Source organism: Pelophylax lessonae, assembly GCF_965119305.1.
Source record: "Pelophylax lessonae genome assembly, chromosome: 4".
In the NCBI taxonomy this organism is placed as follows: domain Eukaryota; kingdom Metazoa; phylum Chordata; class Amphibia; order Anura; family Ranidae; genus Pelophylax; species Pelophylax lessonae.
Genome location: NC_138771.1, coordinates 23242124 through 23386302, shown reverse-complemented (window position 1 = coordinate 23386302; position 144179 = coordinate 23242124). Strand labels below are relative to the sequence as shown.

General features: G+C 45.2%; 1 protein-coding gene across 2 annotated transcripts; it reads left to right on the top strand.

Annotated features, from left to right (window-relative positions):
* Positions 1–34536: 34536 nt before the first annotated feature.
* On the top strand, positions 34537–123609 carry CLPX (caseinolytic mitochondrial matrix peptidase chaperone subunit X). 2 transcript variants are annotated; one of them, XM_082255402.1, is made up of 14 exons: positions 34537–34743; positions 65882–66042; positions 66135–66255; positions 67550–67704; positions 73307–73463; positions 81670–81711; positions 91896–92072; positions 97353–97517; positions 100366–100454; positions 100579–100743; positions 105308–105607; positions 114754–114846; positions 122346–122452; positions 123276–123609. In XM_082255402.1, exons 1-14 carry the CDS (start codon positions 34686–34688, stop codon positions 123364–123366), a joined length of 1881 nt encoding a protein of 626 aa, XP_082111528.1. In that variant the 5' UTR covers positions 34537–34685; the 3' UTR covers positions 123367–123609. The 2 variants fall into 2 exon arrangements, with proteins under 2 accessions (XP_082111528.1, XP_082111529.1); XM_082255403.1 differs by lacking the exon at positions 81670–81711.
* The last annotated feature ends 20570 nt before the right edge of the window (positions 123610–144179 follow it).

The following is a 144179-nucleotide window of genomic DNA, read 5'->3' as shown; positions in this document are numbered from 1 at the left end:
CCCTTTACTACACCAGGTGTCCCCATCAGAGAGCCCCTTTACTACACCAGGTGTCCCCATCAGGGTGCCCCTTTACTACACCAGGTGTCCCCATCAGAGTGCCCCTTTACTACACCAGGTGTCCCCATCAGAGAGCCCCTTTACTCCACCAGGTGTCCCCATCAGAGTGCCCCTTTACACCAGGTGTCCCTTTACTACATCAGGTGTCTCCATCAGAGTGCCCCTTTACTACACCAGGTGTCCCCATCAGAGTGCCCTCTTACTACACCAGGTGTCCCCATCAGAGTGCCCTCTTACTACACCAGGTGTCCCCATCAGAGTGCCCCTTTACTACACCAGGTGTCCCCATCAGAGTGCCCCTTTACTACACCGGGTGTCCCCATCAGAGTGCCCCTTTACTACACCGGGTGTCCCCATCAGAGTGCCCCTTTACTACACCGGGTGTCCCCATCAGGGTGCCCCTTTACTACACCGGGTGTCCCCATCAGGGTGCCCCTTTACTACACCGGGTGTCCCCATCAGGGTGCCCCTTTACCCTCCCCGCAGGTTGCCTCTTGTCGGATATTGCCTCCGAGAGACATGGTCACGGCAGATGATCGGGATATCAGCTGGAGTGACGTTCTGTACTGCGCATGCACAGTTCCTTTGCATTTTTCGTCGGGAGGCATCATTTGATAGAACACCGGTTCACGTGTGATGCCAGACACCGCATGTGATTCGCACTGCATTGCTGTGTAGATCAGGTGATGTCTATGCGATGCGATTTCAGCCACACAAACTGTATGGCTAAAATCACATCGCATTCGCACCAAAATGGTGCAGGACCTTTTTTTTTTTTTGGTCCGTACTGGAATAGGATCGCATGGGTGTTCACAACTATGCGATCTTATTCCTGCACCTCTTCACAGTTCGCACTGCCAACCAATCTGGGGTTGTCATTAACTTTACATTGACACCCCAAGGGATTGGCAGATCTCAGTGAGATTCTGGTGCAGGAACTGGCACTAAATCACAGGGTTTCCCGCATCGCACCAGTGTGAACAACCATTGGAAATAGGACTATTTCTACTAAAATAAAAAAAAATAAAAAAATCAACGGCGAATATGCGCAACAGTCCCACAGACCGCAAACAGCGAGCGTCCCACACATGTGAGGTATCGCAGCAAATGTCTGATCATGGACAGTAATTCTGGCGCCACATCTCCCCTGTGCATCTACAAGGGTAACCTGTAAAGGCTTTAAAGCGTCGCCTATGCATAGTAAAATTTACAACAATTGTCGCCGCTACGGGCGTGCGCAACTTTAACCACTTATGGACCGCCCACCGTGTATTTACGTCGGTAATTTGATGTTAAATACCGGGGTTATGGCAGCAGATAGCTGCATTTTTTTAAATGGCGGGCAGTATGCTTTAACATAAGGGTGGTCCCAGCGGCGGATTCGCCACAGGATCACCTTTATGGGTGGCGGGAGAGGTGTGTCCTCCCCCCCCCCCCCCAATTGCTTCCCGGTCATTTTCCCCGCTTACCGTTGTTCTGTCAGAATACCATACGCTATCAGAATTCCATACCTCCGTCATTTCCGGTTGCGGATCAGCTGTGGCTTCGTCATGTATCAGCTGTAGCCGTGTCACAAGTCGTACTACGCATGCGCAGAATAGGTAGGGCCTTTTGATAACATCGTAATGGGTCAGGCAAAAGTCCTAGTGTGCATGCGCACCAACGGGTCGGGCAGCGGGATCTCTGATAAACATCCATCCGATCTCCATGGCCCACACTGCACCGAGCCGACACTGCAGAGAGCCGACAATCCGATCTCCATGGCCCACACTGCGCCGACCCGACAATGAGACAGTGGGCGTGCGCGTAGGGAATAGGATTGTCCCATTGTCGGCTCGGCGCAGTGTATGCCATGGAGATTGGATGGATGTTTGTTATAAGAGATGCCGCTACCCGATTCGTTGGTGCGCATGCGCCCACTCAGGCGCAGTAGGACTTTTGCCTCACCCCTTATGATGTTACCATAATTCCCTACCTATTCCGCGCATGCGCAGTAGGACGTGTGACGCGGCTACAGCTGGTGCATGACGAACCTGCACCGGAAAGGACGTAGGTAGTGAAATCTGATGAGGTAGGGTTTTCTGATAGAACACCGGAGCCGTCAGTAGCGGGGAAAACAATCCGGTCTGCTGTCCTCTCAGGCAGGAAGTCGAGTGAGGGCAAGATGGCCCCCACTCCACTCAATGGCCTTGGGAGGACCGGAGCGACGACAAACGTCGCTTCCTAGAGCCCATTTTTTTTCATCATGAAAAAAAAGTGACTTTTTTTTTCTTTTTTAGTGTAGATGTGAGGTCTTTTTGACCCCAGATCTCAAATTAAAGGAGGTCCTGTCATGCCTATTTCTATTACAAGGGATGTTTTCAATCCTTGTAATAGTAATAAAAGTGATCAAATTTTTATTTATTTTTTTTAAAAAGGACAGTGTAAAAATAAAAAAAGATAAAATAAAAAAAAAAAATAAATAAAAAAAAAAAAAAGAAGAAGAAAAAAAGAAGAAAAAAAAAAAAAAAAGAAGAAGAATAAGTCCCCGTTCCCACTAGGGCGACCTGTGAGACGACCTGGTCGCCTCACAGGTCGCCTCCCATAAGGAAGCTGCGGACCCGTTCTAATAGGAGCGACACAAGTCGCTCCGACTTAGAAAAAGGGTCCGGAGCTTCTTTGGGACGACCAGGAGGCGACCGCCATAGACTTCAATGTTATGAAGTCCGTGGCGGCCGCTCCGAGGTCGCGGCGCACTGCTCGCACCGCGACCTCGGAGGTCGCAGTGCGAAGTAGCGTCGCCCCTATGTGAACGGGGTCTTAAAAGCGCTCTGTCCCTGTTAGCTTGCGCGCAGAAGCGAACGCATACGCACACGTGAGGTATCGCCATGATTATTAGAGCGAGAGCAATAATTCTAGCCCTAGACCTCCTCTGTAACTCTAAACTGGTAACCTGTAGAAATTGGTAAAATGTCGCCTATGGGGATTTTTCAGTACAAAAGTTTGTCGCCATTCCAGGAGCGTGCGCAATTTTGAAGCATGACATGTTGGGCATCTATTTACTCGGCGTAACATTATCTTTCACATTATAGAAAATTAGGCTAACGTTACTTTTTTCTTATTTTTTAATTTAAAAAAGTGTATTTTTTCCCAGAAAATTGTGTTTCTAAGACCGCTGCACAAACATGGTGTGATAAAAAAAATATTGCAACGATCTCTCTCATATATACATACACACACATTATATTTATATATATATATATATATATATATATATATATATATATATATATATATATATATATATTTTTTTTTTTTTTTTTTTGCAGAGACCTTAGGAAATACAATGGTGGTCATTGCAATTTTTATATATATATATATATATATATATATATATATATATATATATATATATATATATATATATATATACATACATACACACACACATACATATACACACATATACACACACATACATACATACACAAATATATATTATTTTTTATTTTTTTTGCAGAGACCTTAGGAAATAAAATGGTGGTCACTGAAATTTTTTTTTTTTTTTTTTTTTATGTCACACAATATTTGCGCAGCAATTTTTAAAACGCAATTTTTTGTGGGGGAAAAAAAAAAAAAAAAACACTTTCATGAATAAAAAATAAAATACAAGACAGTAAAGTTAGCCTGCTTTTTTAGTATACTGTGAAAGATGATGTTACGCCGAGTAAATAAATACTTAACAGGTCACGCTTTAAAATTGCGCACACTCATGGAATGGCGCCAAACTTCAGTACTTAAAAATCTCCATAGGCGACGCTTTAAAAAAGTGTTTACACGTTAGATGTTTAGAGTTAGAGCCGGTTCACATAGGCGCGACCCGACTTCCCGGGGCGACCTGTGAAGTCGCGGTACACAGCGTGCACTGCGAACTCGGAGTGGCATGCACGGACTTCATATCATTGAAATCGCTCCAGGTCGCCCCAAAGTAGTACAGGACCCTTTTTCTGAAGCCCCGTACACACGCAGCGATTGTCGGCCCTAAATATTTGGCCGCCGACCGATCGGCCGATTGCCGGCTTGTTAGTATGATGCTTCCGACAACGACTTTTCGGCCGAACAGAATCTGTCCTGCAGGCATTAAAATTTTTGTTGGCCAACACCAGAACGGCCAATTGTTCGCCAGTCAGTACAGAATTGGGCCGACAAACAGCCGATTAGCAAGACTGGGCATACTCAAAAAAGAAAAAAGACAAGGAAAGTTAACCATCACATGACATCACTTCTGCAGTCGTCTGTTGTTGGCCGACAAAATTCGTGTGCAGTCTTTTGCAGTTTTCAGCCGACAGGACAGCCCCGGACAAAAGACGGCCGATCGTTCGGCCAACATTCGCTACGTGTGTACGGGGCTTAAGTCGGAGCGACTTGTGTCGCTCCTATTAGAACGGGTCCTGTGCTAATCTATGGCAGGCGACTTGTCAGGCGACCAGGTCGCCTGACAAGTCGCCCAAGTGTGAACGGGGGTCTTAGAGGAGGTCTATCGGAATTATTGCTCTCTCTCTCTAACGTTCACGGCGGTATGGTTTGAACGCGGTTTATATATGCGGACGCGACCTGCGTATGCAGCTGCACCCATCATTGAGATATCTCCGCTGAGAGCGCAGGTGGACGTCATGTGACGTTGAGCGGTATGGAAGTGGTTAATGATAACAGATTAGAAGTAGAGGTAAAAATCCTCCATAAAAAGGCGGAGAACTTACTTTTTGTGGACTGCTCCATGGCCGATAAAGATTCCCAATTCTGAAAACAAATGCCTGCAACTTCCCGCCATGCTGCGTCTCTTTGGCTGCTGTCTTTATATGCTGCACTTGTGGTGGCAAATAATGCAGGACGTTCCCTGACCAGACTGATAATCTGTTTACTGCACAGCACAGCTCTCTCTCTTCTAGCCGCCATCTTTTTCTCTATACACAGGTCATGTGACATGGGTGGAGGGCTGGCATGAGATGTGTTTGTTTTTGAGGGGGGAGGAGCAGCGAAGACTAGGCTACGATGATCAGGGATCAGCACAAACTAACTAAAGAAGGGTAAAATAAAGACTGAAAAATGGCTCAAAGTAGCTGGAAGATTTACCCCCCTTCGTGCCTAAGCCTTTTTCTGACACTTGTTGCTTACAAGTTAAAATCAGTATTTTTTGCTAGAAAACTACATAGAACCCCCAAACATTATATATATATATATATTTTAGCAAAGACTCTGGAGAATAAAATGTCGGCCATTGCAATATTTTTTGTTACGCGGTATTTGCGCAGCGGTCTTTCAAACGCCATTTTTTTAAAAAAAAATTTACGAAAAATCACATTTCACTGCATTTAAAAAATACTAAACAGTAAAGTTAGCCCATTTTTTGTATATTGTGAAAGATGATGTCACACCAAGTAAATAGATACCCAACATGTTACGGTTTAAAATTGCGCACACCCGCGGAATGGCGACAAACTACGGTCAATAGAAATCTCCATGCGACGCTTTAAAATTTTCTAACGGTTACCAGTTTAGAGTTAGAGTGTAGCTCTTTTTCTTTAATTATTGCTCAGGCTCTGGCGATCGTGGCGATACCTCACATGTGTGGTTTGAACAGCGATTTCATTCGCGGCTCGACTTCCATATACGTTTTCTTTCGTGCGCGAGCTAACCGTGACGGGGGGCGGCTAAAAAAATTTTTTTTTTCCTATTTACAGTATTTTATTTTTTTTTTATTTTAACTTTAACACAGGTTTTTAAAAAAAAAAAAAATCTGATCACTTTTATTGCTGTCACAAGCAATGTAAACATCCCTTTAATGCAGTGACAGGTACTCTTTACGGAGGGATTGGGGGTCTAAAAGACACCAAACCCCTCCACTGCACTTTCATGTATGCAAAACGCCGAAAACGCCGCGGAATGGCGACAAACTACGGTCAATAAAATCTCCATAGGCGACGCTTTAAAAATTTTTAACGGTTACCAGTTTAGAGTTAGAGTGTAGCTCTTTTTTTAAATTATTGCTCACGCTCTGGCGATACCTCACATGTGTGGTTTGAACAGCGATTTCATTTGCGGCTCGACTTCCGTATACGTTTTCTTTCGTGCGCGAGCTAACGGCCACGGGGGCAGCTAAAAAAAATTTTTTTCCCTATTTATTTTATTTTTTTTTTTTTTAACTTTAACACAGGTTTTTAAAAAAAAAAAAAAAAAATCTGATCACTTTTATTACTGTCACAAGCAATGTAAACATCCCTTGTGACACCAATATGCAGTGACAGGTACTCTTTATGGAGGGATCGAGGGTCTAAAAGACACCAAACCCCTCCACTACACTTCCATGTATTCAAAACGCTGAATACAGTGACTGAATACAGTCACTTTTTGAATCTGCCGCCTTTAGCAACCGAGTAACCCAGATGTGACGTCATGGACGCCGCCTCCAGGTTACGTCATGGGAGACCCGATCGAATCGGCTTCCGGCTTAGATCGGGGCTCGCTCCAGCCGGCGGACGTGCCGGCTGGTTGCTCGGGTCTCCTGGTGGGACGGGAGACCCGGGCAGAGCCGCGGGAGGAGGGGGGGCATCCCCTCCCGCTCACCGGGGTAAGGTTTGAGTGGCTCCCTAACTGCATAAGTCATTACTGCCGGAAAGCCGACCGCCGGCTCTAAACAACGTTATCGGGGTGATCCCTCTAGCTAGAGGCATCATCCCGGTATAGCCACTTAAAGTGAGCCGACGTACAAATACGTCAGTTTGCGGTAAGTGGTTAATTAGAAAATTACTTACAAACATTATACATTTTTTAGTATAGAATAAAATGGCGGTCGTTGCAATGTTTTATGTCACACGGTATTTGCGCAGCGGTCTTTCAAATGCAAATTTTTGAAGAAAATACACTTTCATTAATCTAAAAAAAAAAAAATAACAGTAAAGTTAGGCCAAATTTTTTTGTATAATGTGAAAGATGATGTTAAATAGATACCAAACATGTCATGCTTTAAAATTGCGCACACTCATGGAATGACGACAAACTATGGTACTTAAAAATCTCCATAGGGGACGCTTTCAAAAGTTTTAACAGTTACCAGTTTAGAGTTACAGAGGAGGTCTAATGCTAGAATTATTGCTCTCGCTCTAACGATCGCAGCAATACGTCACATGTGTGATTGAACACCGTTTACATTTGCGGGTGTAACTTACGTATGCGTTCGCTTCTGTGCGCAAGCACGGAGGAATGGGGTGCTTTAAATTGATTTTTTCTTATTTATTTTATTGTGTTTTTTTTTATTTTATTTTATTTTTTTATTTTTTTTTATCACTTTTATTGCTGCCACAAGGAATTTAAACAATCCTTGTGAGAGTAATAGGGAGTGACAAGTACTCTTTATGGAGGGATTGGGGATCTAAAAGACCCCAAATCCAGTGGCGTCCGGTGTACAGAGAGTGCAGGGGCACCGCCCCCCCATCCATGCGTCCGGCCCCCTAATCTGCATGAATTTTTTTTTTTGCATCACCTGATTAGAGCCAGAGGCTCTAATAGGGCGATGCAAATGGTGGACCCGGGGCTCAGAGCAGTGTGACAATAGCGAATGAAAATTCGGTATTGTCACACCGATCCTCCTCCAGGCCAATCAGGAAGCGCGTCCAATATGCGCTTCCTGATTGGCCGCAAGGCAAACTTCATGCCATTGGCCGAGGAGGAGACGGGAGCGGAAGGACTGGAGGAGACGCGCCGCCGGTCACCAGGACTGAGGAGAAGCCGCCCGCCACCGCTGCTGCTCCAGGTAAGTAAGGGGGCACGCACACTGATCTCTGCATTGGGGGCATGTACGCTGATCTCTGCATTGGGGGCATGTATGCTGGTCATTACATTGGGGGCACGCACGCTGATCTCTGAATTGGGGGAATGGTATGCTGGTCACTGCATTGGGGGCATGTATGCTGGTCACTACATTGGGGGAATGTATGCTGGTCACTGCATTGGGGGCATGTATGCTGGTCACCACATTGGGGGCACGCACGCTGATCTCTGAATTGGGGGAATGGTATGCTGGTCACTGCATTGGGGGCATGTATGCTGGTCACTACATTGGGGGCATGTACGCTGATCTCTGCATTGGGGGCATGTATGCTGGTCATTACATTGGGGGCACGCATGCTGATCTCTGAATTGGGGGAATGGTATGCTGGTCACTGCATTGGGGGCATGTATGCTGGTCACTACATTGGGGGAATGTATGCTGGTCACTTCATTGGGGGCATGTATGCTGGTCACTACATTGGGGGCACGCATGCTGATCTCTGCATTGGGGGCATGTATGCTGGTCAATACATTGGGGGCATGTATGCTGGTCACTGCATTGGGGTCATGTATGCTGGTCACTGCATTGGGGGCATGTATACTGGTCACTGTATTGGGGGCATGTATGCTGGTCACTGCATTGGGGGGCATGTACGCTGGTCACTGCATTGGGGTCATGAATGCTGGTCACTGCATTGGGGTCATGAATGCTGGTCGCTACATTGGGGGCAACTATGCAGGTCACTACATTGGGGGCACGCACGCTGATCTCTGCATTGGGAGCATGTATGCTGGTCAGTGCATTGGGGGCATGTATGCTGGTCACTGCATTGGGGGCATTGACCGGCCCCGATCGTCACTTCTGGTGCACGCGTGTCATCCCAGCACAACTTCTGGGCATGCCCAGAAGCTGTTTAGCAGGGAATGACGCGCCTGCACCGGAAGTGACGAGCGGGGCCGGTGCAGGCGCATTGACTCCTGGGAGCGATGCCGCTCATCTCCCAGGAGTCAATGCAAGCAGGAAGTGACGTCGCTGGCCGTGTCCGTAGAGGGAGGAAGAGGAAGGAAGGTAAGTATATTTTCTTTAAAAACAAGGTAAGTGAATGAAAAAAAAATTGTAATTATCCAAATGTTTTTCAGGTAGAAAAAAGCAAGCGGATGGTGAAAAGTACTTTTTGAGGGTGGAACTCCGCTTTAAGGATCCAGTAACTGGAATTGATGCCATGCAATTGCTTCCGGGTTTCTACATCGGAGACCCGATCAGAGCCGAATCCGACTTTGTTTGGGACTCCGGCCAGCCGGTGGACGTGCCGACTGGTCGCTCCATGGCACAGTAGACCCGGGCTGCTTGTGATAACGGCCGAGTGGCTGCTTAGCCGTATTGGTTATTATTAAAGAAAGCCGACCGTCCGCTCTAAAAACGGTACGGGGGTAATGCCTGGAGCTGCAGGCATCACCCAGTGCAACCCCTTGAAGCCGAAGGACACAAATTTCTGTTACGTTTTGTTCAGATGCGAAAGGGACTGTAAGTGATTTGGCATTGCTCGGTACCTCATATATAATTGACATGTACAACGACCAAGTATTATAAAAATACAAAATTTATTTAATACACAGCATAGTTGAAAATCTTTCTCATGAGATTTTCATTATTTTTTGTATTTTTTGTACCTTATTATCTGTCAAAATATTTTCATTTTTTGATTATTTACATTACGTGTTCGCCAGGGGGCGTTTTTATAGCTGAGTCGCTATCTGGTCAGGGTTTCTGATGCATCTTTTTTTTGGTGAGCCAAAATATTTCCGTCTCCCCCCCCCCCTTTTTTTTAATTTTTTATTGTCCCACACACATTTCACATTTTTTTATTTTATTGTTTAACCACTTGCCGACCGCTGCAGGACTATTTACTGCGGCAGTCAGCCCCCTACAGGCAAAGTGACGTATCACGTACGTAATACGTCACTCACCCACGCTCGCTCCCTGCCTAGCCAGCGCGTGTGACCGGCGGCTCCGATGGCCGCCGGCCACTCGCAATCTGAGGAGAGGGAGAAAGACAGATGGCTGATGTAAACACAACCGTCTGTCATTCTCCCTGAAGTAAGCACAGACGCTATGCGATCCTGCTATGTAGGATCGTATGTCTCTGTGATTACTTCACTAGCCACACCCCCTAACAGTTAGAATCACGCCCCTAGGGACACACTTAACCCCTTGATCACCAATAAAGTTAACCCCTTCCCTGCCAGTGTAATTTTTACAGTAACAGTGCATATTTATAGCACTGATTACTGTAGTAATGTCACTGGTAACCCCAAAAGTGTCAAAAATGTCAGTTTAGTGGTCCGATCTGTCCGCCGCAATGTCGCAGTCCCACAAAATAAATAGCAGATCGCCGCCATTACTAGTTTAAAAAAAAAACAATAAGAATGACATAAATCTTTCCCGTAGTTAGTAAACGAAATAACTTTTGCGCAAACCAATCAAAATACGCTTATTGCGATTTTTTTATACCAAAAATATGTAGCAGAAAATAAATTGGCCTAAAATGTTAAAAAAATTTGATTTTTACATTTTTTTTTCAGAATTTCATATAAAAAAAAATGTGAAAAATATTGTTATTTTTTCAAAATTGGCGCTCTTTTTTTGTTTATAGAGCAAAAAAATAAAAATTGCACAGGTGATAAAATAGCACCAAAAGAAAGCTCTGTTTGTGGGGAAAAAAGCACGTCAATTTCATTTGGGTACAGCGTCACACGACCACGCAATTGTCCGTTAAAGTCACGCAGTGCCGAATCGCAAAATAGGGCCTGGTCATTGAGAAGCCAAATCCTCCGGGGCTTAAGTGGTTAAATTGTTTATATTTTGTATTGCACATAGCTTATACTATATTTTTATATCCCTTTGAATATGTATATACTATAATCCTCCTGAGGAAGCTGACCATAACCCCGAAACATGTTGAGGAACAGATATCCTAATGGGTTCAGCACATTCTGTACTGACCGGTGTTTTGTCTAACTCAGCCTTGTATAAATATGAATTCTATGCTTTTTTGAGAATGAATGCTTTTTTTTTTTTTTTTCGTCTCTCATGATTTTTAACTATGCTGTGTATTAAATACATTTTGTATTTTTATAATACTTACGGTAGTTATTGTACATGCCAATTATATCCAAGGTACCAAGAAACTCCAAATCACTTAGGCTCCATTCACACTGATCCGACTTGTCAGGCGACTTGTCAGCTTGACAAGTCGCGGTCCTCAGGCTCCCACTGTGTAGTACAGGAGCCGTTCTAATAGGAGCGACACAAGTCGCTCCGACTTAGAAAAAGGGTCCTGTACTACTTCGGGGCAACCTGGAGCGACTTGCATAGGCATTCATTTTATGAAGTCCGTGCAAGTCGCGTCAAAGTTGCGCTGCACGCGACTTTACAGGTCGCCCCCTAAGTCGTGCCGCTTCAGTGTGAATGGAGTCTTAGAGTCCCTTTTTCTTCTCAATTGTTGGAGACCATGCTTTGGGGAGCACAGTCTCCAGCTTTTCCTTTTTGATTTTGTTCAGATGTAACAATCAGTATTTTTTGCTAGAAAATTACTTAGAACCCCAAAACATTATATATACAGTATTTTTTTAACCACTTCAGCTCCAGAAAGGTTTTACCCCGTTAATGACCACGCTGTACCCAAATACAATTGATGTCCTTTTTTTTCCCAGAAATAGAGTTTTCTTTTGGTGGTATTTGATCACCTCTGCGGTTTTTAGATTTTGCGCTATAAACAAAAAAAGTGCAGCAATTTTGACAAAAAACACAATATTTTTTACTTTCTGCTATAAAACGTTCCCAATAAAAAAAAATTTATATTTATTTTTTTATTTCATTAAATTTTTTATCAGTTTAGGCCACTCTGTGTTCTGCTAATGTTTATACTAATTGTTGTTATGTATTGATTACAATTTGTCTGTTTATGCATATCTTTGTAGAATATCAGTCTTGATTGGTCTCTCTAGCCCTGAGGAAGCATAGCTGCGAAACGCGTCGGCTTGCTGGGGACCCCTAGACCGCCTACAACAGAGACCATTGTATTATTGGTATAAATGCACCGACACTCCTATTAGGAGTGTATTTCACACATACATGCTAGTTGTCGTTATACCTTTTTACTATATGTATGTCTATGTATGTTCTATTTGTTTTGGAATAAATAAATTGTTTCTTTTATTTTAACTTGGTGTCATAAATGTGGCCGTCCCTTCTTACTGGCCCACTAAAACCCTGTCTGTCTCCTTGTGTATTTTTGATATTTAACCACTTTACCACCGGAGGATTTTGCTGTCTTACGTCTGAGCCACTTTTTGCGATTCGGCACTGTGCGAATTTAACGGACAATTGCGCGGCCGTGCAATGCTGTACCCAAACAAAATTTATGTCCTTTTTTTCCCACAAACAGAGCTTTCTTTTGGTGGTATTTGATCACCTGTGCGATTTTTACTTTTTTGCGCTATAAACAAAAAAAGAGCGACAATTTTGAAAAAATAACAATATTTTTCACATTTTTTTATATGAAATTCCCCCCCAAAAAATGTAAAAATCTAAATTTTTTATCAGTTTAGGCCAATTTGTTTTCTCCTACATATTTTTGGTAAAAAAAATTGCAATAAGCGTATTCTGATTGGTTTGTGCAAAAGTTATTGCGTTTACTAACTAAGGGAAAGATTTCTGTCATTTTTGGTGTTTTTTTTTTTTTAACGAGTAATGGCGGCGATCTGCGATTTTTTTTGCGGGACTGCGACATTGCGGCTGACAGATCGGACCCTTGACTGACATTTTTGACACTTTTGGGGGTACCAGTGACATTACTACAGTAATCAGTGCTATATATATATGCATTGTTACTGTAAAAATGACACTGGCAGGGAAGGGGTTAATTTTTATTGGAGAGGGAGGGGTTAATGTATGCCTGGAACTAGAAGGCCCTGCTCGTTAGAGCTTACAATCTAGAAGGGAGGGTCAAGTGAAACAAAAGGCAATAACTGTGGGGGAGGGGCTGATGGAGAAAATGGAGGTATATTTGTTAGGTGTTGGTAGGATAGGCTTCTCTGAAAAGGAGGGTTTTCAGAGATCGCCTAAAAGCTAATAGAGTGGGAGATAATCGAACAGATAAGGGTAAGGAGTTCCATAGGATTGGAGAGGCTCTGGAAAAGTCCTGGAGGCGGACATGTGAGGAGGTGACGAGGGAGCTAGAGAGCAGGATGTTTTGAGAGGAACGAAGAGAGCGATTAGGTTGGTATTTTGAGACACTTGTGACACTTTTTGAAGACCAATGACACCAATACAGTGATCAGTGCTAAATAATATGCAGTTATTGCATAAATGACACTGGCAGGGAAGGGGTTAATACTGGGGGTGATCAAGGGGTTAAGTGTGAGCCTAATTGTGCTTACTCACTGTGGGGGGGGGGGCTCTGTGACAGGCACAGAGAAATCTGTGTTTCAGCTTAGCTGTCTGACAGAAGAGCCGCCTGCTTGGATTACATAGGCAGGCGACTCTCCTGTCAGTTTCACCAAAGATTGCGGGAGGCCAGCGGCAATCGAGCCCGCTCCTCCTACGGTCTGACTCCCACTGTGTCTAATACCAGCGGAAACGCGGCCCCGGCAGCGCGCGTGCCGCCGAGACCGCGTGCATGTAATCAAGTAGATCTACGTGAATATGTGCAGCCGAGCCGCCCTGCCGCACTAAATGTGCGTGGGACGGTTGGGAAGTGGTTAAAACTGAGAATAAATTGGCGGGTTTTGCAATTTTGTGATGTGACACGGTGACATCTCACTGGATTTTCAAATGCAATTTTTTGTAAAAAAAATACACTTTTTTTTTAAATTATAATGCAAAAAAAAAAAACACAATACATGACCCAATTTTTATGCAAAATTAAAAAGAAGTTAAGCTGAGTAATAAGAAACCAAACATGTCATGCTTTAAAATTGTGCACGCCCATGCAAAGGGCAACAAACGTTTCGAATCGAAAAAAACAGTAAATTCAGAGAAAATTAGAAAAAGATATAAAACGAATTCCGAATACCAATTGAACGAATGAACCGAATGTAACAAAACAAAATAACTAGATTAAGGATTCTAAATTAAATTAAACTAAACTCATTTTTCATCATATTCATGTCAATAGACTGGAATTAAAAAAAAAAAAATGTTATACTAGTAATGGCGGCGATCAGCGACTTTTAGCAGGACTGTGACATTACAGCAGACAATTGAACACTAACTGACACTTTTAACACTTTGTGGGAACCAGTGACACGACTACAGTGATCAGTGTCAGACTGAAGCTCTGCCCTGTTTTCATAGGTAGAGCTCCGTTCTGTGTCTCTGCCAGACGATCGGCGGGCGCCAGCAGACATCCATTGCCCGGTACCCACAGATCTGTTTCTGCTGTGAGTAATCACAACAGAAGGGGCCCGCCAGTGGTGCTCGAGAGCGCCCCCTAGGCAAGACTGCAGAATCACATATATACAGTATATGTGATTCTATACTAGAGGGATCCTTAACCAGTTCTGGACCGGAAGGATTTGCCCCCTTAATGACCAGGCCATATTTTGCGATTCTGCACTGCGTTATTTTAACGGACAATTGCGCGGGCATGCGACACTGTACCCAAATAAAATCGACGTCCTTTTTTTCCCACAAATAGAGCTTTCTTTTGGTGGTATTTGATCATCTGTGCAATTGTTATTTTTTGCGCTATAAACAATATTTTTCACATTCTGCTATTTAACATTCTCAACATACAGTATTTTTGGTAAAAAAAAAAAACATAAGGGTATTTTGATTGGTTTGCGCAAAAGTTATCACGTCCGCCAACTTCGGGAAAGATTTAAGTCACTTTTATTGTTTTTTTTTTTTTTTACTAGTAATGGCGGCAATCTGTGATTTTTAGCGGGACTGAGACATTGCGGCGGACAGATCGGACCCCTAACTGACATTTTTGACATTTTTTGGGAGGATCGGTGACATTACTAAAGTAATCAGTGCTAAAAATATACACTGTTACTGTAATAATGACACTGGCAGGGAAGGGGTTAACATTGTAGGTGATCAAGGGGTTAAATGTGTACCTAGGGGAGTGATTCTAACTGTGGGGGGGGGGGGTGGCTTCTGAAATTTCGACTAGAATAAATGAAAATGTGATTAGAATAGAAAATAAAATAATAGAATGAAAAAGAATAGAATAGAATGAACAATAGAAAATGTTAGAATAGAATATAAAAGAAAGAATATAACAATATAACCCCCTATCCCTATGTGCTCGCATGCAAATGCGAAAGCATACTTATGTCGCACACGCATATGTAAACAGTATTCGCACCACACATGTGAGGTATGGTCGCGAAAGATACAGTGATAGCAATAATTCTAGCACTAGACCTCTTCTGTAACTCTAAACTGGTAACCTGTAAAAATGTTTTAAGTGTCACCTATAGAGATTTTTATGTTACGTAGTTTTACTGCCATTCCACCAGTGTGCGCAATTTTAAAGCTGTGACATGTAAGGTAGGTTAGGAAAAAAATACTGATAACTTGTAAACAAAAAGTGCCAGAAAAAGCCTGGTCTTCTTAATCCAGTATAGCAATAACAATATTAACACTGGCTTTTATCTGTTGCCATGGTTACAAATCATCCATACCATGGGGAACTATTGTGGCATATAGGAATGGAGGAGTCAGTCCTTTTACTGTCAAGATTTGGACAGTGATTGGATGGGGGGCTTGAAGGAGAGTTCAGAGTCCAGGACTACACCTAGGACCTTGGCATGTGGGGATGGGCTGATAGTTGTGCCATCGATTTTGACAGAGAGATCAGGGGAAGGGGCACGTGGTGGAGGAAAAATTATAAGTTCAGTTTTGGATAGGTTGAGTTTGAGCAGGTGGTGTGACATCCAGACTGATATGTCTGCTAGTAAATTACTAATACGTGAGGAGACTGAGGGAGAGAGCTGAGGTGTGGATAAATAGATTTGGGTGTTGTCAGCATAAACATGGTATTGGAAGCCATGGGAGGCTCTAAGCTGACCCAGAGAGGAGGTGTAGATTGAAAATAGGAGAGGTCCAAGAACAGAACCTTGGGGGACCCCAACATAAAAAGGAAGAGGAGAGGAAGAAGTAGAATTGTAAGAAACGCTAAAGGTGTCGTTGGATAAGTAGTAAGAGAACCAGTGAAGAGTACAGTCACGAAAACCAAAGGCGTGGAATCTTTTTAAAAGGAGGGGGTAGTCAACCGTATCAAAGGCAGCAGAAAGGTCAAGGAGTAGGAGAACAGAATAGTGTCAATTGGTTTTGACCATTAGTAGATCATTTGTTAGTTTTAGGAGAGCAGTTTATGTGGGGTGTTGAGGCCGAAATCCAGACTGAAGGGGATCAAGAAGGCTATTCTCTGCAAAGTGGTCGCTCAGTCGGTTGTAGAACAGATGTTCAAGGAGTTTGGATAAAAAGGGGACCAAGGAAATAGGGCGTAGGTTGTTAAGATTGGTTGGGTCCAGTGAGGGATTTTTAAGTGTGGGGCTGACTAGTGCATGTTTTAGAGAATTGGGGAAGACGCCAGAAGAGAGGGAGAGATTGAAGATGTGAGTTAGAGAGTATAGAATAGAGCCAGAGGGTGAACGTAGCATTTGCAGGGGAACAGAATCCAGAGGGCAGGTGGTTAGCTGGACGTTAGCAAGTAGTTTAGCAACCTCGTCTATAGTGGTGGGGTTGAATGAGGGAAGTAGTGATTGCACCTGTGTGCATGAAGTGTAAAGCGTGGAAGGTATCTGAACAGCAGAGATCTCTTCACGAATTGTATCAATCTTGTTTGAAGTGATTGGCGATCTCCTGGGCAGTGAGTGAGTTAGTGGGTGGAGGCAGTTGAGGACGAAGTAGAGAGTTGAAGGTAGAGAAGATTTCCCGGGATGGGAATATAAGTTGTTAATGAGAGTGATATAATAGGTCTGCATGGCAGTGTGGAGACTGGAATTGTATTTTTGGAGGGCAGATTTATATTGGTTGAAATCTTTCTGAGACCTAGTCTTACGCCATAGGCACTTACAGCAGAGTTTCGGGAACAAAATCGACATAGTCGATTTTGGGCCATCCGCTTGCTTCTAGTCACCTGAAAAATAAATGGATAATTACGATTTTTTTTTTTCTTACCTTGTTATTGCAGAAAAATATACTCACCTTTCATCCACTTCATCCCTCTGCGGCCGCGGCCCGCGTCGTCACTTCCTCTTTGCATTGATTCCTGGGAGCTGAACGTCATCGCTCCCAGGAATCAATGCACCTGCATCGGCCCCGCTCGTCACTTCCGGTACGGCGCCTCATTCCCTGCTAAACAGCTTTTGGGCATGCCCAGAAGCTGTGGAGGGATGACGCGCGCGCACCGGAAGTGACGAGCAGGGCCGGAGCAGGCTCATTCTGGGAGAAGAGGACACGGAAGAGGACTCAGAAGAGGACGCACTAGCTTCAGCTGCCCACATCCGAGATGGCAGCTGGAACTCCGCTTTAAGAGCACGGCTATACTTTTTCAGACTTCTAGTGTTATCTGTTTGCCAAGGTTGAAGGGGTCAGGGCCTGATTCAATGTGTAGTGAGGGGGGCCAGTGTGTTCAGGGCGGCTAAAAGTGAAGCATTGTAGACAGAAGTGGCTAGGATGGTGCAGGACAGGGGTGAGATTTTGTCATAGAGGTGGTCGTAGCACAGTAGAGAAGAGAAGGTTTGAGTTGGCGTAGGTTTCTACTGGTAACTGTAAGGCAGTTGGATGGAGAGGAGAGAGAGAAACTAATAAGATAGTGATCAGAGAGAGGGAAAGGATAGTTGGAGAGGTTGCACAGGTGGGAGAAAACAAGGTCAAGGATATTGCCTTCAGAGTGAGTAGAAGCATGCATCCATTGCTTCAGGTCAAAGGAGAAGGTTAGACTGAGAAGTTTGGAGTGGCAGGAGTGTTAGTATTAATAGGGATGTTGAAGTCGCCGAGAATGATTGTGGGGAATTTCGAAGAGAGAAAGTAGGGTAGCTAGGCAGAGAAGTCGTCAAGAAAGGTTGATACTGGTCCAGGGGGAGGTAGATCACAGCTATCCTTAGAGAAACTGGAGAGAAAAGACAAATGCAGTGTGCCTCAAATAAGGAGAGTGACAGAGAGGGGGGGGGGTGGGTGAAGTACCTGAAAGGTGCTATGTGGGGTTAAAGGATCCCGACACCCCCTCCCTTGCGTCCACTGGGTCTGGGAGAGTGAGTCCAGAGAAGACCACCTTGGGATAGGGCAGCAGAAGATGCAGGGTCAGATTCACGAATCCAGGTTTTCGGTAATGGCGAGTGGATTAAATAAGTTAGCGATAAAGAGGTAATGGAGAGAGGGGAGTTTATTACAGACAGAGCGGGCATTCCAAAGGGCACAACAGAAGGGAAGTCTGGTCTTGGGAAGGAGAGAAATGGGAACTAAATTGTGTTGATTACGGCTGCAGCCAGAGAGTGCAGGGTGATGGGTGTGTTGGCAACAGGTAAATTATGGAGGCCCAGGGTTTTGGGGTATATCTCCAGAGGTTAGGAGAAGCAGAAAGGTGAGGGAGGTAATATGAGAGTGTGATTTATATGAGGGGACATACCCCCAGTGTCCTGGAGATTTTGTGTGTGTGTGTGGATTTAGAAATAGCAGGAGATGGTGAGTGCAGTAATAAGGAGAGGACAGAAGTGAGGGTGATGTATATAAGCTGTTGGGTGGAGAAGAGGGGCGAAGGAAAGAGAGTTTAAGGATAGAAGACACGGCTGTCAGAAGGAGTGGTAGAGAGTGCATGTTACAAGGAGAAAGAGCTAAAGGGGTAAACAAGGTCACCCGTAGACTGTGTGTTGTTTATCCCAACATTTCCTGTGTTCATTAACTTTGTGCAATCGCTGAAGTGCAGAGTCAGAAGTCCTCCCACTTATAGAAATAGCCCCACAGCAAATGTGCCTCCTCCAAATGATGCTTAGAGGTGAGGGTGGGTGCTTTCCAATTAGCTAATCAGGAGTTAATAAAGTAAGGCTGGCTAAACAGAGCAGCATTTTCACTGCAGAAAAAGACTTACAAGAGGACAGGTAATAAAGATAAGAACAGGCTATAATTTAGGGTAAGACAGGGAGAAAATACAGCATTGCAATGAGAACAGTCTACAGATGGTTAAGCAAAATAAATGATGGCTGCCAACAGGAGGGCAAGGTTTGCCTGATCCCTTGTTTGGGTTTGTCTGCCTGGCATTGGAGAAGTGGTCCATACACATTAGCCTGATCATCCGATCTCGATGTGGCTGAGAACTTATGCAGTTGAGGCTTCCACATATCTTTTTGACCACTCTATAATTTGTTGGTCAATCTCCTCTGGTAAGCAGGTTTTTCCTCCAGACACAGTGGCGATGTGTGCTTTCAGCAGTCACGGCATCTGGTGTGTGGATCATCTCTGTTTCTCATTTATGAACCTTCCTTTAATTGGCTGAGTTTTTTCATATTCATCATTTTGGTGCTGCGCCCCTTTTGTTTTTAAAGCAAAATAAACATACCATAAAACATAAAGACAAAACAGGAGAGCAGTTTTCAGTATCACAGTTTTGGGTGGAGTTGCAGCTTTAAGAACATACTGTACCCGTGGAGGGACAGAGAAGAAATTTTCAGATGACACATTCAGATGATGAGTGCAGAGTCAGAAGTGCTCCCACTTATAGAAATAGCCCCACTTTGAGAAAGAGCTCCACAGCAAACGTGCCCCCCCTTTTTCATCCTCCAGGATACAGTATGGCTGCATACTCTCACCACATGAGGCCGGGTATTGTCGTGCACCAGGAGGAACCCAGGACCCACTGCACCAGCGTAGGGTCTGACAATGGGTCCAAGGATTTCATCCGAATACCTAATGGCAGTCAGGGTGCCATTATCTAGTATGTAGAGATCTGTGCAACCCTCCATGGATATGCCTCCCCAGACCGTCACTGACTCACCACATGCTGAACAATGTTACAGGCAGCATAATGTTCTCCGCATCTTCTCCAGACCCTTTCTTTCACGTCTGTCACATGTGCTCAGGGATAACCTGCTCTCATTGGTAAAAAGCACAGGGCACCAGTGGCGGACCTGCCAATTCTGGTGTTCAATGATAAATGCCAATCGAGCTCCACGGTGTCGGGCAGTGAGAACAGGGCCCACTAAAGGATGCTGGGCCCTCAGGCCACCCTCATGAAGTCTGTTTCTGATTGTTTTGTGAGAGACATTCACACCAGTGGCCTGCTTGAAGTCATTTTGTAGGGATCTGGCAGTGCTCATCCTGATCCTCCTTGCACAAAGGAGCAGATACCGGTCCTGCTGATGGGTTAAGGACCTTCTGTGCCCTTTCCAGCTCTCCTATAGTAACAGCCTGTCTCCTGGAATCTCCTCCATGCTCTTGATACTGTGCTGGGAGACACAGCAAACATTCTGGCAATGGCACGTATTGATTAGGGATGATCGAACTTTTGAAAAGTTTGGTTCGACCAGAACCCTCGAACCTCCCAAAAGTTCGGCCCGGATTTCAGAACCCCATTGAATCAATGGGACCCGAACTTCGGTAATCAAAAAACACCATTTTGAAGCCCTAAAACCCAATAAATGCCCCTAAAAAGTGCCTAGGGTTCTGGGGCATGCCCCAGGGACTATTAATCACACAAAAAAGTTCTTAAAAATTGTCATTTTTGATAGAGAGCCAATTATTGGAAAAATTAAAAAAAAAATTCTTTGGATTTAGTGTCTGGGGGGTCTAAAAAATTTACCTGTGAAGTTTCAGCTCTGTAGCATGTCCAGAACCAGAAAAAAAAAAGTTTGTTTGTATTAGTGCACTTACAGAACAGTAATATGGCTCCGCTCTTTTCACACCTTGCCGGTTTTGTAGCAAGCGTTTTTTTGGGCATTTTTTGGGGGGTTATTGGAGGCAGGCATAACATCTGTACTTCTGTGTAGAGGTATATATACACACACACTTATATGTATATATACACATACACATATATAGGTGTAAAAGTAGCAGAACACTATACTTGGGCTAATGAAATAATTCACACCCATATGGCTTCTCTGCTATCACACATATATATCTGTATGTGTATAAATACATAGAAGTGTGTGTGTATATACACCCCTATACACAAGTTCAGATGTTTAGCCTGCCTCCAAAGACCCCAAAAAAATGCCCAAAAAAACGCCTGCGCCAAAAAAAAAAAAACGCCCAGGTGTGTTATTGCAGGCTTTTTTTTTTTGTCATTTTTTGGGGGTTATTGGAGGCAGGCATAACATCTGTACTCCTGTGTAGAGGTATATATACACACACACTTATATGTATATATACACATACACATATATAGGTGTAAAAGTAGCATAACACTATACTTTCGCTAATGAAATAATTCACACCCATATGGCTTCTCTGCTATCACACCTATATATGTGTATGTGTATAAATACATAGAAGTGTGTGTGTATATATACCCCTATACACACGTTCCGATGTTTTGCCTGCCTCTAAAGACCCCAAAAAAATGCCCAAAAAACGCCTGTGCCAAAAAAAACGCCCAGGTGTGTTATTGCAGGCGTTTTTTTGGGCATTTTTTTGGGGTCTTTAGAGCGCAGGCAAAACATCGGAACGTGTGTATAGGGGTATATATACACACACACTTCTATGTATTTATACACATACATATATATAGGTGTGATAGCAAAGAAGCCATATGGGTGTGAATTATTTCATTAGCGCAAGTATAGTGTTCTGCTACTTTTACACCTATATATGTGTATGTGTATATATACATATAAGTGTGTGTGTATATTTTACCTCTACACAGAAGTACAGATGTTATGCCTGCCTCCAATAACCCCCAAAAAATGCCCAAAAAAAACGCTTGCTACAAAACCGGCAAGGTGTGAAAAGAGCGGAGCCATATCCCTGTTCTATAAGTGCACTAATACAAACAAACTTTTTTTTTCTGGTTCTGGACATGCTACAGAGCTGAAACTTCACAGGTACACTTTTTAGACCCCCCAGACACTAAATCCAAAGAAATTTTTTTATTTTTTTATTTTTTCAATAATTGGCTCTCTATCAAAAATGACAATTTTTAAGAACTTTCTTTGTGTGATTTTGTGTCTGGGGGTCTAAAAAGTGTACCTGTGGAAGTTTCAGCTCTGTAGCATGTCCAGAACCAGAAAAAACAAGTTAGTTTGTATTAGTGCACTTACAGAACAGTAATATGGCTCCGCTCTTTTCACACCTTGCCGGTTTTGTAGCAAGCATTTTTTTGGGCATTTTTTGGGGGTTATTGGAGGCAGGCATAACATCTGTACTTCTGTGTAGAGGTATATACACACACACACCTATATGTATATATACACATACACATATATAGGTGTAAAAGTAGCAGAACACTATACTTGCGCTAATGAAATAATTCACACCCATATGGCTCCGCTCCTATAACACATATATATGTGTATGTGTATAATACATATAAGTGTGTGTGTATATATACCCCTTGTGACGAGACCCTTGCTCGCTCGCTTCCGCTCTCCCGACACTCCTCTGTTTCTAGTGAGCCAGCTTGCAGATCGCAACGTCTGATGGTTCGGTCAACCAAGGCTCCGGGATACGAACTACAGCTATGTGCTGTTCGGAATCCAGTAGAACAAACACCAAGCAGGCTGTATGTAATTTCAAACAGGAAGACAATTTATTGGAAGTAAACAGCACACTTTTATACGGAATTTGGAACATCCTGCCCCCAACAACCGCTTTCCCATTGGTCAATTGCACAGTACATGCCGTTCTCCTTCAGGTCCTCCTTAGCCATGCAAATGAGGACTTGAAAATGAGTCAGCAGGGATTGGCCCGTTAGCTTGAGTAGAAGGACTGTTATGTGTAATGAGACAGAAGCCCCCAGGGGGCAATCAATGTACACAATAGCCAGACACGGAACAATGGGAGGTCATCAGCATTCAGCATGAGACAGGGCAATCCACATTCTCTCCCAATACACAAACAAAAGGAAAGCCTCTCTGACACTGCAAGATATGTAACACACACAGCACTCAGAAATCACAGACCTCATGGCAAATGGGAACAAATCTTAATATTTCTACATGGAGACATTTGCTGACAAATACGAAGCAATCCAAACCATCACCCATCTGTCCTTAAATTCCAGTGACGGTGAACACCGTCACACCCCTATACACAAGTTCAGATGTTTTGCCTGCCTCCAAAGACCCCCAAAAAAATGCCCCAAAAAAACGCCTGCAATAACACACCTGGGCGTTTTTGTTTGGCGCAGGCGTTTTTTTTGGGCATTTTTTTGGGGTCTTTGGAGGCAGGCAAAACATTTGAACTTGTGTATAGGGGTATATATACACACACACTTCTATGTATTTATACACATATATAGGTGTGATAGGAGCGGAGCCATATTGGTATGAATTATTTCATTAGCGCAAGTATAGTGTTCTGCTATTTTCACACCTATATATGTGTAGGTGTATATATACTGTGGGAGATTAGCTCGGTGGCGGGTATGGATGACCCCTTGGGGGGGGGTGCGTTTACACAGGGAGATAGCTGAGAAGTGGTTGCAAACAACAGTTTGGTTTATTCTTGCAATTTACTTCACACAAGTGCAAGCTTCAAAAACATCCAAAATAAATTAAACACAAAATAAATCCTTGCCACTGTGGGCGGCTACCTTCTCACATACAGGAACCTACCTACGGAGTCTGTCTTCAACCTACTGTTGGGCAAACTTTGCTGATCCTACAGCAGACACACAATAGTCCATGTTTTTTCTTCACATAACAAATGTCCATTGAACATGTCCCTTTTCCTCTTCACATTGAACATGTCCCTTTGCTTGTCTCTTCACATAGCAAACAGTTCATTGATTTCTTCCACATAGAAATAGTTCATTTTCTCACCTTGAGAAGTCTTCAATCTTGATTAATTTCCCCTTCACACAGGAAATGTCCATTGGTTTCTTTTCACAAAGAAACGATCCAAGACCTCACTTTGAGTAGTCTTCACACTTTTTACCCTCCTCAGCGCACATCGCTCCAGGAGGTCTTCCCCTCCTATGCTCACACAGCTTCAGGGGGCACACATCTGATTGTCGTCCGCTACCCACACGGCGTCAGGAGGCAGCAATCCTTCTCCCAGGCTCTCACAGCGTCGGGAGGCACACATCTGACTGTCCTCCTCTCCCCAGCCCACACGGCATCAGGAGGCAGCAATCAATAGGACTTCCTTTGGACAAATTATAGAGGCCTTAACTTCCTCATTCCGAACAGCTGAAGGCCTTTCAACTTCCTTAGACAGTTCTGGCTACCTTTGCAGCCGACACCCTATAGTAATTGGTGAATTTTCTAAACCAGGTGGAAATGTATCTCCTGTCTGTGACTACCTGATTTCCTGTCACAATACATACAAGTGTGTGTATATATACCCCTATACACAAGTTCAGATGTCATGCCTGACTTCAAACATGTCCTCAAAAAAGCCCTATAAACGCCTGCAGCAAAAAGCAGGCTGACAGGCGAGAAGCCATATTATTGTTCTCTAAGTGACCTAAGAGAAACAATCTTTTCTCTATAGCGGTCACCCTGACATGGAAGGGTTTGGTCACCCTGCCATAGCAGTCAGAGTCAGTTAACCCTACACTACACTACAGTCCCCTTACACTTAACACTTTCCCTACAGAAACTATATTTTTGAAGATAACTAAAGTGGAAAATAGCACCCTAACTACACTAGATATCCCTTTCCTCACACTAATAATTGCTAAATGACACTTTGAAGCAGAAGTAACAGAACTGCTTCCATTCTCTTCCACAGCCCTGGATTAAAATGGTGGAGATTTGGCAGGGCTATCTTATATACTGGGTGGCTCCAATCACATTCCTAGCATTCTCCTGCCCCCTCAATTGGCTTTTACTGATGGTTCTGGTCCAATCACAGGCTTTTAAAGCCCATTTCCTGTCCCATTGCATTTTGGTCAGTTCTGGTTGCCGAATTCCGAACTTCTTCAGCAAAAAGTTCTAAATTCGGCCGAATTTCGAACAGTCAATGTTTGGGTCGAACCGATGTTCGACCCGAACCGTTCGATCATCCCTAATATTGATGTGCCATCCTGGAGGAGTTGGACTGTCTGTGCAACCTCTATAGGGTCTAGGTATCACCTCATGCTACCAGCACTCACACTGACCCTAGCCAAATGCAAAGCTAGTAAAAAAACAGTCAAAAAAATGAGTAGGGAAAACAAATTTCAGTGGCCTCCATCTGTAAAACCATTCCTGTTTTGGAGGTTGCCTCATTGGTGCCCATCTAGTGCACCTGTTGTTTATTTAATTAACACCAAAGCAGCTGAAACTGATTAACAACCCCCTCTGCTACTTAACTGATCAGATCAATATCCCAGGAGTTTACTTGACTTGATGTTATACTTTGATTTACCACTTCCATACTGCTGAAGGTTATATGACATCCTGGGCTTTCAGTGGAGATATCTGAATGATGGGTGCAACTGCAAAACAATCATAGCGGCAGTTCAGCCACTTGATTGTTTTGGCAAGCAGCGGGAGGGGAGGTCCTCCCCCTCCTGCCATCCTTCTGTGAGGCAGTGTGATTGGCAAACCGGAAGGAAGGGATCTGCTGGCGGCAGAAGTTTACCATAGAGCTGACCGAGGACCAGATAGTCCCCGGTCATCTCTATGACTCTCTGAGGCTGGGCGTGACGTTATGACGTCACGTCCGGCTCTGGCAGTTGTAAATGCCGTGTGTTCGGCTGAAAAGCCTGAGATCTTTTTTTTTTTTTTTTGATCTCAGGCTTTCCAGCCTAGGGGAGAGATGTGGGGTCTTATAGACCGCTCCATAAAGAGGACCTGTCATGCCCTATACCTATTACAAGGTATGTTTATATTCCTTGTATTAAGAATAGAAGTGATCAAACAAAATACATTTAAAGAGAAAGTGTAAAAATTATTTTTTTTTAAATAAAATAAACAATAAAAAATGAAAGCACCCCTGTCCCCTCGTGCCCGCACGCAGAAGCAAACAGCAGACACCAATGGACTCTATTCTGTACTACTCCTCCTGGACCTCTCTGCTGCCTCCTCCTCAAAAAACCCCACTCCCTTGGCCTCTGTGACTGTACTCTTCACTGGTTCTCATCCTACCTATCCCAACGCACCTTCAGTGCTACTTACAACCAGTGGTGGGATTCAAAAATTTTAGTAACCAGTTCCGACTTTCCCAGCAGAATGACCAGCGTTCCCCCTTTCAATGCAGAGAGACCAGCGTGCCCCCCTTTCAATGCAGAGAGACCAGCGTGCCCCCCTTTCAATGCAGAGAGACCAGCGTGCCCCCCTTTCAATGCACAGTGACCAGCGTGCCCCCTTTCAATGCACAGTGACCAGCGTGCCCCCCTTTCAATGCACAGTGACCAGCGTGCCCCCCTTTCAATGCACAGTGACCAGCGTGCCCCCTTTCAATGCACAGTGACCAGTGTACATGCCCCCTTCAATGCACAGTGACCAGAGTGCCCCCTTTCAATGCAGAGAGACCAGCATGCCCCCTTTCAATGCACAGTGACCACAGCATTGCCCCCAATGATTGCAGAGTGCCAGCCACAGCATTGCCCCCAATGATTGCAGAGTGCCAGCCACAGCATTGCTCCCAAATTGCAGAGTGCCAGCCACAGCATTGCCCCCAAATTGCAGAGTGCCAGCCACAGCATTGCCCCCAATGATTGCAGAGTGCCAGCCACAGCATTGCCCCCAATGATTGCAGAGTGTCAGCCACAACATTGCCCCCAATGATTGCAGAGTGTCAGCCACAGCATTGCCCCCAATGATTGCAGAGTGTCAGCCACAGCATTGCCCCCAATGATTGCAGAGTGTCAGCCACAGCATTGCTCCCAAATTGCAGAGTGCCAGCCACAGCATTGCCCCCAATGATTGCAGAGTGCCAGCCACAGCATTGCCCCCAATGATTGCAGAGTGCCAGCCACAGCATTGCCCCCAATGATTGCAGAGTGCCAGCCACAGCATTGCCCCCAATGATTGCAGAGTGCCAGCCACAGCATTGCTCCCAAATTGCAGAGTGCCAGCCACAGCATTGCCCCCAAATTGCAGAGTGCCAGCCACAGCATTGCCCCCAATGATTGCAGAGTGCCAGCCACAGCATTGCCCCCAATGATTGCAGAGTGCCAGCCACAGCATTGCCCCCAATGATTGCAGAGTGCCAGCCACAGCATTGCCCCCAATGATTGCAGAGTGCCAGCCACAGCATTGCCCCAAAATTGCAGAGTGCCAGCCACAGCATTGCCCCCAATGATTGCAGAGTGCCAGCCACAGCATTGCCCCCAATGATTGCAGAGTGTCAGCCACAACATTGCCCCCAATGATTGCAGAGTGTCAGCCACAGCATTGCCCCCAATGATTGCAGAGTGTCAGCCACAGCATTGCTCCCAAATTGCAGAGTGCCAGCCACAGCATTGCCCCCAATGATTGCAGAGTGCCAGCCACAGCATTGCCCCCAATGATTGCAGAGTGCCAGCCACAGCATTGCCCCCAATGATTGCAGAGTGCCAGCCACAGCATTGCTCCCAAATTGCAGAGTGCCAGCCACAGCATTGCCCCCAAATTGCAGAGTGCCAGCCACAGCATTGCCCCCAATGATTGCAGAGTGCCAGCCACAGCATTGCCCCCAATGATTGCAGAGTGTCAGCCACAGCATTGCCCCCAAATTGCAGAGTGCCAGCCACAGCATTGCCCCCAATGATTGCAGAGTGCCAGCCACAGCATTGCCCCAAATTGCAGAGTGCCAGCCACAACATTGCCCCCAATTGCAGAGCGCCAGCCACAGCATTGATCCCAATTGCAGAGTGCCAGCCCCAGCATTGCCCCAAATTGCAGAGTGCCAGCCACAACATTGCCCCCAATTGCAGAGCGCCAGCCACAACATTGCCCCCAATTGCAGAGCGCCAGCCAGAGTATTGCCCCCAATTGCAGAGCGCCAGCCACAGCATTGCCCCAAATTGCAGAGTGCCAGCCACAACATTGCCCCCAATTGCAGAGTGCCAGCCAGAGTATTGCCCCCAATTGCAGAGTGCCAGCCACAACATTGCCCCCAATTGCAGAGCGCCAGCCACAACATTGCCCCCAATTGCAGAGTGCCAGCCATAACATTGCCCCCAATTGCAGAGCGCCAGCCAGAGTATTGCCCCCAATTGCAGAGTGCCAGCCACAACATTGCCCCCAATTGCAGAGCGCCAGCCACAACATTGCCCCCAATTGCAGAGTGCCAGCCACAGCATTGCCCCCAATTGCAGAGCGCCAGCCAGAGTATTGCCCCCAATTGCAGAGCGCCAGCCACAGCATTGCCCCAAATTGCAGAGTGCCAGCCACAACATTGCCCCCAATTGCAGAGTGCCAGCCACAACATTGCCCCCAATTGCAGAGCGCCAGCCACAACATTGCCCCCAATTGCAGAGTGCCAGCCAGAGTATTGCCCCCAATTGCAGAGCGCCAGCCACAACATTGCCCCCAATTGCAGAGTGCCAGCGATCCCCCCCCCCCGCGAGACCCATGCACTTACCTCATGGACGGTCTCGCAGTCGGCTCCCCGCGTCTCCGAGTCCTCCCGCGGCGCCTCCTCCTCGTCCAATGGCACGGTGTTTTCCCTTCGGCCAATCAGGAAGCGGGAGGACCCGCTCCCTGATTGGCCAGGAGGAGGATCATGTGACAATAGCTAATTCTCATTAGCTATTGTCACAGAATGGGCGGGGAGGAGCGCACTGCTCCGCCCCCCGGCCGCCACGTCTGTCCGAGCGCGGGACATTCAATTGTCCTGCGCTTCCTCAGACGCGCAGAGGGATTCAGCCGGTTCTGCGAACTTGCAGAAAGTTAGCAACCGGTTCTATGGAACCGGTGCGAACCGGCTGAATCCCACCACTGCTTACAACTCCACTACCTCCTCTCCTCTACCTTTCTCTGTCGGGGTCCCCCAAGGTTCTGTTCTTGGACCACTCCTTTTGTCAGGGATCTTCCCACAAGAGAGCTGGATCTTCCGCCCACACTAATGCAGCGACGCCCAGTGGCCTATTTAAACCAGCCTGCTCCAGCCATTAGTTGCTGGATGATCTTCAACTTCCTGTTTCCTGCTTCCTGTGTTCCTGTTCCTGTTTACTTGGATTACCTGTTACCGACCCGGCTTGTCTCACCTGTCTTGTCTCTCCTCCTGGCTCCGACCACCGGCTTGTTTACCTACTCTGCTCCAGTCTGCTGTTCCCGTGTATGACCCCTGGCTTGCTCCTTCGGACTCCTCTACTGCTTGATGAACTGTGTTTGACCCCTTGGCTTGACCTTGACCTCGCTCTTGTCGCACGCCTGGCTACCTCCTCCAGTCACCTTCAAGGCAACCTGCATTTCTGCACGCACTACGTGTCTACTACCACAGCAGTCACCTCTTCACCGGAGCTTGCCGCAGCTGGCGACCCCTGTTCCTTTGGGCACAGCATTCCCTGTCTCCACCTCCAGGGGTGCCTTGCACTTAGCCACAAGGGAAGCCCTCTCAGCACCTCGGCCTCTGATCAGGTACGTGATACCTTTTCTCAATCTACACCCCCTCCCTGGGTCAGCTGATTGCCTCCCATGGCTTTCAATATAATCTCTACACTGATGATACCCAAATCTATCTCTCCACCCCTCAGCTCACTCCATCTCTCTCCTCACTCATCACCAGCTTACTAACAGACATATCAGCCTGGATGTCACATTACTTCCTCAAACTCAACCTATCCAAAACCGAGCTCATGGTATTTCCTCCCCCACGGTCCTCTTCCCCTGATTTCTCTGTCAACGTCAACGGCGCAACTATCAACCCATCCACCCATACCAAGGTCCTAGGTATAATCCTGGACTCTGAACTATCCTTTTGGCCACACATCCAATCACTGTCAAAAGCTTGCTGCCTCAACCTCCGCAACATCTCCAAGATACGCCCCTTCCTAACCAATGATACCACATAGCTTCCAATCCACTCCCTGGTCATCTCTCGTCTCCATTACTGCAACTCCCTTCTTAATGGCTTGCCTCTAAATAGACTATCCCCCCTTCAGTCCATCAGTCCATGAATGCTGCTGCCAGGCTCATCCACCTTGCAAACCACTCTGTGTCTGCTACCCTTCTTTGCCAATCCCTCCATTGGCTGCCACTCAACCAACAAATTAAATTCAAGTTACTAACCATAACTTACAAAGCCATCCATAACTTGGCATCCAGCTACATCACTAATCTGGTCTCAAAATACCAACCAACTCGTTCTCTTCGTTCCTCCCTGGACCTCCTGCTCTCTAGCTCCCTTGTAACCTCTTCCCATGCTCGCTTCCAGGACTTCTCCCCAGCCTTTCCCATCCTCTGGAATGCTCTACCCAGTGGCGGCTGGTGCTCAAAATTTTGGGGGGGGGGGGGGGGGCGCAAAAAGAAAAATGTAATAGGTATTGCTTCGCGTCAAAAAACGCAGTAAAAAATTGCGTGACTTTGAAGTCATGGTACAGGCATGGCACAGGTAATGGTATAGGCATGGCATAGGTGATGGTACAGGCATGGCACAGGTGATGGTACAGGCATGGCATAGGTGATGGTACAGGCATGGCACAGGTGATGGTACAGGCATGGCATAGGTGATGGTATAGGCATGGCACAGGTGATGGTACAGGCATGGCACAGGTGATGGTACAGGAGATGGTATAGGCATGGCACAGATATGGTATAGGCATGGCACAGATATGGTATAGGCATGGCACAGGTCATGGTAGAGGAGATGGTATATGCCCCCTTTAAATGCAGAGACCAGCGTACATGCCCCCTTTCAATGCAGTGACCAGCGTACATGCCCCCTTTCAATGCAGAGACCAGCGTACATGCCCCCTTTCAATGCAGAGACCAGCGTACATACCCCCTTTCAATGCAGAGATCAGCGTGCGTGCCCCCTTCAATGCAATGAATATGGTGCTGTGCCCCCTTCAATGCAATGAACACTGTGCTATGCCCCCTTCAATGCAATAAACACTGTGCTGTGCCCCCTTCAATGCAATAAACACTGTGCCCCCTTCAATGCAATGAACACTGTGCTGTGCCCCCACAATGCAGAGTTCAGCGTGCATGCCCCCTTCAATGCAACTGTGCATTGCAGAGTGCCCACAGCATTGTCCCCCAATCAATGCAGAGACCAGCGTGCGTGCTCCCTTCAACCCAATGCACTTACCTGGCGGCGGCTCGGCTATCGGCGGCGGCTTCTCCCCTCCTCGATCCTTCGTCCTCTTCTGCAGCGGCAGGAAGGTGAGCGGAGCGGCTTCTCCCTCGTCCTCTTCTGCGGCGGGAACCGGCTGGAAGGTGAGTGGCGGTGACGGTGAGTGACTGACGCATGCACCGGCACCGCCCCCATTGCGACGTTAGCGATCAGATGTCCTGGATGATGATTGGTCCAGGCTGGAGACTGGACCAATCACAGCCAGGATATCATGAAGGTGGGGGTGGCCAAGCGCTCTTTCCTGCACCCAGGTTACACCCCCAGAAGGCAGCCAATCGGCGCCTTTCTGGGTCGTAAACCCCCCCCCCCCTTTAGCCACCACATAGGCCGGCGAACCGATTTTTTTTTCTATAACTTTATTGTGCTTTTTTGTCATTTTTTTTTCCTTTCTTTAAATGCACGGGCCGCCACTGGCTCTACCCCAATCTGTCCATCCTCTGGAATGCTCTACCCCAATCTGTCCGACTATCTCCTGCTTTGTCTACTTTCAGATGATCCCTGAAAACTCATCTATTCAGAGAAACCTATCTGGCATCCACCTAACAACTGTACTTTTATTTTCTCCATCAGCCCATCCCCCACAGTTACTACTTCTTGTATCCCTCCCTCTTAGATTGTAAGCTCTAACGAGCAGGGCCCTCTGATTCCTACTGTATTAAAGTGTATTGTATTTGTACTGTCTACCTTCAAGTTGTAAAGCGCTGCGTAAACTGTCGGCACTATATAAATCCTATATAATAATAATAATAATAATAACATACATATGTTGCATCTGCAGATGTAAATGACGCTCAACCCACACATGTCATGTGAGGTATTGCTGCGAACGTTAGAGTGAGAACAATAATTCTAGCACAAGACCCCCTCTGTAGTTCTAAACAGGTAACCTGCAAACATTTTTAAAATGTAACCTATGGAGATTTTAAAGTACCAAAGTTTGACGCCATTCCACGAGTGTACACAATTTTAAAACGTGACATGTTAGGTATCTATTTACTCAGTGTGACATCATCTTTCACAATATACAAAAAAATTGTGCTAGCTTCCTTTTTTTTTATTCATTAAAGTGTTTTTTTCCCCAAAAAAATTGCTACGCAAATACTGTGTGACATAAAAATTAGCATTGACCGCCATTTTGTTCCTTAGGGTCCCTGCTAAAAAAAAAAAAAAAATATATATATATATATATATATATATATATATATAGTGTTAAGACTTTTACAAAGAAGGGAGGGAAGACGGAATTTGTCTGGTATGAAAGCAGTTAAAAAGTGTTCCTTTCATTTTATTGAGCAGTGTATATAAAAATAATACATATATCTGTACTAGCATATACACTCCTAGCACCGCCCTCTCCATGCCAATTAACCACTTACCGCAAACTGACGTAGATGTACGTCGGCAGACTTTGCGGGGGTATAATGGGATGATGCCTCTAGCTAGAGACACCATTCCAGTACTGTGGTTAACAGCCGACGGTCGGCTTTCCGTCGGTAATGACCGATGCGGCTTGGGAGCCGCTCAATCGTTACCCGGGTGAGCGGGAGGGGACCCCCCCCCCCTCCCGCCGCCTTCCGCGACTTTGCTCGGGGCGCCCGTCCCACCAGGAGCCCCAAGCACCCAGCCAGCGCGTCCGCCGGCTGGATGGAGTCCCGATCAAAGCCGGAAACGCCGGTCTCCGATGACGTAACCTGGAGGCGGCGTCCATGACGTCACTTCCGGGTTACTGTGCTGCAAAAGGCGGCAGATTTAAAAAACGTCTGTATGCAAAAACGCCGTTTTCTGCGTTTTGCATACATGGAAGTGTAGTGGAGGGGTTTGGGGTCTTTTAGACCCTCGATCCCTCCATAAAGTGTACCTGTCACTGCATATTGCTGTCACAAGGGATGTTTACATTGCTTGTGACAGCAATAAAAGTGATCAGATTTTTTTTTTTAAAAAACCTGTAATAAAGTTAAAAAAAAACAAAAGAAATAGGGGAAAAAAAATTTTAGTCGCCCCCGTCACCGTTAGCTCGCGCACGAAAAAAAAAAAACGTATACGGAAGTCGAGCCGCAAATGAAATCGCTGTTCAAACCACACATGTGAGGTATCGCCGCGATCGCCAGAGCGTGGGCCATAATTTACAAAAAATAGCTACACTCTAACTCTAAACTGGTAACCGTTAAAAAAAATGTAAAGCGTCGCCTATTGAGATCTCTATTGACCGTAGTTTGTTGCCATCCCACAGGGGGGCGCAATTTTAAACCGTAACATGTTGGGTATCTATTTACTCGGCGTGACATCATCTTTCACAATATACAAAAAAATGGGCTAACTTTACTGTTTAGTATTTTTTAAATGCAGTGAAATGTGATTTTTCAAAAGTTTTTCCAAAAAAATGGCGTTTTAAAGACCGCTGCGCAAATACCGCGCGACAAAAAATTTTGCAATGACCGCCATTTTATTCTCCAGAGTCTTTGCTAAAAAAATATATATATATAATGTTTGGGGGTTCTAAGTAGTTTTCTAGGAAAAAATACTGGTTTTAACTTGTAAACAAAAAGTGTCCGAAATAGGGCTGGGGCTTAAGTGGTTAAGGACACGAAGCCCCGCCTACACTTTAGCCGAGTCACTCCTAGCCCCGCTCTCAAGCCCCTCTATGAGCATTGACATGTAGCCCCGCCCATAAATAAGCTACGTCTCTCCTAGCCCCGCACTTTGTCCCGCCCACACCTCCACGAGTTGCTCCCAACACCGCCCTCTCTTTTTAGCGTGCACACTGAGGACCCCTAGCCCCGCCCACAGCTGAACTGAGTCACTCCTAGCCCTGCCCATTGAAGACACCTTACACCGCCCACACCTTAACGAGGCATTCTTAGGCCCGCCTTATGTTTAGTCCGTGCACATTGAGGCCCTCTAGCCCCGCCCACACTTTGGTCGAGTCACTCCTAGCCTTCCCCCGTGAACATTGACAGGCAGCTCCGCCCACACATCGGCCGAATCGCTCTTACGCCCGCCCACTCCATTTTTCCATTGACGACCTCTAACCCCGCCTACACCTCAGCCGAGACATTCCTAGCCCCGCCCTCTGTGCTCTTTAAGGACACCTAGCCCCGCCTACACCATGGAGTCCCTCTTAGGCCCGCCTTCTCTTTGGTCCGTGCACATTGAAGACCTCTAGCCCCGCCCACACTTTAGCCGAGTTACATATTGACAGGTAGCTCCGCCCACACATGGCCGAGTCATCCTCCTTCGTCACGCTGAGGACACCTAACCCCGCCCACACCTCAGCGGAGTCACGTGAACGTGACGTTGTGAAAGGTCCTGTGGCCCGCTCCGCCTTCGGATCCCTGTGAGGCCCGGAGCGTTTGTTTTTCCTCAGGAAGCTGGCCGTGTGAGCGTCTTCCCTGCCCGGACACCCCGAACCCTTCAGTCCGCCAACTACGGCGGGACCATGTCCGGCCCCGGCTGTTCCTGCGCCGCCAGAATCATCAGCTGCTGCCTGCACCGAGGTGAGGAGACAGGCGGAGACCTTCCCTTCTCCCCTGACAGGGAGCTGACAGCCGGCTGTGTACAGGCCGTACCTGGGCCGGTGTGAGGGGGGTGGGGGCCCTCAGAGGCCTTCCAGTGTACGCTGACTGGACGGGTTTATTTTTTATATAATAAAATAAACTTTATTTATAAACTAACAAATGTACAAAACAGGTATTGCTGGGAGGGAGCTTCTCACTGATGACACCCAGGAGGACGGTGTACATGGGACGCCCAGTGTGTGACGTCAGCCATCTGTCCCAGGGAGACCAGTGTGTGATGTCATCCGATCTGTCCCAGAGAGACCAGTGTGTGATGTCATCCATCTGTAGTCCCAGGGAGACCAGTGTGTGATGTCATCCGATCTGTCCCAGGGAGCCCAGTGTGTGATGTCATCCATCTGTAGTCCCAGGGAGCCCAGTGTGTGATGTCATCCGATCTGTAATCCCAGGGAGACCAGTGTGTGATGTCATCCGATCTGTAATCCCAGGGAGACCAGTGTGTGATGTCATCCGATCTGTAATCCCAGGGAGACCAGTGTGTGATGTCATCCGATCTGTAGTCCCAGGGAGACCAGTGTGTGATGTCATCCATCTGTAGTCCCAGGGACACCAGTGTGTGATGTCATCCATCTGTCCCAGGGAGACCAGTGTGTGATGTCATCCGATCTGTAATCCCAGGGAGACCAGTGTGTGATGTCATCCGATCTGTAGTCCCAGGGAGACCAGTGTGTGATGTCATCCATCTGTAGTCCCAGGGACACCAGTGTGTGATGTCATCCATCTGTCCCAGGGAGACCAGTGTGTGATGTCATCCGATCTGTAGTCTCAGAGAGACCAGTGTGTGATGTCATCCATCTGTCCCAGGGAGACCAGTGTGTGATGTCATCCATCTGTCCCAGGGAGACCAGTGTGTGATGTCATCCGATCTGTAATCCCAGGGAGACCAGTGTGTGATGTCATCCGATCTGTAATCCCAGGGAGACCAGTGTGTGATGTCATCCATATGTAGTCCAGGGAGACCAGTGTGTGATGTCATCCATCTGTCCCAGGGAGACCAGTGTGTGATGTCATCCGATCTGTAGTCTCAGAGAGACCAGTGTGTGATGTCATCCGATCTGTAGTCTCAGAGAGACCAGTGTGTGATGTCATCCGATCTGTAGTCTCAGAGAGACCAGTGTGTGATGTCATCCGATCTGTAGTCTCAGAGAGACCAGTGTGTGATGTCATCCGATCTGTAGTCTCAGAGAGACCAGTGTGTGATGTCATCCATCTGTCCCAGGGACACCAGTGTGTGATGTCATCCATCTGTCCCAGGGAGACCAGTGTGTGATGTCATCCGATCAGTCCCAGGGAGACCAGTGTGTGATGTCATCCATCTGTCCCAGGGAGACCAGTGTGTGATGTCATCCGATCTGTAATCCCAGGGAGACCAGTGTGTGATGTCATCCGATCTGTAATCCCAGGGAGACCAGTGTGTGATGTCATCCGATCTGTAATCCCAGGGAGACCAGTGTGTGATGTCATCCGATCTGTAATCCCAGGGAGACCAGTGTGTGATGTCATCCGATCTGTAATCCCAGGGAGACCAGTGTGTGATGTCATCCGATCTGTAATCCCAGGGAGACCAGTGTGTGATGTCATCCGATCTGTAATCCCAGGGAGACCAGTGTGTGATGTCATCCGATCTGTAGTCCCAGGGAGACCAGTGTGTGATGTCATCCGATCTGTAGTCCCAGGGAGACCAGTGTGTGATGTCATCCATCTGTCCCAGGGAGACCAGTGTGTGATGTCATCCATCTGTAGTCCCAGGGACACCAGTGTGTGATGTCATCCATCTGTCCCAGGGAGACCAGTGTGTGATGTCATCCATCTGTCCCAGGGAGACCAGTGTGTGATGTCATCCGATCTGTAGTCTCAGAGAGACCAGTGTGTGATGTCATCCATCTGTCCCAGGGAGACCAGTGTGTGATGTCATCCATCTGTCCCAGGGAGACCAGTGTGTGATGTCATCCGATCTGTAATCCCAGGGAGACCAGTGTGTGATGTCATCTGATCTGTAATCCCAGGGAGACCAGTGTGTGATGTCATCCATATGTAGTCCAGGGAGACCAGTGTGTGATGTCATCCATCTGTCCCAGGGAGACCAGTGTGTGATGTCATCCATCTGTCCCAGGGAGACCAGTGTGTGATGTCATCCGATCTGTAGTCTCAGAGAGACCAGTGTGTGATGTCATCCATCTGTAGTCTCAGAGAGACCAGTGTGTGATGTCATCCATCTGTCCCAGGGAGCCCAGTGTGTGATGTCATCCATCTGTCCCAGGGAGCCCAGTGTGTGATGTCATCCATCTGTCCCAGGGAGCCCAGTGTGTGATGTCATCCATCTGTCCCAGGGAGCCCAGTGTGTGATGTCATCCATCTGTCCCAGGGAGCCCAGTGTGTGATGTCATCCATCTGTCCCAGGGAGCCCAGTGTGTGATGTCATCCATCTGTCCCAGGGAGCCCAGTGTGTGATGTCATCCATCTGTCCCAGGGAATCCAGTGTGTGATGTCATCCATCTGTCCCAGGGAATCCAGTGTGTGATGTCATCCATATGTAGTCCAGGGAGACCAATGTGTGATGTCATCCATCTGTCCCAGGGAGACAAGTGTGTGATGTCATCTGATCTGTAATCCCAGGGAGACCAGTGTGTGATGTCATCCATCTGTCCCAGGGAGACCAGTGTGTGATGTCATCCATCTGTCCCAGGGAGACCAGTGTGTGATGTCATCCATCTGTCCCAGGGAGCCCAGTGTGTGATGTCATCCATCTGTCCCAGGGAGCCCAGTGTGTGATGTCATCCATCTGTCCCAGGGAGACCAGTGTGTGATGTCATCCGATCTGTAATCCCAGGGAGACCAGTGTGTGATGTCATCCATCTGTCCCCGGGAGACCAGTGTGTGATGTCATCCATCTGTCCCCGGGAGACCAGTGTGTGATGTCATCCGATCTGTAATCCCAGGGAGACCAGTGTGTGATGTCATCCGATCTGTAATCCCAGGGAGACCAGTGTGTGATGTCATCCGATCTGTAATCCCAGGGAGACCAGTGTGTGATGTCATCCGATCTGTAATCCCAGGGAGACCAGTGTGTGATGTCATCCGATCTGTAGTCCAGGGAGACCAGTGTGTGATGTCATCCATCTGTAGTCCAGAGAGCCCAGGGTGTGTGCGCAGGAGTGTCCATGCACCGTGCAACCTACTAGAAATTGCCCATACATCGCACAATCCCCTCTTATAGATTGTCTGCTCACCCCTGCAATCTCCTACAGATCTTCACACAGCTGTCATAGATAAGTCTGTTTGATTGCATGGAAATTCATTTTATAGTGTAATGCCCCCCCCCCCCCATATCACAATGTCTCTGTTGGACTTCTCCCTTGTGTTTTTAAAGTCCCTATGAGACTGCCCCATACACCCCCCATCTTAGGTTTTCCCATGTGTGCCTTCCTTAAATCAGGTGCCCTCCTTACAGTACCTTAGGTATGTGTGCCAATGAGAACACCCTCCTAAATCAAGAATTCCTATGGGAATACCCCCCCCCCCCTTACACCAGGTACCCCATTCCCCCAATGGGAAAGTAGCCGCTCAGGTGCACACAATTAAACCTTCAAAGGTCAGGTACACATCCAGTCTGCGGTCAGAGCAGATCCGAACACCAGAGAAGTTTTGATCGCACTCCGACATAGAAGGTAAAAAATTTACTTTGAGTAAAAATATATCCAAATATTGCAAACATAATGGACATAACCGACCGATAACCCCCCCCCCCCCCTGATATATTAGGCTTTCCCAAGAGAGTCCCCACCCTATGTCATGTGACCCCCCCCCCCCATCCCTTTGCAACAGAAGCGCCTCGGTTGGAGTACACCTCTTACTTCAGGCATCCCCCACCCCCCCACTCTTATTTCAGATGCCCGTTTGGATCAGGTGGGTCCCCCCCCACCCCCATATATTGAGGTTTCAAAATATATACCTCAATATATGGTGGTGGGGGAGCACACCTTATCCAAATGGGCATCTGAAATAAGAGTGGGGGGGATGCCTGATGGAAGGAGTGTACTTCAACGGAGGCGCTTTTGTTGCAAAAGGATGAGGGGGGGGGGGCTTATGGGAAAACCGGATTTATGGTGGGAGATTATCTCCTACCATAAATCCGTTTTTCCCATGAGAATCCCCCCCCCCCCCCCCCCCATTATCCCTTTGCAACAGAAGCGCCTCCATTGGAGTACACCCCTTACATCAGGCATCCCCCCCCCACACTCTTATTTCAGGTTTCCCTATAAGAGTATCCTCAGGAGAATGTATTACATCAGGCATGTTCGGGGGATCCCAGTGTGTGTTCAGGGAGTGCATCAAAAAGAATCAGGTGATTTCCCATGGGAGCGCCCACCCCCTTTGCATCAGATTATTATCTCCCCACCGTGCATTTGGTGCCCCCCCCCCCCCCCCCCTGCATCAAACGTCCCTGGAGAGTGTCCCCCTTGTCAGGTGAGTACCCCTTTCATAAACCACCATGAGATTTGCACCCTCCGTGTGTCAGGTGTGCCCCCCCCCCGTTACATCAGGTGTGCCCCCATGCCTTCTAGCACAAGGCAGGTGTGAATTGAGGGGCAGAGTAGTAAGCTGCAGGTCTGTATGGAGGAAGTTCAATTTCTGACCTCCTGTGATGCTGGGGGCAGGGCACACACATAATGTGGTTGTGGTCCATGGAACCAATGACTGCAGATGAGGGGCGGGGAACCTGCGCTGGGGTCTGGCGGGCGTTCCCGGTAGAACTGTCACTTGGTCTGTCTAGTTATGGGAAATTGTACAATCCGGTTATTCACCGGCCACTTTATTAGGTACACCTTGCTAGTAGTGGGTTGGACCCCCTTTTGCCTTCATTCTTCCTGGCATAGATACAACAAGGTGTTGGAAACGTTCCTCAGATAGATTTTGCTCCATAGTGACATGATAGCATCATGCAGTTGCTGCAGATTTGTTGGCTGCACATCCATGATGCCAATCCCCCGTTCCAACACATCCCAAAGTTGCTCTATTGGATGAGATGTGGTGAGTGTGGAGGCCATTGGAAGACAGTGACCTCATTGTCATGGTGAAGGAACCAGTGGTGAGATGATTGGAGCTTTGTGACATGGTGCATTATCCTGCTGGAAGGAGCCATCAGAAGATGAGGACACTGTAGTCATAAAGGGATGGACATAGTCAGCAACAATACTCAGGGGTTTATCCTAGTGATTCGCTGAATCTTATCAGCCGAAAATGGGGGTTATCAACATTTTTTTGCAGCTCAAGAAAAAGGTGCTGAATAACGTATGCGATTTTGCCATGTTGTTTTTTTTTTATAGGTCATGTGACTCAAAAACCACTTCAAAATGTAACACTGGTGTGTAATGAATGCGTTCTTGTGGCAATTTCAATGCATTTCAACTGGAACGTGCGTGTTTTGTGTTTTTGTATTTTTTTTTTTTCTAACCCAAAAATGCAGCAAGAAAGATTTTTAACACAACGGAAGCGCAACGGACCAGTGTGAAGACATACATAGAATTTAAAGGGATGCATTTTTCTTGAGCTTTTTGTGTGCTGATAATGGCCGACAATCTATTCATTTAAGTTCATGTAATTGTATAAATTGTGTGTATGTATAATATAAATATATATTATGCAGGATTTATATAGCGCCAACAGTTTGCGCAGCACTTTACAGTGTAGGGGAAGACAATACAGTTACAATACAATTCAATACAGGAGGAATCACAGGGCCCTGTTTGTTTGTGTGTATTATAAAATCACTTTTTTTTTTTTTTGTGATATTTAATCACTGCTGGGTCTTTATATTTTGCTAAAAAGACCGAACTTTTTTTTTTTTTTTTTCCCTTTGTCTTTTTTTTCTTTCTGTCAGTAAATTTTTGTAAATGAGTAATTTTTCTCCTTCACTGTACCCTCATAGGGCACTGATGATCAGTGCCCTGTTTACCTTTACAGGTCTCCCCTGTGAGGAGATGCCGCTGATCGGCTTTCCTCACCACACTTCCGCATTGATGTGATCAGCTGATTACATGGGTAAAGAGCCACGTCATTGGCTCTTTACTGAGATCGGGGGTTGCACCATGTCCTAGGGGAGCGGCCACAATCGCTGTCTGAAAGAGTGGCAGTTTTGGGCGCCGTCCTATGACGTTGTCTCAGAACGAGAGTGCATCCTACCCGCTGTCAGTTCACTCTACGGTGGGTGTGAAGTGGTTAAACGATGCTTAACCACTTTACCGCTGCTCACGTTGATACTACTGCGGCAAAGTGGCTCTTGTAGGTCTGACGACGTAGACCTACCTCGTCAGACCCTCCCCCTTCTAGGCGGCGCGCTCCCGCTGTATTCAGTCACAGCGGGAGTCGGGCCAGGGGAGGAGCGGCGATCGCCACTGCTCTTCCCCGATCGTCAGGGAATCGAGTGTGGAGATCCGCCCGCTTGTGTAAACAAAGCGGGCGGATCTCCTAAGTGACAGGCAGTGACAGATTGCAGGATTCAGCATAGCTGGACATCCGATCTGTCCCTGTGTCACACAGTCCCCTCCCCCCACACACGTTAGTAAGTACCAGGCATACATTAACCCCTCCCTCTCCAATAAAATTAACCCCTTCCCTGCCAGTGTATTTTTACAGTAACAGTGCATATATATAGCACTGATTACTGTAGAAATGTCACTGGTACCCCCAAAAGTGTCAAAAATGTCAGTCAAGGGTCCGATCTGTCTGCCGCAATGTCGCAGTCCCGCAAAAAAAAATCGCAGATCGCCGGTATTACTCGTTAAAAAAAAAAAACACCAAAAATGACAAAAATCTTTCCCTTAGTAAACGCAATAACTTTTGCACAAACCAATCAAAATACGCTTATTGTGATTTTTTTTTTTTTTTTTTTTACCAAACATAGGTAGCAGAAAACAAATTGGCCAAAAATTTAAAAAAATTTTGATTTTTACATTTTTGGGGGGGGGGGGGGGGGGAATTTCATATAAAAAAATATTTTTTCATAATTTAAGCTCTTTTTTTGTTTATAGCGCAAAAAGTAAAAATCGCACAGGTGATCAAATACCTCCAAAAGAAAGCTCTGTTTGTGGGAAAAAAAAGACGTAAATTTCGTTTGGGTACGGCGTCGCATGACCGCGTAATTGTCAGTTAAATTCGCACAGTGCCGAATCGCAAAAAGTGGCCTGGACGTAAGACAGCAAAATCCTCCGGTGGTAAAGTGGTTAATTGGTACTAAGGGGCCCAAAGTGTACCGAGAATTTCCCCCACACCATTACACCACCACCACCAGCCTGAACCATTACCCCCCTCCCCCCACACCATTACACCACCACCACCAGCCTGAACCGGTGATACAAGGCAGGATGGATCCATGCGCCAAATTCTGACCCTACCATCTGAATGTCGCAGCTGAAATCTCAACTCATCAGACCAGGCAATGCTTTTTCTAATCTTCTATTGTCCAATTTTGGTGAGCCTGTGAGAATTGTAGCCTCAGTTTCCTGTTCTCAACTGACAGGCGTGGCACCCGGTGTGGTCTTCTGCTGCTGTAGCCCATCTGCTTCAAGGTTGGATGTGTTGTGCATTCATAGATGGTATTCTGTATACCTTGGATGTAACGAGTGGTTATTTGAGTAAAGCCCCGTACACAGGCAACGATTGTTGGCCGTGAATTTTCGGGCAACGTCTGATCGGCTGATTGTCGGCTTGTTAGTATGATGCTTCCAACAACCGACTGCGACTTTTCGGCCGAACAAAATCTGGTGTGCATGCTATAAAATTTTTGTTGGCCGTCAACAGAACGGCCGATTTTCCGTCAGTCAGTACAGATTTCAGCAGACAAAAATCTGATGAGCAAGACTGGGCATGCTCAGAGAAGAAAAAACACACGGAAAGTAAACCAGAACATGACATCACTTCTGAAGTTGGTTGTTGTTGGCCGACAAAATTCGTGTGCAGTCTAGAGCACATTCCAACCAACACAACAACACTGGACAAAAGATGGACGATCAGTCGGCCAACAATCTTTGCGTGTGTACAAGGCTTTACTGTTGTCTTTATATCATCTGGAACCAGTCTGCTCATTCTCCTCTGACCTCTACAAGGCATTTTCCTCCACACAACTGCCACTCACTGGATATTTTCTCCTTTTCCCACCATTCTCTGTAAACCCGAGAGATGGTTGTGCGTCAAAATCCCAGTAGATCAGCAGTTTTTGAAATACTCAGACCAGCCTTTCTGGCACCAACAACCATGCCACGTTTCAAAGCCCATTAAATCCCCTTTCTTCCCCATTCTGATGCTCAGTTTGAACCCCAGCAAGTCGTCTTCACCACGTCTAGATTCATAAATGCATTCGGTTGCTATTGAATTGGGTGATTAGCAATTTGTGTTACCAAGCATTTGAACAGGTGTACCCAATAAAGTGGCCGGTGTTTGTTGTACTTTCACATCTCTCCCTGCCCTCAAGTAGCTTACAATGTAAGGTCCCCATCTCGCATTAATGAATACACATACTAGGGACAATTAGACAGGAGTTCATTAACCTACCAGCATGTCTTTGGCATGTGGGAGGAAACCGGAGTACCCGGAGGAAACCCACGCAGGCACAGGAAGAAGGAAGAACATGCAAACTCCAGGCAGGTAGTGTCATGGTTGGGATTTGAACCGACAACCCCCTAGTGCTGGCAGGTGGATGCACTAACCACAAAAAGAATGACCGGTCTTCAGGTCCTGGTATAGCCTACAGCACATCTGCAGGTGATTTCCCATTAATGCAGAAGGATGAGAAGGCTTGGGATCTCCCTGATGGGGAAACCCTATAACTGTGTGGTGGTGGGGGGGGGGGGGGGGGGTAGGTCTGTGTCACAAGTGCCTTCCAGGGAACCAGAAAGTGGATGCAAAATAGAGAAGTAAATCAAAAACGTTTTTGAAATCCGTATGTGCTGGTTTCACAGCAGCATGCAATGATACATTCTGGGTGGGGGTGGGAGAGGAGTCGTGCTGGCTCCCATTGTTGGCAGGGGGCCTCGACTGCGGCTCCCATTGTTGGCAGGGGGACCTCGACTGCGGCTCCCATTGTTGGCGGGGGGGGGCTTCGACTGCGGCTCCCATTGTTGGCGGGGGGGGGCTTCGACTGCGGCTCCCATTGTTGGCGGGGGGGGCCTCGACTGCGGCTCCCATTGTTGGCGAGGGGGGCTTCGACTGCGGCTCCCATTGTTGGCGGGGGGGGGGCCTCGACTGCGGCTCCCATTGTTGGCGAGGGGGGCCTGGACGGCGGCTCCCATTGTTGGCGAGGGGGGCCTGGACGGCGGCTCCCATTGTTGGCGGGGGGGCCTGGACGGCGGCTGCCATTGTTGGCGGGGGGGCCTAGACGGCGGCTGCCATTGTTGGCGCGGGGGGGCCTCGACGGCGGCTGCCATTGTTGGCGCGGGGGGGCCTCGACGGCGGCTGCCATTGTTGGCGCGGGGGGGCCTCGACGGCGGCTCCCATTGTTGGCGAGGGGGGGGCGCCTCGACGGCTGCTCCCATTTTTGGCGGAGGGGCCTTGACCGCAGACATGGATAGGGGTGTAATTGTAAATTAAAAGTTTGTATTCGTTTTTCCATCAACTTGCATGTTAAATGTTTGTTCTGTATGAATTTTATGAATGAGGCAAAATCAAATGTTTCCTGGCTGTTCTCTGAAGATCAAATATGTGAATAGTAGAAAATGTCAGTAAATGGGGCCCCATCTAGTGACTGAAATGCCGTATTTTTTTCCCATTTACACATTTCTGCAGAGCATACTGTAGCTGGAGAACATTCGATTTTTAGCCATATTGTAGTTTAAGTTAATGAACAGCTGTGTATTTAACATTATTAAAGCGGAGTTCCACCCAAAAGTGGAACTTCTGCTCTTTTGCTCCCCCCCCCCCCCTCTCCGGTGCCACATTTGGCAACTTTTTCAGGAGGGAAGGGGGGGGGGGGGAACGGGTATCTGTTTTTTACAATTAACCGTTCCCCACTTCCAGGATACGGCGCCGCTGCGCTGCCCCTCAGAAGTTCGGCCCCCTCCTTTGCCTCCGAGCCAATAGGAATTTGCAGCGCGCTTCACACATGCATAGTAGGGACCCGCCCGTGAAGCCGCAAGGCTTCACTGCTTGGTTCCCTTACCGGCAATGGTGACGGCAGCATCTGACAGCCAATGGAAACATGCCGACATCGCTGGACTCCAGGACAGGTAAGTGTCCTAATATTAAGTCAGCAGCTACAGTATGTACAGTGTGTAGCTGCTGACTTTTAATTTTTGAAGGGGGAGGCTGAAACCCACTTTAAGTATTCTTGCATGGCAAGACCACTTAGTGTTATCCCACATATATATTCTTATTATTATAGCCAAATTTACCACCTTAACTCCTCCCACAGTTTTTACAGTACATAGACAGTAATATACCGAACGTGTGGGTTGTTCCGATTGGTGTGCTATTACTTTGTGGAACGGTTAATGAAATATCGGCGTTTTTATGGGGAAATTGGTCCCATAGGAATGAATGGCGGAATGTTCAAAACTAGAGTGGGAGCTGAAAAATCAGGGCATGATTTCTAAACTGCCACCACTCCCTCATTTTCACCTACACAAATCTCATATCAAAACATTCAGCCATCCCTGGAGCCACTAAAAATGTCCGTGGCTAAGCCATAGTCCTTATAGTTTTCACAATTTCTTAACTGCTACCACACCGCACGCCGCGCACCCCCCCCCCCCCCCCCCACACGGCAAGAACACTTCACACAATTTCCCCGGAAATTGTAAGTTTTCTAGTTTATTATTATTATTAGTACTACACTAGATGCACATTAATGATAGAGAAATGTGTAGAAGGTGCCGCTGTGCTGGCAAAAAAAAGAAAAATACTATTCCTATGTAAACTGCAAGTGCCTCATCCATGGTCTCCTCCCTTGGTATCGGTGTTAAAGTGGGGTACACAAATCTGCAGAAAATTCCCGTCCGAGGTAAAATCGTACGATTTTTGTCTAGTGTGTACACAACTTTGAGCAGCCGACGCCGACATTTTTAACGAAAGGGAGACAAAACACCAAAATTTTTATCGTCCGTCCCCAGACATCCAATTTTCATTTAATGTATATGCAGTACGTTCGCGGTAAATAAAATCGAAAGACCGCGCATGATCTGAAGTTGCTGACTATCCAGAAGTCTAGGAACAAATGTCACAAAAAAAAAAAAAAAAAAAATCGGATGAGAAATTTTGTGAACATTTTATGCACTGTCAACTAAAAACTGTTATGACCGCTGAGCAAGAGAGAAAAATCGGATGAGATTTCATCCGATTTCCATCAAGTGTGTTACCAGCCTTAGTTGTGTGCAGTGGGGGGAGATTTACCAAAACTGGAGAGTGCAAAATCTGGTGCAGCTCTGCATAGAAACCAATCAGCTTCTAACTTCAGCTTCTACAAATTAACCTTTGACTGTGGAAAATGATTGATTTTTATGCACTCCCCCATTTTTTTTTTTTTAGGAAATCAATCCCATTGGGTCAGTTTGTGAAAGCTGGTGTAATACAAGGCCGACTGAAGCAATCATATTTTAGCCTCTTTGTTTCCTGAGAAGTACAAGGAAAGGGAAATAAGAAACCTGTTTGGCTGTTACAGTTGTGTTGTTCCAATTATCATCGGTCCTTGGTGACAGGCAGTCTGTTTACAAGCTCAGCTGGGATTTATGGGCTTGATAATGTCTGTGTTGAAACCCAAGTCACATGATTGAAGTGTCCCTGGAGCTGTCACCGCTCGGTGTCTCTCTAGTCTTATGTCACATTTATAACCTTTGGACATTTTACCAAACTACACACACTTATATTCTGTGTGTGTGTGTATGTGTATATGTATATATATATATTGTGTGTGTGTGTGTGTGGTATGTATGTGTGTGTGATATATATATATATATATATATCACCTCCCTCCCCCCCCCCCCCCCCCCCCAATTTTCCAGTTAAACATAGGTTTTGGGCTATACTTGCTGTTTAAGACTACCCTTGCCTCATATTTACCTCTTCTTGCTGGTGTAATATTGGGGTCTTATCTAGTAGCTGTTTACTCCCATTAATCGATCAGTCTGCTGGATGTGCGGTAATACTGTATGTACCGTAGCTTCAGCTACATACAGTTTACCGCACTGAGCCAATCACAGCGAGCGACGTATTCTATTAATGAATACAGAGTCAGAGAGGCGGGCTGATGTTACAACCTCTGACTCGGCCAATCCAAGCTGGCTTTGTTTTCATTAATAGAATACATCGCTCGCTGTGATTGGCTCAGTGCGGTAAAATGTATGTAGCTGAAGCTACGGCTGACCGATAAGGAAACGTTCGTTTTGGATCAGCTTGGCCCAAACGAACTATGTAAATTAGTCCTAATCCTGGAGTTCTCTTAAGGTTCACACTTTATACTACACATATAAGATGGACCCCCCCCCCCAATTTTTTGGGATGTTTTTAAGGTTAAAAAATCTTCTACACTGGCATATACGAGAGAGAGAGAGAGAGATGTATACAGGCATACACCGCTTTAAGTACACTCACTTTACGTACACTCGCGAGTACAGACACAGCCTGGTCAGCTTGGCATTGCACTACTCCCGGTTTTTAACCACTTAAGCCCCGGAAGATTTTACCCCCTTCCTGACCAGGGGGTATTTTGCGATTCGGCACTGCGTGACTTTAACGGACAATTGCGCAGTCGTGCGACGCTGTACCTAAATGAATTTGGCGTCCTTTTTTTCCCACAAACAGAGCTTTCTTTTGGTGGTATTTGATCACCTGTGCAATTTTTTTTTTGATCACGCGCTATAAACAAAAAAAGAGCGTCAATTTTGCAAAAATAGCAATATTTTTCACCTTTTTTATATGAAATTCCCCCCAAAAAAAATGTAAAAATCAAAATTTTTTAACATTTTCGGCCAATTTGTTTTATGCTACCTATGTTTGGTAAAAAAAATCGCAAAAAGCGTATTTTGATTGGTTTGCGCAAAAGTAATCGCATTTACTAACAAAGGGAAAGATTTTTGTCTTTTTTTTTTTTTTAACGCGTAATGGCGGCGATCTACAAATTTTTTTTTTTTTTTTTTTTTTTTTTTTTTTTTTTGCGGTACTGCGACATTGGGGCGGACAGATCGGACCCTTGACTGACATTTTTGACACTTTTGGGGTTACCAGTGACATTTCTACAGTAATCAGTGCTATACATATGCACTGTTACTGTAAAAATACACTGGTAGTGAAGGGGTTAACTTTATTTGGGAGGGAGGGGCTGTGTGTGTCCCTAGGGGCGTGCTTTCTACTGTGATTGGCTGTGGCTTCAGCTGTAAGGACACTGATCAACAGATCTACATAGTAGATCCGTGTGATCAGTGTCTTTACAGCGAGGAGAATGACAGGTGGGTTGTTTACACAAGCTGCCTGACATTCTCCCTCTCCCCCGCCGATCGCTGAGTGACCGGCGGACATCGGGTCCGCTGGTCACATGCGCGGGGGGGTCCGTGACCACGCGAGAGCGCGCCTCCGGCGGCGCACGCTCGCTCCCTAGACCCTCACAAGCAAGCGACGTAGCCCTACGTTAGTTTGCCTGTGAGGGGCTGACCGCCGACGTAGATAGTCGTGCGGCGGTCGGCAAGTGGTTAACATTGACGTCTATGGGAAATCTTGGTCAGCTTGACCTGGCACTACTCCCAAACCATAAGTGACAGGGATAGCAAACTTAGGGAGCACCAAGAGGGGACCCAGGACTACAATATATCCTATTTGTGGCCGGCCAGCTTGCCTAGGTAATCTACTATGTCATAGTCCTCCATCCCCTTAACATGCTCCCCAAGTTTGGTGTCCTTTTCACTTATGGTTTGGGAGCAGTGCCAGGTCAAGCTGACCAAGATTTCCTATACAGCTAGTGTATTTACATGCATTGAGAAGTGAAAAAATGTATTGCTTCACTTTTAAGTACATTTTTCATTTTACATACATGCTCTGGTCCCATTGTGTACTTAAAAGTGGGGTATGCCTGTATAAAGATATCTCTCTCCACGCATGTTTTTTATGAAGAATGATAGAATGAATTATTTTGATTTATTTCTAGATGGCCAGCATAAAAAAAAAATTATGTAACTATTTACACAACACGTGTAGAAATATTAAAAAAAAAAAAAAAAAAAAGCCTGTATAACCAGAAATAAGAATAGTATAGGATTTTTCTGACAGTACAGTTACAATACAACTTTTAATACAAGAGGAATCTGTGTGTGCAAAGCATCCCTACAACTAGCATTGGCATTTCTCCATTGGCATCTCCATAAAGCTGCTCAGCAGAGGGAAGCATGAAGTTCTCTAGAACAGACTTTTTCAACCAGGGTGCCTTAAAGAGGTAGTATCCCGCTTTTTTTTCACTTTTAACTGCAGGTAAGCCTATAATAAGACCTATAATAAGGCTTACCTGTAGGTACAATTAATATCTCCTAAACCGGCACGGTTTAGGAGATATTTGCAGTGCATGCAGCCGCTCACGCACTCTGAAGGTCCGGCGGACCTTCAGCTTCCCTTGCCGGGAGCTTGCCGGAAAATCACTCCCCCGCGCATGCGCAGGAGTGACGTCATCGCGGCTCCGGCCAATCACAGCGCTGGATCCGCCGAACCCGGAAGAGAATGCCGTGGGATCATGGCAGCACCCGCAGCGATGTCCGGGGGTCTGTGTCAGGGCTTCGTTGTAAGGTAAGTAATTCATAATGAGCTAGTATGCGATGCATACTAGCTCATTATGCCTTTTTGTCTTGCAGGGTTTTTTTTTTTTTTTTTTTTTTTTTTTTTTCTGGGTTTACAACCGATTTAAGGTTTCTTTAGGGGTGCCTTGGCAAAAAGCCTAAAACATTTTTAAACAAAAAATTGTATACAAGCCAGCAGGTTTATGAAGCCTGCTTTTTAGTTATGCAAAGCCATGGGTTTTCATTATGCACCATTACGACTTTCTAGACCAGTGTTTCTCCACCCTTTTTTCAGTCGAGGGGCCCCTTTAAAATTATGGAAAATCTCAAGGCACCCTTAAAAGAAATTATGGACCGTCTTGAGGCACCTCATTCTAAAATGTAAAAACGATTCAAATTGTTTTACATAATGCAGCAACATCCACACAAGTAAGACACCCACGTTTTAGAGATGATTTTTTTTTTTCTTCCAAAGGAAATACACTTTTGCAAACTGGAACTGACTAGTATACCAATGTTTCTCTTCTCCCCTCAGTTTTTTTCTCCATTACTCAACGACTTACATCCTCCTTATCAACTGATGTCATTGATCTTTAGGATGCCGGCAGCTAGAAGGTTATAATGGTGCACAATCAAAAACCTGTCGCAGACTTCAACCAAACTCCGGCTTGTATACAATTTTTGGGCAATTTTAGGCATTTTGCCAAGGCCAGTGTTAATTTTGGCAGCAAACTTCAATTTAGTTTTAGTCTTAGGACTAAAATGGCATTTTAGTTTTAGTCCTATTTTAGTCTTCTGCAAGTGTTTTAGTTTTAGTCGTATTTAGTCGACTAAAACTCCAGTGTATTTTAGTCGACTAAAACGCCCTACATTTTAGTCGACTAAAACTCATTTTAGTCCTCTATAATGGAATGGGTGTAGTTCAATTGTAAATTGTAATGCATTATTTAAGCATTTCTCTACAATTTCCAAACTCATTATATACTACTGCTGGTCCTGGAGTGAAAAATCTAATATATATTATTATTTATGCTTTGAGCATGCACCAGTGTTAATTTTTGGCAGCAAATTTCGATTTAGTTTTAGTTATAGTCTTTTGACTAAAATGGCAATTTAGTTTTAGTCGTATTTTAGTCATCTGAATTGTGTTAGTCGACGAAAACGTTTTAGTCTGTTTTAGTCGACGAAATTAACACTGGCCAAGGCACCTTGGTTGAAAAAGGCTGGCATCCTAACAACCATTGACATCATCAATTATTAAGGAGGATGTCTGTTGCCTCCACAGCATCCTTGTTTGACCCTCCTCTGCCCCTCTCTATCAGCACTGGGGTGACGTTAGCTGACTGATGGAGGGAAATTGAGGGAGAAGAGAAACATAGGAATACTAGTCAGTACCAGTGTGCAAAAGTGTTGGAAGAATAAAGCCCTTCTAACGTTGGGTGCCCTACCTGTGGCTGTTACTGCATTATGTAATACTATTACAATTGTTGTTTACATTTACGAATGGGGTGCCTTTGAAATTGTCCATAATTTCAAAGGGTGCCTTGACTGAAAAAAGGTTGAGAAACTCTGCTAGGGCTCTGTGCTGACTTTGGACAATGATAAAACAGAGGACCAACACCCACAGATGACATGGCTCCCCAAATCATCACTGACTGTGGAAGCTTCACACTGGACCTCATCCAACTTGGATTCTGTGCCTCTCCACTCCTCCTCCTTGCGACTTTGAAAAGGTTCCTGCACTACTTTGATGTGACTTGAGTGCCAAGATGTAAAGATGCATCAGTCGCAAACAAAATCGTGCAAATTTGGAGTCTCACAAGTGTGAATGAAATCTTAGTCCCAGGTTTACATGTATGCGATACGAGAACCAGCACAATTCCAGTGCGGGTTCCCGCACCGGGTGTCACCTGCCGGCGGTTCACACATGTCGTCTCGGTAACGTCTCCTTCTTGCGTACCAGACTGGTTCATGTTTCCAGGTTTGAGACTTCCGCCCTGTGCTTCTGAGTCGCGGTGAGCACCGGCGGGCCTGGCTCGGCTCCCGCTTGTACACGGCTCCCCCGACCAGTACTCAACAGGGGTTTGGCTACATTTCACCCAGTGGACCAAGCAGTCATTAGCGATCATCGGACTATACCGGTCTGGTACAGTAACCGCTTTTATCGACTTCAATTCTATTTTATCTTTGACATTTTCCAATAAATGGTCTATTATATCCATTGTTTATCAGCCTCCTGATGATGCCAAAATCCGGACAGCGCTGTTGCTTGCTTGTTGGATGGTTATCTGTACTAATCTAGACAGCTACATTGATTTGATTTGGGATTTCTCTCAGTACAGGTGCCTCATTGCTAGCGCTGGAACGTTTGTTGTATAATGCAAAGTTAATGACTACCCCCCCCCCCCCCCCCTCCTCCTAGATCGCAGTGCGAACTGCCAAATGGTGCCCGAATCGGATCTTGTGGGTGAACACCCGTGTTATTCTGATTCCAGTGTGGACCAAAAAAAGGGTCCTGCACCATTTTGGTGTGAATGCAATGCAAATTCAGCCATACAATGTGTATGGCTGAATTGGCATCGCACGTGATCTGCACAGCAGTGCAATGCGAATTACACGTGATGTATAACATCGCAGCAGTGTGAATGGAGCCTTAAGCCCCGTACACACGATCAGATTATCGAACGATCTGTCGTCCGTTTTTTGTGGCATGCTTGTCTGATGTGGAAAGTAAAGGAGGTTTTTTTCATACGAATTTTCCCGTACGACAGAATTCTACTTCAGAAGTGATGTCATGTGTTGGATTGCTTTGTATGTGTTCTTTCGTCTCTGAGCATGCCTAGTCTTGCTCTTAAGATTTTTTTTTTCCGTGGAAATCTGTACTAATGAGACGAAAATCCGACGTTGTATTACAGACGACAAATTTTATAGCCTGCACATCAGGATTTTGTCAGCCGAAAAGTCGGAGTCGGCTGTCGAAAGCACCATACTAACAATCCGAAAATTGACAGATCGGTTGTCGGGCGAAATTTCCCTTCCGAATTTCTTATGTGTACGGGGCTTTAGGCCCCTTTCACACATACGGTCTGTTCAGTTAATCCTTTGTCACGTCAAAAATGTATCAGTTTTTTTTCATCCGTGTTTTTTTCACATCCACTACCAATGCCTACCCAATGCCAAAAAACGGACATTGACGGAAGTGGATGAAAACGGATGTAAATGGGATGATCATCCGTTGTCGTCCGTTTTTACATAGAGATGCATTCATGTCCGTCTTTCATCCATCAATGGATGGATGAAAAACGGACAGCATGTGTGAAAGGGCCCATAGGGGCCTTTTACACGGGCGTTCCGTTTTTTTCTTCAGTTTAGCCTTTTTTTTTTTTTTTTATGGAAACGGATGTCACTTGTTAGGGTCCGTTTTTCCTCTGTTTTGTGGATGAAAAATGGACATAATGTATGTCTATGTGTTAGCGGATGACCATCCGCTGACATTCGTTGTTCGTCCGTTCTGATAGGATTCTCTTCCGTCTCAAAAAAAAACTTATTTTTCTTCCGCTTTTTTTTAAAAAAAAAACGTAACGGACGAAAAACGAATGTCAGCAGATCGTCTTCCGCTAAAGTCGGGTAGCCCATAGACATTATGTCCGTTTTTTTTTTTTTTTCATCTGCAAACGGATAGAGGAAAAATGGACATACGGAACGGACCCTAAAAAGTGACATTCCAAAAAAAAAAAAAAAAATGCCTGAACGGAAGAAAGAAGCGGAACGCCAGTGTGAAAGGACCCTTAAGCCTCGTACACACGCAACGATTGTTGGCCGTGAATTTTCAGCCAACGTCCGATCGGCCGATTTTCGGCTTGTTAGTATGATACTTCTGACAACCGACTGCGACTTTTCGGCTGAACAAAATCTGGTGTGCATGCTATAAAATTTTTGTTGGCCGTCAACAGAACGGCCAATTGTTCGTCAGTCAGTACAGATTTCGGCAGACAAAAATGTGATGAGCAAGACTGGGCATGCTCAGAGAAGAAAAAACACACGAAAAGTAAACCAGCACATGACATCACTTCTGCAGTTGGTTTTTGTTGGCCGATTTAAAATTCGTGTGCAGTCTAGAGCACATTTCAACCAACACAACACTGGACAAAAGACGGCCGATCGGTCGGCCGATAATCGTTGTGTGTGTACGAGGCTTTTTGACTCCCTTCAAAGTCTCACTCCTGTTGATTCTGCCAGTGTAGTCCATATAATCCAGCTTCTTGTGATGGAGTAGCTATGCTGCTGCATTGCTCCCAAATTCACAGCAGCATTGTCACCACAGCCTGTGCCTGTCTGCAGTACATTGAGAAGAGTATTGGTTGCAGGGGGATTTCGCCTGGAATCTTTGTTTTCCATATGTGAAGCTTTCTTGCTGTTTCATAATCCTTGCAAGCTGCAGCTGAAACGCATTGGTGTTGCACATTTTCCTGTTGCTCCTTATCTGAATCATGCACACAGCAAGGTGGTGGAGTAGAGGAATGAATTTACTGGTTTCACCCTCGGCCATGTGACACACTAATCATTCCTTAGTGTGTGTGTGTTTTTTTTTTTTTTTTTTTTTTTTCCTACAGTTTATTCCATTTAAAGGCCACCTTTCCCCAGGGACATAGAAGCCTCCATTGCTGACCACCTTCTTCTACTCTTGTTTGCGTGTCGTTCTCCGGCAGCTGTATGTTTTTAGTCGCTAACCAGGAATAAATATTTAGAAAGTCAGTTCAGAACTGATCGCTAGAATTATCCAAGATGGTGACTGAGAACCTTTCCAACCAGAGTATAAGTATGCCAGCCAGGCAATTAGCGGGTCTATAGACGGGCAAAAGTTAATGTGCATTAGCTTACATCCTTTTTCCCAGGGCTCAAGTTCCAGGTCTCCAAGGGGACTAGAAATTGTGTCCTGGCGCCTGGGCTTATGTGAGCCCATTCACTGTTGCAGGGATGCGCAATTTGTATCGCCAGGGACATGCAGTTTGGGGCACTGGGTAGGTATCAATAAATATAATAATTAATGATGTTATTTAAAGTGGCGTTCCGGCCTCAAAATTGATAAAATCAATTTTGGGCCATCCGCTTGCTGAGTGCAACCTGAAAAAGAAATGGATACTGGCAATTTTTTTTATTTTTTTTTTGTCACTTACCTCATTATAGAAGAAAATATACTCACCTTCCTTCCACTTCTCCCTCTGTGGCCGCGGCCCGTGCCATCTTTTCCGGTTTGCGATGATTCCTGGGAGCTGAACGTCCTCGCTCCCAGTAGTCAATGTGCCTGCACCGGCCCCGCTCATCACTTCCGGTGCAGGCGTGGCATTCACTGCTTAACAGCTTCTGGGCATGCCCAGAAGCTATGCAGGGATGCCGTGCCTGCACCGGAAGTGATGAGCGGGGCCGGTGCAGTGCACTGTGGGACTCCGTCACAGAAGAGGACTCGAAGAGGGACGCTGCGGCTTCAGCTGCCCACACCTGAGATGGCAGCGCTGGTGAAGAAATTTTTAAGGTAAGTATTTCTTCTTACAGGTAAGTGCGACTCGGGACAGTTCAGAGGCTATCCATTATGGAATGTACTAGCCCTGACTGTCCCGGGGGGGATTTTTAGCTCAAATTGACCCCCGAGGCTGGAACTCTGCTTTAAATATTTCTACATTCGCTCACAGCAGGGCTTGTCAGGCATTTGGGCGGTTCCACTGCTGACCAATTTCTTGAACCCCACCCGTGACGTGAGTCACTTTGGTTGGAGGGGTTGTGGAATCTAGATTGCTTTAGGGAGGTTGGGAGACTCCTTGTCCAGCTTCCCGGCCCCTCTTATGTGTAAGTCAACCTGCGTCTATTAGGGGCACAGGGTGACTAAGAACCCCAGTGGGGTCTGCACTAATCAGACTCGCTGTACAACCACACTGGACTCAGCATTTCATGTTACCCCGCTTATCCTGGGTTCTATATGTGTGGTTTGTGTTGAAAGAGTGAAGGGCTCTTTCACTTGGTACAATAATATTTCTGAACAGTGTCCCTCAGGAAATATATAAAGATATATTGCAGATTGCTAGGATATTGCAGAAGCATTTCATAGACCCTTGCTAGTGGGTTGGGGTTTGTTATTGTTGAATACCTGCATTACATTGTTCTATTGTTCCTGTCTGCCTTGAGTAAGCTTATTATGGGATGTATATGTGTATGTGGATTGGCTCTAAGGGGGAGGGGTTGTCCCATAGTGTATATTTCTTTGTGTTTTCAATTAACAGTTTTGATTCTGGTTCACTCCAAAACTTGTACTGTCGAGTTCTTGGGGTAACTATAGCCAGATTCACGGATCCCGTGTTCCAGAGCTCTTAGGAAGCAGGTTCTTGGCGGAGATACCCAGTCAGGGTGTCCAAATTCCGTCACCCCCCCCCCCCCCCCCATTTTGTGTCCTGGGCTCTGCTTGCTCATCTGCGGGCTCGGGACTGGCATAGTGGGTCCCGCTGGGTAATGAGGAGGCAGGTGAAGTGGACACGTGTCTGCTCTCCTCTCCATCTTGTTCCTGTCATATACTGTCATCTTGTCATATACGCTACTTCTGGGTCCCCGTCAGTTTCCCCGGATACCGTACCCAGGAAAGAATGTGATACAGTGCGATGTGTACTGCATTACATTCGGTGGAGCACAGGGTAGATATGCAGAGTCCTTTAGACTATGGATGTGTCCATTAAAGTGGAGTTCCACCCTAAATTTATACTTCCATCTTCTCGCCCCGGGTCACCTGAAAAACAAATGGATAATCGCGTTTTTTTTTTTTTTTTTACCTCATATAGAAGAAAATATACTTACCTTACTTCCCTCTTCCTCCCCTCGGCGGCCACGGCGATTCGTCACTTCCTGGCTTTGCAATGATTCCTGGGAGCTGAACGTCATCGCTCCCAGGAATCAATGTGCCGGCCCCGACGTCAGTTCCAGGGCGCGCGCGTCATTCCCTTCTAAACAGCTTCTGGGCATGCCCAGAAGCTGTGCAGGGATGATGCGCACGCACCGGAAGTGACGGCGGGGCTGGTGCAGTGCATCGTGGGACCAAAGAAGAGGATCGCGCTGGCTTCAGCTGCCCACACCTGAGATGGCAGCGCTGGACAATACTTTTTCAAGGTAAGTGCAACCCGGGACAGATCAGAGGCTATCCATTGTGGAATGTACTAGCCCTGACTGTCCCGGGGGTATTTTTTATTAAAAAGTATTCCCAGGATGGAACTCCGCTTTAAAGAGAACCTGTCCCCAATTGTTAAATGGTTACAAGCAAGCAGATGAATATCCAGGCTGCTCTGTGCAAAACCATTGCACAAGCTAATAAAATCCCCCCCCCCCACAAGCACATAAAATCCCTCCCCCCCCCCCCCCCCAAAAAAAAATTGAGGCCCAAGCGCACATATACCCACATATAAGCTAGGGCTGCAGCTAACTATTATTTTTATTATTTTTCATTATTATATTATAAACAAACGCACGTATTGGGGCACCTACGCGTGAAAAGGTTTATTGCAATACACGTTGCATATCGCCACCCACAAACTGTCTCCTAGATTCGAAGCAGATTGCTCAAGCCCTGCTTTTACCAATGATCTGTCATGGTTGGGTCCTGGAAAAAACAAAGGGCTTTTTTTTTTTTTTTTTCCCCCTCCCCTTAAAGCAATTGATATCACACATAGTACAACATGTGCTAATACACAACAGAATTTCTATGAAATGTTTGTTAAATTGCTTAACACCGTATACTTTTACCTACCCCCTCAATTTACCTAACCTGTCTTCATTTTGCTGACCTTTTGTAGAGGGGAAAAAGCTTAAAAACTGCTTGGTAACGGTTGCTTTACATCCTAGGGATTTGTGAATTGGAATGCTCAGCATTCTAAGAGGATGGGATAAGTGCAGCTTTCTATGGTTTTAGCTCCGTTCTGTTTTGTTGGCAGTCTACAATAAATACTTTTTTAGTTTCTTTAAAACCTTTTAAGCTAGTTAAAGCGGAGTTCCACCCATTTTTAATAGGTTGGAATACATAGCTGGATGTAATCCCCTTTAAAACGGCTTTTACCAATGGAAACTTTTTTTTTTTTTTTTGCTAGTAAATACCTTAATTTCGGCTTTATTCCTCCTCTCCTCACTTCCTGGTCCGATCGGCGATGACGTCATTCGGCGATCCGCAGTGTCTGCTGGGATGTATTCAATTCCAGAAATCTCGGAGTAGCTGTATCTGTACTGAGCCGTGCCTGCCCCGCCTCCGCCCCGCCTCCTCTCATTGAGTTGCATTGTATGAATGTATTAAGGCTGTTCTCTGCCCCGCCTCCGCCCCGCCTCCTCTTACAAATCAATGAGAGGAGGCGGGGCAGAAGCGGGGCAGAGAACAGCCTTAATACATTCATACAATGCAACTCAATGAGAGGAGGCGGGGCGGAGGCGGGGCAGAGAACAGCCTTAATACATTCATACAATGCAACTCAATTAGAGGAGGCGGGGCGGAGGTGGGGCGGAGGCGGGGCAGGCACGGCTCAGTACAGATACAGCTACTGCGAGATTTCTGGAATAGAATACATCCCAGCAGACACTGCGGATCGCCGAATGACGTCATCGCCGATCGGACCCGGAAGTGAGGAGAGGAGGAATAAAGCCGAAATTAAGGTATTTACTAGCAAAAAAAAAAAAAAAAAAGTTTCCATTGGTAAAAGCCATTTTAAAGGGGATTACATAGATCTAAAGTTCCAAAAATGGGTGGAACTCCACTTTAAAAAAAAAAAAAATCATAAATAACTTGATGTTGTAGGTTAATGGGATCCTGTCTGGGTCCTTGTAGGTGAGATAAAGACCATACACTATTGGCACTTTTCCACTGCAAGTACCGGCTTGGCCCGGTTTGCTATTCCACTGCTGGTACCGCATGGTACGGTGTTGAAACGGTTTGGTTCGGTATGGTATGGTTTGCTTTTCCACTAAAGTAGTACTAAAGTTAAGTGGGTGGGATAACGATTCTCTGACCAATCAGTGGCTAGTAGTGACTGCATGCAAAGGATTGTGGGATATGGTACCGGGTATGGTACCTCTTGGAACCACAATCGAGGTGGTACTGTTTTTGAAAGCCATACCGTTCGGTTCCATGCAGTGGGAAAGCGCCATAAGATCCTGAGAGCCGGCACTGTATGTAAAGTGCTGGGTGCTTTTCCACACTATTAAAAGGTATGCCAAATAGACAAAGGTTTGTATATCATCTGATAGTGATATTTATTAAGGTTAACTTGTCAGCCCAGGTTACTGTACTGGAGTCCCTCTTATTATACAGGGGTGTCCCAAACTATGGCCCTCCAGCTGTTCAGGAACTACAATTCCCATCATGCCTAGTTATGTCTGTGAATGTCAGAGAATTACAATGCCTCATGGGAATTGTAGTTCCTGAACAGCTACAGGGCCGTAGTTTGGACACCCCTGCTTTTTTACAGTCCTTTAACCACTTGCCGACCGCCGCAAGTACATATACTGCGGCGGTCAGCCCCTCACAGGCAAAGTGACTTACCTGTACGTCACTAGTCTGTGAGGCACTGGGGAGCGAGCGCGCGCTGCCAGAGGCGCGCTGCCGGACCCCCCCCCCCGCGCGCTTGTGACCTGATGTCCGCCGCTCACTCATGATCGTCCGTGACAGCGGGAGAAAGGCAGGCGGCTAGTGTAAACAAGCCACCTGTCATTCTCGTGGGGGGTGTCATGGCACTCTTCTAAAATCCCAAGATGGTACAAGGAATGTGGGTGGATGGGAGGGGGGGGTTATGGGGCTGCGTGGGGGGGGAAACAAAGTTTGGTACTGTAGGGAAGCTATAGTCCGCGGCAGCCGGCTGAAGCGTGGAGAAGCCCTGAGAGATGCAAGAAAGGAGAGAGCGGCGCCAGCTTAGTATAGTACAAGTTTATTTAACACTGTTAAAATTGGTGACTCACTGTCCGAGGTTGGGTGAGACCGGTACACAAAGACTGTTAGGGTCATCCATCTTCCTCTTCCAGGATAGTGGTCATAGGAGAAGGTGGTGAGGTTCCAGAGGTATAGCCGAGCCGCTGTGGGACTGCTAGTTGTCACTGGCCGCGGCGGAGCATGCACAACAGGGCTCCGGCTGCCGACTTCTGATCCCTGATGACATCACTTCCTGGCAGGAGAAAAATAGGGGTTGCACGCGTTCGGAGCATCCGTGCTCCTTCATCAGTTCTAGATTTAGTAGAAAGCCTTAAAGTATATAACGAAAGTCCAAAAAAAAGTTTTGGATAGAGTAGAGAGAGATTAGAGCGCTTATTGCCGTCTGTGCCCCTGTTTAGGAGACTAAAGCCTCGTACACATGCATCGAAATTTGGCCGGGAATTTTCGTTCGACCGATCTGCCGATTTTCGGATTGTTAGTATGATTCTTCCGACAACCGACTGCGACTTTTCGGCTGAAAAAAATCATGGTGTGCAGGCTATAAAATTTATCCACTGTCAAAACACGGCCGATTTTCGTGCAGTCAGTACAGATTTCGACAGGGAAAAATCTGATGAGCAAGACTGGGCATGCTCAGAGATGAAAGAAACACAAAGAAAGCAATCCAACACATGACATCACTTCTGAAGTAGAATTCTGTCAGGCGAGAAAATTCGTATGCAGTCTAGAGCACATTCCAACCAACAGACACCAATCTGGACAAAAGACAATCGACCGGTCGGCTGAAATTGTTGCTTATACTAGGCTTTAGGTTGGCCATACATGTTGAATTTTCTGTTAGTTTTACCACAAACCACATAATGAGGTCAAAGCTAAACAACACTTTCACTTGTTTCCAATTAGGTAGGCCTTTGTACTAGTACATAGTTGAAGGTAAATTTCAAGAAAATTGTAAGAAAATTGCATAATGTATGGCCACCTTAACCACTTTACCACCGGAGGATTTCGCTGTCTTACGTCCAGGCCACTTTTTGCGATTCGGCGCTGTGCGACTTTAACTGACAATTGCGCGGTCATGCGAAGCCGTACCCAAACGAAATTGACGTCTTTTTTTTCCCCACAAACAGAGCTTTCTTTTGGTGGTATTTGATCACCTGTGCGATTTTTTTTTTTTTTTTTTTTTTTTTTTTTTTTACCCCCCCCCCCGCTATAAACAAAAAAAAGAGCATTTTATTTAGAAAAAATAACAATATTTTCAACTTTTTTATATGAAATTCCCCCCCCCCCCCCCCCAAAAAAAAGTGAAAATCAAAATTTTTTTAAATTTTTGGCCAATTTGTTTTCTGCTACCCATGTTTGGTAAAAAAAATCACAATAAGCGTATTTTGATTGGTTTGTGCAAAAGTTATTGCGTTTACTAACAAAGGGAAAGATTTCTGTCATTTTTGGTGTTTTTTTTTTTTTAACGAGTAATGGCGGCGATCTGCGTGTGTTTTTTTTTTTTTTTTTTTTTGCTGGACTGCGACATTGCGGCGGACAGATCGGACCCTTGACTGACATTTTTGACACTTTTGGGAGTACCAGTGACATTACTGCAGTAATCAGTGCTATACATATGCACTGTTACTGTAAAAATGACACTTGCAGGGAAGGGGTTAATTTTATTGGAGAGGGAGGGGTTAATGTATGCCTGGTGCTTACTAACGTGTGTGGGGGGAGGTGACTGAGTGACACAGGGACAGATCACATGTTCAGCTATGCTGAACCCTGCAATCTGTCACTTAGGAGATCCGCCCGCTTTGTTTACACAGGCGGGTGGATCTCCAAACTCGATTCCCCGACGATCGGGGAAGAGCGGCGGTGATCACCCCTGGCCCGACTCCCGCTGTGACTGAAAACAGCGGGAGCTGCCTACAGGGGGAGGAGTCCAGCGATGTAAGTCTACGTCACTGGATGGAATCGAGCCACTTTGCCGCAGTACAGTCCCAGTGACTGGTCGGCAAGTGGTTAAATGACTGTGGTGTCAGAAACATAACAGGCACATTAATTTTGCTTTAACACATCTTGAGAAAATGCAAATATTTAATAACCTTAAAGTAAAGTCAATCATATGTCCCAAGTCAAAGTCAAGTCGAGTCTTTTAACTTCAGTCAAGCAAGTCTCAAGTCCTCAAACTGGTGACTTAAGTTAAGTCATGTGACTCAAGTCCCCCACCTCTGCCAAGAACTACCACCTTTGCTCTGCCTGTTTCCAGTGTGAGGATCCCTTGTATGAACATTACGGAGGTTTTAACATGAAATGTGAGATTCTTCTGCAATGGCAAAGTAACGAGCCCAAGCTCTTCAGCTGAAGGTCTTTTAGGAAGTCCTTATTCTAACATGAAGCTCTGGTGTTTGTGCAGAGACTGCACACCATGTACATTCCTGTAGTTGCATCATGTAGCCTTGTTTTGGAAGCCTTGACATTCTGGGAGTATTTACATTCGGCTGTAATGTGTGTGTTATGGCAGCCTAGAATAGCTCTGTCATCAAACAAGTGCTGTCATTTTATACTATTGCAAAATTTTCCCACATAAGCAGAGACAAAATGGGTAACAAAATACGTATATGATCTGTGCTATTTATATATAGACTGACAGCATATGGTGACTTCTAACTGGCACTGCGAAAAGTAGGTCGGAGCATTATCATTTGATATATTGAGGAGTGCTTTTCCCAGATGAGCCTGGCAGATAACTATGGACTGAAGCCCCATACACACTGGACTGAAGCCCCGTACACACTGGACTGAAGCCCCGTACGCACTGGACTGAAGCCCCGTACGCACTGGACTGAAGCCCCGTACGCACTGGACTGAAGCCCCGTACGCACTGGACTGAAGCCCCGTACGCACTGGACTGAAGCCCCGTACGCACTGGACTGAAGCCCCGTACGCACTGGACTGAAGCCCCGTACGCACTGGACTGAAGCCCCGTACTCACTGGACTGAAGCCCCGTACTCACTGGACTGAAGCCCCGTACTCACTGGACTGAAGCCCCGTACTCACTGGACTGAAGCCCCGTACTCACTGGACTGAAGCCCCGTACACACTGGACTGAAGCCCCGTACACACGCACCGATTGTTGGCCGACCGATCGGCCGTCTTTTGTCCAGTGTTGTTGTATTGGTTGAAATGTGCTCTAGACTGCACACAAATTTTGTCGGCCAACAACAACCAACTGCAGAAGTGATGTCATGTGCTGGTTTACTTTCCGTGTGTTTTTTCTTCTCTGAGCATGCCCAGTCTTGATCATCACATTTTTTGTCGGCCGAAATCTGTACTCACTGACGAACAATCGGCCGTTCTGCTGACGGACAACAACAATTTTATAGCATGCACACCAGATTTTGTTCGGCCGAAAAGTCGCAGTCGGTTGTCGGAAGCATCATACTAACAAGCCGATGATCGGACGTTGGCCGAAAATTTACAGCCAACAATCGGTGCGTGTGTACGAGGCTTAAGCGATCTCCAAAGCCAATAGGCACACGGTGCTTCCTGTTTTGACACATGACATACACATAGAAGGGCACATGAACATAGGTGGTTTTGCTGATACAGCATAGACGGGTGTTTAAAGTGCCCAAACGCCAGCAGCCTGTCAAAATCGGAGGGGCTGAAATAAGCCAGAAGAACTAGGCAGTGCCTCTACAAGCTTCCTATGGATTTCCTCTTGGCTCAATGTCAGTTCTAGGTGCTGGTCCCAGAAGGAGCATGTCCTGCACCACATGAGCACAATCATGGAAAGATCAGGGCCCCCCCCCCCCTCCCGCCGCATTCTGGTCCTTTTCCCCGCTTACTGGACCCGCCGGCAGCGGGGAAAACGATCCGGTCCCAGATCCTCAGACAGGATGTCGAGTGAGGGCAAGCTTGCCCTCACTCGACTCTATGGTCTTGGAGGACTGGAGCTACGGCAAATGTCGTTGCCTAGCAACCAGTTTAAAGATCTCCCTTTTTTTTTTTTATTTTTTTTTTTTTCTATCTTTTTTAGTGTACTTGTGAGATCTGAGGACTTTTTGACCCCAGATCTCACAAAAAAGAGGTCCCGTCGTGCCTTTTTCTATTACAAGTAATGTTTACATTTCTTGTAATAGAAATAAAAATGATCAATTTTTTTTTTTTAAAAAAGTGTAAAAATAATAAAAAAAATTAAAGCGCCCTGTCCCCGTTGGCTCGCGCGCAGAAGCAAACGCATACGGAAACCCCGCCCACATATGTAAACAGTGTTCAAACTACACATGTGATCGTCGCGATCGTTAGAGCAAGAGCAATAATTTGAGCCCTAGACCTCCTCTGTAACTCTAAGATAGCAACCTGTAGAAATTTTTAAAGTGTCGCCTATGGGGATTTTTAAGTACCAAAGTTTGTCACCATTCTGTGAGCGTGCGCAATTTTGAAGCATGACATGTTGGGTATCTATTTACTTGGCGTATCATCTTTCACATTATGGAAAACAATTGGGCTAACTTTACTGGTTTCTTATTTGTTAATTCCAAAAAGTGAATTTTTCCCATTTTTTTGCGTTTGGAAGACCGCTGCGCAAATACGGTGTAATAAAAAATATTGCAATCTCCATTTTATTCTCTAGGGTCTCTGCTAAAAAAAATATATAATGTTTTGGGGTTCTAAGTAGTTTTCTAGCAAATGTCAAAAATAGGCCTAGGCAAGTGGCTAGGATGCATGATGGTGCTCCTTGGATGTTAGGCCCCTCTATATGGCTAGGCTGTGAAAAAGTCTCACACATGTGGCATTGCCATACTCAGGAGGAGTGGCAGAATGTATTTTGGGGTGTCATTTTTTGCTATGTACATGCTATGTGTGTTAGGAATATCCTATAAATTGACAACTTTGTGTAAAAAAAAAAAAAAAAAAAAAAAAAAAAAAAAAATTTTTTCCCCCCACATTTTCCAAAAACTTGTGGAAAAAAATGACATGTTCAAAGGACCCATAATGCCTCATAGAATATACGTTGGAGTGTTTGCTTTCCAAAATGGGGTCATTTTGTGGACTTTTCCATTGTATTGGTGCTCTAGGGCCTTGAAAAGTGTGATAGGTAGTAAGAAAGTTTTATGTGTATTTATGCTCATAAAACGCCTGAAGGTGCTACTTGGACGTGGAGTCTCTTTTTGTGGCCAGGCTGTGTAAAAGTCTCACACATGTGGTATCGCCATACTCTGAAGGAGTAGCAGAATGTATTTTTGGGTGTCATTTTTGCTGTGTACATGCTATGTGTTAGAAATAGCTTATAAATTGACGTTTTGGGAAAAAGAAGAGAAAAATTTTTCTTCATTTTCCCAAGAATTGTGGGAAAAAATTATAACTTCAAAAAACTCACCATGCCTCTTACTAAATACCTTGGACTGTCTACTTTACAAAAAGGGGTCATTTGGGGGGTATTTGTACTATCCTGACAATTCAGGGCCTCAAGAAAGGAGATAGGCAGTCAGTACATCTGGTGTGATCAATTTTCAGTAATTGGTACCATAGCTTCTAGACTCAATAACTTTCACACAGACTAAATAATATACACTAATTTGGGTTAATTTTACCAGAGACATGTAGCAGTATACATTTTGGCCCAAATGTATGAAGAAAAATTATTTTTTTGCAAAATTTTATAATAGAAACTAAAAAAGAGTGTGTTTTTTTTTTGCTTATATCACGAAAAAAAAAAACCCCAGTTGTGATCAAATACCACCAAAAGAAAGCTCTATTTGTGTGAAAAAAAATGATAAAAATTTTGTTTGGTTACAGTGTAGCATGACTGAGCAATTGTCATTCAAAGTGTGAGAGTGCTGAAAGCTGAAAATTGGTCTGGGCAGGAAGGGGGTCTAACTGCTCTGTATGGAAGCGGTTAAAGTGGAGTTCTATTCAAAACTTTATTTTTTCCATTTTTGTATAGAGTAAGAGAGGGCTGTAATGCCTGTCAGATTTCTACCCCCCCCCCCTGCCACCTGTGTCCCATTGTGGAAATCACCCATTCACTTCCTGTCCCATAGCCAAACAGGAAGTGAACAAAATCTCTGCAAATTAAGGAAATTCCTTGGGTCCCCCCCTTCCCTAGGTCACCAGAGCCAGTGTCCCCATTGGAAAACCTTCTCCTTTTTATTACTTTTCTGGGGACAACCCAAAATGTTGGATTTTCTTTTACTTTCAATGATGATGGTAAGCAGGACAAATGGGGGCACAGACAGCGGTTTTTATCCCTCTCCTCTCTATTCAAAACAAAAAAGTTTTGCCTTTTTAGTTCTACTTTAAACGTGGAGTTGAGCTTTAAAGTTTGGTTGTCATTACCTGGTATATGAAGGTCGTGTTTTTTTCTTTCCATAACAGGTGCGGTATGTGGTCGTGGGCATCTCTCTGTTTTCAGAAGACCAGGAACTTTTGAATTTGATAAGCTACAAAAAACACACTTTAGAAGATTCTCGGTAACAGCCGTGTATTTTGCATCTAAAGATGGTGTTGGCAAAGAAGGATCTGGTGAAGGGAACAAGGTAATGCCAGCCGGAAGTTTGAATGGGTGGAGGCAGTCCTTCTCTTTCTGTTTATGGAACTCGTGAACAATTTTTTTTTTTCTTTTGCACAGAAAGCAGCCAGTGAAGGAGGCGGCGGCGGCAAAAAATCCTCAGGGGGTTCAGGCAAAGGTGGAAATCAGCTGAGGTGCCCGAAGTGCGGAGATCTGTGCACCCATGTTGAGACATTTGTCTGTAAGTTCAAACTGGTTTGTTTCAGGCCTGCAGCCACATACATAACTTGTGATTATCCAAGCTTACTCTTATTTGGTATGCTAGACCAGCTTTTCTAAACCTTTTTTTCAGTCACAGCCCACTAACTGTGCTTTTTTTTTTTTTTGCACACTTGCATAAAAAAATTTTTTATTTTAGGCCTGAAGAAATTAACGCGAAGGTCTAGGAAACACAAAATTTCTGTTAAAAAACACTAAAGTAAATTTTTGGGCAATAAAATTTCCCACATTTTTGGTATAATATAAAAGATGAGGTTGCACCAAGTAACTAAATGCCGAACCCTAAATTTGTGTGCGCCCATGAAATGGTGACAAACTTCAGTACCTTTTTTATATTTTCCATAAATAACACTTTTTAAAAGGCGCGCCCCCCCCATATAGGTCGTCTGTTTAGAGACAACGAAGGTCTGGTGCTAGAAATAAAAATAAAAAAAAAAAAAAAAAAAATTTGAGGCAGCCCCACCCTCACATATAAATACATAGGAACGTAAACGCATGTCAGGGCCGCCTGCGCATGTAAATGATTGCGATACACATTCCATTTTACCGCACACACCCGAGCAAAAGCAATTATTTTTTTCCCATCACATAGGGCAGTGGTCCTCAACCCTGGCCTACAGGGCCCACTAACAGGCCAGGTTTGCAAGATAACTGAAATACATCCCAGGTGATATCATTTGCTGCTCAGTGATTGCAGTACTCTAGTCTGCATCTCCTCAAGGTAATGCTTAAAATCTGGCCTGTTAGTGGGCCCTGAGGACCGGAGTTGAGGACCACTGACATAGGGGACAAAGTCTGACGTCACAGAGACGGTTCAGGCAAGATCGCAACCATATGGTCAGGATCCACCCCACATGCCTGGACCGACACCTGGCTCAGCCTCTCTGCGAGCTGCTGAGAATCTGAGCCAGCCGCCCCCTCCACAACCCAGCACTCCAGTGAGCAAAGTGGGGAGCAGAGAGTTACTGACAGTGAAGTTGTTTGATCACTCGGTTCTCAGTCGTAGAGCTTGGGGGGGGGGGGGCAGATTCAGCATCGGTACCACCTAGGTAAGTATGATTCCCCAAAAAAAGAAAAATTCCCATACTTTTAAATGAAGTTGCTTTGTTAATGTATTCAAAAAAGGTGAAATGAACACCAGACACCCTTACTTTTTACACTAATTGTGTTATAATAGTGAATAAAATACTGTTCATGTTCTTGTACGAAAACTAAGGTCCGATTCTGTGACTCTTTTCACAATTCTCTCCTCGCAGCCTCTACCCGTTTTGTGAAATGTGAGAAATGCCACCATTTTTTCGTCGTGTTATCTGAAGCAGATTCAAAGAAATCTATAAACCGAGAACCAGAGACTGCTGCTGAAGCTGTGAAACTGGCATTTCAACAGAAGCCGCCTCCACCCCCAAAAAAGGTATGAGGGTCTTTAGCCAGTATTGACTGTCCCCACAGACTCTTGCATGTGGGGGACAACAGTAAAAGGCAAAGAGGCAACTGAACTTTCCTTTCTGGCAGCCAATGTCTTGAAACGCCATTGCTTGTCTGCTCCCTGACCACTACAGATGCTGGGGATTGCAATGGGTGCAGAGGGAGCAGCAGGTATTCCTTTTGCCTTCTTAAAATTTTTTTTTTTTTTTTTTTTTTCTCTAGTTAATCAAAATTTTGTTTTAGTTCTTGTTTTGCAGCATAGTGGGGAATGATTAGAACCTCTGCCAGGCTCAAACCAAGTGGAAGTGAGGGAAAATGTCCTTTTGTCCAAGGCTTTTATATAGAGAGATAGCCTATAGAATAATAGTTTTATTTTTTATTTTGTTGCGTTTTTTTATTTTTTTTCCCCTCCAGTTAAGTGTATATGTGTATATATTTATGTATATAGTCTCCCAGAATGTGACACGTGTCCGAATTTCATATTTGAACGAAAACCGCCGCACAAGGCACAAATTTCATTTAGTAATTGTGTTTTTTTTTTTTGACAGCCTTGCTGCTATTGTGTAGGACACCTGCCTTGTTTTAGTGAGGGTACCCTGCCTGCGCTTCCTCATCATGGCGGGCAGCCCCCTTTAGGGGGGTTGTGTCCTATTATGTCCTCAATGGAGGGTTCGGTGGGCAACCCCCCCTTGTCTTTTTTTGCAGGATCCGATAGGTGGTCCATTGTGGGCCTTTGACCTGCGTCCCCTTTGTGGGATCGCAGTTGGCAGTCTCCCTGATTGTTTCCCTCTCAAGACCAGGGATCCAAGCCCTTTCAGGCCTCCGCTGGGGGTTCCAAAAAGTCCTGGTCGGGCAAATCACGAGCAGTTGCTGCCAGACCTGCGGGCAAAAAATTCCTCCGCATGATATGAAGATCCAAAGTTCGAACGTTTGCTAGGTTTTTGCTCAAACCTGTAAACCGTTCCCAGGAAGGAGGGCAAGGTGCACCCAATACTGGACCTCAAGGCGCTAAACTGATTTGTGCAGGTACTAAAGTTCCGCATGGAGTCCATGTGCACAGTGTTGGCATCTCTACATCAGGGGGATTCCCTCGCCTCCATCGACATCAAGGATGCCTACCTTCACATCCCAATATGTGTTGCCCATCAGTGTTTCCTCTGCTTTGCAGTGAGCGAGGAGCATTATCAATTTGTGGCGTTACCCATTGGTCTCGCTTCTGCTCCTCAAAGTGTTAGCCCCGGTTCCAGCATTACTGCATCAGCGGGGTATCGGGGTACTGGGGTACCTGGATGATCTGCTTTTACGAGCAGAGTCTTCGTCCGCCTTGTTGGACAACTTTGAGATTATTCTGTGAACGCTGAGGGAATTCGGTTGGTTTTCTGAATCTTCAGTAGTCTGCTCTGGTTCCATCCAGAGTGTTTCTTCCTCGGGAGAAACTTCAAAAGTTGCAGGAGGCAATTCGGCTTTTGCTGACCAGCAGATGGTCGTCTCTTCGGACTTGCATGCACCTGTGCAGGTTGGGAGGCGTCCTTGGCACAAATCGTTCTCAGGGGTTCTGGTCTCAGGAAGAGTCCAGACTACCGATCAATGTACTGGAGCCCCGAGCGATCAGACTTTGTCTGGATCATTGGATAAGTCGGCTCCAGGGGTTTCAGGTGCGGATTCAATCGGACAATGCCACGGCCGTGGCCTATGTCACTCACCATGGGGGCACAAGAAGTGTCCTGACGGCTCAGGAAGTAGCTGGCATTCTGAGGGGGGCAAAAATTTGTTCCAGCCCTCTGCTGTGCACATTCCAGGGGTGGAAAATTGGCAGGCGGACTATCTCAGTCGACAGGCATTAGACCAGGGAGAATGGTCTCTTCATCCGGAGGTGTTTCATCAGTTGTGTCTCCGGTGGGGTACTCCAGAGGTGGATCTGTTGGCCTCTTCCCTCAACTGGAAAGTTGAAGTTTGTGACAGTCTCAGGATCCGTCGCTACAGACTCTTTTGTGGCTCCTTGGAGTCAGTATCATCTCATTTACGCCTTTCCTCCTCTTCAGCTTCTTCCGAGACTACTACGCAGCATCGAGGCAGAAGGGATTCCGGTCATCCTAGTGGCTCCAGACTGGCCTCGCCGATCTGGTACGGCTGGTCACCGATGCTACTTGAAGACTCCCTCTCAGAGAAGATCTGCTGTCCCAAGAGCCAATATTCCATCCTTCTTTACAGTTGCTGGCTTTTACGGCTTGGCTGTTGAAAGCCAGGTGCTGAAGGACAGAGGGTGGTCTGACTCACTGAGTCCTACGCTGTTAAAGGCTAGAAAATCTACTTCTAGGAAGATTTACATTTGTACGTGGAAGAGGTACATTGTGTGGTTTCCCCCTGGGTTCACCCTCGTACCTTTTTTGGTGGCTCGGATCTTGGCTTTCCTCCAATGAGGGGTTGAGCAGCACCTGGCCTTGAGTACCATCAAGGGTCTTGGCCTGGCGGTTTTCTTTTAACACCTGCTGGCGACACACTCCCTGGTGCATACTTTTCTCCAGGGTGTGGGACACTTAGTTCCTCCAGTGCTGTCTCTATTGCCGCCGTGGGACCTCAATTTGGTGTGGTCAGTTCTCCAGAAGCCTCCCTTTTGAAAATATTCAGGAGATTCCCCTCTTACGTTGTGTCAGGTTTCCATTACTTTGGCGCGCAGGGTGTCTGAACTGGTGGCCTTATATTGTCGTTCACCTTACCTGGTGGTTCTGCGTCCATGTCTGTCCATTCAGATGAAAGTCCGAGATGACCTTCGGAAGGAAGACTTTGTGTTGCCCCCCTTCGGGTGCCAAGCCTAGGCATCCTAAGGAAGTTGCCTTGCACTCCTTGGATGTGTTTCGGGCAATAAGGGTGTATCTGGCAGCTACAGAGTATTTTTTAGAAAATCGGACCCGCTATTTGTCCTCGCGGATGGACCTCGCAAGGGGCTGGCTGCTTCTGCGGTGACCATTTCCAGATGGATCAGACACTGGTTCAGGCTTATTTTATTAAGGGTTGAGGTTCATCCTTTCCCTGTCAAGGCGCACTCTACTCGGACGCTTAGTGCCTCCTGGGCCTTCCGTCATCAGGCGTCAGTGATGAAGGTTTACAGGCGGCTACCTGGTCGTCTGTACACACATTCACAAAGTTTTTATAAAGGGGATGTGTTGGCATCTACAGATACTACTTTTGGCTGCAAGTTTTGTAGGCTGCTGTTTAGAGGACTTGTCCTCTTTTAGGGTGTTTTTATTTTTTTTGGGTGCGCTCCAATTGACAGTTGAGCTCCAAGTTACCTGGTTTAGCCTTGGGGAAGTTTGTTCTGCTGTTCCCACCCCTCATGTTTGACACTACTTTGGGACATCCCTGCTGTCAAGAAGATGAAGAGCCGTGTCCGTCAATGAACTGAAGGGGAAAGAAAATGGGATTTTTGTCTTGCAGAGAAATGGATTTTACAGATGTTCATTGACGGACACAGGGTTTTTTTATTTTTTCTTCTGACACTGCTGGTTTCAAAGCTGAATACCTATAGCTGGAGGTGGGAGTATACCCTCAGGGACTGCCCCATAGGCGTGTTCAAGCTTCTCTGCCTAGTGTCCTCCTGTAGGGGGGCAGTATAACCCTATGGTCAAGAAGATAAAGAGCTGTGTCCTTCAATGAACATCCGAGAAATTGATTTTACGGTAAGACTAAACACAATTTTTTTTTTTTTTTTTTTTTTTTGTTTCTTTTGTCAAGTTTTTGGAAAAAGAAGTGGTGTTTTTTTTTTTTTTTTTTCCTTTCGATTATCCTGTCACCAGTGCGATACAGCGTCGTCATGACTAGTGTGATGGTGATCAAGCATACTGACTGGTAACGGTATGTGTAAGACTTCTTCAGAAAGAATGAACAGTCTGAACTGCACTGTCTCCCTTTTCAATCACAAACTGAAGCATAGTAAACACAGATTAAAGTGTGTGATGGGTACCAATCGCTCACCGTGTTCATTCAGAAAAGGAAGGGGGTGGTAAATTAACTACATTTATTGACCTGCCTTCCCCCTGCTCTCAATCCTGAAACGATCCTCGCAGGAAAGAGGAAGAGAAGCCGGAAGCGCTGCAAGGAGGGTGGGGGAAACGGCCCAGGAAGCAGAAGGAAGCGAAACCACAACAGGAGCGGGGGTGGCATTTACTGGAACCAATCCCATGTATTTTACTCCTGCAGCCGCTGAATGCTGGTAGGAGGGTGAGGAGGAGAAACAGGCTTTCAGCTGTTGCAGGAGCAAGATAACAGGGATTGATTCCAGTTGTACTGCCACCGCTCATGGCCAGGTTTGGGGGGTCAGCAAGGAAAGGATGCAATCTACCAATCACTCACCCAGGATCAATGGGTTGCTGACCCCTGCATTAGATCACTCTGAATATGCAAATACAAGAACAGTCCTTGTGTACAGGGAGTGCTCTGCCTTTTTTTCTTTTTTTTTTTTTTTTTTTTGGTCCGAGCTAATTTCCTCCTATTTTTCTTTATACTGAAACAAATTTTGGAGACCATTTACTTCTCTAGATTTCCCTTATTTGTCAAATGTCATGTTTTTTTTTTTTTTTTTTGAGGGCCGATCTAGCAGGTTGTTTTATAATGGGTTATTTTCCAGCATGTGATTAAAGCGATGGTATACTCCGCTATATGACTTTTACCTACAGGTACACCTAGAATAAGGCTTACCTGTAGGTACAATTAATATCTCCTAAACCGTGCAGCCGCTGACGTCTGCGGTGCATGCGCTCTGAAGGTCCGGCGGATCTTCAGAGCTCCTTGCCGGAAAGTGAAACTCCCGTGCGCATGCGCGAGAGTGACATTGCGGCTCCGACCACTCACAGCGCCGGAGCCGCCGAACCAGGAAGAGACGCCAAGGGAGCATGTCAGCTTCCTCAGCGTTGTCCAGACGACCGTGTTGGGGCTTCATTCTAAGGCAGGGGTCCTCAAACTTTTTAAACAGGGGGGGGGGGGGGGCCAGCTCACGGTCCCTCAGACACCGTTGAGGGCCGGACTAAAGTTTGAAAAAAAATATGAACAAATTCCAATGCGCATATTTTATTTGTAGTGCACAAAAAAATACAATATTTATTAGTGTGTGTGTGTATGTATATGTATATGTATATATGTGTGTGTATATATGTATGTGTGTGTGTGTATATATATATATATATATATATATATATATAATGTATATGTGTGTATATATCCACAGCGTGCCCCCTTTCAATGCAAAGCGACCACAGCGTTCGCTATTGTCACACAAATGGGTGGGCTAGGGTGCAGTGCTCTGTGCCCCGGGTCCACCCTTTTCTGAAGCATATTACAGCTTCAGTGAGTGACCGACAGTCAGCCCTATGCCGATGCCGGCTGGCGGGCCGAGTTCAGGACCCTGGCGGGCAGCATTCGGCCCGCGGCTGTAGTTTGAGGACCCCTGTTCTAAGGTAAGTATTTCATACTGAGCTAGTATGCAATGCAAACTAGCTCATTATGCCTTTTGTCCTGCAGGGTTTTTTTTTTTTTTTTTTTTTTGAGTATATAACCGCTTTAATAATACTCTGACTACAGAATTTCTCTTACAGATTTATAACTACCTTGACAAGTATGTAGTGGGTCAATCATTTGCAAAGAAGGTCCTTGCTGTAGCAGTGTACAATCATTACAAGCGGATATACAACAACATCCCAGTGAACATCAGACAACAAGCGGAGGTGGAAAAACAGTCATTAACCCCAAGAGGTGGGTGTAAATCTATTTTTTATTTTTTAAAATTTTTTTTTTTTTTATATATACTGAATCCTTTGTAGCCTAATGTAACTTATTTGCTGGGACATTCATTTATACCATTTTTATACTGTATGCTTATGCCTCACAACAACTTTTTTTTTATTTTTATTTTTTTTCCACACCCAGTACAGGTAATTAAATGTCGTCTACGTATGACAGCAGAAAAGATCAGCCTGTTGACAACATGTTAGCCTGCAAAATTCAGTTCTATGCAGGAAATCCTGCACTCACTTAAAGTAGAATGCCAGGCATGGTTATATTATACAAAGCTACATTGGTCCATCCTGAACCAATGTAATGAAGTATATGCCACACCTGGCTGATGCTCCTGGAAGCTGAAAATCGCTCAAGTATGTGGTCCCGTGCCAAATGGTTATTCTGAAACATTATTAATACACGAGGTTGGCCCCTCTGCAAGGGCACCATTCTGAGAATGCTTTGCATTTTCTGAATAAATGCATAGCGTTCCCTAATTGGACGAGATGGATGCGACATGTCCCTAAACCGCCTCTCTACATCATACAATCAGAAAACTTTGCATTCATTTAGAAAATTCAAACCATTTTAAGTGGCTGACCTCCTGTGTTCAGTAAGCGGGAGTGTTACTGTCTGGATAAGGAGCAATTGCAGAGGCAGAGTAGTGAGAATCTCTTGCTGGGGCAGTGCTCCCTCCCCTTTCTTTTTCATCAAGTTAAGCCCTCAAATGCCTGGTACGTCTGGGTTTAGGGGTATAGGATGTCCTTCCTTCTGAACAAGTCTATTGTATATGTAATCCTTTTTTAAATCTTTCCCCTGCCAGCGATTATGCCACACAAAAAGGTTGAAAATGATATATATATAATATAGCTATAGCACCCAGGCTTTCTTCTTGATGCAGATGGGCCTTCTATTGAACCACTGATTTAGTGGTGTCTATTTTAAAAGAGTCTGTTGTTCAATCTTGGGGCCCTTGCACACTGTGTTTTGCTGTGCTTTTACCCTGCTAAAAGAGCAGAAAAAATGCAATAAGTTTCCCTTTAAATCCCATAGAACTCTTTACACCACAGGTACAAATGCATTTAAGTCTTGCATATTTTGGTGCCCTGCTCCAGGAACGCACTTCCCATTGAAAATCAACAGAACCACTGCTCCACTGCATTTTGGTGCCCTTTGAGTCAAATGTCCGTATTTCACATGTACATGGGCAATAAAAAATGCACCAAAAACGCTTATACTTTTTTTTTTTTTTTTTTTTAACCCCAACAAGGTGTGAACATACCTTTTTATACATGTTCTTGGCCTTCACCTTAAAGTGGTTAAGTCATTAGACCAAATCCTGTAATATGCTGCGTTACAGGATTATATAATGTTCAGTGTGTGTCTTTGTGTAAAATGATTGCGGACAATTCCTTATTTGCAGCGCCGCTGGGTGCTCACGTGACTCATTCAGAGCTCTCCTTTCCCGTTCCGATCGCTACAGAGGTAGGGGCTGAGATTCACAGCTGAAGTCAGCCTGGAGCAGAGGGAGAGAGCAGCAGAAGGTCAGGTGAACACCCAGTGGCACTGTAAAGAAAGTATTTTCTGCAATAATTTTACTCACACACTGGACATTATATAATCCTATAACAGAGTGGATTACAGGATTTCTCAATCATAATCTTAGACTCCTGAGCAGGGAGGTAGGGGCTGAGAGAGGAGACCAGCGGCTGATGGAGGCACGTAAACTGACCATGATAATTGGAGCTCAGCAGCCATGATTACCATGGTCAGCACAGAGGGGGACCCAGGAACTGGAAGGATAAGCCAGGTGTTTTATAACCTAGAGAGGGGTAAATGACACCGCACAAGCACTCTGCAGTCTATCATGCTTTAGTGCTGGTTCACATTAGTGTGATGACAGAGATCGCATGTAATTCGGAGCGCACTTCTCCTAAAATTACATGCCATCTCTGTGCGGTGCAAATTCAGCCATACAGTTTGTATGGTTGAATTTGCACCGCAATCGCACTAAAAGACGCACAGGACCCTTTTTTTGGTCCGCAGCAGAATCTGATCACATGGTGGTTCACACTAGTGCGATCCGATTCTGTGCAAACTTACAGATCGCACTGCGATATGCGATCTTATCTGGGGGGTGTCGTTAACTTTTAATTGACACCCCCAGCGTATCGCATATGGCAGTGCGAACTGCCAGGGGTGCGGATGCGATGCGATAACAGGCTGTATATTTGCAGCGCTCCCGCATCGCACAAATGTGAACCGGCACTTAAAGGATCAGTATAAGTTTTTATTTATTTTTTTGGATCACAACCACTTAATGTGGTACTTTACCCATAGCAGCTTGTTACAAAATAATGTTCTTTAGCAAAGAATATTCCACATTACGTTATGGTTCCAAATTGTGTGCTGTAAACTGCCTCCAGCTTTGCTCCTGTTTTTTTTTTTTTCTTGCCAGAGGCTGCTATTTTGCTGAAGCCCAGAGGTCCTGAACAGCATTTAACCCCTTTATTGCCAGCGCCTCCTGGCCCTTTAAGGGGTTTCAGATGCCAGGGGGCAGAGTTTACAATAACATGGGGGTGGTCCTTAGTGCCGAGTGGCCATATATTTGCGTACCGAATTACAAGAGAGAGCAAGCCCCCAGCACAGTTAAAGAGGTTGTAAACTCAGTTACTTTTTTTTTACAAGCTGAAAGAGAAACCCATAATGAGCTAGCTCATTATGAAATACTTACCTTAGAACGAGCCCCTGCCGTGCTGCCTGCTTACCTCTGACGGGCGACATGTCCAGTCGCCCGTCTTCCGGGATCGCTGCATCCGGCCATCTGATTGGCCGGAGCCGCGGTGACGTCACTCCCGCGCACGCGCGCAGTAGCCGACGGTCACAGCACGGGGCTCTGAAGGAACGGCACCAGCGACCGTTCCTTCAGAGCGCATGCGCCAGTGACGTCACTGGCTGCATGTAAGGTAAATATCTCCTAAACGGTGCATGTTTAGGAGATATTTACAGTACCTATCGGTAAGCCTTATCATAGGCTTACCTATAGGTAAAAGTGTCAGAGGAGGGTTTACTTCCTCTAACGCTGGCTAACCGCTCCTGCTTTGCTTCTTGCAATTGGGAGCTTTCCAATCATGTGACTGCCGTGACAGCAAATCACAGCGGTCACATGATCGGAAAGCTCCCGATCGCAAGATACAATCCGGAGGTTTCTGTTAGCCAGTGGTAACTGTGCTGGGAGCACGCAGGGCGCTCGCTCTCGGCACAGCTGTATTTGTAATGCGGTACGCAAATATACGGCCGCTCGGTGCAAAGGCCCACCCGCCAAAAGGCCGCATGTTTGCGTGCTGTCGGCACCTAGGGGTTGATCTTTAGGCTGGCAGCAGATCGGCCTCTACATTTTCGACACTACCGAAAAAGAGCATGTGCAGAACAAGGTGGGAAAGTGTATTACTGGATTTTAAACCGTATAGGAACTTTATTTTTAATGTGTTTTTTATATAGCTATTCCTGCAAAGGGGGCCAACCTAAGCTTTTCTTTCTAAAGTTCCACGGTAACAAAGGAAACTGAATTGTCTGTATCTGTTAGAAAAAGGATATTATGGGCTGAAAAGGCTTCATAGGCATTAACCTGATCTCACAGAAAACGTGGCTGGCTTTTATCTGATGCCTGTAGAAAGTATTTTATGTTGTAGTTATGTTTAGTGTGTATTATTGTATACAATGATCTGTATTTATTTTGTAGAAACGTCATTTGCACATATTCCATGAAACACATCCATCGCTTTGCTTTTGTCTTGCGTCATTTTCCCTTTATTCTCATCCAGTACATTGACCTGTTTATACTGTACACGTTGTGTTCTCTGTCCCAGCTTTGGATACTCATTAACCTCTGCCTCTGCTCTTCTGCATGTTTTCTCTGTGTGACCTTTCTATTTTTGCTGGCACAGCTTGGCTTTGCTATGTGCAGAAAACTTTGAAATTCAGCTAATAAGTTTTATATATATATATATAATAAATATATATATATATATATATATATATATATATATATATATATATATATATATATATATTATATATATGTATTATAGTTTTTATTTTTTATTTTTATTCACTTTTTACACTTGAGTATTTTCTGCATAACCATAAAATGAGCTGGGCACTGTTGTTGATAGAGAGGTGTTTTTACCTGTCGTCCAATCTCACTGCCAGGCCTACAGGCTCTCCACTCTGATCAGTTTGTATAATAATGTAGATTTGAATTGCCCTACTCTGTTCAAAGGTCAAATTCAAGGCCAATACTACAACATGGGAAGTATTATTTACTGCTACCCCTCAGTTATTCATGTAGAGCAGGGATCCTCAAACTACAGCCCTCCAGCTGTTGTGAAACTACACATCCCATGAGGCATTGTAAAACTCTTGACATTCACAGACATGACTAGGCATGATGGGAATTGTAGTTCCTGAACACCTGGAGGACCATACTTTGAAGACCCCTGATGTAGAGGGAGCATTAGTCATAGTAGTACTTAAAGTAAAACTATAGGCACATTTTTTTTTGGATAGAGTAAGGGAGGGTTATAACCCCTGTCAGATTACCCCCCCCCCCCCCACCATCTGTGTCCCATTGCGGAGATTTACCTTCACTTCCTGTCCCATAGGCAAAGAGGGAGTTGGAAGATATTCCTGCCAATTGAGGGAATCCCTTTGGCATGCCCAAGTCAGAACTTGGTGTCCCCATTGGAAAATTTCCCCTCTATTATAAATAAAATATTATCAGAGGAGCCAGATGCAACTCCGCAAGGGGATAGAGTACCGGTTCCTCTAAAAAAAAAAAAAAAAAAAAAAAATGGATTGTTTGAGGAGGACTCCTGATAGGTGAGCGTAAACTCAAATGACAAACTACATGTTCAAAAATATCATAAGTTTATTAAAGAGTTAAAAAAGCATTTAATATTAAAAGAGAATAATTCTCACAATACATTATCACAATATACATGTAGTGTAACCGTTGTAGTCTCAGCCGGAAGGGACGGGCTGACGCGTTTCGCCCGGAGGCTTTCTCAAAGACCGCGTAGTATCCCAGGCGGACTATTACAAAAAGATACACCATTAGATTGCAATTCATACAACATTATTTATACGATTTCTAAACAAACATTTCCCCTCTATTACTTTTCAGGGGACAACCCAAATATTTGGTATTTTATTTTACTTTTAAGTGATGGTGGTAAATGGGACAAATCAAGAGGGTGAATCTCCCGAACAGGTTAACAGACCGCAATAAAAACTTGACAGGGGTTCTAATCTTGCTGCACTCGATCTAAAAACGAATACGTGTTTGCCGTTTAGTCATACTTTAGGAATCCCTTTTTTAAAAGGTACCTGTGCTGAGAGGAGGCTGTCATTGCTTATAAAATAGTAGTCACCTGGCTGTCTGGAACTTTTTTCTATAACAACTTGATGATAAATTTTCTTTTAGCAAAGAACTTGCATTCCACATTAACAAATATAATGCCTAAACTAGTGTGTGGTGTATATTGCCTCCAGCATCAAAGAACAATGCTGGAGGCTGCCATTTTGCTGAAGCCCAGAGCAGTAAATCTTTAGCCTGTCAGCAAACCTGCATCTACATTTTAGGCACAGTGCTGACTGCTGAGAATATAGGGAAACTGAGCATGTACAGTAGGGATAGACCGATATGGTTTTTTTCAGGGCCGATACCGATATTTTGGTCACAAATATCGGTATGGGCCGATATTTTGTACATTTTTAAAGTTTTGAAAAATAAAGACAAATTTTGCCACAAATCTGGTACTGAACATGTTAATGTTTGTTTATTAACATTTAGACCCCGTTCACACTGGGGCGACCTGGTCGCCTGACAGGTCGCCGTAGGTCGCCTGCCATAGAGAAGCTGTGGACCCATTCTAATAGTCGCTCCCGACTTAGAAAAAGGGTCCGGAGCTTCTTTGGGGCGACCCGGAGCGACCTGCATTAACTTCAATGATATGAAGTCCGTGCCGGCCGCTCCGAGGTCGCGGTGCGAGCTGCGCACCGACCTGTGAGGTCGCCCCGGCAAGTAGCATCGCCCCAGTGTGAACGGGGTCTAAAGGCTTGTTCTTAACACTTTACCTGCATGAAAACTGATAGGAAAACCGCACGGCTTTCACTTGCAGGTACATCAGTTTACATCATGTGAACGAACCAATCCTAGAAGAGTAGACAAGTGAAAAATAGTGCTGGCAAAATAACTAAAGGCTTCCCAAAACAAAATTTAAATAAACTGCTGCAGTAGTGCACTCACTGTCTGCAATGATTAAATCTAGTAGCTGCAGTGCAAAAGACAGTGGACTGGACACTACCGTGTTCACCCGAAAATAAGACTGGGTCTTATATTTATTTTGGCACCCAAAAAACAAAGTAGGGCTTATTTTCGGGGTAGGTCTTTTAGCTGTAATGTGTGGTCTTCCCTTCCTGCCTGTGAACCTAGTTTAGTGTAATTTAAGTCCTAGAATCCACTTTTAGTGTTTTTTTATATAATGTCCAGTGTGTGTTTTTGTAATAGACTAGTGGGAAATACCTTCATTACATTGCTGCTTCGGGCTCAGCTAATCTCCTTCTCTGCTGTTTTCTCCTCTCATAGCTGTCAGAGGAGGATCTCAGCCCCTCCCCTCTGCAATGTACACAGAAGCGCGGGGTATTGGATTAGAATAGTGAGAAATACCATTCATTACATCGACGCTCCAGGCTCAGCTAATCTCCCGCTCTGCTGTCCGTCCTCTTCACCACCCGTGACAGCTGGGGGGTCACGGAAGGGCTGAGCGGCGATGTAATGAAGGTATTTCACACTATTCTAATCTTAATACTCGGTGCTTCTGTGTACACTGCAGAGGGGAGGGGCTGAGATCCTCCTCTGACAGCTATGAGAGGAGAAAACAGCAGAGTAGGAGATTAGCGAGGAGAGCCCAGAGCAGCGATGTAATGAAGGTATTTCCCACTATTCTATTACAAAAACACACACTGGACCTTTATATAAAACCCTAATAAAGTGGATGCTAGGACTTTACATACACTAATATCGGCAAGTTCCAGGGCCGATACATATATCCCTAATGTACAGAGCAGGATGGGACATTACTGGATTTTAAACAGTATAGGCACTTTTTTTTTTTTTTTTTATATATTTTACATGGCTATACCGGCTAAAGTGGCCTAAAGTTATCTACCAAGACTTCATTTTTAAAAAATAATTCTGACAAAAGTTCCACTTTGAATGCTGTGAGATCTTGACCTGGAGAAAGCATGCAACTCAGGAAAGTATAAACTCCGCATACTCGTACTGGGTCGTTGTCTCAGTAAGTATTAAAGCCATTGGATCAGAATGACGGCCGGGGGGTTAGTATTTTATATAGAAAAGGGATAGCAATGACTGCCTGCATCCTTCCTTGCTACAGGTTTCTTTTAAAGCTTAATTCCAGGCAAAGCTAAAGTGCTCCTTTGCAGTGGAGCTGTTCCTGCACCGCAAAGAGTTAAATGCTCATTTTACGTCTAGGGGACCAAGAAACCATTTTATTTGCAAGATCCTCTGTTACCACATGCTCCCTTTAGACTATTAGACCGGTCACTGCAGCCTATTTTCTGCAATGCTCCAGCACTCCCAGGTCCTCTGTCAAGTCTAATGCTGAGCTCCTTAGCCCTGCATTGGATGTGAAGACGCTAAGGGACGGTCCATGCGTCGGAGCATAGAGAGCGCTGCTTCCCACCACCCATTCCTAACTAAACAAGCATTGCTGTGCATGGGCAGCCCCACTGCAATTTTCCTTTTCTGGTGATGGGCTTTAAAGCATTATACCACCTAAAACAGGCAGTGCCATTTTGGGTGGACTGATGCTGCTTTGTGACCTTCCTGCTCACTGGTGCTGCCATGAAAAACTGTGCTGCCATGAAAAACTGTGCTGTCCTGGAGTGCGGTAGCTGTAGTCCCAGAGAGCTTAAAGACCCAGTGTGGGATTCAATGTTTCCATACAACAGAATCATTTGGTTGGTGTTCCATTGAATCAGAGCTATATTCTTACCTAGAAGAGGGTGGATGTACCCTACAGATTTGGGGGTTTGACATATCTTAGCAGGTTGTTTATGATTTCTTCCTGTCACTGTTTTAATCCCCTTTCTGTAGAGATAGAGATCAGAAGACGGGAAGATGAGTACAGATTCACAAGTAAGTTTTTCTCCCATAGCACAATCTCACAGAACTGATCTGATCTGACTGAGCCCTGTTGTTCCATGCCCTTCTGCAAACTGTTTGCTCAAGTGGTGTGGTCACATTCCTAATCCTACATCATCACTGCTTTCCAGGTGCAGTCTCTGATATATCTGCAGATTATATAACATGAAGGCAGTGTTGGGAATTGAGACTATGATTTATTAACATGGTGTTCCTTTTTAATCCAGGTTGTTGAAAATGAGTAGGCAATAAGTTATTTTTTGTGCCTTGTATGCTTATGCAGTATATGCAAAGCGCTAGCAATAGATGCCATGTACCACTAACAGCATGTCTGAAAGCTCCTTAAACGCTGCACACCCTGCATGTTGCATCTTTTTACACCATATGTATATTTGTTATTAATATTTTCATGTTAATAATATTCATTTTTTTTATTTTACATTTTATTTTTGTCTTGTATATATTTTTCTTTTATATTTTTATTCAGGGTTTGTATAGCGCCAGCAGTTTGCACAGCGCTTTGCAATGTATTGACTGTATGACAAACTTTAAGGTGAGGCCTGTCTTAAAGCAGAACATATTTTCTCTTGCGTTCATCGGATACAGCTCCTTCTTATTCTTGACCATTGGGTTATACCGCCACCTACAGGAGTAGAACACTAGGCAGAAAAAATAACACTGCACCGCCAATGAGCAGTCCAAGTAGATAGTCAACCCCTTCTCTGCCATAAGCAGGTCATTTTTTTTTTTTTTTCTGCCTAGTAAGGAGTAAGGACCTGGCTTCCTGCTAGGACCTGAAGTTCCATTTACTGTTTTTTTTTTTTTTTTGTTTTGTTTTGTTTTCCCTTTTAGAGCCGGTTCACACTGAGGCGATCTGACTTGCCGGGGCGACCTGTGAAGTCGCGGTGCACAGCGCGCACCGCGACCTCGGAGCGACATGCACGGACTTCATATCATTGAAGTCAATGCAGGTCGCCCCAAAGTAGTACAGGACCCTTTCTAAGTTGGAGCGACTTGTGTCGCTCCTATTAGAACGGGTCCTGTGCTAATCTATGGCAGGCGACCCACGGCAACTTGCCAAGTCGCCCCAGTGTGAACCAGCTCTTACTAGATTTTTATTTTATTTTTTTTCTTGCAGAGATCTTCTATCAACAGCCAGGCTTGGCGACGGACTGGATAATCTAGATCCAGAATGTCACCCCAATCTGGCAAGCGAGCGCATGCAGATCAGTGGCTCTGCGCTCGCGGGCCAGGCGGCCAGCGAGTTAACGTCTCACAGGGATATGTGTGACTGTGCGCCTTTAGTTTTTGTCAGTGTTACCCCCTGGCCCGCAGCCCCCCATTTCAATGGAGAGGAGGATACTTCACTACGGGAGCCTTACCCACGTGCTTCACTGGACTGGTAAGCAGATGCCCCCCTCCCTTCCATCTCTGGATGCGGTGTGGGGTGCAATGTGTCGTGGTTGGTCCCTGTGGGGTTTTTTGTGCTTCTCTTTTGTCTGTGGGGCTGTGACCAACCCGGCTGAGAGCGGTGCATTAGAGCTGTTGCCAGCAGCGACGTGTTCCTGCCTGGATGTTCGTCTTCTGCTATGCCCTGTATACCAGTGCTGTAAATTATTCAGCACTGCGTTGTGCTGGATCCTCGGATTTCCTGGCACTGTGTTGCTCCAGTCCCTGTGGTTTATCTGCTTCATGGCACTGCCTCCCGGCTGCCAGGTTGTGCAGCCATTGGATGGATTACGATGGCAGTCACACTGCAGATAGTTTGGCTGTTTTTAGGCTCCTCGCCCAGTCTGTGAGCCCCTGGCGCTGCTACTGAGATGCCCCTGCCAGCTCCTTGCTGATCTATGCAGTTCAATGTAGTTGCAGTAGGCACTGGGCTGTCCCCCTCTGCAGCTCTGTAGTGACAGGATCCTGGTAAACGTCTTTTCCCCCTGATAGCAAGGATGAGACTCTTACCTTACTGTACAATGAAGGTGCTTGTTACCTCACCTTTCACCGTGGTGTGGTGGAACGTTAACATTTTGGGGATACCTTGAAGGCTCTAAAGCTTAGCCATCCTCCCTTTCTGGCTGCATAGGTCTGAATGCCGGGCTGATGTCCACGGTCTGTGAAAAGGGCAGACCACATGATCCAGGGCTCTGTTTGGTATAAGGCGCACCCTTGGAGGTAATCCTGCTGTGTAGAGTTCCAAGCTGCTCAGGCCCCCTCCTGGGGTACCAAGTGACCCTGGTTTTCCAAGCTGGATAGCCTTCCTTTTGTATGTAGGGTTGCCCCCTCCCAGCAGAATGGGGGGTTTTCTTCACTGGTTTGCGGCCCTGTGTACCTCCCCTGATTTCGGACATGTGGGTCCATAAGCTGATCCTGTCTGGGTACATACTGCAATTCCTACCTTGTTCCCCCTATCTTGTGCTCTTTGCGGGGTCTCTGACAATGGCCTCGCTTGCGAAGCCTCAAATCGGCAGCTCCCTTTGCGGGGCCTTAGCCAGCAACCTTCCTTGTGGGGTCTGACATACAGCCTTCTTTGCAGGGCCTCGTTCGGTGGCTTCCTTTGTGGGGCCTCGGCGGGCAGCCTTCTTGGTGGGTCTCTGACAACTGACTCCTTTTTGCGGGGCCTCGGTCTTCGACTCCTTGTTTTTTTTTTTTGTTTTTTTTTTTTTCTTTCAGAGCCTTAACTGGTAGGCTCCCTTGTGGAGCCTTAGACAACTGCCTCCTTTGCAGGGCCTCAGGCGGCGGACCCCCCTTGCAAGGCTTTTCTATTGCGGGACCTGTTAGCCTCCTGTTGCATGTTTCTTTCTTTTGGCTTTCTTTGGGCGGCTCCACCGGTGGCCATTTGTGGTGGGTCTCCCTTCGAGTCCATGGCTATATGTCTTGGCATGTAGATTGGCCCTGCCTTGATTTACTAGGTGGCACCATTCTAATGGCTAGTGGGTCATAAGATCCACAGTATGGGCCATGTACTGTCTGTCAGGCCATAGATGGTCACTTAATTGCTGCCAGACCAGTTCAAGCTCTTCACGGGCCCCCCCCCCCGAGGGGTGCTTAAGCACTCCTGAACCAACGAGTCAGCGATGCTCACAGATAAGTCCTATTCAGCATTGAGGTTGATTCCACCCACTTTCTGGGTAGGGGCTTGCCTTGCTGGTTTTCGGACCGGTTTCCAATGTGGGTCTGCATATTGCTTGTGTCTGGCTGCAGTATAGCGTTTCCTTATCTGCGTGCGTTTCCTGCGCTCTGCAGTTGGGGGCGCATCCCATCTATCGTGGTATTTTTTCCCTTGATCTGCTTTGTTGCACCCTGGTGTTTTTTCTGAGGTGCTGGCTCCAGTTCTGGTGTTGGCTGAGGCAGCTGGGATTGCTGTGACTAGTTTCTTGGGTGAGCGCTCTCCTAGCTCGTGGTGACAGGAAACTTAGGGGACCCAAGGCTCCCTGCAGGGCTTCGGCTGGTTACAGTATATAATAAGGACTGTTCTGACCGGTAGACTGGAGTTTTTTAGGACCTGATTCTCGACTGGGCATGCCAGCGTGTCTCTTCTGCTAGACTATTTTTCAATTTGCAGTCTGATAAATTTTTGTCCTGTGGGTGATGTGCCCAGCAGTCTTGCTTGTTGACTCTGGTTCCTGTGGTACCCACCTTTCTGGGGGGCCCTGTGTGGGCAGTTGCATGCAAAGGATTCTGTGGAGAACCATTAGGAGTAAACCTGCATTTCCTTAGACGACTAGTTCTTCTGGACTGATCAAGGGTTTTCCTCTTATCGTGGTTTCGGTCCTCTGTCCGGCTAGCGGGAGCGTACTCCCCTCCTTTCCTGTGGACGTTCATTACATAATGCCAACCTATCCAGCTGGAGAGCGTGCCCTTGGTTTGCCTGCTATTTACTGCCCTCAGGCTTCGAGCGTTAAGGTTGGCCTGGATGTTTTTCATTATCCTTCTGTGAGTTTTCCTGTCTGAGGCCGATCAAACGCTACCACCACTGTGGTTTTTGCCTTCAGCCAGGTTGACATGTTCTTTGTGGCAGTAGCATTAAAGGCTTCTTTCTTTTTGTGGTGGGTGGCGCCGCACATTCTGGCCTTCTACACCACGCACATTCCCGGTTTTGAGTCAGCATGAAAAGTGACCCAGATGTTTTTTGTTTTTTTTTTTTTGTTTCGGTAGATTGCCTGCAGTGGAGAATCCCCTGAAGGGATTGTCCTGATCTCCTCCTACCTCACAATGAGGTGCAACGATTGGGGGAGACTTTGGGTATCCCGGGCAGATGCATGAATGTGCTATATTCCCTTGCCTGCTGTAGGGTTCATGGGACAGCAACTGTAGGGGTTACAGTTTTTTCAGTGGCCCCAGACTGTTCTGTAGTACGCTGACATGGTACGGCTGGTCTTGGCTGCTTCCTGTCGGTTGCCTCTTCGAAGGGTCGCCTCCCCAGGGTCTGTACCAATCTGGATGACTTTCTAGAGGTTCGCCGTGGACGCTCCCTGCATTTGCTATGTGACCCTTATTGGGTTTGAGTTTGGGGTTTTTGCTTCTCTAGACTTCCCTTGGAGAGTTTGGAGGATATTCCTCTGCTTTTTTTTTTTTTTTTTTTTCTAGAGGGTTTCCCTTTTTGAGTGGCTTTGCTTTTGCTGGGAGCTTCTGAGTGGTCTTGTTCGTCTTCCGGTTTGTTTTTTTCACAGGGATAGGGTGACTCTTCATTTGTGCTGCTCCTTCCTGGCAGGTGGTGTTATTTCCTCACTTACCTTAGGACATTGCCCTGCCTTCCTTGTGGCTATGTCTTTGCATCCTATGACTTGACATCCTAAGGAGCATGCGCTGCATGGCTTTGGATATGGTCTGTGTGGTTCATGTGTCCTTTTCAACTGTGACGTCCTTGCCGGATGGTTGGATTTCTATTTTCTTTCTATATTATTGTTCAGCTCTGGGGGAAGGCCTGGGCCTTCTCTGCCACATTTTTTGTGTTAAACACTTGTTCAGGCATTCACTCCTAAGGGCTGGTTTCCCCTTTGCCCCTTACAGTGTGCTCAATTAGGGGGCTAGTGCCCCTGGTACCTTCTGGCATCAGTCTCAGGGTTGTGAGGCAGCTGCCTGGTCTGTGCGTTCTCTTAATAATTCTCTGGCTTGTTGCATCTTCAGGGGTTTTCCTTGGGTGTAAAGTTTTCAGGCGGCTGTTTATGGTTCCTTGTTTGCCCCTTAGGGGTTGTTTTGGGTGGTTGGCATGTTTTGCCTGGTTGCCTTTTGGTTTACCCACCCCTTGAGACACTGCTTTTGGACATCCCAATGGTCAAGAATAAGGAGCTGTGTCCGTCAATGAACGCAAGGGAACTGGATTTTTGTTACCGTAAAATCATTTCTCTGAGTTCGACTGACATAGTACTCGCCCGTCTGATTTTTTTGTTTTTCTATTTGTACTGCTTTGTTACAAAACTGAGCTGCTTATGGCAGAGAGGGGTTGACTCTCAACTAGGACTGCCCATAGGCGGTGCAAGTTCTTCCTTTTTTTTTTTTTTGCCTAGTGCAGTCTTCCTGTAGGCGGCAATATAAACCAATGGTCAAGAATAAGGAGGAGCTGTGTTAGTCAATGAACGCAGAGAAAGGGATTTTACGGTAACAAAAATCCCCATTTTTTTTGTTCCATACAGTGGGGCTGTGCTTGCACTGCATGGATTAACTGCTTGTTTTGTCTAGTGGTGAATTCTGAGCTTATACTCGCCCGATCCTTCGATCCACGTAAAATGAAGCCCCCCCCATGTCCAGTAGTGGACTCTTCCTGCTGCCCTTGCGTCCATAGCCAGGCTTTGGCCGTGATGACATCTGGAACAGTCCTCTGCTCTAGACCGCCCGGGTGGGGGCAAGGGCCCAAGAAACCGGTCTTGTGCTGGGAGGATCAATGGATTAGGGAAGTAGAGCTCTGCTCTCCTTATCCCTAGACAAAAATGAGCAGTTATCCATGCAGTTCCTGCCCAGCCCAACTGCATGGGGGGTGGGGAGAAAATTCCAAGAGTTTTGCTTTAAAAGTCAAGTCTACAGATTTGATCACTTGTCAGTTTCTCCTTTTTCTTGGATCCCTGGCTCTGTTATTACTCCATACAGTATTTCCAATTTGTAGCCGAATTTGGGGGGGAGGAGGGATTGGCGATCATATGACCTCTGCCAAAATGGTCACATGGTTGGAATCTGGTTGACCGAGAACTTTGACTGCTCGGTCTTTGTGCTGTAAGCACGCTCTTACCACTTAAACATCGGCTGGCCGCTGCATATATATGTTGGTCGTAAAGGGTTAAAAAAATTAGCTCTTGCCTTCCTGGTTGGTTGTTTGGAGCGGAATTATACACATCACTATTGGCACCATCTTTTGTGCTTTAGAAGACTTAAGCTGGGTACACACTGGGTGTTCAGCTGTCTCTCTGACAGAAGCCTTCCCACTGAGAAAATTTTGAATGGAACATCAGGGGAGATGGTTGCACCAACATGGCTTTTGTTGGTATGATCTGTCAATTTTTGGTCACCCCAATGGGTTGAATGGAAAGAAGACTATCGGTGTGTACCCAGCTTAAATGTGCAATTTAAGTGGGACTGGGGAAATTTTAAGTGCATTAGCATACAATGTACCACCCAAGCTTTAATATATATATTTTTTTAATATAGCTTAACTCCAGGTACAATCCCTATTAAATACTCAAATTGCATTCAAGCTGGGAACAATGTAAGTCTGTATAGCTCATACCGGAGGGGCTACTGACAATCCCTATAGTAGGCAGCTCTATTACAGCGATTACCTGATCACCGACTGGATACTGATCACAGGGAGTCATTTGCTCTGCGCCACTGTCATTCAAGGAATGCCTTGTATTTTTTTTACCCAGGGATACAAGGCATTCTCTGGTTGTACGCATTGGAGAGTAGGGTAATGGCGTTAACCAGAGAACGCCTTATCGGCTTCCACAGTGGCCCCTCGGGTATGAGCTATACCGGGTTTCCCCAAAAATAGAACTGTTTTCTATTCCTTTTGGCTACAAAAAACACACTAGGGCTTTGTATCAAATGTGGGAACACAATTGATTATGAAGGTATACTGGACAGCCACTGAAATATTTAGTGAGAACAGACACACCAAGAGCAGTTTTAATAAAAAGCATAAAACAAAACTTTACTGGACATCAAAATACATAAAGCTTCTTACACATAAGTTACCATAAACATTAACAAGACTCAAACATACACTCCTATTTTCAATATCCCAAAGAAATTTCAAATACTTAACTCTGGCAACAGTTTGCACTCTATCTGGAACAGGACAGTGAGGAGTTTTTTTGCTGCATGCTTTGCTACCACAGCTCGAAAAAGTGAACCTCCCCATCCTAGTGACTCCTCTTTATAGTCCTGTATACCAGAGACCACCCACAGGATGTGGTCCTTCCTTTTGACCACTCACAGGTCGTTTTGTGAGTAATGTCAGCAAGACATGTTTACACTCCCCCCAAAACCAAATGATCAATTGGATATGCGGCAGCCATCTTTACACACGAGGTCAAAGCTCACTCACTAAACCACCTGTGGGTGAGAGATATTACACATGTATGGGAACATTTGTCATGAATCAGTTAAAAAAATATCCATAACTGATACCCTGTTTCCCTGAAAATAAGCCCTAACCCGAAAATAAGACCTAGTGTTATTTTTCGGGAATGTCTGCAATAAAAGCCCTACCCAGAAAATAAGCCCTAGTTAAAGTTGTAAAAACATGTAATCTATTTTGTAAAAAGATTATATAATGTGCAGTGTGTCTCCTTTTTGTAACTTTATTGTGGCAAATACCTTATTTACCCCGCTGCTGGGCGCTCACGTGACCCGCCGGATATCTTCTCTCCCCCCGGCTGGGGTCAGCTGTCTTTCCCTCTTCAGTGCTCGGAGCGGGGAAGAAGAGCTTCGGCGGGTCACGTGAGCGCCCAGCAGTGCGGTAAATAAGGTATTTGCCACAATAAAGTTACAAAAAGGAGACACACTGCACATTATATAATCTTTTTACAAAACCGATACATAATTTTACGACACGTTAACCATTGTTTATTTTTGGGATTACAGAATGTCATAATGCTGACTCCTGAGCTTATAGGGGGAGAGAAGACAGAGGAACTTTTTTTTAAAAAACATTTAATTGCTTTATTCCAGGTGTTTTAGAACACAGAGAGGTGTAAATGAATAAATAAGACATCCCCTGAAAATAAGCCCTAGTGTTTTTTGTAGCTAAAATTATTATAAGACCCGGTCTTATTTTCGGGGAAACACGGTATACAGGCTTATTTTCAGGGGATGTCTTATTTATGGTACACACATCTTAAAATGGTTGTAACCCTGAAAAAAAAAATAAAATCTATATCTGATCCTTTGAAGCATAAGACTGCACAGTGCTTGTGCTGTCATTTACCAGTCTCTGTTCTAAAAACCTGGAATAAAACAATGTTTTTTAAAAAGTTTCTGTCCCCTGTCTTCACTCCCCCTGTCAGCCCTGGAGTCAGCATTATGACCTGCTGTAATGCCAAAAATAAACCTTGGTTAAAGTCCATGTAAAATAATGTAATCCATTTTGTAAAAATTATATAATGTCCAGCGAATCTCCTCCTTTTTTGCAATTTTATTGTGGGAAAATACTATAACCAGGTTGCTGGGCGCTCACGTGACTCGTCGCTCTTCTTCCATGTCCTGAATCCTGCAGTGGGAGGGGCTGAGTCCCCTGCTGACGTCAGCCCTGCTCTGATAAATGCAGAGGGGGAAGGGCCCACTGACTTCAGCTAAGAGGAGAAGTTCTCCGCCGGGTCATGTGAGTGCCCAAAGGCGCTGTAAATTAGGTATTTTCGACAGTTACAAAAGGAGACACACTGCACATATGCTTTTTACAAAACCGATTTACATTTTTTTATTTATTTTTTGGATTACCGGTACATGGTTTTACAAGGACTTAGGCCATATTCTAAGAATAGGGCTCATTTTTGAGGAAACACAGTACTTGTGTTGTGCCCAGCTGGACCAATAGAACTATACAATACAGATCATACCTGGAGTTTGTTTTAACCCTTTTCTTAGCCTAGGTTCACACCTGTGTGGGTTATTGCCGCTGCAGGACTGCACCTGTTTCTGGAGCCGCAACCACCTGCACAGGAAAAAACATGCTTCTGCTCAGGAGATGCGTGTGGGGGAACCACAGATGGCTTCCTGCATTTGGAAACTGACTGCACTGCACTTGCGGTTTCATAAAATGGAGCAGGGGCCTAGCCCCTGCATTTCAGGAGGCACAGCAGCCTATTCAAATGTATGGGCTGATGTACCCGCACACAACACTCCTTGCAGCACCTAGCATTAGGCAGGCCATAGACTATGCCATTTTCTTTCCTGCAGCCACGGTGTACAGGAAAGTTAACAGTCAGTGTTGACGGGGGAATCCATGCCAGGAGAACACCATGATTATTGCTAGCCGCTATAGCCACTGGCAATTATCGCATTTAAAATGCCAACTAGCTGGTTGTACCGAAGTCCTACAACAATCAAATTGGGTACAATAAGCCTGCCCATAGATCATTCAAATCTCGTCTGGTCCCTGCTGAACCGGCAAAGATTTGAACCATCTATGGCTGGCTTTAGTGTGAATGTCTGGTTTACAGCTGATATTGAGATCTACAATGATAGTACAGATAGCATAATTATGGTAAACCACCCCCCTCCCCCCTGCCCCCTCCTTCATCTTAGATAGAAGGGGAAGCTAGGTACGATATTTCTTGGATATTTAGGAAAGCACATGTAAACAACGGTTTTTAAAAATTATTATGCTATGTAAAAATATGAAATTTGGTATGACCCCATTTTGGCTGCAAGAATAAAAATGCTTTGCTCCTTCAGCCTAGCTGTAAAATTACTTCTTATCTGGAGGCAAAGGGTAGCGTGCTTCCTGTTAGATTCTTCAAAGTATCTATTAATAAATGAAAGATTTCAACAGGAGGCGTGTTAAACTTACTGCTCCATCATTAGCAAAATGCACTTTATTTACTGGATGTGGCCTTTTAATTGTACTAGTATTTGGTGCTAGGAGTCCTGGTAGCTGGTGCACTGTTATATTTTATAACCTGATTAATAAATTGTGGGGTTTTAGATTTAAAACAGATTTCCTTTTCTATTACACTATTTTCTTTCATCAGAACTACTGCAGATTGCTGGCATCAGTCCACATGGCAATGCTCTTGGAGCCTCCATGCAGCAACAAGTGAACCAGCAGATGCCACAGGAGAGGAGGGGAGGCGACGTGCTGGACTCCAATCATGATGATATCAAGCTGGAGAAAAGCAATATCCTGCTTCTGGGCCCCACAGGCTCTGGTAAGAAAGCTCCTGATTAGTGTTGAAATCACAACAAATTTACAAATTTAAAATGAACCAAAGTATTTCTGAACATAGAACTGCTGTTACAACTACATTTTCCTGAAATACAATTATTTTATAGCTCCAGGGCTTATGGTCCTTTTACCTCCAATGATCTTTGTCATTATTCAGGATAGCAAAGTGATTTTTGGGGTTCTGGTTTGTTTTTTACATTAAAGCAGATCTACACTGCATCTGAGCATCACAAACCAAAAACACCTTCTAATTAATTTGTAATATTCAAAGCAAACACGCCCCCCCCCCCTCCATTCTGTCTCCATGCTTTATGTTGCTGAGAACTTTGAAAAATACCCCCTAACATTTCTTCAGTAAGGGCAGATTCGTGTAGCATTTACTTGCTACAATCCATCTGTCCTTGGCTTGGGCATGCAGGCAGGAGGGAGGGTGTGCTGTGATGGAAATAATGGGGTTTGGAGCATAGAAATTCTCTTGGTGCGCTGAAAACTTCACCGCGCTGAAAAGCACATTTGTGGATATTACTGCGCCATTAATCCCTTGTACAGAAAAGTACAATGTACAGCTCTTTTTGTATAAAGAAATCCAAGCGATCGGTGACAAAGAAGGAAACAAGACGCACGCTGTGTCAAATCAAGCCAACTGTGAGGGTCTCTGCTTCAGAGCAGATCTCTGGTTTATTTATAGTCGGGAAAAGAGGGTTTAAAGTGGGAGGGGACAACTGTACCGCACAACCAATCACACACGTATACATTCAAGGGATCAATAGAAAGGGGAGTGTATGTTCATGCACGAGCGGAGCCGTGTGCTTGAGTTTCCCGCCGTTGAGTGCATGAGCGACCATGCACGATTACTAAACCCACGTGCAGGAAAAATGCCCACCAAACACTATATAATGGAACTAGCGTGTATCTCATGAACATTGCCCTGCTAATATGTATGCATGCACTCCCATCATAACATGTTAGAGTGAATCCTATGTAATATAGTTCATAAAAACCATATTTGATACTGATCATGCTGCTGTTGCAGTGAATGAAACTTTACCTGCAAAGGACAATAGCAGCAGTATTTCAATCATGCGGATCAAGCATAAGAGAAAGCTACCAGCTATTATTTCAGCAAAAGGGCAGATGTTCTCAAAATAAGAATTCCACATCACAAACATATCTATATTAGTGAATACCGGGGCCCCGGCTGGCTGATATACATTTGTGCGGTGGAGTTCGCCTCGCACTGCCATAGATCCAGACCGGCACTTGCTTGTTCGCATAGCCGCTCAGAGCGCCCGCCGATCGGGATGATCAGGCAAGTAGTGTGCAGTCTCCATTTAATGGAAGGTTTCCACAACTACAGGTCTTCCGTCAATGCCAGTTAAAGCCATATTAGCTGTGCATAGCGATTTACCGGTAAACCGAGACTGGGAGACATAATGGCAATTTAACTAAAAACACATCCTAAAAAATGTCCACACAAATATTAATAACATTTCCACAACAGTACTTGGCTGAGAAAACCCCACCCCCTCTCCTGAAGACTCTTGGGCTGTATGACATCTTTTGCCTAGGCATGGAAACCAGGAAGTAACTTTTTAGCCTGATTTTAATTAATCATGGTATATCTTTATTATACTATGGGAGCGCTTTTTGTCTTTTTTGCTTTCCGTGTCTCAGGAGTTGGCTGACTGGTCCCTCCCTAATGCACCCATGTCTTTTGGACGGTTGATTGGCTTAATTGCTTGATTGCCCATTTAGACCGCTCTCATAATTTAGTGGCCATTGTTATTTGGTAAGGAGATTACCTTCTACCACGTAGGGTGTGAAGTTATTTCCTGTCTTCCAGTCACCCTTTTTTTCTGTATACTGTTCTTCTGGGAATGCTGGTGTTACCTAACTTCTTTCTGCTGGACTACACTTTGGGAATTACTTTAGCAATCATTTATGGACTTTTTTGTATGATTTGCATGTTTTGTCATACATTGATAATGCATATCTAATTTACTGCTCTTATTATCTAAAGTTAGCGCTGCACTGTCACATGTCCTCCCGAGTACCCCCACCCAATGAAGATGTCGTGTCTGTCGCAGGCGCGGAATAAGGCGTGACACCCGCTATTGTCCCAGATGTCCTGACCAACCTGGTCTCTGCATCGGGGAATGTTTTGAGTGCTACCACACACTAGTGTAGGGTACAGCACGACTCAGTGTTTTTGCGCGCAAAGGCAAGCGTTGGTCTAGTGTCATATGTAAACCGCAATTGCAGCAATACATGTGAGGTATCGCTGCCAACGCCAGGTCGAGGGCAGTAATTCTTGCAGTAGACCTCCTCTGTAAGTCTAAAGTGGTAACCTGTAAAGACTTTTAAAGGCTTTTAAAAATGTACGTAGTTTGTTGCCGCTGCACAGGCATGTGCAATTTTTAAAGCATGTCATGTTTGGTATCTTATGTACTCGGCATAAGATCATCTTTTAAATTTTACCAAACCATTTAGAATTATATAGTGCATTAAATTAAAAAAAAATTTATTTTGTAGAAATTGCGTTTGGAAAATCTGTGCGAAAATACCGTGTGACAAAGAAATTTGCAACATCTACCATTTTGTTCTATAGGGCCTCTGGTTTAAAGAAATATATAATGTTTGGGGGTTCAAAGTAATTTTCTAGTAAAAAAAAATATATATTTTTTTCATGTAAACAAAGTCACAGAAAAGGCTTTGTTTTCAAGTGGTTAGAGTGGGTGATGCGTGGCTAAGATTAAGCATAAAATGCCAGGACAGTGCAAACAACCCCCCCCCCCCAAATGACCCCTTTTTGAAAAGTAGACACCCAAAGCTATTTGTTGAGAGGCATATTGAGTCCATGGAGTATTTTATATTTTGCCCTGAGTTTTGGGAAGGTGACAATTTTTGTTTTTTTTTGTTTTTTACACAAAGTTGTCACTAAATGATATATTGCTCACGCATGCCATGGGTATATGTGAAATGACACCCCAAAATACATTCTGCTGCTTCTCCTGAGTAAAAGGATACCACATGTGAGACTTTTTGGGAACCTAGCGGTGTACGGGACCCCGAAAATCAATCCCCATCTTCAGGTTTTCTAATGGCGTAAATTGTGTATTTTACCTCCGCACTACCCGTCAGTTTCAGAGGCCCTGAAATTTCAAGATGGCACAAAACCCCCCCAAATGACCCCATTTTGCAAAGTAGACACTCCAAGCTATTAGCTGAGAGGCATGGTGAGTCCATGGAATAGTTTTATATTTTGCCACAAGTTTCGGGAAAATTATTATTTTTTTTTTGTTTTAATTTTTTTTACACAGTTGTCAGTAAATGATATATTGCTCACACATGCCATGGGTATATGTGGAATGACACCCCAAAATACATTCTGCTGCTTCTCCTGAGTACAGGGATACCCCATGTGTGAGACTTTTTGGCAGTCTAGCCGCGTACAGGACCCCGAAAACCAATCTGCACTTTCAGGCTTTCTAAGGGCGTAAATTGTTGATTTCACTCCTTACTGCCTATCAATCACACTTTTGAAGGCCATGAAATGCCAAGATGGCACAACCCCCCCCCCCCCCCCCCATGACCCCATTTTGCAAAGTAGACACTCCAAGCTATTTGCGGAGAGGCATGGTGAGTATTTTGCAGCTCTCATTTTTTTTTGGAAAATGAAGAAAAAACTGGAAAATGCATTTTCTTTCCTCTTCTTCTTCTTCTTTTTTTTTTTTTTTTTTTCAATTTCCAAAACTTTGTGACAAAAAGTGAGATCTGCAAATAGCTTAGGGTGTCTACTTTCCGAAAAGGGGTCATTTTGGGGGGTTTGTGCTGTCTTGGCATTTCATGGCCTCCGAAACTGTGATAGGTAGTCAGGAGTGAAATCAACAATTTACGCCCTTGGAAAGCCTGAAAGTGGTGGTTGATTTTCGGGGTCCTGTACTAGTCTAGACTGCAAAAAGTCTCACACATGGGGTATCCCTGTACTCAGGAGAAGCAGCAGAATGTATTTGGGGTGTCATTTCACATATGCCCATGGCATGTGTGAGCAATTTATCATTTAGTGCCAACTTTGTGTAAAAAAAAAAAAATTTCCCGGAACTTGTGGCAAAATATAAAATATTCCATGGACTCACCATGCCTCTCAACAGCTTGGGTGTCTACTTTCCAAAATGGGGTCATTTGGGGGGGTTTTGTGGTATCTTGACATTTCAGGACCTCCTAAACCGTTATAGGTAGTGAGCAAATGCAATGAAAAATGTAGGCCCTCTGAAATTCTGATGGTGGGGATTGGTTTTCGGGGTCCCGTACACAGCTAGGCTCCCAAAAAGTCTCACATATGTGGTATCCCTGTACTCAGGAGAAGCAGCAGAATATATTTTGGGGTGTAATTACACATATACCCATGGCATGTGTGAGCAATATATCATTTCAATGACAACTTTGTGTGTAAAAAAAAAAAAAAAAAAAAAAAAAATTTTTTTTTTAGTCCTTTTTCAAACACCTGTGACAAAAAAAATGAAATATTCAATGAGCTCAACATGCCTCTCAGGACATTCCTTAGGATGTCTACTTTCTAAAAAGTGGTAATTTGGGGGGGGGTTGTACTATCCTGTTATTTTAGCACTTCATGAAATGAGATAGGCAGTCAGAAATTAAAGCTGCGTAAATTCCAGTATTTACACCATAGTTTGTAGGCGCTATAACTTTTGCGCAAACCAATAAAAATACGCTCATTGAGATTTTTTTTTGTCAGACATGTAGCTAAATACATTTTGGCCAAAATATGACATAAATTGAGTGTATTGGATATTTTTTAAAAGACAAAGTTGAAAATGTCATTTTTATTTCTCAAAATTTTCGCTCTTTTTTTTTTTTTATTAATGTCGCAAAAAAATAAAAAGCGCAGAGGTGATCAAATACCACCAAAAGAAAGCTCTGTTTGTGGGAAAAAAAGGACGTAAATTTTGTTTGGGTACAGCATTGCATGACCACGCAATTGTCAGTTTAAGTCGCGCAGTGCCAAGTTGAAAAAAGGGCTTTGGTCTTTGAGCAGCCAAATCCTCCGGGGCTTAAGTGGTTAAGCTCAGTAGGGATGGTGATTTATCAAAGGTGTCTTGACAGAAGCAAGCCTGCTTTTTCAGATTCCAAACAGGAAACGTGGATATGTTCATGATGTAACTTGGTGTGTGGGTTTGCGTTTTTGTAACCACCTAATTTTGTTTGTTTTTTACCCTCATGCTATTGTTTTTTTTTCTCACAGGTAAAACTCTTCTTGCACAAACTTTAGCAAAATGCTTGGATGTCCCCTTTGCTATTTGTGACTGTACCACTCTGACACAAGCTGGATATGTAGGAGAGGACATTGAGTCTGTGGTTGCCAAACTACTGCAGGATGCAAATTACAATGTGGATAAAGCTCAGCAAGGTCTGTTGGGTTTATTTTACAACTGAACATTTCAGATAGCGATTGATATTTTTAGAACCTTTACATGGAGTGGTCTAATATTGGTTATATGCTTCCCTACTTTTATATATTTGAGTGCATGTGAAGATCAACTGGGAGTATCTTGGCAACATCCTAGCAACGGGACAGGATGGGATGATGCCACCTCCTGGGAGTTTTTCTGCCAGGCTCCCAGTGGTATTTAAATAGCCTACCCCTATAACAAGGGCTTTATTTAACATTGGTCATGGCTGTACAGTTTGTGTTTTTTTTTTTTTTTTTATGTATAGATTTCCATTACCTTCTTTGTTTTCCCGAATATAAGATTAGGTCTTATTTTGATTACAAAAACACACTAGGGCTTATTTTCAGGGGATGTCTTATTTATTTATGGTATGTACAATGACTATGTTAAAGTGGTTATAACCCCCCAAAAAAGTGTGTGTATATTTTATATTATATATATATATATATATATATATATATATATATATATATATATATATATATATATATATATATATATATATTAAAAAAGAATAGCGCACACATGCAAAAGAAATTATTACCAAATTTTCAAGACAATCCATAAATAAAAATGGGGATTTGGTCCCACCATATGGCCATATAGTGCTCAAGCCCACCACTGCGTCAAAGTACCCCATTATCAGTGGGTCCTACACTATCCATGAAAGAGAGATGAATCCAGCCTTTCTAACCCTTGGAGATAATACTCCTTGCTGGGAAAGATGTGCAAATGCACTACAGGGGACTCCTCCTATATCCACTTGATGGTGGACACTGATAAGAGTACAGGTGTGTGTGGGGGGTGGGTGAGGGTTGCTCAACCTCCTATCTATATATATATATATATATATATATATATATATATATATATATATATATATATATATATATATATATATATATATATATATATATATATATATATATATATATTATATATATCTGTGTCTCTGAGGATGTCTGTGTCTATCATAAAAGTGAGTACACCCCTCACATTTTTGTAAATATTTTTATATCTTTTCATGTGACAACACTGAAGAAATGGCACTTTGCTACAATGTAAAGCAGCTTGTATAACAGTGTAAATGTGCTGTCCCCTCAAAATTAACTCCACACTCAGCCATTAATGTCTAAACAAAAGTGAGTAGACCCCTAAGGGAAATGTCTTAATTTGGCCCAAAGTGTCAATATTTTGTGTGGCCACCATTATTTTCCAGCACTGCCTTAACCCTCTTGGGCATGGAGTTCACCAGAGCTTCACAGGTTGCCACTGGAGTCCTCTTCCACTCCTCCATGATGACATCACAGAGCTGGTGGATATTAGAGACCTTGCGCTCCTCCACCTTCCGTTTGCGGATACCCCAAAGATGCGCAATAGGGTTTAGGTCTGGAGACATGCTTGGCCAGTCCATCACCTTTACCCTCAGCTTCTTTAGCAAGGCAGTGGTCGTCTTGGAGGTGTGCTTGAGGTCATTATCCTGTTGGAATACTGCACTGCGGCCCAGTCTCCAGTATGTCACAGTACATGTTGGCATTCATGGTTCCCTCAATGAACTGTAGCTCCTCAGTGCCGACAGCACTCATGCAGCCCCAGACCATGACACTCCCACCACCATGCTTGACTGTTGCCAAGACACACTTGTCTTTGTACTCCTCACCTGGTTGCCGCCACACACGCTTGACACCATCTGAACCAAATAAGTTTATCTTGGTCTCTCCGGACCACAGGACATGGTTCCAGTAATCCATGTCCTTAGTCTGCTTGTCTTCAGCAAACTGTTTGTGGGCTTTCTTGTGCATCATCTTTAGAAGAGGCTTCCTTCTGGGATGACAGCCATGCAGACCAATTTGATGCAGTGTGTGGCGTATGGTCTGAGCACTGAGAGGCTGACCCCTCACCTCTTCAACCTTTGAAGCAATGCTGGCAGCACTCATACGTCTATTTCCTAAAGACAACCTCTGGATATGACGCTGAGCACGTGCACTCAACTTCTTTGGTCGACTATGGCGAGGCCTGTTCTGAGTGGAACCTGTCCTGTTAAACCACTGTATGGTCTTGGCCACCATGCTGCAGCTCAGTTTCAGGCTCTTGGCAATCTTCTTAGCCTAGGCCATTTTTATGTAGAGCAACAATTCTTTTTTCAGATCCTCAGAGTTCTTTGCCATGAGGTGCCATGTTGAACTTCCAGTGACCAGTATGAGAGAGTGAGAGCGATAACACCAAATTTAACACACCTGCTCCCCATTCACACCTGAGACCTTGTAACACTAACAAGTCACATGACACCGGGGAGGGAAAATGGCTAATTGGGCCCAATTTTAACTTTTTTATCTAGGGGTGTACTCACTTTTGTTGCCAGCGGTTTAGACATTAATGGCTGTGTTGAGTTATTTTGAGGGGACAGCAAATGTACACTGTTATACAAGCTGTACACTCACTACTTTACATTGTAGCAAAGTGTCATTTCTTCAGTGTCACATAAAAATATATAATAAAATATTTACAAAAATGTGAGGGGTGTACTCATTTGTGAGATTGTGTGTGTTTATTTTCAGGAAAACATGATACTTAAGTCATGGTTTGATAAAGGGTACTGCACTTTTTTTTTTTTTTTTTTTTTTTTTTGCTTTCGTTTTTGTATGGAGTTCTTTTCTGACCTGGGAAGACCAGTTTGTATTGTATCAAATATATATATAAATTAGTGTATGTATTGTATAGAAACGATGGAATAAAACCAAAGCAAAAAATGTTTTTTACAGGAAAGAAAATATTCTGGATTAATTTTTTCAAATTTCTTCTCAGGTATTGTCTTTTTAGACGAAGTTGACAAAATTGGTAGTGTTCCTGGCATTCACCAGCTGAGAGATGTAGGGGGAGAAGGTGTGCAGCAGGTAAGACACTGCAACTATTTCCTGTGTAGCGCATGTGGAAGAATGAACAGCTCTACTTCTAGCAAATAATATTGCCGTAGAAAACTCTTTGTATGTGAATGAAACGTTGCCTGTTTTCTTGCAGGGCTTGCTAAAACTGCTGGAAGGAACTATTGTGAACGTCCCTGAAAAAAATTCAAGAAAGCTGCGAGGTGAAACAGTACAAGTGGATACAACAAACATTCTCTTTGTATCTTCTGGAGCCTTTAATGGCTTGGACAGGATAATTAGTAGGAGGAAGAATGAAAAGGTTTGGTCATAACTTAAAATGTTAATTTGCATGACCTTACTATTTTATGTAATATGTTGCAGAAGCACTGTGGCTTGCCGTGTTGTCTTTTTTTTTTTTTTTTTTTTTTTATGATTTAACATTATTGAAAGTAAATCCCAAATTTTGTGTTGTCCCCAGAAAAGTAATAGAGGGGAAATCTTCCAATGGGGACAATATTTTTGGTGACTCATGGGGGGGGCCCCAAGGGTTTCCCTTTGCAAGGATTTAATTTTCCTTCCTGTTTTGGTTATGGGACAGCAAGTGAAGGGAAATCTCTGCAATGGTATACAGATGGCAAAAAATCTGACCAGGATTATAACCCTCCCTTACGCTATCCAAAATTGGGGGGTTTGTTCATAGTTCTACTTTGACCTCTACAGCGCAGTCGCACATTTTCAGGAGGGAGTCTATTGACGACATCCTGTGATCGCCCTGCGTTGTGCATCCGCAGTGATCTGTGTCCAATCACAGCTGGTCAGTGTAAACAGGAGTCACTGTTTTATTGGGCCGATAAGAGGCAGTCAACACAGGGGACATGTACACTGATAATCAGGGCACTGATCATCAGTGTTGTCTCATTGGTGTGTATATGTGTGTGTGTGTGTATATGTATATGTATGTATGTATATATATATATATATATATATATATATATATATATATATATATATATATATATATATATATATATATATATATATATATAAGCGGCAACAGTTTACTTTGCAATATAAAAGGGAGACTATATACGGTTGCGGTATAAATTAAAATTCAAGCTCCTTAAGAGAGCCCTGCTCAGGAGAGCTTACAATCGAATAGGGAGGGGCAGGTGGTACAAAACAATGTGACTGTGGAGAATGAGCTGATGGAAGTGGTAAAAGATTAGCTGGAGGAGTAATAGCTTTCCTGAAGAGATGTGTTTTCAGGGATTGCCTGAAGGCAGACAGACTGAGGTAGAGAGTTCCAGAGGATGGTAGAGGCTTTGGGGAAGTCCTGGAGGCGAGCGTGGGAGGAGGAAACAAGGGAGCTTGAGAACAGGAGGTCTTGTAAAGAGCGGAGACGACGGTTTGGGTAATATTTGGAGACAAGATTGGTGATGTTGGCTCGGGGCAGAGTTGTGAATGGCTTTTTTTTTTTTTTTTACACACGTGTGTGTGTGTGTGTGTGTGTGTATATGTATGTATGTGTGTGTGTATATATATATATATATATATATATATATATATATATATATATATATATATATATATATATATATATATATATATATATATATATATATATATATATATATATATATAGTGTGATCGAACGATATCGTGTTTTTGTTTTTTTTTTTAATACCGATATTTTGGTCATTGGATATCGGAATATCGGCTGATGTTTTCGGACTTTAAAATTATTATTATTTTTTTATTTTTTAGGTTCTCCTTCTGAAGGGAGTTCGGGCTCTAAAAGACCCCAAACCCCTCCTCGGCACTGAAAAGCATTCAAAACGCCAAGTTGGCGGTTTTGAATGCTGTCATTTTTTTTAATTCGGCGCCAAGTACCCGGAAATGTCATGACATCACTTCCTGTTTTTTTACATGGAGACCCGGGTCTTCTCTTCGGCGGTGGAGGTAGTATGCCCGGGTCTCCCGGGGGGATGGGAGACCCGGGCGAGCCGCGGGGGGACGTCCCCTCCCGCTCCTTGTAATGACAGCCGAGCGGCTTCTCAGCCCCATCGGTGTCATTACAAGTCAGGCGACCGTCGGCTATGGACGCCGGTACCGGGGTGATGCCTCTAGCTGCAGGCATTACTCCGGTACAAGCACTTTCCCTAAATATCGGTAACCTCAGGGGCCGATTCCGATATATCTGGAAAAGTACATATCGGCCCCCGATATATCGGTGTTGCCAATAATCGATCGATCTCTATGTATGTATTTTTTTTTTCTTTAAACCTGTCATACTTACCTGCTCTGTGCAGTGGTTGAGCACAGAGCAGCCCAGATTCTCCTCTTCTTGGACCCCTGCTGGTGTTCAGGCTCACACGAGTGAGGGCTTAATCCCGAGCCACGCTCTGTGTTGCCCAATGACACACGGAACATGGCTCAGCTAGTGTATGGTGTATGTATCACACATTAAGCCTGTAGACTGAGGGTGTAGTTAGAAGTAATGGAATACAAGAATTGTTTTATGATACTTGCAGCTTTTTCTCAGGCAGTTGCTACCGATTGTACGAACAAGTGGCAACCACTGCAATCTATAACTGAATTTTACAGTAAGGTGCACGTGAAAGGGCAACAGGGACACAGTTGCTACTGATGTTGGTTTTTTTTCACACTCTAAGAAGCAGGCAAACTTGAATTGGCATTGTTTTTTTTTTTTTTTTCAAGTTCACATACCTTTAGCAGAGGTCAGTCATTTTCCACAGTGTTTACATAATGCTGGCCATAGCCCTGCTGTCAGCATTTTTCATGTCGGAGACGCTGACTACAGTGTCGTCCCCTGAATTCACTGATGTTATGGGAGTTGTTTTTTTTTTTTTTCTCCCTACCAGTTCTGATGTGAATAGAGTTCTCTGCTTCCCATGAGTTAAGTTGTAGTTGATTGAATCAGATGTTTGTATTATTCTTTAAACAGTTGAGGTTATTTTTAATTTTAACTTTGTAAAACCGTTCATCAGTAAGCAGATTGAGCAGCAGCTGCAGCTTGAGCTTTTTTATCTTAATACATTCTTTGCAATAAGATAAAAAGTCATCTGTGTGCAGCAGCCTCCCCAGCACCCTTGTGCCCCCTCTGTCCAGCGATGTCTGGGACTCTCCTGATTGGCTGAGATAGTCAGTGAATCAATTGGGGGAGGGGGTGGGGCTGAATGGAGACTTGGAGCTGTGGCTCGGGTGCCCCCATAGCAAGCTGCTTGCTGTAAGGGGCACTCAATAGGAGGGAGGAGCCAGGAGCTGGAACAAGGGACCTGAGAACAGGAGGATCCGGGCTGCTCTGTGCTAAACCAACTGCACAGAGGAGGTAAGTATAACAGGTTTTTTATTTAATAAAAAAAAAAGAGACTTTACAATCACTTAAAGGACTGGTAACCTAAAACATGATTGTGTGTGTTTGTTTTTTTCCTGAATCTGACATCTTGATATGTATAAGGAATGAAGTGAATTCTCTCAACAGGGGCACACCATGAGCAATAAAAAAAAAAAAAAAAAAAAACCAGACCAAGTCTCTAAAGAGGAGCTTTATTCTCTCTCCCTCTTATAAATGGTCTCCAGTCTTCTGGAACCTGTAATGTGTCCCAGAAGTCTACGGATGAAGGGGGAATTGCCTAGGCGATCTAGGTGGAAGTGGGAACAGGTACCTGTCTAAACCAGGTACTCTCTCCTCCCCAGAAAAACCAAGTGCCAAATATTAGAGGTGGGGGCAAACAAGGAAAACTTCCACTTTTGAGTGAAATTAAGTCTTAAAGCAGTTTAAAAAAAAAAAAATTTGCATATCACTTGACTATAAAAGTGATCCCTCCGGCGGTGCGGTCACTGCTGACATGTTGTCTTCTGGGTTCACGGTCTCCAGCTGTTTGAATGTCCCAGCCGCAATGTCACTACTGCGCTTGCACACAGAAGCCATGATCACGGCACAGTTCTGACTGGGCGGCACACTCGAGTGTGGCCTCCATTGAGAGTACAGTGCACACGTCTTGGTGACATTACCGGCTGCTACAGATGTGAATATCGACCTAAACTGTGCACATTTGGGAGTATTTCACTGTATCTACAGGTGAGCTTGATTATTATAAGCTTTACCTGTAGGTACAAGTGATCAAGCGGCTTTTATGAGTGCAAAATTACAAAACAAAAATGAACTTTTGGTTTAAAGAATTCCAGCTGTAGTAGATTTTTACATAGCTACAGTGGTCTACCTTGGACCAATGTAACTATGTATATGTACTACCTGGCCGATGCCCCTGGAATGTAGAAATCCCTGTATAGATACCTCTACTTCTGATTTCCTCTTGCTTCCAGCTCTGATGCTGAGTGGCTAAATTAATGCAAGTTTTTTCCGATTTACACAAGGTGGACCTCACGCTCCACCTTGTCCAATCAAACAGTTTTGCTTTCATTCATAAAATGCAAAGTATTCTCTGAAGGGCTCCCGTTCCGAGTAGCCAACCTCCGGTGTCCACAATGCATCAGGCCAACCACTCAGCACAGGACCCAGGAGCAAGTGGAAATCACTGGAGTAGTGATGATTTCCAGCTTCTGGGAAACATCGGCCAGATATGGTATATACACATTTACATGTAACTACATAAAAATCTATTGTGCCTGGAATGCTTTAAGCATAAAGGAGACTGGCTGAGGAACAAATGTCTGTGATTGGCATTCAATATTTTATCTTGTACATCAACCTCGCATATAGCAGTTTTTGTATGATGGGCTTGGTGTATTTACTGGTTTGTCCTTTGCGTGCAGATTATATAATGCATCCTTAAATAGCATTTCACAATCTTTGCTGTGTACATCAAGATCTAATCTCCTTGTTTCTTCTCTCACTTCAGTATCTGGGATTTGGCATCCCCTCTAACTTGGGTAAAGGACGGCGAGCGGCAGCAGCAGCTGACCAAGCGAATGCCAGCGCAGAATCTAACGCCGTGCAGGACATCGAGGAGAAAGACCGATTATTACGACATGTAGAGGCCAGGGACCTTATAGAGTTTGGCATGATCCCGGAGTTTGTGGGACGTCTTCCCGTAGTGGTACCACTTCATAGCCTTGACGAGGAGACCCTCGTGCGCATTCTTACAGAACCCAGAAATGCTGTTGTTCCACAATATCAAGCTCTGTTCAGCATGGATAAGGTTTGTTTTTATTTTAGGACCTATAGCAGCGGTGTCCAACTCAAATTTCATCGCGGGCTGCATCAGCATTATGGTTGCCCTCAAAGGGCCGGTTAGATCTGTAAGATTATATGTCCAGAGCACCCTACGCCCCCTTACATGAGATGTCAAGAGCCCCTCACCATCATAAGTCAAGAGTCACCCACCCTTTCTTACATCACAATGCACCCCTTTACCTTATGCTACTGCCAGGAAGAAGATGCGCAGCCGCAGGAGAGGTGCGAGGGCCAAATTAAATGGCCTGGATGGCCGCATTTGGCCCGCGGGCCTTGTGTTTGACACCTGTGACCTATAGGGTCAGCTGTCGGGACTCTATAGCAATTGCAGTTTTTTTTTTTTTGCCTGTGTAGGTTGTTTTTAGAAATGGTTGCATGCCAGCTCTTTGCAACTAACTGCACTTATCTGTGGCTTAAAAGAAAGGAAACTCTGTACTTGCTGCTGGTTATTGACAAAAGCAAGGCTAGGTGTCCTCAAAACTTTTGCCCACTGGTTGGTTACTGGCCTCTTCCTTTTTTTATTTTTTTTCCCCTCCCCCTCTTAGCTTGCTGAATGAACAGTAATAAGAGTAGCCTTAAGCTGGCCATACAGTAGCAGATTTTCTTTCCTGTAACTAAAGTCAGTGTTAAGAATGGGGGAACCCCTCCCGTGGAGCCATTGTGTTTTCCGGACAGAGGAAGCCACCCCTGCCGAGAGATTACAGTGATTACTGCTAGCGGCTAAAATTGCAATAATCGCATGTATAATCGGACAGGCTGGTTGTACCTAAGTTGATTGATTGATCTTGGGTACGTTCAGCCTGCCCATACATGGTTCGAAACTCGGTCCTTGCTGGACCGGCCGAGATTCAAATCCTTCATGCCCAGCTTTACAGCCACCCCTGCTAATCTTACTATAGTAAAATTTTGTGTCTGCAGATGTCCCAGGTGTGGCATTTATCCAGCCAGGGGTCAGTAAAACAATAGAAACATGTTGTGGCCTGCACTGTAACTCAATGCTAGATGAAGTAGTAGCTGTAATTGTAAGACTAAGGCAAACCATAGATCTTCTTTTTTTTTTTTTTTTCCCCCTTTCTTTCCTGTAACCACGGGTTGCAGGAAATGGCTCAATTCCCCCATCAACACTGACTGTGTTGATGGGGGAATTGAGCAATTTTCTTTCCTGCAACCAAAGGAGGGAAAAAAAATCCCACCTGCAGTGACACAATAATTACTGCAGACAGTTCTAGTCACCAGTAGTATTCACCTGCAAAAAAAATCCAACAGGTTGGTTGTACTTAAAGTCGATGGATGTATCTACTTTGGTACAACCAGCCCTCCCATAGATGGATTGAATCTTGGCTGATTCCTGCTGAGCTGGCGAAGTCTCGATCCATCTATGGCTGGCTTTACTGTCACTGCAGCTGTCCTACTTCAGTCAGCTTCGGATTGAGGCAGAAGCCTAATAGAGCACCCAGGCCATGTGACTTTGACCTACAGTATGTGCTGTAGTCTAGGGGTCCACAAAGTGAGCTTCTGCAACGTGTGCTGCAGTGTGACAGTGAAATCCTATCTTCTACTAGCTGATCACATATAAAATTGGGGCTTTTTTTGTGGGCAAACTATATGCAAGCCAGAAACTCTAGCAATTCCCTCCCTGTTTAGCCAGCCTCACCTGCAAAGCCATATATGAGCTCACTTGTAATGGCAACAATGAAAATAAAAATTGACAAAAAAGAGTCCAGAATATTCTACCAACAGCCAGCCTATGATTGTAAGGCAGGAGTCATTTGTCTTGTATGCTGGGAGTTGGTGGCTGTGTTTTTAACCAGTTGCCGACCACCCGCCGCAGTTTTACTGTGGCAAGGTGGCTCGGCTGCGAAAACCGACATGTCGGTCGCGCATTGGGGGTAGGGGGGGGCGCGAGTGGTAGTGGTAGTTTAGTGGCAGTCCCAAATAGGTTTAGATTACCTGCCATATATCCCCTTATAAAGATTTAACCCCTTTATTGCCCTGTCAGTGTGTCCCTATTATAATGTACAGTTCTTTTTTTTTTTTTCTGATCACTGTATTAGTGTCACAGGTGATATCAGTTAGCGTTGGCATCAATCCAGGACCGCGTCAGATTGCCTGCCGCATATTTAGTAATTTTAACCCTTTGCCAGTGACACACTCTAACACCTCCATTACTAGTAAAGTGTCTGAACGGATCAATAGCTTTGATCAGAAATATATTAGCGTCCCCAATAGTTTAGTATAGTGTTCCCAAAACACAGCGTTAGCAGGATCAGCCTTGACACCTGCCAGCACCTGCGTTTAGCCCATCCCCCAAGAAGTGCAGTATCAGCAGATTACTGTCACTTCCAATACACGGCACATTAAACCGCAGTGCTAGCAGAGTCAGGCCTGATCTCTGCTAGCACTAGTAGTTACATTTTTTTCGTAGCGGTTCGGACAGTCCTTGACAACCAGGTGCTTTTTTTTACCTGTGAGCCACACTAGGTACCTATAAATTTATTGGCCAAAATGTCTAAACAGAGGTACATTAGTGAAGAGGCCTACAGGATGCTGAGCATGACAGATGAGAGCGATGGGGAAGCCTCAGTACTCGAACCTGTAGAGAGCAGCGGCGTACCTGACCCCGTTCTTCTGTTGCTGAGGTGCAACAGTCGCAAGGGTTCTGGATGCAGCTGTGTCGGTACTAGTGCCGCTCAACCTCCTGATGAACTGGCAAGCACCAGCAGCCTAGTACATCCTGGTTTTAGTCAAACCAGCACTGCAGTAACACTTGGTGACGTGGCGAGTCCCAGAAGTGCATCTCAAGCTGGTGCAGTGGCTAGCACAAGTCGTGTCCCCGCAGCCACCGAGAATTCAAAGACAGGCCCGTATAGCCCATAGTTCCCTCCCTGATGCGATTGCAAATCCTGATCGGGACCCACCACTTCTGTAGCTCCCATACTCTGTTAGATGGCTGTCTCATTTTGACAGAACCTAGCCTGGAACATTTACTTTTTAAAAAGTTGCCAAAAATAGTTGTTTTTGAGTTCATTTTCTGTTCTTACTGTTTACTTTACTGTACTTTATCATGTGTTGCTATACCGTAATGTTTTACTGTTACTGTTTTTCATTGTTAACCATAGTTTACTTTGCTGATACCACCATTTTACTGTTTTTTACTGCACTGTATACTATTATATTATGTTTTGTTACTGTGTTTTATTGTTAACCATTGTTTGCTGTGCAGGTACGCTCATCAGCTGCAGCACTGATTCGTTTATTCTGACAGCAACAGCTATTGCTCTCCGCATATATACGTAAATCAAAGATTGCAGCGCTTTAGGAGGTTAATTTCACCACCTCCGCTAAAAAAAGAGCATGTATTGTGAAGCATAGGGGATGGAGTGGACACAGGGTGGATCTCCCCTATGCCCCGCCATATATTTTTTGAAAAATTCTTTTTATTGATTTTTAAAGAAAGAACAGAGTAACACAAACAGACATACACAGCAGCCAAAAAAGGCAGACAATAACCCAACAACAACCCCCCCCCCCCCCCACCCACCCCAAAACGACCACCAGCACCCTGAGAAGACCAGGAGCGACGAGGTCAGGGGGTCAGCGCAGGCCACCGTCCAAGGACAGCACGACCTACCACCGGCCTCCGGAGTAAACAACCTTCGGTCCCTTCTCATAAACACACCATATCTCCCCCCTACCCGGGATCAAAACATGTCAATTCAACATTAAAGAGACCCAGTATCTGGCTGTTCTTGCAGGACTACAAAGCTAGAAGACAAGATAGCATAAGTACACTTCTATAGAGCGTTCAATCCACCAGCTTCATAACAGTTACACAATATGCCGTTCAGCCCACAGTGTCTGAGGAATCCACCCACGCCCTCCAAACCTTGTCAAATTTTTTCGGGCAACCTCGTGAGACATAGGTGGCTTTGTAGAGGGGTAGCATTGCATTCACTAGGCCTTTCCAGAACAGTAAGGATGGCGGGGAAACCTTCTTCCAATGTAGTAAAATAGCCTTTTTGGCATAGAATAGAAGAACGCTCAGCAAAGTCCTGTGTGCCACCGAGGGGACCACCTCCTCCACCAAACCCAGCAAACAGACTCGCTGGGTTCGCGGAATCGGAGTCAGCAGCACCTCGGCGAGACAGGACGTCACTGCAGTCCAAAACTGCTGAATTTGGCCACAGCCCCAAAAAATGTGAGTTGCATCTGCGGGGGAAGCGGAACAACGCCAACACTCCGCAGACGAAGTCGGGAAGATTCTGGCTAGACGGGCCGGAGTATAGTAAATCCTGTGGAGGAATTTAAATTGAATCAGCTTGTCCCTAGCAGCCACTAAATATTTGAAAGGCTCCGTCCATACATCATCCCAGTCCTCCCCCTGTAGGTCCGGCACCTCAGCCGTCCATTTTTCCCTACATCTAACTATGCCAGGGGGTGTAAGTCGGAACATATCCTTGTACACAGTGGAGAGAGTTTTGAGTGTGGTATCACAGGTCAATACGCATTCTAAGTCCGAAGGAGACAGCTCTACAGAGGATGAGGCAAATTGGGCCTGAAAGGCATGACGCAATTGGAGGTATCTGAATATAAAGCCACTAGGCAGGTCGAATTTCTCCCGCAAACGGTCAAACGGCAAGAGAGCCCCCGCCGCTGTTATATCACCCAAGGTTTTTATACCCCGTGTCGCCCACAACATCAAATCAGGTAAGTGACGAAAATGGGGAAAGGTAGGGTTCATCCACAACGGCTCGGAAGGGGAGGATCCAACATAACTGGGGCATGTCAATTTCAATGACTGGGCCCAAGCCCTAACAGTCGCCCTCATGGAGAGCGTTAAAGGGAGATCTGAGCCCAGACCCCTAAACAGCGCCAACCTAAGGGTTTCGAAGGAGCCCAGGTGGGCCGCCTCTAAGATTGTTGCCGAATCCTCCCCGTCCGCCCGCAGCCAGCGCCGCGCAAACACCATCTGTCCTGCCAAATAATACTTGCGCCAATCGGGCAGTGCCAGGCCTCCATTACCCCACGGTTCCTGGAGGGCCCGAAGGCCAATCCTGGGAACCCCGGGCGACCAGAGGAATGAACAGACGAGGCTGTCCAACTTCCGGAAAAAGGTCAGTGGTACCCATAGCGGAGAATTGCGGAGGAAATATAAGACTACAGGCAGAAATTTCATCTTAAGGACACTAATACGACCTAATAAGGAAAGTTGTAGACGCTTCCAAGCTTGGATATTTTGTTGGAGTTTAGGCAATAGAGGAGCCAGATTCAACGAGAAATAATCCTGGGGACGCCTAGTTATCTTGATCCCCAAGTAGGTGAAGCTATCCACCCAGCGAAGAGGCAGGTCCCCGGCCGCAGCAGGTCGAGCACCGTCATCGAGAGGCAAAATGGAGGACTTACTCCAGTTAACGCGAAGCCCTGAGCACCTGCCAAAATCATTCAGGATGGACAGGGCCGCTCTCAAGGAGGGACCCGGATCCTCCAGGAACAACAGCATGTCATCGGCATATAACGCCAGACATTCTTTAATAGAGCCGACTTTAATCGACCCCACGGCCGGGGAGCTGCGCAGTGCGGTCGCGATGGGTTCAAGGGTAAGGGCAAACAGGAATGGGGAAAGGGGACACCCCTGCCTCGTCCCCCTCCCCACCCGGAAATATGGAGAAGTGAGATAGCCCAATCGTATGGCTGTTCTAGGGCTTGCGTAAAGGAGTCGGATCCAGGTCTTGAATTTGGGTCCGAACCCCATACGATCCAGCGTCTTGTGCATAAAGGCCCAGTCGACCGAATCAAAGGCCTTCTCAAAGTCGATTGAGACCACCACCCGCTGCCCCGACACCTCCCCAGGAATTTGAAGATGGGTGAACAATCGCCAAATGTTAGTGTCCACAGATTTACCCGGCATAAAGCCCGTTTGATCCGGGTCTATCAATGAGTGAATAACCCCAGCCAAACGAGTGGCCAGGACCTTCGTCAGGATTTTAAGGTCCATATTTAAAAGGGCGATAGGGCGATACAAGGAGCAGTCCAGGGGGTCCTTACCCGGTTTCTGAAGCAGCACCATATAGGCATCCATCATGGAGGGAGGAAGTTCCTCCACCTCCAAACAGTGCTGCAACAGAGAGCTAAGTCTAGGCGCTAAATGTTCGGAATATTGTTTGTAAAAGTCAGCAGGGAAACCGTCAGGACCCGGGGCCTTATGTGGTGGGAAGGCCGCAATGGCTCTTGCCACCTCTAAAGTTGTTATCGGAGCATCCATGAGGGCGCTATCCTCCGCCGACAAGGATGGCAAGTCAACTCCCTCCAGGAGGGCATCCGCGTGCACAGAGTCACTATCCGGTAGCGGGGCGTACAGGGCCTCAAAATAGTCAGTAAATGTCTCCAGAATGTCACGAGGATCCGACCTGAGCACACCCCCAGCGGCCCTAATAAGCGGGATATTAACTGGCGGCTGCTGGTCAGCCACCAGCAGTGCCAGGAACTTGCCATTCTTATCGCCCTGTGCGAATATAGAAGCCCGTAGATTGTTAGCTTCTGTATGAGCAAGATCAGAGACGTGAAGAGAGAGAAGGCGTCTCGCCTCCAGCAATGCAGCATAGCTGGAATCAGACGGCAAGGCCGCGTTCTCCTCCGCACGTCTCCGCTCCTCCTCCTGTAACATCCTCACCTCCTCATTGTGATCTTTCCTAGCGGATTTAATGGCCGATATACACTCTCCCCTCGCCACTGACTTAAATGCCTCCCACACCACTCTCTGATCAGCTGAGTCCACATTTTCTGGCCAATATGACTGAATCGACTTTTCAAGGCGGGAAGCGACCTGATCCTGTTGGAGCCAGCCCGCAGCCAGGCGCCAACCCCGCACTCCAGCCCCCAATTGGAGGTTCACTGTCAAGAGTAGCGGGTTGTGATCAGACACTCCCCCGGCCCTGTATTCCGAGGCAGTCAAAAGGGATTGCATTCTGGCAGTACCAAACGCCAGATCTATGCGAGCAGAGGAACGATGAGCGGTGGACAGGTGAGAGTATTCCCTCAAGAGCGGATGCTTCCATCTCCAAAGTTCAGTCAAGCCCACCGTGGAAGCCCAGGTGAGCAGATCCACCGAGGGCGGTCTATTGGGGTTGGAAGTATCCAAGGCAGCATCCAGGATGGCATTAAAATCACCCATGAACAGTACAGGTAAATGCATATATTCAGCCAACTTATCAGTTAAATCATATAGCAGTTGTATCTGAAAAGGTGGAGGCACATAAACAGCGACCAACAGCATGGTAACAGAGTACATATCCAAAAGCACAGCCACGTATCTGCCCCCTGGATCGGAGATCACCCGCTGGATCGAACATGGGATAGATTTACTAATGAGAATGGAGACCCCTCTAGCATAGGTGGAGTACGTGGCATGAAATGCCCTTTGTATCCACGGCCTACGGAGAGCCAAAATCAAGTTCCCATCAAGGTGGGTCTCCTGCAGGAGGATGACATGTGGCTTAATGAGCTTTAAATACTGAAAGACACTGGCACGTTTGAACTTATTGTTCAGGCCCCTCACATTCCATGAGAGAAGTTTTATATTGTCAGCCATGGGAATCGAGAAAAAAATTACACAGAGCCCAGGTAAGTAAGGGCTATGGGCAGGATGAAAAAAAAAAGGGACCCATAAATCACCCCCTCAAAATATACATGAGCAAACAAAAACAGGTGCTGGTGCAGAACTCCCCATGCCATTATACCAGAACAACCCCCCCAACAAACAAAGAAAAAGGGAAAGTTGAACAAAAACGAGCTTTCCCAAAACATGAAAAACGTAGCCTGGTATGCGGCTTCAATCCCAAACTGCCCAAAAAAAAACAGTGACGCACGTCAGTTCTCCAATGTGAGCAACAGTCCGGTATAGAAGATGTTCTTACAGTTCCGATGGAGTCTCTGAGACCGGATCACCCGGTGTGCAAGGAGGGCGCCACGACACACCCCTCCTCCAATAACCAGTCTCCAGATAGCAGGATAGGGAACCCCAAAAGTAGACATTCCTAAACCAGCAACAAGCCGTAGACATCCAGAAGGAATGGTATACACGCCATATATTTTTAACACTTTTCTTTGACAGAGATATCTTCATCCACATTGATCAATGCGTATGGAAGAATCTCCTATTTTTTTTTTTTTTTTTTTTTTGCGGGACTGCAACATTGCGGCGGACAGATAGACCCCTTACTGACATTTTTGGGTGGACCAGTGACATTATTTCAGTAATCAGTGCTAGAAATATGCAATTACTGTAATAACACTGGCAGGGAAGGGGGTAAGCCAGGGGCGATCAAAGGGTTAAATGTATGCTTAGGGGGTGTTTTATAACTGTGCGGGGGGGGGGGTGGGCTTGTGGAATCCACACTGAGATCTGGGATCTTAAATGTGAGAAACACAGGTGCTCTCAATTCCAGAGAAAACAATGGTCTGCTGTGTTTTCAACAGCAGGCCCGCCGTTCTCTCTCCACGGGGAGCGATCGCGGATACCCGGTGTCAATCGTGAATCGGCTTCCTTGCTGGCGCATGTGCTCCCAGGATCGCCGTACAGGTACGGCGATTCGCCCAGCCAGCCTGCCGCAGTATATATGCGGCTAGCGGTTAATAGCATGTAAGACAGCTGTACTACCCGCGGTTTGCATGCGAAGTCTAGGAAATGACGTCTCTGGAATTCTCTGCCACCTAATGCATTTTGCTTCCTGGGCGAAGCGAAATTAATTGGGTGACGTCATTTCCTGGACTTGGAACGCAAATTGGAATACTTCTGTTTTTTATTGCTGTCTGTGCCCCTGATTTGGAAATATATTTTTTGTCCCTCTTACTGTTATTTAAAAGTAAAAGGAAATCCCAAATGTATGGGTTGACCCCAGAAGAGGAAAAGAGGGGGGAAATCTTTCAGTGGGAACACTAGTTCTGATAAGTTCTGGGGAAAGTCCTGCCCCTACAAAGGGGTTCTATTCGAACTGTCCCTTAAGCTAGCCAAAATAAAATATTAAAAAGGTGTGCCTTCTTAGTTTTACCAGTGTAACTTTGGAATAAATTTTTGCTGTGTTTAAATTTAAAATTTTTGTTTCCATTTTGCAGTGTGAGTTGAATGTTACCGAAGGTGCTCTGAGAGCGATCGCTAGACTGGCTTTGGAACGAAAAACTGGTGCTAGAGGACTCCGGTCAATCATGGTGAGCTGAATTCTTCTGCAACTAACACATTTTCTCTTTTGTTCATGGATGGACACAGCTGCATATCTTCTTGACCCTTGGGTTTATGCTGCCCCCTGCAGGAGTAGGACACTAGGCGGAGAAAAGTTTGACTACATCTATAGGTCAGTCCCAGGAGGTATACTCCCACTTCCTGCTATAGGTCTTCAGTTTTTTTTTTCTGCCTAGTCAGGAGTGAGGACCTAGTTCCTAGCTGGGATATCTGGTCCTGGCATTTTTTCCTTTTTGAATGGAATTTTTTGCTGATTTTATTTCTGTTCCTGTGAGAACTACAATCAGCTGCTGGACTGGATATTCTAGATCATTGTCTCCCCAGTCCGGCCAGCGAGCACGACCCGACCCGACCTCAGCCCCCGCGCTAGGTCGGCTGCGACCTAGACCCACTGGACGGGAGCTGGCTGGCGAGTAAACTCCTTGCGAGGACGCATAGCCCTGGTCACATCCTTATTCGCAGCAAGCCTCTGGCCCACAGCACCCCCATTCCAAAATGGTGCGGTGGTCTGCCTGAAGTAGCGCCCGTCCGGTACCAAGGTGTGGTGAGAAGTGTTCCCCACCCCTTTTTGTTTTTTTCGGGTTGGACGTGGGCCCCTCCCTGGGTTGGTCGGACCCCCGAGCGCCCTTCCTTCTCCGCGGACCACCCCTCATTCACCCACCCCTAGTGCCCCCCCAGGAGGCTATGCCTGTTATGTTCGGGTGTCGAATGTGTGCTGGGGTCCCGGGGTGGGGGGGGGGGGGCGCAAAACATGTTTTTTTTTGGGGGGAGGGGTGGGTGGTCCTGGTGTCCAAATGTACCAGGGGGTCCCGTGAGCCGCATGGAGCTGTCATTTTGCCGTGGATGGCTGTTCTATCTATCGGCGGCCATGTGTGTAGTCTAGTGGCGATTTTCCTGTAGTTTCCCATTGCTATCACACCACGGCCATGTTTCTGAAGCCTATGGAGTGGTCAATTAGCTGGTGACCTCTAGTGTCAGTTCCTGAACTTTTTCTTTCTCTCTGATCGTTGCACGGCGTGCAGCCTGGCACTCTGTCCCTGTACCTGAGTAGGGTGTGGTGAGTCCTTGTGGGTGCTAAACAGCTCCCTCTTTCTGCTATAGTGGGACTTGTCGTGCTGCTGGTGCAGCGGTTGGGGGTACTTAACAGCAATTTTTTCAAAATTTTTGTTGGCGGTCCCCAGGTTAACCCATGGAGTCCCCCCGGTGCAGGTGTCTCCTCCTAACCCCCTCTCAGAGGCTGCAGGGCCCTTTGGGTCCCAGTCCGCTTTGTCTGCTATGACGGCGGTCCTGCAGTCACTAGTTTCCAAGGTAGATATGACCCTCCAAAAAAAGGACGAGCAAAAAGCGTCTTCCGCCTTCAACTGCATCGGTCTCCTCAGATTCGGAGGTTTATTTGGCTGCCACTGACGCAAGTCACCCTACTGGTTCTGCGTCCATGCACCCAGAGTGCTCTGATAATGAGGATTAATCCTCCTCCACTACAGCCGCACATTAAAAGGCGCTAATGGATGCACGGATTGCATCAATGCAGGAAACATTCAAATTGGAGGACACTGCTTCGGCTGCGCAGGTGCACTTTGGTACCCGCAGAGCCTCAAAGACCGCAAAGGTATTCCCCTTTCCCGCCTATTTCGACAGCATTGTCATGAGTCATTGGGGTGTCCCCAAAATGCACTGTCGGGGTACCTAAGCGTTTTTGCTAGAAGGTATCCTTTTGAGGAGTCCCTGTTAAAGAAACTGACAGTACCACCTAAGGTGAACCCTCGGGTTGCCAGGATGAACAAAGCCACCCTTCTCCCTGTGGAGGAGTTGATGTTGATTTTTTTTATTTTTTTAAGGACCCTTTTGACAAGAGATGAATCCCGGTTCCGATACCTTTTTACCATGGCTGGCTCCATTCTGCGGCTGGTGTTTGCCATAACCTTGGTTTCCCAGACCTTAACGGAATGGGCTAAGCTCCTGCGCCAGGATTTGGAAGGGGGTAGCCTCCTCCTGACCTGACGGAGCTGGTGGACCAGTTGGTCCTGGGGTTGCAGTATATCTGTGATGCCTCTCTGGACGCGTGACCCTTTGCCACATATGACTGAAATACTGGTCGGCGCACCAGGCTTCCAAAAAGGTATTGACTGATCTCCCCTTTGTAGGAGACTGCCTGTTGGGAGCTTCCATGGAGGAGATAATTAAGGGTCTTACAGGAGGGGAGAGTACTCTGCTTCCGCAAACTACCAGGAGCAAAGAGTCTCATCGCAAACCTTTCTTCTCGGCCCGTAAGCGGTCCTTTCGTCCCTCTGGATTTAAGGACCAGGGGTCAAAATCTGCCCATAACCCAGCAGAGGGTTCCAAGAGGCCCTGGGCTGGTAAGTCGAGAGCGGGTTCCTCCGGGACTGCAGACGAGCCCACTTCTGCCTGAAGGGGCACCCTCACCCGTATCTGGGGTGTGGGGACGTATTTTGCTTCTTTCCGGATCCATTGACCTCCTTGATTCAAGACAAATGGGTCCATGAGTTGATTTGGTCCAGTTACAAGATTGCGTTTCGATCCTTGCCTCCGGCAAGGTTCTTCCCTTGCAATGCTTCCAACCTGCGCTTGTCCCCAGATCGTCTACAAGGTCTTTTTGGGACAGTACAGGATCTGCTCTCACAAGGAGTCATTGTACCAGGTCTAGAATCGGATCGCTTTCAGGGGTTTTATTCAAACCTATTTACAGGAAGGAAAGCAAGGTCCGTCCAATCCTGGACCTCAAGGCCTTGAACTGCTTATGCAGGTTCAGAAATTTCGGATGGAGTCCATTCACACGGTAGGGGCATCCCTTCATCAAGGGGATTTTCTGGCCTCTACCGACATCCAGGGCGCTTACCTTCATATACCAATATATATGTCGGGCATCAGCGTTTCTTTCGCTTTGCCGTAGGCAAGGAGCACTACCTATTCCTGGCGTTACCCTTTTGGTCTCGCCTTCGGCTACTCGGGTGTTGACAAGTTTTGGCCCTGGTGTTGGCATTGCCTAGGCAGAAGGGGGATTGCGGTACTGAGGTACCTGGACGACCTCCTTCAGCGAGCAGAGTCTCCAAATGCCTTACAAAACAATCTGGACATTTTTGTTGCAAACTTTGCAAGAGCTCGGTTGGCAACTGAGTTTCCAAAAATCTGCTCTGGTTCCGTCCACCAAACTGGACTACGTGGGCCTGACCCTGGACTCTCCCTCAGTCCGGAGGAGAAACTCCAGAAGTTGCAGGATACGATTCGGCTCTTGTTGTCCAGCCAGCGGTCATCTCTCTGGACCTGCATACAGTTTGCTCAGTTCCATACCAGATCTCTGAAAAAGGAGTTTCTTGCCAAATGGAAAAATAATCCTCAGTCTCTATACAATCTGATCCTGTTCAGCTGGGGTACGGGAGGGTCCCTGAGCTGGTGGCTCTGCTCTCTGGGTCTTCGACAGGGAAAATCCTTCTCTCCCCCCCCCCTGTACTGGACGATGGTCACCACAGATGCCAGCCTGTCTGGGTGAGGAGGTGTCTTGGGCACGGATTGTGCTTGGGGGGCTTTGGATTCCGGAGTTCAGCTTGCCGATCAGTATCCTGGAAATTCGGGCAATCAGGCTTTGCCTGACCCAGTGGACGGATCGTCTGCATTGGCACCCAGTAAGGAGTCAATCGGACAATGCCACGGCCATGAAATTTGTCATTCATCAAGGGGGCACCAAAAGTACCCTAGAGGCCCGGGTAGAAGCCGGCATTTTAAGGTGGGCAGATCACTTTGTTCCAGCCATCTCAGCTGTGCATATTCCAGTGGTGGAAAATTGGCAGGCGGACTACCTCAGTCAGCAGACGTTGGATCAGGGAGAATGGTCTCTCCACCCGGAGGTGTTTTATCAACTGTTTCTGGTGGGGGGAACTCCTAATGTGGACCTGTTGGCCTCTCGTTTCAAGGGAGGTGCAGAGGTTCGTAGCAAGGTCTCGGGATCCTCGGGCCGATGCCAGACGCTCTGGTGACCCTTTGAGGCCAGTATCGTCTGGTATACGCATTTCCCGTGACAGCTCTTCGGCCGAGACTCCTGCAAATCAAGGCAGAAGGGATTCCTGTCATCCTAGTGACCCTGGACTGGCCTTGCAGATCTTGGTACGCAGACCTGGTATGGCTGGTCACCGATGTCTCTTGGGGATTCCCTCTCAGAGAAGATCTTTTAGCTCAAAGGCCGATCTTCCATCCTGCTTTACAGTCGCTGGCTTTAACAGCTTGGCTATTAAAAGCCAGGTGCTGAGGGATAGAGTGGTGTCTGAATTGGTCATTCGTACGCTGGTAAAAGCTAGAAAATCTACTTCTAGGAAGATTAATCATAGAGTGTGGAAGGTGCACATTGCGTAGTGAGTCTCGGAGAGGTGGGGTTTCCCCCCGTTTCCTTTTCTATGTCTTGTGACTTGGGGTTTTTCCAAAGAGGTGTAGGTCAGCGTTTGGCCTTGGGTATCATCAAAGACCAGATTTTGGCCCTGGTGATTTTCACACCTTTGTTCTGGGGCAACCTGGGTCCTCCGGTGAGGTCTCCATTACCTCTGTGGGACCTCCAATTTGGTGCTGTCGGCTCTTCAGAAACTGCCTTTTGAAAATATTCATGAGCTTCCTCTGCTTGCTTTGTCGCAGAATGTAGCCTTCTTGGTGGCTATTACTTCTGCGCACAGTGTGTCGGAGTTGACTGCATTGTCTTGTTGTTTACTTGGTGGTTCACAGAGACAAAGTGGTGCTTCGTCCCTGTTAGTCGTTCCTTTCTAAGGTCGTCTCTGGTTTCCATTTAAATAAAGACTTTGTGTTGCCTGCCTTGTAGCCTAAGCACCCTAAAGAGATTGCCTTGCATTCTTTGGATGTGGTTCAGGCGTTCAGGGTGTACCTGGCGGCGATTTGAGTCATTCTGAAAATCGTATTCTCCATGTGTCCTTACGGATGGACCCCATAAGGGACTGGCCACGTCTGCTGCGACTATTTCCGGATGGACCAGGCAGACGGTGGTGCAGGCCTACTCCATTAGAGTCAGGAACTTCCTCTCCCTGTTAAGGTGCATTCTACGAGGGCGCTTAGTGCCTCTTGGGTCAGTGGTGCAGGTTTTGCAAGGCAGCCACCTGGACCTCCATGCACATTTTCACAAAATTTTATTAGGTGGATATGTTGGCATCTGCCGATGCTGCCTTTGGCCGCAAGGTTTTGCAGGCTGCTGATTGAGAGGATTAGTCCTTTGAGGGTGTATTTTTTGTCAGATGAGCTCCAGTTGTTCCTGGTTGAGCTCCTGTTTTACCTGGTTGGCTACGTTTCAGCCTTTTGGGAAGTGTTATTGCTGTGTTAGTCCCACCCCTCATGTTGACACTGCCTTGGGATGTCCCAAGGGTCAAGAAGATATGGAGCGGTTTGTCAATGAATGAAAGGGAAAACGATTTTTGTCTTGCTGTAAAATCCTTTTCTCTGATGTTCATTGATGGACACAGCACCCGCCGCTCTATTGAGTTGGGTTATATGTTCTTCTGACACTGCTTGTTACAAAACTGAAGACCTATAGCAGAAAGTGGGAGTATACCCCCCCCTGGACTGTGCTATAGGCATAGTCAAACTTTTTTCTGCCTAGTGTGTCCTACTCCTGTAGGGGGCAACCTAAACCCAAGGGTCGAGAAGATGTGGAGCTGTGTCCATCAATGAACATCAGAGAAGGATTTTACAGTAAGACGAAATCCAGTTTTTGGTGCTTTTCTTACTGCTAAAAGCAGAGATTATTCTTTATAGCCAGAAAGAGGATGGTGGACACACCCTGGCTACTTTTTAATAGCAATTTATTCTAATAGGTTATTTTTTGTGGTTATAGAAAATTGCTGACTCTATACTAAATATGAAAGGGTCTTTCTGCTTTTGAGCTACTTGCTATATATACACAAGCAGTCTTTTTTTTTTTTTTTCTTTTGCAAAGATAGGTTAAACTAAATGTTAATATACTGCGAGGACGGAAGGTACCGGCACAATCACATAATTGTATGAGTTTGGCAGCAGATTTCAGCCAATAATTTTGGCTGAAATCCGCTATCCAATCGCACACAGAGTTCTGTGTTTACAAGCACACAGAACTTAATGTGGACTGTGAACAGTGATCTGGCTGTTAAGCAGGGAGAAAAATAGCCAAATCAGGATTGAAAGCAGCAGAGATTACACACAAACATTTGTTAGGCACACCAATAACCCCTTGATTGCTTTTAAATGTTGACACGTTCCCGGCCAGTGTCATTAGTTCAGTGTACAGTATGATCACTGTATTAGATGCTATCTGGGAGGGTCCCTGACATTTATATCGCTAGTGACACGTTGGGGCCAGATTGTCCGCCACATTATCACAGACCCACTATACGTCGTTGATTACACTATAGTTTCTATAGCTGCTTTCCAATGTATATATACACTGTCTTGTAGCTGCTAAAACTTTCACACAAGCCAATTAATATTTTCTCTTTCGTTCATTGACGGACACACAGCCAACCAGGTAACATGGAGCTCACCTGGCAAAAAAAAAATACACCCTCAGAGGACCAGGTCCTCTAAATCGCAGCCAGCAAAACCTTGCTGCCAAAAAGAAGCATCTGCAGATGCCTGCACATTCACGTTACAAAAAACTGCATAAAAGCGTGCACCGACGACCAGGTGGCCGCCTTGCAAACCAGCGTCACTGACGCTGGATGACGGAAAGCCCAGGAGACACGAAGTGCCCTAGTAGAGTGCACCTTGACAGGGAAAGGAGGACTCTGACCCTTGATGCAATAGGCCTGAACCACCATCTGATCCCATCTGGAGATGGTTGAAAAAGAAGCAGACAACCCTTTGTAAGGTCGATCTGTGAGCACAAATGGAGGGTCCGACTTCCTTAAAGACTCTGTAGCTGTCAGGTACACCCTAATTGCCCGAACCACATCCAAGGCATGCAATACAATTTCCCTTAGGATGTTTAGGCCTTGGACACGTGTGTGTGTGTGTGTGTGTGTGTGTGTGTGTGTATATATATATATATATATATATATGTGTATATATATATATATATATATATTATATATGTGTGTGTGTATATATTTTTTTTTTTGGGTACGGAGTTGCATGACTGCTATTGCCAGTTAAAGTAGCGCAGTGATAAATAGAAAAAAATGCCCTGATCCGTAGCTGACGTGGTTAAGAAAAGTATTTTTGTGAAATTTTTTTTATCAAAGTAATTTAAAATGACAGTGAGTTGACATTCACTGCTTCATAAAAGAATGTGGTGTAAACCAGCATTAAAAATTAAAAGCAAAGGTTTGAGAGAAAGACGAGGGCATTTCATCATACACAAACCCTAGAAGTAAAATATGAATGATGCCATTCACTTTTGTTTGCGAGGTATAGATATATTTTAATGTACCCTTGACTTGACTTGTATTTTTATTTTTTTTTAATTGTATATCATTTGCCATTTTAGGAAAAGCTGCTTCTTGAGCCGATGTTTGAGGTTCCAAATTCTGACATAGTCAGTGTGGAGCTTGATCAGGATGTAGTGGAAGGAAAGAAAGAGCCTGGTTATATTAGGTAAGTCTGAATACCAGCTGCTTCCTTGTGTAGAGGAGTAAAGTACCGGCTCTCCACCAGCAATGGCAATAACTCTTCTACTGCATGGAGATCGGGTGTTTTCACACTAGTTTAAAAAAAGCTTGTGCACATCATTGCTGTGTATGTGTAGCTCCACTGATATTGGAGCAGAACAGTTCAGTGGAAGTCTCCATTTCTGCACAGAAAGCACACTTTTTAAATTAATTTCCTAGTCCTCTCCTCACGCTGACAGTGCGAGAGGAGAGCTGATAAGTGGCATTCCACACAGGGGACATCTACACTCATAATCTGGGTACAGATCATCCGTGTTCTGATTATCTGTGCTGCCTGTCATCAGCACCCATCAGTGGAGCCCCATCCGCGCAGGAAAAAAAGTACAAAACTATATAACCGAAACAAATATTTTTTTTCTAAAAGAAAAAATCCAGCATTAACAACTTGCCGACTGCCTAACGTACATTTACTGTGCAAAGTGTCGTAAAATTGCGTACCTGTGAGTCATTTCATCCAATAGTCACTAGGTGATGCGTGCGCCGAGAGGGGGAGCCAATTAGCGGGTCAGACGGACCTTACGCCTAGAGGCAGAACGGCAATCTGCCTATGTAAGCTTTTTGGGATGTTTTTTGCCAAAAGTATGTAGCAGAATACATATTGGCCTAAATTTGATGAAGACATTAGATTTTTTTTTTTACATTAGATCTTTTTTTTTTTTTTTTTTTTTTTTACATTGGATTTTTTATAGCAGAAAGTAAAAAATAGTGTGCAGTAGGCAAGTGATTAATATGTTTTCCTTTCGTTTCAGAGCCCAAACTAAAGAGGTGCCAGAGGAAGAGTACGACTCTGGGGTGGAAGAAGAAGGCTGGTCCCGGCAGGCTGATGCGGCAAACAATTAGACTGTTTAGATCACTGCGGATCCTCCAGTGTTACAGCTGCAATTTCCTTCACACTTCTCACTAATACTAAATACAACTGTTTTGTGAACTGAAAAAAAAAAACTCACTCTGGGAGAACTAAATCAAGCCAATGCGTTTTACAAAACTTCAGTTTCTACAGTAGAGAACGGCATTTATATACAATGATAGACAACAATGTATAATATATCTTGGGATTTCTTTTTTTTTTTCTAAGAAGAGATACTTTAACCATTCTTAGAACTACATTTACTGGGATTAACCATGGTTAATTTTACAATTTGTATTCAATAACCGTTGTGCAAGCAGTCATTGCTGAAACATGTTACCCCGACGGTCTATGCAGATCCCAAACATTTTGCAGCTTCTCTTTGTGTTCTTTGCTGCTGATTTGTTTCCTGATTTTATGTCTCGTTTTAATTTCATAACTGGTTTAATACGAAAAAGAAATGGAAAGTGCTTCTGATCGCAACAGATTTTAACGTCGTCCTATAACAATCCACTTTGAACTTGTCTTTTTTTTTTTTGGACCCCAACTGCTTTTTCATTGGCACTACATTTTGGGGGAGATTTCCAAAAAAACTGGTGCACAAGGGATTTGTTGCAGTTGTGCATAGAATCCAATCTGCTTCCAGTTTTTATTGTCAAAGCTTCATTGAATAAGCTGAAGTTAGCTGATTGGCTGCCATACACACTGAACCAGTTTGTGTGCTCCCAGTTTTAGTAAATCTCCCTCATTAATCCTCCTTAGTTGTATTCGCCACTTGGAAAATGATGTATGAGTGATTTGGTAGTGAACACATGGGTGCATTTCTGTACTTATTACAGTTGCTTTGAGCTTCAGTCTCGCTTCTGTAAGCAGAACTCTGCCGGCAAATTTTTAAGTCCCATGGAGCGGATCGAAATAAATACTTAGTGCTAGCTAGTTTAATCCTTTACCATTCATGGAAGGACTGCTTCCTTTCTACATGAAAAACATCTGCATTAATCACACCATGAACACCACATCGAAGCTGATTACTTCTGTTTTTAGTATTCTTTGACAACACTGGAGGGCATTTGTTACTCTCTCCCTAGATCACTTTATTGGTTCATGTTTAGGAGAATTGTGCAGCATTTCCTTATAAGATTGTATGTTTAAATTCTAGTGAATGAAGGATGAAACCTGACTGGTTTCCATGGGCAACCTCTACAGGTTTTTTTTATACAGTCACTATGGGGCAGGGGAAGGGTAGAAAAGCACCCAGAAGTACATTGCCAGCCTGTGGAACCTGAGTCCATGGTGCCCCTGTGGAACCGCATTTGATGTTGCACATTAATGTTTAATGCCATTAGAAGCCTTAGTTTAGTGTAAATTACAAACCTAAAAATCAGCACAAGGGACATAACTTCAATTTAGTATGATGTGTCCCTTTTGTACTGATTCTTCTTGCTTTAGAAGACCTTTTCGGCTTTCCTACCAATGCCTTAATATTCTGGTGCAGCGGTGGTTTAATATAACTGAAGGGGCTGTTAGGGACTTGATTATGCCTGCCCTTTCCACCCCGCTGTGCCATCCATAGATGCTGAACTACAGCTTCTATGAATGACACAGGAACACTGAATGGGGAGTAAGGATAAAGCCAAACACTGGTTCACCTTAAGCCACCTGTCATTGCCACATCCCTGAATGGAGAGTGTTCAGGTGCATGATAGATTTGTCCCTGTAGTACGATCATTCGCCCACTCTCTCCCCATTTAGTGGTCCCTGTGTCGTTTATAGAAGCTATAGTACGGCTTCTATGAATGGCACAGCAGGCATAGTCGGGCTCTCATGATGAGAGCTCCTGACAGCCCCTGTATTGTAATGTCCCCCAATGCTCCAGAAGGAAGGGGGGTGCATAAAGACCAAAAATGTCTCCTAAACTAAAGACTCTGCACAAATGACACATCCTACCAATTGTTAAGCTGGCCATACATTATACAGTTTTCTTGTTCAATTTACTTTAGCTTTACCTTCAGCTATGTAGTACAAGGGCATGCCTGATTGTATACAAAATTGAAAATGTTTAGGTGTGACCTCATACATATATATATATATATATATATATATATATATATATATATATATAGTTTTGGTAATCTAAAGGAAAGTTGTAGAAAAAAATTGTATAATATATGGCCAGCCTAACTTATGTCCCTTGTGCTGATTTTGTGTTTGTAATTTAGGCTAAACCTGGACTTGGAAGCCCAATACGAGTAAATGACCTGGATTGACTCATATTTGGAAGTCCTCTCTGTACCTTTTTTGTAATGTATTGCTGGTGGCTCTCTTCCATCCTTTAGAAAAGGTTTTATCGCTGTTAGTACCGCTACCAATCTACTTCCAGCACCGATGCATGCAGCGTTTTGAGAATGACTGAGTGGAGAGGGGGCAGAGACACGACCAGCAGATGTGTGGCAGTGGAATTCACAGCATACCAGAAGTACAATGGCTGCTGGGATATCCAGCAGAACCAAGATAAAACTTTTAAAAAGATTGCCATCCCCCATATAATACTGCATAGATGTAAAGGTAAAGATCCCCTTTTAGCATCATTCATTTATCATGCTTGGATTGGGTTTTAAGTGTAAAAGGCATTGAAGCTGCATCCATGGGACATAAAGCCTGAAGCTCAAAGTTTTACACTGGTGTAAGGACAGAGGGAAGGGGGTGTCACAATTTAAAGTTTTTTTTTTTTTTAATTTTCTGTTGCAAGTTTAAAAATGAATTAATGTTTGTCATTTAAACCTCCACTTTGCTTCCCTTGCACTCATTTTTTTTCCCCCTATATGTGCCTACCATTGTTTCAGATAAAGGTTTGTAAACCACCAAGGTGGGTGATACCATCCTGCCCTTTTGTACCTCCAGAACACATTCTAGTATTCCATAGACCACAATAAAGGGATTTATTTCATATTTAAACATAATTAATTTTCTAATTTCATTTCCTGTTGGAAATGTGCTAGAACATACTTCAGACCCCACAGTAGTGACAGGGTTAGTATGAACAGAGTTTTAAGTTTGGACAAAAATGCTTGTCTACTGTATTAATTCCCTTCTTATTTTTTTGATTTTAGGATTTCAGATAAGTTAATGTTCAATTCGTATGACATTCACTTGAATAAAATTGCTCCTTTAGCCAAAAATCTTTGTGTAACACCGAAGGGTGTCTGCTTCCATGTGTGTGGTCTCTTTACTACAACTAGTGTTACTAAACCCACAACCGTAAAATTGGTGTGTGTAAGCAGAATAGCATGCATGTTCTACTCACTGTGGAACCTAAAGGCCCGTACACACGTACCGATCGTCGGCATACAAACGTCGGCGGACGAAAGATCTGCCGATTGTACGCGTGTTAGTATGGTGCCTCCGACAGATGTCTGCGCACAATCTGCGGACAAAAGTCTTTCGTGCAAACATGAAAATTTTTGTCTGCGGACACCAGAACGGACGATTGTTCGCCTGTCAGTACAGAATTCGGCCGACAGACCGCAGATTTGCAAGACTGGGCATGCTCAAAAAATTAAAAACACAGGGAAAGTTAACCATTACATGACATCACTTCTGCAGTCAGCTGAAGTCTGCAGACAAAATTCTTGTGCTGTCCTTGTGCTGTCTTTGCACTTTTCAACAGACACCGACATCCCGGGGAGAAAAGACGAACATTTGTATGCCGACGATCGGTACGTGTGTACGGGGCTTTAGGGATTAATCCTCCACATTGTGTAAAGAGGCTGTTTGATCCTGTCTTCTCTGATCCTCCCCTTCTTTTACATTCTCCGATCCTCCCCTTCTTTTACATTCTCCAATCCATCTCCTGATAAAACCGAGCCTTTGGAAACACTCTGCACGTGATCAGTTTGTGTATTGCTAGAGAATTTTTTCCCCTTGGGAAGGTGCAAGTGCAAGTGATCAGCACAGGGCCAATTGGCACTGTCCAGACAGAAGGTCAGGTGTCCCGCAGCCTCATAGGACAGTCAGGTGAGAATGAAAACTCCTCCTACAAGCTTTAACCAGACACTGCTAAAAGTCACAAGACTGCTATATACTGATATGCAAGAAATACGTTCTTTGCTTGAATGACTCAAAGGCACCACATCCCAGTTCAAGTAAGCAAGAACGGAACCCCCCCCCCCCCCCCTCCAATAAGGGAGAGGGTTGTGGATTTTTAAGGTGCCAAATATTAAATCAAAACATGTATCTTAAAAATAATTTTTATTCAAAAAAGTTAAAAATGGACAAAATAGCCAGACTGATAACACAATTAACCACTTAGGCCCCAGCCCTATTTCGGACACTTTTTTTGTTCACAAGTTTAAAACCAGTATTCTTTCCTAGAAAACTACTTAGAACCCCCAAACATTATATATATATATATATATATATATATATATATATATATATATATATATATATATATATATATAATTAGGGATGCACCGAATATTCGGCGGCCGAACATTATTCGGCCGAAAATAGAGAAAATAGCACTTTCGGCGTTCAGCCGGATAAGTCAAAAGGCCGAATAATTTTGAGCCGAACAATGTCAGCTTCCGCCCTGACCGCTCACCTTCCTCATTGCGGCTCGCGGCTCCCTTCTCACACGCCGCCAGTGTCCTGTCCGGCCGCGAGTAGGGGGTGTGACGTCACGCGCGCGTCCCGCCCCCTGCTCCTGACTGCGGCTCCTTCACACTAGGTCCACGCCCCGCCCCCCTGTTCGCGGCTTTTGGCTCTGGCTGCAGTTCAGGTATGTGATGTGGAGCTGAGCACATTTGGGGGAGAATACGGTAGCTGGCAGCTGCACAAGCATTAGTGTGCAGACTGCCATATGTTGTTGCCACTCGCCATGCTCATTACATTAGAGTGCCCTATAAAGTGCCCCTTAAAAAAAAAAAGAAAAAAAATGTGCCCAACAGAGTGCTCCCTTGACATAAAATGTGGCCATCAGCATGCCCCTTATTTTATGCTAAGGGACATGCTGATGAGCATATTTTATGTTAAGGGGCACTCTGATGAGCATATTTTATGTTAAGGGGCACGCTAATGGGCATATTTTATGTTAAGAGCAACGCTGATTTAAATGTTTTGTTTTGCCCATCAGAGTGCCCCCTAACATAAAATGTGCCCATCAGCGTGCCCCCTAACATAAAATGTGCCCATCAGCGTGCCCCCTAAAAATTGGCAAAATAAATGGAAAAAATGCGAAACACCGCGTTCGGTATTCGGCCTTCGGCCAAGCATTTCATTATTATTCGGCTTCGGCCAAGAATTTCATTTCGGTGCATCCCTAATATATAAATATAAATATATATATATATATATATATATATATATATTATAATATAATTTTTTTTTTTAGCAAAGACTCTGGAGAATAAAATGTCGGTCATTGCAATATTTTTTGTCACGCGGTATTTGCGCAGTGGTCTTTAAAACGCCATTTCTCTGTCGCTCATTGACAGACGTAGTCCTCTGATTCTCATCAATAGGGTTATGCTGCCCTCTACAGGAGTAGGACTAGGCAGAAAGAAAAACGTTCTGGCTCCACCTTAGGGGCAGTCCCAGAGGGTATATCCTCTCTCTCTCTGCTACAGGATGTTAGTTTTTTTTCTGTCTAGTCAGGCGCACTGGTCGCCCCGTGGGGGCAATACCAGCTAATGTATGCCTTCCCTCCTCTCAGGTTACTGCCAAGACTTCTTCGCAGGATAGAGGGGGAAGGAATTCCAGTAATCCTGGTAGCTCCGGACTGGCCTCGTCGAGCCTGGTACGCCGACTTGGTCAGACTGGTTGCGGACGTCCCGTGGCGACTTCCTCTCAGGGAAGACCTACTGTCTCAGGGACCGATTTTCCATCCTGCTTTACGATCGCTGGCTTTAACGGCCTGGCTATTGAGACCCAGGTGCTGAAGGACAAGGGATTGTCAGCTTCAGTTATTCCTACTCTAGGTAAAGCAAGGAAAGCGACTTCCAGAAAGATTTATCATCGCACATGGAAGTCCTACATTGCGTGGTGTGAATCCCTTGGGTTCCCTCCACGTTCTTATTCGGTGGCCCGAATATTGGTTTTTCTGCAACAGGGAGTTGAGCAGAAGCTGGCCTTGAGTGTTATCAAGGGTCTGTTTTCAGCATTAGCTATCTTCTTTCAGAAGTTTTTGGCTACTCATTCCTTGGTGCGGAATTTCATCCAGGGGGTGCGACACCTGGCTCCGCCAGTGCGCGCGCCGTTACCACCCTGGGATCTTAATTTGGTGCTGTCGGTTCTTCAGAAACCTCTCTTTGAAAATATCAGGGAGATTCCCTTGCTTACTTTATCCCAGAAGGTGGCCTTCTTGGTGGCTATCACTTCTGCACGCAGGGTGTCAGAACTGGCTGCATTATCCTGTTGTTCCCCATATCTGGTGGTTCATAGGGATAAGGTTGTTCTTCATCCGAATCCATCCTTCCTTCCTAAGGTGGTTTCAAAGTTTCATTTGAATGAGGACATTATATTGTCCTTCCTATGTCCTAAGCCCAATCATCCTCGAATTTGCGTTGCATTCCTTGGATGCAGTTCGGGCGATCAGGATATATTTGAATACTACGGATTCAATTTGTAAGACGGATTCACTGTTTGTGATCACGGATGGCCCTAAGAAGGGGTTGCCTGTTTCTGCCGCGACCATCTTTAGATGGATCAGACAGACGGTGGTATAGGCTTATTCTATCTAAGGGTCGGGATCCCCCGTTCCCTGTTAAGGCGCATTCTACTCGGGCGCTTAGTGTTTCCTGGGCCTTCCGCCATCAGGCGTCAGTGGTTCAGGTTTTCAAGGCGACTACTTGGTCGTCGGTTCATACCTTTACAATATTGTATAAGGTTTATGTGAGGGCATCGTCAGATGCCTGTTTTGGCCGCAAGGTTCCTGCAGGCCGCTGTTTGAGGAGACTGTTGGTCTACCTCGAGGGTTTGTTGGGTAGGTCTCATCTGTTTGCTCGATGAGTCCCTTGATACTTCTGGTTGGCTCTGGTTGGGCCTTCTAGATTGGATTTTGATTTCTGTCAATCCCACCCCTCATTTGTGGCACTGCTTTGGGACGTCCCTATTGATGAGAATCAAAGAGGACTACGTCTGTCAATGAGCGACAGAGAAAATTGGATTTTTGTAAGATCTTACCGTAAAATCCTTTTCTCTTAGCTCATTGACAGACGTAGTACCCGCCCCTCTGTCATTGAGTTGGGTTGGGTTAAATTCTCTGACACTGCTTTGTGACATAACTAACATCCTGTAGCAGAGAGAGAGAGAGGATATACCCTCTGGGACTGCCCCTAAGGTGGAGCCAGAACGTTTTTTCTTTCTGCCTAGTCCTACTCCTGTAGAGGGCAGCATAACCCTATTGATGAGAATCAAAGAGGACTACGTCTGTCAATGAGCTAAGAGAAAAGGATTTTACGGTAAGATCTTACAAAAATCCAATTTTTTTTTGAAAAATCACATTTCACTGCATTTAAAAAATACTAAACAGTAAAGTTAGCCCATTTTTTTTGTATATTGTGAAAGATGATGTCACGCCGAGTAAATAGATACCCAACATGTTACGGTTTAAAATTGCGCCCCCCCCCCCCCCCCCCCCGTGGGATGGCGACAAACTATGGTCAATAGAGATCTTAATCGGCGACGCTTTAAATTTATTTAATGGTTACCAGTTTAGAGTTAGAGTGTAGTGCTTTTTTTAAATTATTGCCCACGCTCTGGCGATCGCGGCGATACCTCACATGTGTGGTTTGAACAGCGATTTCATTTGCGGCTTGACTTGCTTATACTTTTTTTTTTTTTTTTTTTTTTTTTTTTTTTGTGCGTGAGCGAACGGTGACGGGGGCGGCTAAATTTTTTTTTTTTTCTATTTATTTTATTTTTTTTTAACTTTATTACAGGTTTTAAAAAAAAAAAAAAATAATAATCTGATCACTTTTATTGCTGTCGCAAGCAATGTAAACTTCCCTTGTGACACCAAAATGTAGTGACAGGTACTCTTTATGGAGGGATTGAGGGTCTAAAAGACCCTAGACCCCTCCACTACACTCCCATGTATGGAAAACGGCGTTTTTGCATACAGCCGTTTTTAAATTTGCTGCTTTTTGCAGCACAGTAACCCGGAAGTGACATCATGGACGCTGCCTCCGTGTTACGTCATGGGAGACCTGATCAAAGCCGTTTCCGGCATTGATTGGGACTCCATCCAGCTGGCGGACGTGCCGGCTGGGTGCTCAGAGGGAGGGGGGGGGGGGGAACGTCCCCTCCCGCTAACCCGGGTAACGATCGACCGGCTCCCGAGCCGCATCGGTCCTTACCGACGGAAAGCCGACCGTTGGCTGTTAACCACGGTACCGGGATGATGCCTCTAGCTAGAGGCATCATCCCGGTATAACCCCTCAAAGTGTACCGACGTGTATATATACGTTGATATGCGGTAAGTGGTTATAACATTTTTTTTTTTTGTATACATTCAAAAAAACTTTTCATATAGATATATTTGCGATCAAGTTTCTAGTTGCAGAGAAGCATCCCGACATGTTTCACCAAACTGTTTCTTCAGTTTGGTTCAGTTTTTAGCTACTGCTAAGGTAGAGTGTCGTTTGTTTAAAAAAAATAACTGTGTTGTATCGCTGTTATATGAATAGTTTGAAATCGATGTACACCAGGTGGTCCTATTGTCAACTGCAGGAGGGGTGGTTAGGTTGTTTGTACTAAATAGTTCAGACAGAACTCTTGAGCCATATGTGTGAGTAATTTAACTCGTAATTCTCAATACCGTGATTCAAGAAATCTTGTCCTCCAAGATGGATCATTTAAAGTTTGATATATACACCTATATAACACCAATGGGCCACCTTGATCCTAATGACAGGTAAGACGCAGCAGGCCGTGTCCTGCGGTGCACTGCCGACAAAAAAAAAGTAATTTTATCTTTTAACGGACGCTCTACCTTAGAAGTAGTTTCTCTAGCGCTCATTGACAGACGTAGTCCTCGGTGATACACCACCTTCGGGTTATGTTGCCTCCACAGGAGCAGGACTAGACAGGAAATTAAAAAGCTCTGGCCACACCCTAGGGGCAGTCCCAGAGGATATATCCTCTCTCTCTCTGCCTCAGCAAATCAGTTATTTTCTGTCTAGTTAGGAGTAAGGACCTAGATACCTTGCTGGGATCTTAGGTCCTGGCAAGATTTTTTTCTTAAAGGATTTTTTAGACAGCTTTTTTCTCCAGTGTTCCTGTGAGATCTTCAAGCAAGAAAGCTGAACTGGGCGACGGGCTGGATGTTGAGATCCGGTGGTCACCCCAGTTCAGCCTACGAGCGCGTGCAGGCCATAGCTCCGCGCTGGGTCGGCCGCGACCAAGTCCCATTAAAGGACTGACCCCGCGAGTTAAACGTCTCGCTGAAACGCCAAAGACCATGAGTCACGGCGTCCATATCGGTCGACAGCCCTCCCGCCCCGGTGGAGAGGGGTACTGTCAGGAGTTGGTGCCCGCCTGGTTCCGGTATGGTGAGTAGTATGTTCCCCCTTTTCCCCTGACGGGTCTTGTGGTGAACGCGGGCCCCTCTCTGTATGGTAAGATAGAGTCCCTCTCTATCCTATAAATGACACAGATCCTCCTACTTTGAGTGTGATTTTATGTGCAAAAAGCCAGGAGGCTTGGTTTGTGAGCTAACAATCTAATTGTATACATGTTAAGATTATAATCTGTGGCATTCTGGGAATCTTACGGTGATAAGAATAAGCTACCTACCAGTCAGAAGCCATGGACATGTAGACTGTCTTCCTAATCAGATCTCCAGCTATTAGCAGGCCTCCCGAATGGCCATGCGGTCCGTCAGGGCCGGTACCGCCAACCACGCCAAATCCCCATGCAGAGAGAGTGTTGTGTGCCCTGCAGCACACCGCTATTCAGTACAGGCCGCCGCCATTTTTTTTGCTGGATCGCACGGGCCGCCATTTTGGCGTAGCCTCGTGTCTCCAGCATGGGGGCGGCCATGTTTGAGGTGATCCAAACACCTCGTGGAGCTAGGGGAGGCGCCGGAAGGCGTGCAGAGGGGCGGAGCCGCCTCCTTTCTTCCTGGGCAGCCAGCCAAAAGACTTCCTGTTGGTCAAGACAGCGCTGTAACCTGTTGCAGTTAAACTCTGAGCATCAAGTGGTGAGCCTGGGGGTCTATCTCTCTCTCTCTCTCGATCGATAGGGATCCCTAGCAGGTAACACTAAGGGGCTTTTTGTGGCGCTGGGGGTCTGAAAAAAAAAAAAAAAAAAGTTTTTTATTTTTGAATTATATTATCCAGGAAGTGACTGGAATTATCATGGACCCTGCCACACATATTCCCCCACCTGTTTCCCTCGAGGGGGCCACGGGACCCGCCGGTGCACAGAGTGTAGAGTCATTTACAGCAATTTTGGAGTCTATGGTGGCTCGGGTGGAGGCGGCCTGTCAGGGACGGGGGTCAAGGAAGCGACCCCGCCTACCCCTATACTATCTGACACCTCTGACTCTGATTCAGAGATGGTCACTGCAGTTGCCGGTTCCTCTGCAAAGGCTGTTATCCCAGGTAAAGCCCCCTCAGACAGTGAGGAGGACGCTTCTTCTCCCGCTATAATTCAGGAAGAAGCATTGGTGGACGCACTAGTTGTGGCAGTGCAGGAAACCTTAAAACTTGAGGCTTTACCGGCAGAGGCAACTGAAACAGAGATTCCTTATGGTACTAATAAGCCCATCAAAACGGTGAAGGTTTTTCCTGTACCCAAATGTTTCGGTAATCAGATTAAAGGAGAATGGGAGCATTCTAAACGTACCTTTACTATTTCCAAGCGTATTGCTAGACGCTATCCATTTGAGGAATCCATCATTAAGAAATGGACGGTACCACCAGTGGTGGATCCACCTATTTCCAGGCTGAATAAAGCCACGGTTATCCCAGTGGAGGACACTTCGTCCTTTAAGGATCCGGTGGATCGAAAGATGGAAGCAGAGTCCCGCACCATCTTCTCTCTGATAGGGTCAGCATTTAGACCAGTAATTGTTATTGGTCTAGTTTCCCAGACACTTACGGAATGGGCGAAAATGGTACGCCAAGACCTTAGGGGAAAAGATATTCCCCAGGAGACATCTGATTTGATGGAACAGATTATACAAGGGCTACAGTTTATCTGTGACGCAGCCTTGGACACTACTCCCTTATTAGGGCATGCATCTATGTCAGCGGTGATCCTCAGACGTGTGCTGTGGTTAAAATGCTGGTCAGCTGACCTAGGTTCCAAAAAGACCTTGACAAATCTCCCTTTTCAGGGGAATCGTCTATTTGGGGCCAACCTAGATGAAATCATCAAGGATGCCACTGGGGGCAAGAGCACTTTTTTGCCACAGGCTGCTAAAGCTAAGGGACCTCGCAACAAGCGAGGACCTTTCTTTACCGCCCATAAAGGGCGCCCGGCTGGTACTAGCGGGAAAGGCAAGACTCCTCCAGGAGGGTTCAAGAAGGGCTGGTCGGACAAGCAGAGGACCAACCCAGCCAAACCCGAAGCAAAGGAGTACACAGCCTGAAGGTGCGCCCCCACCAGGTTTCAGGGTGGGGGGACGTTTTCACCGGTATTCAGGACATTAGATCGAGCTTCAACCACTACTACCGGTGCGATTCTTCCCTTCCAACGTTTAAGTACTACAGGAAGCGGTAGTTACCGTTCCCTGAATAGATCTTTTCCTTTACCTTTTCCTAAGATTAGTCCCTATACTTCACAGGAATCGGATCTGGTTGACCAGATAGGCCAAGTAGCCTCTAGTCGGGTGACTTCGGTCCCTGAGGTTCAACCAGAAAAGATCACCCTTCCTGATAACAATCAGGTATCTGATAAATGTGTGGGAACAGAAAACGACCAGACTTTCTCGGATGGTCGGGGCCAGATACCTCTAGGGACGCCTGGTTCAGATTCTATCAGCGCCAGTGGTCCTAGAAATTCTAGGCTGGCCTCCTCAAGCCGGCCTGGCCGACTTGGACATGCTAGTCGCAGACGTTCCGTGGGAACTTCGTCTCAGGGAGTGTCTGTGGTCTCAAGGACCAATTTACCATCATGCTTTACAGTCGCTGGGTTTAATGGCCTGGCCATTGAGACCCAAGTACTGAAGGACAGAGGTTTGTCTACTTCAGTCATTCCTACCCTTATTAAAGCAAGGAAAGCGACTTCCAGCAAGGTCTATTATCACACATGGAAGACTTATATTGCGTGGTGCGAATCTTTAGGATTTCCTCCACGTACCTATTCGGTGACTCGAATATTGGCCTTTTTGCAACAAGGGGTTGAGCAGAAGCTAGCCTTGAGCACCATCAAGGGTCAAGTTTCAGCATTAGCAATCTTCTTTCAGAAACCTTTAGCTACCAAGTCCTTGGTGCGGAATTTCATCCAGGGGGTGCGGCACCTGGCTCCTCCAGTCCGCGCGCCCTTACCGCCCTGGGATCTTAATTTGGTTTTGTCGGTTCTACAGAAACCTCCCTTTGAAAACATCAGGGAGATTCCCTTGCTTACTTTATCCCAGAAGGTGGCCTTCTTGGTGGCTATTACTTCTGCTCGCAGGGTGTCAGAACTGGCTGCATTATCATGCCAGTCCCCATACCTAGTGATTCATAGGGATAAGGTAGTACTTCATCCTAAGCCATCTTTTCTTCCTAAGGTGGTTTCAGATTTTCATCTGAATGAAGATATTGTACTACCTTCCTTGTGTCCTCAGCCCAAGCATCATCGGGAACATGCGTTGCATTCCTTAGATGTGGTTCGGGCAATCAGGGTATACCTGAAAGCTACGGAATCATTCCGTAAGACGGATTCACTTTTTGTGATCACGGATGGCCCCAGAAAGGGTTTGCCTGCATCTGCCGCGACCATTGCCAAATGGATTAGACAAACGGTGGTACAGGCTTATTCTATTAAGGGTCAGAGTCCTCCGTTCCCTGTTAGGGCGCACTCCACTCGAGCGCTCAGTACTTCCTATGTGGATAAATAAATCCGCGCTAAGGATATCAAGGGATTGTAACAATATATGCACAAATAAGCTGCAGCCTCCCTTAAACTATAGCCAAAGGCTATAAAGAGATAAATAAAATGGAAGGTGATGGCGCTGCTTATTTAATAAAGTGCAAATAAATATAAGATGCTAAAGTATAAATATGATTGAGGAATAAGTTAATAGATAAAAGATGCGGAGGTGAAAAACCAAGTAAAAAGATCAAACGTATAGTGTTAAAGGGATATAAATTAATCTAAAAATAAATTTAAATATATAAAAATATTCCAAAGGTATATGAGAGAAACAACCACCAGAGGGCGTAATAAATGGCAAAGTGTGACAATAAATATGCTTGTGTATATGCCAAAATAAAATAAACAATGTGAATATATGACAATGCTAAATAAATAAATAAAATATATACAAGGTGTATATTCCACAAGTGATAATATAAATAATAGTGAATAGGTAAAACCTATTCACTATTATTTATATTATCACTTGTGGAATATACACCTTGTATATATTTTATTTATTTATTTAGCATTGTCATATATTCACATTGTTTATTTTATTTTGGCATATACACAAGCATATTTATTGTCACACTTTGCCATTTATTACGCCCTCTGGTGGTTGTTTCTCTCATATACCTTTGGAATATTTTTATATATTTAAATTTATTTTTAGATTAATTTATATCCCTTTAACACTATACGTTTGATCTTTTTACTTGGTTTTTCACCTCCGCATCTTTTATCTATTAACTTATTCCTCAATCATATTTATACTTTAGCATCTTATATTTATTTGCACTTTATTAAATAAGCAGCGCCATCACCTTCCATTTTATTTAGCTCAGTACTTCCTGGGCCTTTCGCCATCAGGCGTCAGTGGTCCAGGTATGTAAGGCGGCCACCTGGTCGTCGGTACATACCTTTACAAAATTCTATAAAATTGATGTGACGGCATCGGCGGATGCCTCATTTGGCCGCAAGGTTTTGCAGGCCGCAATTTGAGGAGACCGGTGGTCTACCTCGAGGGTTTTTTTCTGTTTGCAAAAAAAAAAAAAATTTTCTCTTTTTTGTTGAGTCTCATCATTAAGGATGAGCATTGTAAACTTCTAGTTGGCACCGGTTGGGCCTTCTAGATTGGGATTTGATTTCCATTTTCCCACCCCTCATTTGTGATACTGCTCTGGGACGTCCCGAAGGTGGTGTATCACCGAGGACTACGTCTGTCAATGAGCGCTAGAGAAAAATGGATTTTTGTAAAATCTTACCGTAAAATCCTTTTCTCTTAGCTCATTGACAGACGTAGTCCCCGCCCCTCTGTTTTTGAGTTGGGTTGGGTTAAAATCTCTAAAGACTGCTTTTTCACATAACTGATTTGCTGAGGCAGAGAGAGAGAGGATATACCCTCTGGGACTGCCCCTAGGGTGTGGCCAGAGCTTTTTAATTTCCTGTCTAGTCCTGCTCCTGTGGAGGCAACATAACCCGAAGGTGGTGTATCACCGAGGACTACGTCTGTCAATGAGCTAAGAGAAAAGGATTTTACGGTAAGATTTTACAAAAATCCATTTATTAAAACCTATCCCCTAAAGAAACCGTTTGGTGAAACAACAACTTTAAAAATTCCCAACCCTCCACCTTTTGGGGGGGGGGGGGGTGTCCTTTTTTTATTGCCTACTGCTATATACTGCTGAGAAGATTTTTAGTACCCAGAACATGGAAGTGCAATAATTTTAAATCTAAACTGCTGTGGGAGACCAGATATTGTGAATTCAGGCTCCTGGGTTTAGTAACCCTTTAAAACAGGTGCAAAAAATCCGCTTCTGCATTCTGGCTGTAAGGAAGTTCAAGCTTTTGTTTTTTTAAGACTTCCAAAAGAAGAAAAAAAATCTCTTGCATTGATGTGAAATTACTTGGGACAAATCAAATCAATGTTTGCATTGATCAGGTCTAAAGCCCCGTACACACGTACTGATCGTCGGCCGAACGATCGGCCGTCTTTTGTCCAAGGCTGTCCTGTCTGTTGAAAACTGCTTAAGACCGCACATGAATTTTGTCAGCCAACAACAGCCGACTGCAGAAGTGATGTCATGTGATGGTTAACTTTCCTTGTCTTTTTTCTTTTCTGAGCATGTCCAGTCTTGCTAATCTGCTGTCTGTCGGCCGAATTCTGTACTGACTGGTGAACAATCGGCCGTTCTGGTGACGGTCAACAAAAATTTTAAAGTCTGCACGACAGATTCTGTTCGGCCGAAAATGCGCTGTCGGCTGTTGGAAGCATCATACTAACAAGCCTACAATCGGTTGGCGGCCGAATATTTACGGCCGACAATCGGTACGTGTGTACGGGGCTATAGAGGTGTCTGTGTCCGTGTCCCCTCCCCCCCCCCCCCCCCCCTTCCTTGCTATTAGCGTGAGGATAAAGTGTGTCCTTTAAGGTAAATTATTCATTCTACTTCCTTTACCTTTACCTTAAGGGTCCATGTACACGGGACGCTGGAAATAGGCCTTTTTTTCAGAAGCCCCTGAACCCATCTACATTTTATCTTATCTGTCCATGTACACCAGGTCGTTTACAGTCATTTGCAGGCAGTTGCGTTCAGGGAATGTTTTAGAACGCAATTATTTGCATTCGAACGTGTGTTTCCCGGCGTTTCAAACGCACAAACGCGTCTGAACGCGATGACCCGCGTTTAGCGTTCGCGTTTTTCCATTTTAAAGGGGAATAATTTTTTTGACCTCTAGGAACGGTTCTAAACGCAAACGCCGCTAAACGCGGGTACAAACACGACCGAACGGACGTTTCAAACGTCCTAAAAATTCCAGCATTCAAAGGGACTTTTAACAACGTCCCGTGTAAATGGAGCCTAACACTGGTTCACCCTCATATTGAATAAGCCGTTCAGCTCTGGTTATTCATCTTCGGGAAAGACTATGCTGAATTACAGTGTTCAACAAAATGAATGGAAGACCTCAGCTCTGAGGATTGATGACAAATTGCTTATTCACGCTGGTGGATAGATGCTTAAAGCGTAACTCTGCTTATGTGGGGAGAAATAAAAAAATGGCAAATAAAAACAAAAAACAGAGTTGGGTATCTGGTAACTCTTTTTCTAAGAAGTCTTCCAGGGTAGCAGCTGAGTGAAAGGCTCCTCCCTGTTGTTGAACTTTTTCCTGAAACCAGAAACACAATACAGTGATACCTCGGTTCACGAACTTAATTCGTGAACCGACTCTGGTCGCGAACCGAATTGGTTGTGAACCGAGGCACTTTTTTTTTTTTTTGAAGTACAAAAATATGAAACCAATTACAATACACATTAGTACAGTATAGTAATGTATAAAGAGAGAACACTAACCTTGCTTGAGAGGACTTCCGGCATGGAGGAAGGCAGGTGGGAGGCTGTGAAATACAATACAGTAAGTACAGTATTGTACAGTACTGTATGTGCTAAAAAGCAAAGCAAAAAGTGTCTTCACAGTACTCACAGTACTTCTTTCTGTGTCTCTTCTTCCTACAGGAAGTCACGGCCATGTGACAGCCTGGAAATAGCATTAAAATGGCCACGGCTCCTGTTCGTGAACCGAAGCGGAGTTTGTGAACCGAAGCATATTTTTATGAACTTTTCTGTTCGTGAACCGAGTTGTTCGTGAACAGAAGCGTTCGTGAACCGAGGTATCACTGTGTTATTATTAAGGATTTCTATAGCGCCAGCAGTTTACAATATTAGAGGGAGACAGTACATATACAATACAAGAGGATTAAGAGGGCCCTGCTCAGAAGAGCTTACAATCCTAATGGGGGTGGGGCAGGTGTTACAAGAGGTTGTAAGAGTGGGGAATGAGCTGATGGCAGATCAGTTGGTGGTGTGATAGGCTTCCCTGAAGAGATGAGTTTTCAGGGATCGCCTGAAAGCAGCTAGAGTAGGAGATAGCCGTACAGGTTGAGGTAGAGTGTTCCAGAGGATGGGAGAGGCCCTGGAGAAATCCTGGAGACCAGCATGAGAGGAGGAGACAAGGGAGCTTGAGAGTAAAGCCCCGTACACACGCACCGATTGTCGGCCACCCGTTCGGCCGTCTTTTGTCCGGTGCTGTCGTGTAGATCGAAAAGTGCTAAAGACTGCACACGAATTTTGTCGGCCAACAACAACCGACTGCAGAAGTGTTGTCATGTGATGGTTTACTTTCATGCTCATCTGCTTTTTGTCGGCCGAAATCTGTACTGACTGACGAACAATCGGCCGTTCTTTTTTGGCCTACAAAAATTTTATAGCATGCACACCAGATTTTGTTCGGCCCAAAAGTCAGAGTCGGTTGTCGGAAGCATCATACTAACAAGCCGACGATCGGACGTTGGCCGATTTATTTACGTCCGACAATCGGTACGTGTGTACGGGCCTTCGGAGGTCTTGAGAGGAGCGGAGAGGACGGTTTGGATGATATTTGGAGACAAGATTGGTGATGTAGCTCGGGGCAGAGTTGTGAATGGCTTTGTATGTTGTTGTTAGTTAGTCCACCATTATAAAAATGTCAGTCATATCTTCTGCCTCGGTAATATTAAAGCACTGAAGGAACCCTCGGTAAGCTTATGAATCCCCAAACCCCTTTTTTATTGTTTAGGGTGGGAACGGGTGCTGCCTTTGAAGACTTACAAAAAAGAGTTACCAGATACCTAACAACACTCTTTTCTCTAATCATCTACAGGATAGCATCTGAGAGGATGTACCAAGCAATACTTACTAGGGAGGGGATAAAGTCTGGAGCACCTTGCACCCAAATGTCTGGTCCTGACCAGACAGCTGGTCGATGCGGTAATGCCTTGCAAAGGTATTGAAGCTCGACCATGTTGCTGCCCTGCAGATCTGCTCTGGTGTTGCCCCAGCTCTTTCTGCTCTTGACGATTCACAAGCTCTGGTCGAGTGGGCTCTAAAGGCCCATACACACGATACGAAAATTGGAAGGGAAATTTTGTCCGATGAACGATCTGTCAATTTTCGGATTGTAAAGCCTCGTACACACGCAACGATTATCGGCCGACCGATCGTCCGTCTTTTGTCCAGAGTTGTGTTTTGTTGGTTGGAATGTGCCTAGACTGCACACAAATTTTCTCGGCCAACTAAATTCGACTTCAGAAGTGATGTCGTGTGTTGGTTTGCTTTTTTTGTGTTCTTTCTTCACTGAGCATGCCCAGACTTGCTCATCAGATTTTTCCCTGTCGAAATCTGTACTGACTGCACGAAAATCGGCCGTTATGTTGACGGCCAATAAAAATTTTATAGTCTGCACACCAGATTTTTTTCAGCCAGAAAGTCGCAGTTGTTTGTTGGAAGCATCATACTAACAAGCCGAAAATCGATAGATCGGACGTTGGACGAAAATTACCTGCCAATATTCGATGCGTGTGTACGGGGCTTTAGTATAGTGCTTTCGACAGCCGATTACGGATTTTCGGACGACTGGATGTGCAGGCTATAAAATTTTTATCGTACGTCAACACAACCTCTGATTTTTGTTTAGTACGGTTTTCGTCTGAAAAAAAATCTTAAGAGCAAGACTAGACATGCTCAGAAACGAAAGAACACAAAGAAAGCAATCCAACACATGACATCACTTCTGAAGTTGAATTCTGTCGTACTGGAAAATTTGTATGAAAATAACCTCTTTACTTTCGACATGAGACTAGCATGCAACAAAAAACTCACGACCGATCATTCGATAATCTGATCGTGTGTACGGGGCTTTACTCCACTCGGCGGGGCAAGGTTTAGCGCTTAGTAGGCTGTCTGAATAGCAAGCTTTGTCCATCTGGCTATCAAACTTTTCGAGGCCGGCTTTCCTTTGTTGACTCCTGCATGGAGAATGAATAGTGCGGTTGTTTTTCGACAATCTTTAGTTCTCTTGAGGTAAGCTATCAGGATCTTTCTTAGATCTAGCTTGTTGTAAGTGACTCTCTTCCTGCTATCCATTGAATCTGGAAAGGAGGGAATGACCACCTTCTGAGTTCTGTGGAAAGTTGAAGAGACTTTTGGTAGGAAGGCTGGGTCTGTTGTGAGGATAATTTTATCTGTCAATTAAACGGCAAGGTTCTATCCTAGATAGAGCCTGTATTTCGCTGACTCATCTTGCTGACACAAGCACCACCAGGAGTACTGTTTTTAGTGTACAGTGTTTATCCGAACATTCCTCCAGTGGTTCAAAGGGTGCCGAGAGGAATCCTTTGAGTACCGTGGAGAGGTCCCATGTCAGAGTTTTGCTGAACTTTATGGGTGTGGCTTTTGAAAATGTGGAGTGGTAGCCAGGCACTGTACCGTGATTTTTGGGTATCTTTTTGATAGCTCTTTTCTATTGGTACATGTAGATAAGCATCCTGCAGATCTACTGTAACCATGAATACTCCCGCCGGGAGGATATTTCTGACTGAGTAGATAGATTCCATCCTAAATCTTTTGTACTTTTTTTTTTATCCTTTTTGGTGAGTGGTTCTAGGTTCAATATGAGCCTTAGCCTGCCTGATTTTTTCCCATTGCAAATGTATAAATATACACCTGTCTTTTCTTCCTTCGACAGTACGCGGCAAATTACTTTTTGTTTTATTAGATTTTCCAATGCAGAAAGAAAGGCTTCTGCTTTGTCCATGGAATTTGGGAGTGTCCTCACCATATACTTGGTTGGCTCGTTCTGGTTTGAGAAAACCCTTTGTTTTTTGCCTGCGGTTCTGTCTAAAACTGCTTCCAAGTTGGGTCTGAACAGTAAATTGCCTCTGAAGGGGGATGCCGCTTAACCACTTGCCGACCGCTCACTCGAGCTCTACTGCAGCAAAGTGGTTAGTTCCTGTCCAGCGACGTAGACCTATGTCGCTGAACTCCTCCCCTTGTGGGCGGCGCACGCGCGCCGCCGGAGGCTCGCTCCCGCTGTATTCAGTCACAGCGGGAGTCGGGCCAGGGGAGGAGCGGGGGTGATCACCGCCGCTCTTCCCCGATCGTCGGGGAATCGAGTTTGGAGATCCGCCCGCTTGTGTAAACAGCGCGCGGATCTCCTAAGTGACAGGCAGGAACAGATTGCAGGGTTCAGCATAGCTGAACCTGCGATCTGTCCCTGTGTCACTCAGTCACCTCCCCCCACACACGTTAGTTAGCACCAGGCATACATTAACCCCCTCTCCAATAAAATTAACCCCTTCCCTGCCAGTGTCATTTTTACAGTAACAGTGCATATTTATAGCACCAAGCATCAAGGGTCCGATCTGTCCGCCGCAATGTCGCAGTCCCGCAAAAAAAATTGCAGATCGCCGCCATTACTCGTTAAAAAAAAAAAACAATAAAAATGACAAATCTTTCCCTTAGTTAGTAAATGCAATAACGTTTGCGCAAACCAATCAAAATACGCTTATTGTGATTTTTTTTTTTTAACAAACATAGGTAGCAGAAAACAAATTGGCCAAAAATTAAAAAAAAATTTGATTTTTACATTTTTTTTGGGGGGAATTTCATATAAAAAATGTGAAAAATATTGTTATTTTTTCAAAATTTACGCTCTTTTTTGTTTATAGCGCAAAAAGTAAAAATCACACAGGTGATCAAATACCACCAAAAGAAAGCTCTGTTTGTGGGAAAAAAAGAACGTAAATTTAGTTTGGGTACAGTGTCGCACGACCGCGCAATTGTCAGTTAAATTCGCACAGTGCCGAATGGCAAAAAGTGGCCTGGACGTAAGACAGCAAAATCCTTTCGGTGGTAAAGTGGTT

Bases quoted from the DNA above. Each gene is read 5' to 3' on its own strand.
- CLPX (XM_082255402.1), top strand. From the start codon at position 34,686: ATGTCCGGCCCCGGCTGTTCCTGCGCCGCCAGAATCATCAGCTGCTGC. The intron at 73,464-81,669 runs GTGGGTGTAAAT...CCCTTTCTGTAG, and splicing joins ACAGTCATTAACCCCAAGAG to AGATAGAGATCAGAAGACGG. The intron at 92,073-97,352 runs GTAAGAAAGCTC...TTTTTCTCACAG, and splicing joins TCTGGGCCCCACAGGCTCTG to GTAAAACTCTTCTTGCACAA.